Here is a 144,179-nt window from a genome sequence, read left to right as displayed (position 1 = left end):
AAACACCACAAAAACGTGAGAAAACGACCAACCAAAGATCAAAACACCACAAAAATATGATAAAACGACTAAAAACCAACGAAAACACAACAAATATGTGATGAAACGACTTAAAACAGAGGCAAAACACCACAAAAACATGACAAAACGACTAAAAACAGACGAAAACACCACAAAAACGTGATGAAACGATTAATGACAGACGCAAAATTCCACAGAAACATGACAAAACGACTAAAAACTGATTAAAATAACACTAAAACGTGACAAAACAACTAAAAACAGACGAAAACACCACAAAAACGTGATGAAACGACTAACAACAGACGAAAACACCACAAATATGATGAAACTACTTAAAACAGATGAAAACACCACAAAAACATGAAAAAAATGACTAGAAACGGATGAAAACACCACAAAAACGTGATAAAACAACTATAAACAGACGAAACACACCACAAAAACGTGATGAAAAGGCTCAAAACAGACGCAAGACACCACAAAAACGACTAAAAACAGATGAAAACACCACAAAAACGTGATGAAACCACTTAAAACAGGTGAAAACACCACAAAACCGTGATGAAACAACTAAAAACAGACGCAAAACTCAACAAAAACGTAATGAAACAACTAAAAACACATGCAAAACTCCACAAAAACATGATGAAACGACTAAAAACAGACCGAAACTCCACAGAAACATGACAAAACGACTAAAAACAGATGAAAACACCACTAAAGCGTGACAAAACGATTAAAAACAGGCAACACCACAAAAACCTGAGAAAACTACTAAAAGCAGACGGAAAACACCACAAAAACATGACGAAACGATTAGAAACAGATGAAAACAACACAAAAACATGACAAAAATGACTAAACATAGATGAAAACACAGCAAAAAGGTGACAAAAACGACTAAAAACAAATGAAAACACCACAAAAACGTGATGAAACGACCAAAAACAGATGAAAACACCACAAAAACGTGATGAAACGACTGAAAACAGACGAAAACACCACAAAAACGGGACAAAAATGACTAAAGACGGATGAAAACACCACAAAAACGTGATAAAACAACTATAAACAGACGAAACAAACCACAAAAACGTGATGAAGCGATTAAAATCAGACGCAAGACACCGCAAATACGTGACAAAACGACTAAAAACAGATGCAAAACTCCACAAAAATATGATGAAACAACTAAAAACAGATAAAAAAAACACAAAAACGTGACAAAAACGACTAAAAACGGATGAAAGCCCCACAAGAACATGACAAAACAACTAAAAACAGACGCAAAACTGCACAAAAACATGATGAAAGGACTAAAATAGATGAAAACACCACAAAAACATGATAGAACGACTAAAAACAGACGCAAAACTCCACAGAAATATGACAAAACGACTAAAAACAGATGAAAACACCACTAAAACGTGACAAAACGACTAAAAACTGACGCAAAACTCCACAAAAACATTATGAAACGACTAAAAACAGACGAAAACACCACAAATATGTGATGAAACCACTTAAAACAGATGCAAAACTCAACAAAAACGTGATGAATCGACTAAAAAAAAATGAAAACACCACAATAAATGACAAAACAACTAAAAACATATCAAAACACCACAAAAACGTGATAAAACGACTAAAAACAGACGAAAACACCACAAATATGTGATGAAACGACTTAAAACAGACGCAAAACACAACAAACACATGACAAAACGACTAAAAACAGACGAAAAAACACCACAAAAACGTGATGAAACGACTAAAAACAGATGAAAACACCACAAATATGTTATGAAACGACTTAAAATAGATGAAAACACCACAAAAACATGACAAAAATGACTAAAAACAGATGAAAACCCCACAAAACGTGATAAGACAACTAAAAACACACGAAACACACCACAAAAACGTGATGAAACGACTAAAAACAAATGAAAACACCACAAAAACGGGACAAAAATGACTAAAGACGGATAAAAACACCACAAAAACGTGATAAAACAACTAAAAACAGACGAAAACACCACAAAAAAAGTGATGAAACGACTAAAAACAGATGAAAACACCACAAAAACGGGACAAAAATGACTAAAGACGGATGAAAACACCACAAAAACGTGATAAAACAACTATAAACAGACAGAACAAACCACAAAAACGTGATGAAGCGATTAAAAACAGACGCAAGACATCGCAAATACGTTATGAAACGACTTAAAACAGATGAAAACACCACAAAAACATGACAAAAATGACTAAAAACAGATGAAAACACCACAAAAACGTGATGAAACGATTAAAATCAGACGAAAACACCACAAATATGTTATGAAATGACTTAAAACAGATGAAAACACCACAAAAACATGACAAAAAAGACTAAAAACAGATGAAAACACCACAAAAACGTGATGAAACGACTAAAAACAGATGAAAAATTCCGAATAAACATGACAAACCGACTAAAAACTATGTAAAATACCACTAAAACTTGACAAAACGACTAAAAACAGACAAAAACACAAACAAAAACGTGATGAAACGACTAAAATCAGACGAAAACACCACAAATACGTTATGAAACGACTTAAAACAGATGAAAACACCACAAAAACATTACAAAAATGACTTAAAACAGACGAAACACACCATAAAAAAGTGATGAAACGATGAAAACACCACAAAAACGTGTAAAAAATGACTAAAAACGGATGAAAACACCACAAAAATATGATAAAACAACTAAAAACAGATGTAAACACCACAAAAACGTGATGAAACGACCAAAAACAGACGCAAAAATCCACTAAAACATGATGAAACGACTAAAAACAGATGCAAAACTCCACAAAAACATGATGAAACGACTAAAAACAGACGCAAAACTCCACAGAAACATTACAAAACGACTAAAAACAGATGAAAACACCATAAAACGTGAAATAACGATTAAAAAACAGGCAACACCAAAAAAACACGAGAAAACGACTAAAAACAGACGCAAAACTCCACAAACTCATTATGAAACGTTTAAAATCAGATGAAAACACCACAAAAACGTGATGAAACGACTAAAAACAGACGAAAAACCCACAAAAACATGACAAAACGACTAAAAACGGATGAAAACACCACAAAAACATGACAAAACTACTAAAAACAGACGCAAAGCTCCATAAAACAATGCAAAACGACTAAAAACCGACGCAAAACTCCACAAAAATGTGATGAAACAACTAAAAACAGATGAAAACACCAAAAAACCTGACAAAACGACTAAAAATAGACCAAAACTCCACAAAAACATGACAAAACGACTAAAAACTGACGCAAAACTCCACAAAAACATTATGAAACGACTAAAAACAGATGAAAACACCACAAATACGTGATGAAACGACTAAAAACAGACAAAAACACCACAAAAACATGAAAAAAAGACTAAAAATGGATGAAATTACCACAAAAAAGTGACAAAAATTACCTAAAATAGATGAAAACACCACAAAAAGGTGACAAAAACAACTAAAAACAGATGAAAACACCACAAAAACGTGAAAAAACGACCAACCAAAGATCAAAACACCACAAAAATATGATAAAACAACTAAAAACCGACGAAAACACCACAAATATGTGATGAAACGACTTAAAACAGAGGCAAAACACCACAAAAACATGACAAAACGACTAAAAACAGACGAAAACACCACAAAAACGTGATGAAACGATTAATGACAGACGCAAAATTCCACAGAAACATGACAAAACGACTAAAAACTGATTAAAATAGCACTAAAACGTGACAAAACAACTAAAAACAGACGAAAACACCAACAAAAACGTGAGGAAACGACTAACAACAGACGAAAACACCACAAATATGATGAAACTACTTAAAACAGATGAAAACACCACAAAAACATGAAAAAAATGACTAGAAACAGATGAAAACACCACAAAAACGTGATAAAAAAACTATAAACCGACGAAACACACCACAAAAACGTGATGAAAAGGCTAAAAACAGACGCAAGACACCACAAAAACGACTAAAAACAGATGAAAACACCACAAAAACGTGATGAAACCACTTAAAACAGGTGAAAACACCACAAAACCGTGATGAAACGACTAAAAACACACGCAAAACTCCACAAAAACATGATGAAGCGACTAAAAACAGACCGAAACTCCACAGCAACATGACAAAACGACTAAAAACAGATGAAAACACCACTAAAGCGTGACAAAACGATTAAAAACAGGCAACACCACAAAAACCTGAGAAAACTACTAAAAACAGACTCAAAACACCACAAAAACATTACAAAACGACTAAAAACAGATGAAAACACCACAAAAACATGACGAAACGATTAGAAACAGATGAAAACAACACAAAAACATGACAAAAATGACTAAAAATAGATGAAAACACTGCAAAAAGGTGACAAAAACGACTAAAAACAGATGAAAACACCACAAAAACGTGATGAAACGACCAAAAACAGATGAAAACACCACAAAAACGTGATGAAACGACTGAAAACAGACGAAAACACCACAAGAACATGACAAAAAGACTAAAAACAGACTAAAAACAGACCGAAACTCCACAGAAACATGACTAAACGACTAAAAACAGATGAAAACACCACTAAACCGTGACAAAACGATTAAAAACAGGCAACACCACAAAAACCTGAGAAAACTACTAAAAACAGACGCAAAACACCACAAAAACATTATGAAACGACTAAAAACAGATAAAACCACAAAAACGTGATGAAACGACTAAAAGCAGACGAAAACACGACAAAAACATGACAAACAGCTAAAAACGGATGAAAACACCACAAAAACATGACAAATGACTGAAAAAAGATCAAAACACCACAAAAATATGATGAAACGACTAAAAACAGATGAAAACTCCACAAAACATTATGAAAGGACTAAAAACAGACCCAAAGCTACGTAAAACAATGCAAAACGACTAAAAACAGACGCCTAACTCCACACAAACACGATGAAACGACTAAAAACGGATGAAAAAATCACAAAAACGTGCCAAAAACGTGACAAAAACGGATGAAAGCTCCACAAAAAGGTGACTAAACGACTAAAAACAGACGAAAACACTTCAAGAACATAACAAAACAACTAAAAACAGACGCAAAACTCCACAAAAACATGATGTAACGACTAAAAACAGATGAAAACACCACAAAAACTTGATGAAATGACTAAAAACGGACGAAAACACCACAAGAACATGACAAAAAGACTAAAAACAGACTAAAAACAGACCGAAACTCCACAGAAACATGACAAAACGACTAAAAACAGATGAAAACACCACTTAGCCGTGACAAAACGATTAAAAACAGGCAACACCACAAAAACCTGAGAAAACTACTAAAAACAGACGCAAAACACCACAAAAACATTATGAAACGACTAAAAACAGATAAAACCACAAAAACGTGATGAAACGACTAAAAGCAGACGAAAACACGACAAAAACATGACAAACAGCTAAAAACGGATGAAAACACCACAAAAACATGACAAAACGACTGAAAAAAGATCAAAACACCACAAAAATATGATGAAACGACTAAAAACAGATGAAAACTCCACAAAAACATTATGAAAGGACTAAAAACAGACCCAAAGCTACATAAAACAATGCAAAACGACTAAAAACAGACGCCTAACTCCACACAAACACGATGAAACGACTAAAGACGGATGAAAAAATCACAAAAACGTGACAAAAACGTGACAAAAACGGATGAAAGCTCCACAAAAAGGTGACTAAACGACTAAAAACAGACGAAAACACTTCAAGAACATAACAAAACAACTAAAAACAGACGCAAAACTCCACAAAAACATGATGTAACGACTAAAAACAGATGAAAACACCACAAAAACTTGATGAAATGACTAAAAACGGACGAAAACACCACAAGAACATGACAAAAAGACTAAAAACAGACTAAAAACAGACCGAAACTCCACAGAAACATGACAAAACGACTAAAAACAGATGAAAACACCACTAAACCGTGACAAAACGATTAAAAACAGGCAACACCACTAAACCGTGACAAAACGATTAAAAACAGGCAACACCACAAAAACCTGAGAAAACTACTAAAAACAGACGCAAAACACCACAAAAACATTATGAAACGACTAAAAACAGATAAAACCACAAAAACGTGATGAAACGACTAAAAGCAGACGAAAACACGACAAAAAATGACAAACAGCTAAAAACGGATGAAAACACCACAAAAACATGACAAAACGACTGAAAAAAGATCAAAACACCACAAAAATATGATGAAACGACTAAAAACAGATGAAAACTCCACAAAAACATTATGAAAGGACTAAAAACAGACCCAAAGCTCCATAAAACAATGCAAAACGACTAAAAACAGACGCAAAACTCCACACAAACATGATGAAACGACTAAAGACAGATGAAAAAAATCACAACTAAATCACAACGACTAAAAGCAGACGAAAACACGACAAAAACATGACAAACAGCTAAAAACGGATGAAAACACCACAAAAACATGACAAAACGACTGAAAAAAGATCAAAACACCACAAAAATATGATGAAACGACTAAAAACAGATGAAAACTCCACAAAAACATTATGAAAGGACTAAAAACAGACCCAAAGCTCCATAAAACAATGCAAAACGACTAAAAACAGACGCAAAACTCCACACAAACATGATGAAACGACTAAAGACAGATGAAAAAAATCACAAAAACGTGACAAAAACGTGACAAAAACTACTAAAAACGGATGAAAGCTCCACAAAAAGGTGACTAACGACTAAAAACAGACGAAAACACTTCAAGAACATAACAAAACAACTAAAAACAGACGCAAAACTCCACAAAAACATGATGTAACGACTAAAAACAGAAGAAAACACCACAAAAACATGATGAAATGACTAAAAACGGACGAAAACACCACAAGAACATGACAAAAAGACTAAAAACAGACGCAAATCTCCACAGAAACATGACGAAACGACTAAAAACAGATGAAAACACCACAAAAAAGTGATGAAACCACTTAAAACAGATGAAAACACCACAAAAACGTGATGAACCGACTTGAAACAGATGAAAACACCACAAAAATGTGACAAAACGACTAAAAGCAGACGAAAACACCACAAAATATGATGAAACGACTGAAAACAGACGCAAAACTCCACAAAAACATGACAAAACGACTAAAAACAAATGAAAACACCACAAAAAAATGACAAAACAACTAAATCATATCAAAACACCACAAAAACGTGATGAAATGACTAAAAACTGACGAAAACACCACAAATATGAGATGAAACAACTTAAAACAGACGCAAAACACCACAAAAACATGGCAAAAAGACTAAAAACAGACGAAAACACCACAAAAACGTGATGAAACGACTAACAACAGACGACAAATTCCACAGAAACATGACGAAACGACTAAAAACTGTTTAAAATACCACTAAAATGTGATGAAACGACTAACAACAGACGAAAACACAAACAAAAACGTGATGAAACAACTAAATCAGACGAAAACACCACAAATACGTTATGAAACGACTTAAAACAGATGAAAACACCACAAATACATGACAAAAATGACTTACAACAGATGAAAACACCACAAAAACGTGATGAAACGACTAAAAACAGATGAAAACACCACAAAACGTGATAAGACAACTAAAAACAGACGAAACACACCACAAAAACGTGATGAAACGACTACAAACAGAGGAAAACACCACAAAAAGGTGACAAAAACGACTAAAAACAGATGAAAACACCACAAAAACCTGAGAAAACTACTAAAAACAGACGCAAAACACCACAAAAACATTATGAAACGACTAAAAACAGATAAAACCACAAAAACGTGATGAAACGACTAAAAGCAGACGAAAACACGACAAAAAATGACAAACAGCTAAAAACGGATGAAAACACCACAAAAACATGACAAAACGACTGAAAAAAGATCAAAACACCACAAAAATATGATGAAACGACTAAAAACAGATGAAAACTCCACAAAAACATTATGAAAGGACTAAAAACAGACCCAAAGCTCCATAAAACAATGCAAAACGACTAAAAACAGACGCAAAACTCCACACAAACATGATGAAACGACTAAAGACAGATGAAAAAAATCACAAAAACGTGACAAAAACGTGACAATAACGACTAAAAATGGATGAAAGCTCCACAAAAAGGTGACTAAACGACTAAAAACAGACGACAACACTTCAAGAACATAACAAAACAACTAAAAACAGACGCAAAACTCCACAAAAACATGATGTAACGACTAAAAACAGATGAAAACACCACAAAAACTTGATGAAATGACTAAAAACGGACGAAAACACCACAAGAACATGACAAAAAGACTAAAAACAGACTAAAAACAGACCGAAAATCCACAGAAACATGACAAAACGACTAAAAACAGATGAAAACACCACTTAACCGTGACAAAACGATTAAAAACAGGCAACACCACAAAAACCTGAGAAAACTACTAAAAACAGACGCAAAACACCACAAAAACATTATGAAACGACTAAAAACAGATAAAACCACAAAAACGTGATGAAACGACTAAAAGCAGACGAAAACACGACAAAAACATGACAAACAGCTAAAAACGGATGAAAACACCACAAAAACATGACAAAACGACTGAAAAAAGATCAAAACACCACAAAAATATGATGAAACGACTAAAAACAGATGAAAACTCCACAAAAACATTATGAAAGGACTAAAAACAGACCCAAAGCTACATAAAACAATGCAAAACGACTAAAAACAGACGCCTAACTCCACACAAACACGATGAAACGACTAAAGACGGATGAAAAAATCACAAAAACGTGACAAAAACGTGACAAAAACGGATGAAAGCTCCACAAAAAGGTGACTAAACGACTAAAAACAGACGAAAACACTTCAAGAACATAACAAAACAACTAAAAACAGACGCAAAACTCCACAAAAACATGATGTAACGACTAAAAACAGATGAAAACACCACAAAAACTTGATGAAATGACTAAAAACGGACGAAAACACCACAGAAACATGACAAAACGACTAAAAACAGATGAAAACACCACTTAACCGTGACAAAACGATTAAAAACAGGCAACACCACAAAAACCTGAGAAAACTACTAAAAACAGACGCAAAACACCACAAAAACATTATGAAACGACTAAAAACAGATAAAACCACAAAAACGTGATGAAACGACTAAAAGCAGACGAAAACACGACAAAAACATGACAAACAGCTAAAAACGGATGAAAACACCACAAAAACATGACAAAACCACTGAAAAAAGATCAAAACACCACAAAAATATGATGAAACGACTAAAAACAGATGAAAACTCCACAAAAACATTATGAAAGGACTAAAAACAGACCCAAAGCTACATAAAACAATGCAAAACGACTAAAAACAGACGCCTAACTCCACACAAACACGATGAAACGACTAAAGACGGATGAAAAAATCACAAAAACGTGACAAAAACGTGACAAAAACGACTAAAAACGGATGAAAGCTCCACAAAAAGGTGACTAAACGACTAAAAACAGACGAAAACACTTCAAGAACATAACAAAACAACTAAAAACAGACGCAAAACTCCACAAAAACATGATGTAACGACTAAAAACAGATGAAAACACCACAAAAACTTGATGAAATGACTAAAAACGGACGAAAACACCACAAGAACATGACAAAAAGACTAAAAACAGACTAAAAACAGACCGAAACTCCACAGAAACATGACAAAACGACTAAAAACAGATGAAAACACCACTAAACCGTGACAAAACGATTAAAAACAGGCAACACCACTAAACCGTGACAAAACGATTAAAAACAGGCAACACCACAAAAACCTGAGAAAACTACTAAAAACAGACGCAAAACACCACAAAAACATTATGAAACGACTAAAAACAGATAAAACCACAAAAACGTGATGAAACGACTAAAAGCAGACGAAAACACGACAAAAACATGACAAACAGCTAAAAACGGATGAAAACACCACAAAAACATGACAAAACGACTGAAAAAAGATCAAAACACCACAAAAATATGATGAAACGACTAAAAACAGATGAAAACTCCACAAAAACATTATGAAAGGACTAAAAACAGACCCAAAGCTCCATAAAACAATGCAAAACGACAAAAAACAGACGCAAAACTCCACACAAACATGATGAAACGACTAAAGACAGATGAAAAAAATCACAAAAACGTGACAAAAACGTGACAAAAACTACTAAAAACGGATGAAAGCTCCACAAAAAGGTGACTAACGACTAAAAACAGACGAAAACACTTCAAGAACATAACAAAACAACTAAAAACAGACGCAAAACTCCACAAAAACATGATGTAACGACTAAAAACAGAAGAAAACACCACAAAAACATGATGAAATGACTAAAAACGGACGAAAACACCACAAGAACATGACAAAAAGACTAAAAACAGACGCAAATCTCCACAGAAACATGACGAAACGACTAAAAACAGATGAAAACACCACAAAAAAGTGATGAAACCACTTAAAACAGATGAAAACACCACAAAAACGTGATGAACCGACTTGAAACAGATGAAAACACCACAAAAATGTGACAAAACGACTAAAAGCAGACGAAAACACCACAAAATATGATGAAACGACTGAAAACAGACGCAAAACTCCACAAAAACATGACAAAACGACTAAAAACAAATGAAAACACCACAAAAAAATGACAAAACAACTAAAACATATCAAAACACCACAAAAACGTGATGAAATGACTAAAAACTGACGAAAACACCACAAATATGAGATGAAACAACTTAAAACAGATGCAAAACACCACAAAAACATGGCAAAAAGACTAAAAACAGACGAAAACACCACAAAAACGTGATGAAACGACTAACAACAGACGACAAATTCCACAGAAACATGACGAAACGACTAAAAACTGTTTAAAATACCACTAAAATGTGATGAAACGACTAACAACAGACGAAAACACAAACAAAAACGTGATGAAACAACTAAATCAGACGAAAACACCACAAATACGTTATGAAACGACTTAAAACAGATGAAAACACCACAAATACATGACAAAAATGACTTACAACAGATGAAAACACCACAAAAACGTGATGAAACGACTAAAAACAGATGAAAACACCACAAAACGTGATAAGACAACTAAAAACAGACGAAACACACCACAAAAACGTGATGAAACGACTACAAACAGAGGAAAACACCACAAAAAGGTGACAAAAACGACTAAAAACAGATGAAAACACCACAAAAACCTGAGAAAACTACTAAAAACAGACGCAAAACACCACAAAAACATTATGAAACGACTAAAAACAGATAAAACCACAAAAACGTGATGAAACGACTAAAAGCAGACGAAAACACGACAAAAAATGACAAACAGCTAAAAACGGATGAAAACACCACAAAAACATGACAAAACGACTGAAAAAAGATCAAAACACCACAAAAATATGATGAAACGACTAAAAACAGATGAAAACTCCACAAAAACATTATGAAAGGACTAAAAACAGACCCAAAGCTCCATAAAACAATGCAAAACGACTAAAAACAGACGCAAAACTCCACACAAACATGATGAAACGACTAAAGACAGATGAAAAAAATCACAAAAACGTGACAAAAACGTGACAATAACGACTAAAAATGGATGAAAGCTCCACAAAAAGGTGACTAAACGACTAAAAACAGACGACAACACTTCAAGAACATAACAAAACAACTAAAAACAGACGCAAAACTCCACAAAAACATGATGTAACGACTAAAAACAGATGAAAACACCACAAAAACTTGATGAAATGACTAAAAACTGACGAAAACACCACAAGAACATGACAAAAAGACTAAAAACAGACGCAAATCTCCACAGAAACATGACTAAACGACTAAAAACAGATGAAAACACCACAAAAACGTGAGAAAACGATTTAAAACAGACGAAAACACCACAAAAACATGATGAAACGACTAAAAACAGACGCAAAACTCCACAAAAACATAATGAAACGACTAAAAACAGATGAAAACACCACAAAACGCGATAAAACGTCCAAAACAACAGACGAAAACACCACAAAAACATTACAAAACGACTAAAAACAGATGAAAACACCACAAAAACATGACGAAACGATTAAAAACAGATGAAAACAACACAAAAACATGACAAAAATGACTAAAAATAGATGAAAACACTGCAAAAAGGTGACAAAAACGACTAAAAACAGATGAAAACACCACAAAAATGTGATGAAACGACCAAAAACAGATGAAAACACCACAAAAACGTGAAGAAACGACTGAAAACAGACGAAAACACCACAAGAACATGACAAAAAGACTAAAAACAGACTAAAAACAGACCGAAACTCCACAGAAACATGACTAAACGACTAAAAACAGATGAAAACACCACTAAACCGTGACAAAACGATTAAAAACAGGCAACACCACAAAAACCTGAGAAAACTACTAAAAACAGACGCAAAACACCACAAAAACATTATGAAACGACTAAAAACAGATAAAACCACAAAAACGTGATGAAACGACTAACAGCAGACGAAAACACGACAAAAACATGACAAACAGCTAATAACGGATGAAAACACCACAAAAACATGACAAAACGACTGAAAAAAGATCAAAACACCACAAAAATATGATGAAACGACTAAAAACAGATGAAAACTCCACAAACACATTATGAAAGGACTAAAAACAGACCCAAAGCTCCATAAAACAATGCAAAACGACTAAAAACAGACGCAAAACTCCACACAAACATGATGAAACGACTAAAGACAGATGAAAAAAATCCCAAAAACGTGACAAAAACGTGACAAAAACGACTAAAAACGGATGAAAGCTCCACAAAAAGGTGACTAAACGACTAAAAACAGACGAAAACACTTCAAGAACATAACAAAACAACTAAAAACAGACGCAAAACTCCACAAAAACATGATGTAACGACTAAAAACAGATGAAAACACCACAAAAACATGATGAAATGACTAAAAACGGACGAAAACACCACAAGAACATGACAAAAAGACTAAAGACGGATGAAAACAGCACAAACACGTGAAAAAACATGTATAAACAGACGAAACACACCACAAAACATGATGAAACGACTGAAAACAGACGCAAAACTCCACAAAAACATGACAAAACGACTAAAAACAAATGAAAACACCACAAAAACATGACAAAACAACTAAAAACATATCAAAACACCACAAAAACGTGATGAAACGACTAAAAACAGACGCAAGACACCGCATAAAAGACTAAATACAGATGAAAACACCACAAAAAAGTGATGAAACCACTTAAAACAGATGAAAACACCACAAAAACGTGATGAACCGACTTGAAACAGATGAAAACACCACAAAAATGTGACAAAACGACTAAAAACAGACGAAAACACCACAAAACATGATGAAACGACTGAAAACTGACGCAAAACTCCACAAAAACATGACAAAACGACTAAAAACAGATGAAAACACCACAAAAAAATGACAAAACAACTAAAACTTATCAAAACACCACAAAAACGTGATGAAATGACTAAAAACTGACGAAAACACCACAAATATGAGATGAAACAACTTAAAACAGACGCAAAACACCACAAAAACATGGCAAAACGACTAAAAACAGACGAAAACACCACAAAAACGTGATGAAACGACTAAAAACAGACGCAAGACACCGCAAAAAAGACTAAAAAGAGATGAAAACACCACAATAACGCGATGAAACCACTTAAAACAGACGAAAACACCACAAATATGTGATGAAACAACTAAAAACAGATGCAAAACTCAACAAAAACGTGATTAATCGACTAAAAACAAATGAAAACATCACAAAAAAATGACAAAACAACTAAAAACATATCAAAACACCACAAAAACGTGATAAAACGACTATAAACAGACGAAAACACAACAAATATTTGATGAAACGACTTAAAACAGATGCAAAACACCACAAACACATGACAAAACGACTAAAAACAGACAAAACACCACAAAAACGTGATGAAACTACTAGAAACAGATGAAAAATTCCACAGAAACATGACAAAATGACTAAAAACTCATTAAAATACCACTAAAATGTGACAAAAGGACTAAAAACAGACAAAACACTAACAAAAACGTGATGAAACGACTAAAAACAGACGAAAACACCACAAATATGTTATGAAACGACTTAAGCCAAATGAAAACACCACAAAAACAGGACAAAAATGACTGAAAAGAGATGAAAACACCACAAAAGCGTGATGAAACGACTATAAACAGATGAAAACACCACAAAACGTGATAGGACAACTAAAAACAACGAAACACACCACAAAAACGTGATGAAACGACTAAAAACAGATGAAAACACCACAAAAACGTGACAAAAATGACTAAAGACGGATGAAAACACCACAAAAACGTGATAAAACAACTATAAACGGACGAAACACACCACAAAACATGATGAAACGACTGAAAACAGACGCAAAACTCCACAAAAACATGACAAAACGACTAAAAACAAATGAAAACACCACAAACCATGACAAAACAACTAAAAACATATCAAAACACCACAAAAACGTGATGAAACGACTAAAAACAGACGAAAACACCACAAAAACGTGATGAAACGACTAACAACAGACGACAAATTCCACAGAAACATGACGAAACGACTAAAAACTGTTTAAAATACCACTAAAACGTGATGAAACGACTAAAAACAGACAAAAACACGAACAAAAACGTGATGAAACAACTAAAATCAGACGAAAACACCACAAATACGTTATGAAACGACTTAAAACAGATGAAAACACCACAAATACATGACAAAAATGACTTACAACAGATGAAAACACCACAAAAACGTGATGAAACGACTAAAAACAGATGAAAACACCACAAAACGTGATAAGACAACTAAAAGCAGATGAAACACACCACAAAAACGTGATGAAACGACTAAAAACAGATGAAAACACCACAAAAACGTGACAAAAATGACTAAAGACGGATGAAAACACCACAAAAACGTGATAAGACAACTAAAAACAGATGAAACACACCACAAAAACATGACAAAACGACTAAAAACAAATGAAAACACCACAAACCATGACAAAACAACTAAAAACATATCAAAACACCACAAAAACGTGATGAAACGACTAAAAACAGACGAAAACACCACAAAAACGTGATGAAACGACTAACAACAGACGACAAATTCCACAGAAACATGACGAAACGACTAAAAACTGTTTAAAATACCACTAAAACGTGATGAAACGACTAAAAACAGACAAAAACACGAACAAAAACGTGATGAAACAACTAAAATCAGACGAAAACACCACAAATACGTTATGAAACGACTTAAAACAGATGAAAACACCACAAATACATGACAAAAATGACTTACAACAGATGAAAACACCACAAAAGCGTGATGAAACGACTAAAAACAGATGAAAACACCACAAAACGTGATAAGACAGTTAAAAACAGACCAAACACACCACAAAAACGTGATGAAACGACTAAAAACAGATGAAAACACCACAAAAACGTGACAAAAATGACTAAAGACGGATGAAAACACCACAAAAACGTGATAAAACAACTATAAACAGACGAAACACACCTAAAATACGTGATGAAACGACTAAAAACAGACGCAAGACACCGCAAAAAAGACTAAAAACAGATGAAAACACCACAAAAACGTGACAAAACGACCAAAAAAAGATCAAAACACCAAAAAAAATGATAAAACAACAAAAAACAGACGAAAACACCACAAAACGTAATGAAACGACTAAAAACAGACGCAAAACTCCACAAAACATGATGAAACGACTGAAAATACACGCAAAACTCCACAAAAACATGACAAAACGACTTAAAACAGACGCAAGACACCGCAAAAAAAACTAAAAACAGATGAAAACACCACAAAAACGTGATGAAACCACTTAAAACAGATGAAAACACCACAAAACCGTGATGAAACTACTAAAAACAGATGCAAAACTCAACAAAAACGTGATGAAACGACTAAAAACAGATGAAAACACCAAAAAAACCTGACAAAACGACTACAAACAGACCAAGACTCCACAAAAACATGACAAAACGACTAAAAACAGACGCAAAACTCCACAAAAACATTATGAAACGACTAAAAACAGATGAAAACACCACAAAAACGTGACAAAAATGATTAAAGACGGATGAAAACACCACAAAAACGTGATAAAACAACTATAAACAAACAAAAACATGATGAAATGACTAAAAACAGACGCAAGACACCGCAAAAAAGACTAAAAACAGATGAAAACACCACAAAAACATGATGAAACCACTTAAAACAAATGAAAACACCACAAAAACGTGATGAACCGACTTAAAACAGATGAAAACACCACAAAAATGTGACAAAACGACCAAAAAAAGATAAAACACCAAAAAAATATGATAAAACAACTAAAAACAGACGAAAACACCACAAAACGTAATGAAACGACTAAAAACAGACGCAAAACTTCACAAAACATGATGAAACGACTGAAAATTTACGCAAAACTCCACAAAAACATGATAAAGCGACTAATAACAGACGCAAGACACCGCAAAAAAAACTAAAAACAGATGAAATCACCACAATAACGTGATGAAACCACTTAAAACAGATGAAAACACCACAAAACCGTGATGAAACAACTAAAAACAGATGCAAAACTCAACAAAAACGTGATGTAACGACTAAAAACAGATGAAAACACCACAAAAATATGATAAAACAACTAAAAACAGACGAAAACACCAACAAAAACGTGATGAAACAACTAAAATCAGACGAAAACACCACAATTATGTAATGAAACGACTTAAAACAGATGAAAACTCCACAAAAACATGACAAAACGACTAAAAACAGGCGCAACACACCGCAAAAAAAACTAAAAACAGATGAAATCACCACAATAACGTGATGAAACCACTTAAAACAGATGAAAACACCACAAAACCGTGATGAAACAACTAAAAACAGATGCAAAACTCAACAAAAACGTGATGTAACGACTAAAAACAGATGAAAACACCAAAAAAATATGATAAAACAACTAAAAACAGACGAAAACACCAACAAAAACGTGATGAAACGACTAAAATCAGACGAAAACACCACAAATATGTAATGAAACGACTTAAAACAGATGAAAACACCACAAATACATGACAAAAATGAATAAAAACAGATGAAAACACCACAAAAACGTGATGAAACGACTAAAACCAGATGAAAACACCACAAAACGTGATAAGACAACTAAAAACACCACAAAACACACCACAAAAACGTGATGAAACGACTAAAAACAGATGAAAACACCACAAAAACGTGACAAAAATGATTAAAGACGGATGAAAACACCACAAAAACGTGATAAAACAACTATAAACAGACGAAACACACGACAAAAACATGACAAAACGACTAAAAACAAATGAAAACACCACAAAAACATGACAAAACAACTAAAAACATATCAAAACACCACAAAAACGTGATGAAACGACTAAAAACAGACGAAAACACCACAAATATGAGATGAAACGACTTAAAACAGACGCAAAACACCACAAAAACATGGCAAAACGACTAAAAACAGACGAAAACACCACCAAAACGTGATGAAACGACTAACTACAGACGACAAATTCCACAGAAACATGACAAAACGACTAAAAACTGTTTAAAATACCACTAAAACGTGACAACGACTAAAAACAGACGAAAACACCAACAAAAACGTGATGAAACGACTAAAATCAGACAAAAACACCACAAATATGTTATGAAACGACTTAAAACAGATGAAAACACCACAAATACATGACAAAAATGACTAAAAACAGATGAAAACACCACAAAAACGTGATGAAACGACTAAAAACAGATGAAAACACCACAAAACGTGATAAGACAACTAAAAACAGACAAGACACACCACAAAAACGTGATGAAACGACTAAAAACAGATGAAAACACCACAAAAACGTGACAAAAATGATTAAAGACGGATGAAAACACCACAAAAACGTGATAAAACAACTATAAACAGACGAAACACACCACAAAAACATAATGAAACGACTAAAAACAGACGCAAGACACCGCACAAAAGACTAAAAACAGATGAAAACACCACAAAAACGTGATGAACCGACTTAAAACGGATGAAAAAACCACAAAAATGTGACAAAACGACTAAAAACAGACGAAAACACCACAAAACATGATGAAACGACTGAAAACAGACGCAAAACTCCACAAAAACTTGACAAAAGGACTAAAAACAAATGAAAACACCACAAAAACGTGATGAAGCCACTTAAAACAGATGAAAACACCACAAAAACGTGACAAAACGACTAAAAACAGACGAAAACACCACAAAACATGATGAAACGACTGAAAACAGACGCAAAACTCCACAAAAACATGACAAAACGACTAAAAACAAATGAAAACACCACAAAAACATGACAAAACAACTAAAAACATATCAAAACACCACAAAAACGTGATGAAACGACTAAAAACAGACGAAAACACCACAAATATGAGATGAAACGACTTAAAACAGACGCAAAACACCACAAAAACATGGCAAAACGACTAAAAACAGACGAAAACACCACCAAAACGTGATGAAACGACTAACTACAGACGACAAATTCCACAGAAACATGACGAAACGACTAAAAACTGTTTAAAATACCACTAAAACGTGACAAAACGACTAAAAACAGACGAAAACACCAACAAAAACGTGATGAAACGACTAAAATCAGACAAAAACACCACAAATACGTTAGGAAACGACTTAAAACAGATGAAAACACCACAAATACATGACAAAAATGACTAAAAAAAGATGAAAACACCACAAAAACATGATGAAACGACTAAAAACAGATGAAAACACCACAAAACGTGATAAGACAACTAAAAGCAGATGAAACACACCACAAAAACGTGATGAAACGACTAAAAACAGATGAAAACACCACAAAAACGTGACAAAAATGACTAAAAACAGACGAAAACACCACAAAACATGATGAAACGACTGAAAACAGACGCAAAACTCCACAAAAACATGACAAAACGACTAAAAACAAATGAAAACACCACAAAAACATGACAAAACAACTAAAAACATATCAAAACACCACAAAAACGTGATGAAACGACTAAAAACAGACGAAAACACCACAAATATGAGATGAAACGACTTAAAACAGACGCAAAACACCACAAAAACATGGCAAAACGACTAAAAACAGACGAAAACACCACCAAAACGTGATGAAACGACTAACTACAGACGACAAATTCCACAGAAACATGACGAAACGACTAAAAACTGTTTAAAATACCACTAAAACGTGACAAAACGACTAAAAACAGACGAAAACACCAACAAAAACGTGATGAAACGACTAAAATCAGACAAAAACACCACAAATACGTTAGGAAACGACTTAAAACAGATGAAAACACCACAAATACATGACAAAAATGACTAAAAAAAGATGAAAACACCACAAAAACGTGATGAAACGACTAAAAACAGATGAAAACACCACAAAACGTGATAAGACAACTAAAAGCAGATGAAACACACCACAAAAACGTGATGAAACGACTAAAAACAGATGAAAACACCACAAAAACGTGACAAAAATGACTAAAGACGGATGAAAACACCACAAAAACGTGATAAGACAACTAAAAACAGATGAAACACACCACAAAAACATGACAAAACGACTAAAAACAAATGAAAACACCACAAACCATGACAAAACAACTAAAAACATATCAAAACACCACAAAAACGTGATGAAACGACTAAAAACAGACGAAAACACCACAAAAACGTGATGAAACGACTAACAACAGACGACAAATTCCACAGAAACATGACGAAACGACTAAAAACTGTTTAAAATACCACTAAAACGTGATGAAACGACTAAAAACAGACAAAAACACGAACAAAAACGTGATGAAACAACTAAAATCAGACGAAAACACCACAAATACGTTATGAAACGACTTAAAACAGATGAAAACACCACAAATACATGACAAAAATGACTTACAACAGATGAAAACACCACAAAAGCGTGATGAAACGACTAAAAACAGATGAAAACACCACAAAACGTGATAAGACAGTTAAAAACAGACCAAACACACCACAAAAACGTGATGAAACGACTAAAAACAGATGAAAACACCACAAAAACGTGACAAAAATGACTAAAGACGGATGAAAACACCACAAAAACGTGATAAAACAACTATAAACAGACGAAACACACCTAAAATACGTGATGAAACGACTAAAAACAGACGCAAGACACCGCAAAAAAGACTAAAAACAGATGAAAACACCACAAAAACGTGACAAAACGACCAAAAAAAGATCAAAACACCAAAAAAAATGATAAAACAACAAAAAACAGACGAAAACACCACAAAACGTAATGAAACGACTAAAAACAGACGCAAAACTCCACAAAACATGATGAAACGACTGAAAATACACGCAAAACTCCACAAAAACATGACAAAACGACTTAAAACAGACGCAAGACACCGCAAAAAAAACTAAAAACAGATGAAAACACCACAAAAACGTGATGAAACCACTTAAAACAGATGAAAACACCACAAAACCGTGATGAAACTACTAAAAACAGATGCAAAACTCAACAAAAACGTGATGAAACGACTAAAAACAGATGAAAACACCAAAAAAACCTGACAAAACGACTACAAACAGACCAAGACTCCACAAAAACATGACAAAACGACTAAAAACAGACGCAAAACTCCACAAAAACATTATGAAACGACTAAAAACAGATGAAAACACCACAAAAACGTGACAAAAATGATTAAAGACGGATGAAAACACCACAAAAACGTGATAAAACAACTATAAACAAACAAAAACATGATGAAATGACTAAAAACAGACGCAAGACACCGCAAAAAAGACTAAAAACAGATGAAAACACCACAAAAACATGATGAAACCACTTAAAACAAATGAAAACACCACAAAAACGTGATGAACCGACTTAAAACAGATGAAAACACCACAAAAATGTGACAAAACGACCAAAAAAAGATAAAACACCAAAAAAATATGATAAAACAACTAAAAACAGACGAAAACACCACAAAACGTAATGAAACGACTAAAAACAGACGCAAAACTTCACAAAACATGATGAAACGACTGAAAATTTACGCAAAACTCCACAAAAACATGATAAAGCGACTAATAACAGACGCAAGACACCGCAAAAAAAACTAAAAACAGATGAAATCACCACAATAACGTGATGAAACCACTTAAAACAGATGAAAACACCACAAAACCGTGATGAAACAACTAAAAACAGATGCAAAACTCAACAAAAACGTGATGTAACGACTAAAAACAGATGAAAACACCACAAAAATATGATAAAACAACTAAAAACAGACGAAAACACCAACAAAAACGTGATGAAACGACTAAAATCAGACGAAAACACCACAATTATGTAATGAAACGACTTAAAACAGATGAAAACTCCACAAAAACATGACAAAACGACTAAAAACAGGCGCAACACACCGCAAAAAAAACTAAAAACAGATGAAATCACCACAATAACGTGATGAAACCACTTAAAACAGATGAAAACACCACAAAACCGTGATGAAACAACTAAAAACAGATGCAAAACTCAACAAAAACGTGATGTAACGACTAAAAACAGATGAAAACACCACAAAAATATGATAAAACAACTAAAAACAGACGAAAACACCAACAAAAACGTGATGAAACGACTAAAATCAGACGAAAACACCACAAATATGTAATGAAACGACTTAAAACAGATGAAAACACCACAAATACATGACAAAAATGAATAAAAACAGATGAAAACACCACAAAAACGTGATGAAACGACTAAAACCAGATGAAAACACCACAAAACGTGATAAGACAACTAAAAACACCACAAAACACACCACAAAAACGTGATGAAACGACTAAAAACAGATGAAAACACCACAAAAACGTGACAAAAATGACTAAAGACGGATGAAAACACCACAAAAACGTGATAAAACAACTATAAACAGACGAAACACACCACAAAAACTTGATGAAACGACTAAAAACAGATGCAAGACACCGCAAAAAAGACTAAAAAAAGATGAAAACACCACAAAAACGTGATGAAACCACTAAAAACAGACGAAAACACCACAATACATGATGAAACGACTGAAAACAGACGCATAACTCCACAAAAACATGACAAAACGACTAAAAACAAATGAAAACACCACAAAAACATGACAAAACAATTAAAAACATATCAAAACACCACAAAAACGTGATGAAACGACTAAAAACAGACGAAAACACCACAAATATGAGATGAAACGACTTAAAACAGACGCAAAACACCACAAAAACATGGCAAAACGACTAAAAACAGACGAAAACACCACAAAAACGTGATGAAACGACTAACAACAGACGACAAATTCCACAGAAACATGACGAAACGACTAAAAACTGTTTAAAATACCACTAAAATGTGACAAAACGACTAAAAACAGACGAAAACAACACAAATACGTTATGAAACGACTTAAAACGGATGAAAACACCACAAATGCATGACAAAAATGACTAAAAACAGATGAAAAAACCACAAAAACGTGATGAAACGACTAAAAACAGATGAAAACACCACAAAACGTGATAAGACAACTAAAAACAGACGAAACACCACAAAAACATGATGAAACGACTAAAAACAGACGCAAAACTCCACAGAAACATTACAAAACGACTAAAAACAGATGAAAACACCACTAAAACGTGACAAAACGATTAAAAACAGGCAACACCACAAAAACTTTAGAAAACGACTAAAAACAGACGCAAAACTCCACAGAAACATTACAAAATGACTAAAAACAGATGAAAACACCACCAAAACGTGACAAAACGATTAAAAACAGGCAACACCACAAAAACTTTAGAAAACGACTAAAAACAGACGCAAAACTCCACAAAAACATTATGAAACAACTAAAAACAGATGCAAAACTCAACAAAAACGTGATGAAACGACTAAAAACAGATGAAAACACCACAAAAATATGATAAAATAACTAAAAACAGACGAAAACACCAAAAAAACGTGATGAAACCACTAAAAACCGACGTAAACACCACAATACATGATGAAACGACTGAAAACAGACGCATAACTCCACAAAAACATGACAAAATGACTAAAAACAAATGAAAACACCACAAAAACATGACAAAACAATTAAAAACATATCAAAACACCACAAAAACGTGATGAAACGACTAAAAACAGACGAAAACACCACAAATATGAGATGAAACGACTTAAAACAGACGCAAAACACCACAAAAACATGGCAAAACGACTAAAAACAGACGAAAACACCACAAAAACGTGATGAAACGACTAACAACAGACGACAAATTCCACAGAAACATGACGAAACGACTAAAGACTGTTTAAAATACCACTAAAATGTGACAAAACGACTAAAAACAGACGAAAACACCACAAATACGTTATGAAACGACTTAAAACGGATGAAAACACCACAAATGCATGACAAAAATGACTAAAAACAGATGAAAAAAACACAAAAACGTGATGAAACGACTAAAAACAGATGAAAACACCACAAAACGTGATAAGACAACTAAAAACAGACGAAACACCACAAAAACATGATGAAACGACTAAAAACAGACGCAAAACTCCACAGAAACATTACAAAACGACTAAAAACAGATGAAAACACCACTAAAACGTGACAAAACGATTAAAAACAGGCAACACCACAAAAACTTTAGAAAACGACTAAAAACAGACGCAAAACTCCACAGAAACATTACAAAATGACTAAAAACAGATGAAAACACCACCAAAACGTGACAAAACGATTAAAAACAGGCAACCCCACAAAAACTTTAGAAAACGACTAAAAACAGACGCAAAACTCCACAAAAACATTATGAAACAACTAAAAACAGATGCAAAACTCAACAAAAACGTGATGAAACGACTAAAAACAGATGAAAACACCACAAAAACGTGATGAAACGACTAAAAACAGACGAAAACACCACAAAAACGTGATGAAACGACTAACAACAGACGACAAATTCCACAGAAACATGACGAAACGACTAAAAACTGTTTAAAATACCACTAAAACGTGACAAAACGACTAAAAACAGACGAAAACACCAACAAAAACGTGATGAAACGACTAAAATCAGACAAAAACACCACAAATACGTTAGGAAACGACTTAAAACAGATGAAAACACCACAAATACATGACAAAAATGACTAAAAAAAGATGAAAACACCACAAAAACGTGATGAAACGACTAAAAACAGATGAAAACACCACAAAACGTGATAAGACAACTAAAAGCAGATGAAACACACCACAAAAACGTGATGAAACGACTAAAAACAGATGAAAACACCACAAAAACGTGACAAAAATGACTAAAGACGGATGAAAACACCACAAAAACGTGATAAGACAACTAAAAACAGATGAAACACACCACAAAAACATGACAAAACGACTAAAAACAAATGAAAACACCACAAACCATGACAAAACAACTAAAAACATATCAAAACACCACAAAAACGTGATGAAACGACTAAAAACAGACGAAAACACCACAAAAACGTGATGAAACGACTAACAACAGACGACAAATTCCACAGAAACATGACGAAACGACTAAAAACTGTTTAAAATACCACTAAAACGTGATGAAACGACTAAAAACAGACAAAAACACGAACAAAAACGTGATGAAACAACTAAAATCAGACGAAAACACCACAAATACGTTATGAAACGACTTAAAACAGATGAAAACACCACAAATACATGACAAAAATGACTTACAACAGATGAAAACACCACAAAAGCGTGATGAAACGACTAAAAACAGATGAAAACACCACAAAACGTGATAAGACAGTTAAAAACAGACCAAACACACCACAAAAACGTGATGAAACGACTAAAAACAGATGAAAACACCACAAAAACGTGACAAAAATGACTAAAGACGGATGAAAACACCACAAAAACGTGATAAAACAACTATAAACAGACGAAACACACCTAAAATACGTGATGAAACGACTAAAAACAGACGCAAGACACCGCAAAAAAGACTAAAAACAGATGAAAACACCACAAAAACGTGACAAAACGACCAAAAAAAGATCAAAACACCAAAAAAAATGATAAAACAACAAAAAACAGACGAAAACACCACAAAACGTAATGAAACGACTAAAAACAGACGCAAAACTCCACAAAACATGATGAAACGACTGAAAATACACGCAAAACTCCACAAAAACATGACAAAACGACTTAAAACAGACGCAAGACACCGCAAAAAAAACTAAAAACAGATGAAAACACCACAAAAACGTGATGAAACCACTTAAAACAGATGAAAACACCACAAAACCGTGATGAAACTACTAAAAACAGATGCAAAACTCAACAAAAACGTGATGAAACGACTAAAAACAGATGAAAACACCAAAAAAACCTGACAAAACGACTACAAACAGACCAAGACTCCACAAAAACATGACAAAACGACTAAAAACAGACGCAAAACTCCACAAAAACATTATGAAACGACTAAAAACAGATGAAAACACCACAAAAACGTGACAAAAATGATTAAAGACGGATGAAAACACCACAAAAACGTGATAAAACAACTATAAACAAACAAAAACATGATGAAATGACTAAAAACAGACGCAAGACACCGCAAAAAAGACTAAAAACAGATGAAAACACCACAAAAACATGATGAAACCACTTAAAACAAATGAAAACACCACAAAAACGTGATGAACCGACTTAAAACAGATGAAAACACCACAAAAATGTGACAAAACGACCAAAAAAAGATAAAACACCAAAAAAATATGATAAAACAACTAAAAACAGACGAAAACACCACAAAACGTAATGAAACGACTAAAAACAGACGCAAAACTTCACAAAACATGATGAAACGACTGAAAATTTACGCAAAACTCCACAAAAACATGATAAAGCGACTAATAACAGACGCAAGACACCGCAAAAAAAACTAAAAACAGATGAAATCACCACAATAACGTGATGAAACCACTTAAAACAGATGAAAACACCACAAAACCGTGATGAAACAACTAAAAACAGATGCAAAACTCAACAAAAACGTGATGTAACGACTAAAAACAGATGAAAACACCACAAAAATATGATAAAACAACTAAAAACAGACGAAAACACCAACAAAAACGTGATGAAACGACTAAAATCAGACGAAAACACCACAATTATGTAATGAAACGACTTAAAACAGATGAAAACTCCACAAAAACATGACAAAACGACTAAAAACAGGCGCAACACACCGCAAAAAAAACTAAAAACAGATGAAATCACCACAATAACGTGATGAAACCACTTAAAACAGATGAAAACACCACAAAACCGTGATGAAACAACTAAAAACAGATGCAAAACTCAACAAAAACGTGATGTAACGACTAAAAACAGATGAAAACACCACAAAAATATGATAAAACAACTAAAAACAGACGAAAACACCAACAAAAACGTGATGAAACGACTAAAATCAGACGAAAACACCACAAATATGTAATGAAACGACTTAAAACAGATGAAAACACCACAAATACATGACAAAAATGAATAAAAACAGATGAAAACACCACAAAAACGTGATGAAACGACTAAAACCAGATGAAAACACCACAAAACGTGATAAGACAACTAAAAACACCACAAAACACACCACAAAAACGTGATGAAACGACTAAAAACAGATGAAAACACCACAAAAACGTGACAAAAATGACTAAAGACGGATGAAAACACCACAAAAACGTGATAAAACAACTATAAACAGACGAAACACACCACAAAAACTTGATGAAACGACTAAAAACAGATGCAAGACACCGCAAAAAAGACTAAAAAAAGATGAAAACACCACAAAAACGTGATGAAACCACTAAAAACAGACGAAAACACCACAATACATGATGAAACGACTGAAAACAGACGCATAACTCCACAAAAACATGACAAAACGACTAAAAACAAATGAAAACACCACAAAAACATGACAAAACAATTAAAAACATATCAAAACACCACAAAAACGTGATGAAACGACTAAAAACAGACGAAAACACCACAAATATGAGATGAAACGACTTAAAACAGACGCAAAACACCACAAAAACATGGCAAAACGACTAAAAACAGACGAAAACACCACAAAAACGTGATGAAACGACTAACAACAGACGACAAATTCCACAGAAACATGACGAAACGACTAAAAACTGTTTAAAATACCACTAAAATGTGACAAAACGACTAAAAACAGACGAAAACACAACAAATACGTTATGAAACGACTTAAAACGGATGAAAACACCACAAATGCATGACAAAAATGACTAAAAACAGATGAAAAAACCACAAAAACGTGATGAAACGACTAAAAACAGATGAAAACACCACAAAACGTGATAAGACAACTAAAAACAGACGAAACACCACAAAAACATGATGAAACGACTAAAAACAGACGCAAAACTCCACAGAAACATTACAAAACGACTAAAAACAGATGAAAACACCACTAAAACGTGACAAAACGATTAAAAACAGGCAACACCACAAAAACTTTAGAAAACGACTAAAAACAGACGCAAAACTCCACAGAAACATTACAAAATGACTAAAAACAGATGAAAACACCACCAAAACGTGACAAAACGATTAAAAACAGGCAACACCACAAAAACTTTAGAAAACGACTAAAAACAGACGCAAAACTCCACAAAAACATTATGAAACAACTAAAAACAGATGCAAAACTCAACAAAAACGTGATGAAACGACTAAAAACAGATGAAAACACCACAAAAATATGATAAAATAACTAAAATCAGACGAAAACACCAAAAAAACGTGATGAAACCACTAAAAACCGACGAAAACACCACAATACATGATGAAACGACTGAAAACAGACGCATAACTCCACAAAAACATGACAAAATGACTAAAAACAAATGAAAACACCACAAAAACATGACAAAACAATTAAAAACATATCAAAACACCACAAAAACGTGATGAAACGACTAAAAACAGACGAAAACACCACAAATATGAGATGAAACGACTTAAAACAGACGCAAAACACCACAAAAACATGGCAAAACGACTAAAAACAGACGAAAACACCACAAAAACGTGATGAAACGACTAACAACAGACGACAAATTCCACAGAAACATGACGAAACGACTAAAAACTGTTTAAAATACCACTAAAATGTGACAAAACGACTAAAAACAGACGAAAACACCACAAATACGTTATGAAACGACTTAAAACGGATGAAAACACCACAAATGCATGACAAAAATGACTAAAAACAGATGAAAAAAACACAAAAACGTGATGAAACGACTAAAAACAGATGAAAACACCACAAAACGTGATAAGACAACTAAAAACAGACGAAACACCACAAAAACATGATGAAACGACTAAAAACAGACGCAAAACTCCACAGAAACATTACAAAACGACTAAAAACAGATGAAAACACCACTAAAACGTGACAAAACGATTAAAAACAGGCAACACCACAAAAACTTTAGAAAACGACTAAAAACAGACGCAAAACTCCACAGAAACATTACAAAATGACTAAAAACAGATGAAAACACCACCAAAACGTGACAAAACGATTAAAAACAGACAACCCCACAAAAACTTTAGAAAACGACTAAAAACAGACGCAAAACTCCACAAAAACATTATGAAACAACTAAAAACAGATGCAAAACTCAACAAAAACGTGATGAAACGACTAAAAACAGATGAAAACACCACAAAAATATGATAAAATAACTAAAAACAGACGAAAACACCAAAAAAACGTGATGAAACGACCAAAAACAGACGCAAAAATCCACAAAAACATGATGAAACGACTAAAAACAGACGCAAAACTCCACAAAAACATGATGAAACGACTAAAAACAGACGCAAAACTCCACAGAAACATTACAAAACGACTAAAAACAGATGAAAACACCACTAAAACGTGACAAAACGATTAAAAACAGGCAACACCACAAAAACTTTAGAAAACGACTAAAAACAGACGCAAAACTCCACAAAAACATTATGAAACGACTAAAAACAGATGAAAACACCACAAAAACGTGATGAAACGACTAAAAACAGACGAAAACACCACAAAAACATGAAAAACGACTAAAAAACGGATGAAAACACCACAATAACGTGACAAAAACGACTAAAAACAGATGAAAACACCACAAAAACGTGATGAAACGACTGAAAACAGACGCAAAATTCCACAAAAATGTGATAAAACGATTAAAAAAGGACGCAAAGCTCCACAAAAACATGACAAAACGACTAAAAACAGATGAAAACACCGCAAAAACGTGATGAAACTCCTAAAAACAGACGAGAACACCACAGAAACTTGATGAAATGACTAAAAACAGACAAAAACACCACAAAAACGTGATGAAACGACTAAAAACAGACGAAAAACCCACAAAAACATGACAAAACGGCTAAAAACAGACGCAAAACTCCACAAAAACATTATGAAACGACTAAAAACAGATGAAAACACCACAAAAACGTGATGAAACGACTAAAAACAGACGAAAACACCACAAAAACGTGATGAAACGACTAAAAACAGACGCAAAAATTCCACAGAAACATGACAAAACGACTAAAAACTGATTAAAATAGCACTAAAACGTGACAAAACGACTAAAAACTGACGAAAACACCAACAAGAACGTGATGAAACGACAAAAAACGGACGAAAACACCACAAATATGATGAAACGACTTAAAACAGATGAAAACACCCCACAAAAACATGACAAAAATGACTAGAAACAGATGAAAACACCAAAAAAACATGATAAAACAACTATAAACAGACGAAACACACCACAAAAACGTGATGAAACGGCTAAAAACAGACGCAAGACACCACAAAAACGACTAAAAACAGATGAAAACACCACAAAAACGTGATGAAACCACTTAAAACAGATGAAAACACCACAAAACCGTGATGAAACAACTAAAAACAGATGCAAAACTCCACAAAAACGTGATGAAACGACTAAAAGCACACGCAAAACTCCACAAAAACATGATGAAACGACTAAAAAAAGACGCAAAACTCCACAGAAACATGACAAAACGACTAAAAGCAGATGAAAACACCATTAAAGCGTGACAAAACGATTAAAAACAGGCAACACAACAAAAACCTGAGAAAACTACTAAAAACAGACGCAAAACACCACAAAAACATTATGAAACGACTAAAAGCAGACAAACACACGACAAAAACATGACAAAAAGCTAAAAACGGATGAAAACACCACAAAAACATGACAAAACGACTGAAAAAAGATCAAAACACCGCAAAAATATGATGAAACGACTAAAAACAGATGAAAACTCCACAAAAACATTATGAAACGACTAAAAACAGACCCAAAGCTCCATAAAACAATGCAAAACGAATAAAAACAGACGCAAAAGTCCACAAAAACATGATGAAACGACTAAAAAACAGATGAAAAAATCACAAAAACGACTAAAAACGGATGAAAGCTCCACAAAAAGGTGACTGAACGACTAAAAACAGACGAAAACACTTCAAGAACATAACAAAACAACTAAAATAGACGCAAAACTCCACAAAAACATGATGTAACGACTAAAAACAGATGAAAACACCACATAAAAGTGATGAAATGACTAAAAACAGACGAAAACACCACAAGAACATGACAAAAAGACTAAAAACAGACGCAAAACTCCACAGAAACATGAAGAAACGACTAAAAACAGATGAAAACACCACAAAAACGTGACAAAACGATTAAAAACAGATAAAAACACCACAAAAACGTGATGAAACGACTAAAAACAGACGCAAAACTCTACAGAAACATTACAAAACGACTAAAAACAGATGAAAACACCACTAAAACGTGACAAAACGATTAAAAACAGGCAACACCACAAAAACTTTAGAAAACGACTAAAAACAGACGCAAAACGCCACAAAAACATTATGAAACGACTAAAAACGGATGAAAACACCACAAAAACGTGATGAAACGACTAAAAACAGACGAAAACACCAATAAAACATGAAAAAACGACTAAAAAACGGATGAAAACACCACAATAACGTGACAAAAACGACTAAAAACAGATGAAAACACCACAAAAACGTGATGAAACGACTGAAAACAGACGCAAAATTCCACAAAAATGTGATGAAACGATTAAAAACGGACGCAAAGCTCCACAAAAACATGACAAAACGACTAAAAACGGATGAAAACACAGCAAAAACGTGATGAAACTCCTAAAAACAGACGAAAACACCACAGAAACTTGATGAAATGACTAAAAACAGACAAAAACACCACAAAAACATGACAAAACGACTGAAAAAAGATCAAAACACCGCAAAAATATGATGAAACGACTAAAAACAGATGAAAACTCCACAAAAACATGATGAAACGACTAAAAACAGACCCAAAGCTCCATAAAACAATGCAAAACGAATAAAAACAGACGCAAAAGTCCACAAAAACATGATGAAACGACTAAAAAACAGATGAAAAAATCACAAAAACGACTAAAAACGGATGAAAGCTCCACAAAAAGGTGACTGAACGACTAAAAACAGACGAAAACACTTCAAGAACATAACAAAACAACTAAAATAGACGCAAAACTCCACAAAAACATGATGTAACGACTAAAAACAGATGAAAACACCACATAAACGTGATGAAATGACTAAAAACAGACGAAAACACCACAAGAACATGACAAAAAGACTAAAAACAGACGCAAAACTCCACAGAAACATGACGAAACGACTAAAAACAGATGAAAACACCACAAAAACGTGACAAAAACGATTAAAAACAGATAAAAACACCACAAAAATGTGATGAAACGACTAAAAACAGACGCAAAACTCCACAAAACATGATGAAACGACTGAAAATACACGCAAAACTCCACAAAAACATGACAAAACGACTAAAAACAGGCGCAACACACCGCAAAAAAAACTAAAAACAGATGAAAACACCACAAAAACGTGATGAAACCACTTAAAACAGATGAAAACACCACAAAACCGTGATGAAACAACTAAAAACAGATGCAAAACTCAACAAAAACGTGATGAAACGACTAAAAACAGATGAAAACACCACAAAAATATGATAAAACAACTAAAAACAGACGAAAACACCACAAAAGCGTGATGAAACGACCAAAAACAGACGCAAAAATCCACAAAAACATGATGAAACGACTAAAAACAGACGCAAAACTCCACAAAAACATGATGAAACGACTAAAAACAGATGAAAACACCACTAAAACGTGACAAAGCGATTAAAAACAGGCAACACCACAAAAACTTTAGAAAACGACTAAAAACAGACGCAAAACGCCACAAAAACATTATGAAACGACTAAAAACGGATGAAAACACCACAAAAACGTGATGAAACGACTAAAAACAGACGAAAACACCAATAAAACATGAAAAAACGACTAAAAAACGGATGACAACACCACAATAACGTGACAAAAACGACTAAAAACAGATGAAAACACCACAAAAACGTGATGAAACGACTGAAAACAGACGCAAAATTCCACAAAAATGTGATGAAACGATTAAAAACGGACGCAAAGCTCCACAAAAACATGACAAAACGACTAAAAACAGATGAAAACACCGCAAAAACGTGATGAAACTCCTAAAAACAGACGAAAACACCACAGAAACTTGATGAAATGACTAAAAACAGACAAAATCACCACAAAAACGTGATGAAACGACTAAAAACAGACGAAAAACCCACAAAAACGTGATGAAACGACTAAAAACTGATGAAAACACCACAAAAACGTGACAAAAATGACTAAAAACGGATAAAAACACCACAAAAACGTGATAAAACAACTATAAACAGACGAAACACCACAAAAAATGTGATGAAACGACTAAAAACAGACGGAAGACACCGCAAAAACGACTAAAATCAGATGAAAACACCACAAAAACGTGATGAAAAGACAAAAAACAGGTGAAAACACCACTAAACCGTGATGAAACAACTAAAAACAGAGGCAAAACTCAACAAAAACGTGATGAAACAACTAAAAACAGATGAAAACACCAAAAAAACCTGACAAAACGACTACAAACAGACCAAGACTCCACAAAAACATGACAAAAAGACTAAAAACAGACCCAAAACTCCACAAAAACATTATGAAACGACTAAAAACAGATGAAAACACCACAAATACGTGATGAAACGACTAAAACCGACGAAGAAAACACACAAAAACATAAAAAAACTACTAAAAACTGATGAAAACACCACAAAAACATGACAAAAACGACTAAAAGTAGATGAAAACACCACAAAAAGGTGACAAAAACGACTAAAAACTGTTGAAAACACCACAATAACGTGACAAAACGACCAAAAAAAGATCAAAACACCACAAAAATATGATAAAACAACTGAAAGCAGACGAAAACACCACAAAACGTAATGAAACGACTAAAAACAGACGCAAAACTCCACAAAACATGATGAAAAGACTGAAAATACACGCAAAACTCCACAAAAACATGACAAAACGACTAAAAACAGACGCAACACACCGCAAAAAAAACTAAAAACAGATGAAAACACCACAAAAACGTGATGAAACCACTTAAAACAGATGAAAACACCACAAAAATATGATAAAACAACTAAAAACAGACGAAAACACCAAAAAAACGTGATGAAACGACCAAAAACAGACGCAAAAATCCACAAAAACATGATGAAACGACTAAAAACAGACGCAAAACTCCACAAAAACATGATGAAACGACTAAAAACAGACGCAAAACTCCACAGAAACATTACAAAACGACTAAAAACAGATGAAAACACCACTAAAACGTGACAAAACGATTAAAAACAGGCAACACCACAAAAACATTATGAAACCACTAAAAACAGATGAAAACACCACAAAAACGTGATGAAACGACTAAAAACAGACGAAAACACCACAAAAACATGAAAAAACGATTAAAAAACGGATGAAAACACCACAATAACATGACAAAAACGACTAAAAACAAATGAAAACACCACAAAAACGTGATGAAACAACTGAAAACAGACGCAAAATTCCACAAAAATGTGATGAAACGATTAAAAACGGACGCAAAGCTCCACAAGAACATGACAAAACGACTAAAAACAGATGAAAACACCGCAAAAACGTGATGAAACTCCTAAAAACAGACGAAAATACCACAGAAACTTGATGAAATGACTAAAAACTGACAAAAACACCACAAAAACGTGATGAAACGACTAAAAACAGACGAAAAACCCACAAAAACATGACAAAACGGCTAAAAACAGACGCATAACTCCACAAAAACATTATGAAACGACTAAAAACAGATGAAAACACCACAAAAACGTGACAAAAACGACTAAAAGTAGATGAAAACACCACAAAAAGGTGACAAAAACGACTAAAAACAGTTGAAAACACCACAATAACGTGACAAAACGACCAAAAAAAGATCAAAACACCACAAAAATATGATAAAACAACTAAAAGCAGACGAAAACACCACAAAACGTAATGAAACGACTAAAAACAGACGCAAAACTCCACAAAACATGATGAAAAGACTGAAAATACACGCAAAACTCCACAAAAACATGACAAAACGACTAAAAACAGACGCAACACACCGCAAAAAAACCTAAAAACAGATGAAAACACCACAAAAACGTGATGAAACCACTTAAAACAGATGAAAACACCACAAAAATATGATAAAACAACTAAAAACAGACGAAAACACCAAAAAAACGTGATGAAACGACCAAAAACAGACGCAAAAATCCACAAAAACATGATGAAACGACTAAAAACAGACGCAAAACTCCACAAAAACATGATGAAACGACTAAAAACAGACGCAAAACTCCACAGAAACATTACAAAACGACTAAAAACAGATGAAAACACCACTAAAACGTGACAAAACGATTAAAAACAGGCAACACCACAAAAACATTATGAAACCACTAAAAACAGATGAAAACACCACAAAAACGTGATGAAACGACTAAAAACAGACGAAAACACCACAAAAACATGAAAAAACGATTAAAAAACGGATGAAAACACCACAATAACATGACAAAAACGACTAAAAACAAATGAAAACACCACAAAAACGTGATGAAACAACTGAAAACAGACGCAAAATTCCACAAAAATGTGATGAAACGATTAAAAACGGACGCAAAGCTCCACAAGAACATGACAAAACGACTAAAAACAGATGAAAACACCGCAAAAACGTGATGAAACTCCTAAAAACAGACGAAAATACCACAGAAACTTGATGAAATGACTAAAAACAGACAAAAACACCACAAAAACGTGATGAAACGACTAAAAACAGACGAAAAACCCACAAAAACATGACAAAACGGCTAAAAACAGACGCATAACTCCACAAAAACATTATGAAACGACTAAAAACAGATGAAAACACCACAAAAACGTGACAAAAACGACTAAAAGTAGATGAAAACACCACAAAAAGGTGACAAAAACGACTAAAAACAGTTGAAAACACCACAATAACGTGACAAAACGACCAAAAAAAGATCAAAACACCACAAAAATATGATAAAACAACTAAAAGCAGACGAAAACACCACAAAACGTAATGAAACGACTAAAAACAGACGCAAAACTCCACAAAACATGATGAAAAGACTGAAAATACACGCAAAACTCCACAAAAACATGACAAAACGACTAAAAACAGACGCAACACACCGCAAAAAAACCTAAAAACAGATGAAAACACCACAAAAACATGATGAAACCACTTAAAACAGATGAAAACACCACAAAAATATGATAAAACAACTAAAAACAGACGAAAACACCAAAAAAACGTGATGAAACGACCAAAAACAGACGCAAAAATCCACAAAAACATGATGAAACGACTAAAAACAGACGCAAAACTCCACAAAAACATGATGAAACGACTAAAAACAGACGCAAAACTCCACAGAAACATTACAAAACGACTAAAAACAGATGAAAACACCACTAAAACGTGACAAAACGATTAAAAACAGGCAACACCACAAAAACATTATGAAACGACTAAAAACAGATGAAAACACCACAAAAACGTGATGAAACGACTAAAAACAGACGAAAACACCACAAAAACATGAAAAAACGACTAAAAAACGGATGAAAACACCACAATAACATGACAAAAACGACTAAAAACAAATGAAAACACCACAAAAACGTGATGAAACAACTGAAAACAGACGCAAAATTCCACAAAAATGTGATGAAACGATTAAAAACGGACGCAAAGCTCCACAAGAACATGACAAAACGACTAAAAACAGATGAAAACACCGCAAAAACGTGATGAAACTCCTAAAAACAGACGAAAATACCACAGAAACTTGATGAAATGACTAAAAACAGACAAAAACACCACAAAAACGTGATGAAACGACTAAAAACAGACGAAAAACCCACAAAAACATGACAAAACGGCTAAAAACAGACGCATAACTCCACAAAAACATTATGAAACGACTAAAAACAGATGAAAACACCACAAAAATGTGACAAAAACGACTAAAAGTAGATGAAAACACCACAAAAAGGTGACAAAAACGACTAAAAACAGTTGAAAACACCACAATAACGTGACAAAACGACCAAAAAAAGATCAAAACACCACAAAAATATGATAAAACAACTAAAAGCAGACGAAAACACCACAAAACGTAATGAAACGACTAAAAACAGACGCAAAACTCCACAAAACATGATGAAAAGACTGAAAATACACGCAAAACTCCACAAAAACATGACAAAACGGCTAAAAACAGACGCACAACTCCACAAAAACATTATGAAACGACTAAAAACAGATGAAAACACCACAAAAACGTGACAAAAACGACTAAAAGTAGATGAAAACACCACAAAAAGGTGACAAAAACGACTAAAAACAGTTGAAAACACCACAATAACGTGACAAAACGACCAAAAAAAGATCAAAACACCACAAAAATATGATAAAACAACTAAAAGCAGACGAAAACACCACAAAACGTAATGAAACGACTAAAAACAGACGCAAAACTCCACAAAACATGATGAAACAACTAAAAACAGATGCAAAACTCCACAAAAACGTGATGAAACGACTAAAAGCACACGCAAAACTCCACAAAAACATGATGAAACGACTAAAAAAAGACGCAAAACTCCACAGAAACATGACAAAACGACTAAAAGCAGATGAAAACACCATTAAAGCGTGACAAAACGATTAAAAACAGGCAACACAACAAAAACCTGAGAAAACTACTAAAAACAGACGCAAAACACCACAAAAACATTATGAAACGACTAAAAGCAGACAAACACACGACAAAAACATGACAAAAAGCTAAAAACTGATGAAAACACCACAAAAACATGACAAAACGACTGAAAAAAGATCAAAACACCGCAAAAATATGATGAAACGACTAAAAACAGATGAAAACTCCACAAAAACATTATGAAACGACTAAAAACAGACCCAAAGCTCCATAAAACAATGCAAAACGAATAAAAACAGACGCAAAAGTCCACAAAAACATGATGAAACGACTAAAAAACAGATGAAAAAATCACAAAAACGACCAAAAAACGGATGAAAGCTCCACAAAAAGGTGACTGAACAACTAAAAACAGACGAAAACACTTCAAGAACATAACAAAACAACTAAAATAGACGCAAAACTCCACAAAAACATGATGTAACGACTAAAAACAGATGAAAACACCACATAAAAGTGATGAAATGACTAAAAACAGACGAAAACACCACAAGAACATGACAAAAAGACTAAAAACAGACGCAAAACTCCACAGAAACATGACGAAACGACTAAAAACAGATGAAAACACCACAAAAACGTGACAAAACGATTAAAAACCGATAAAAACACCACAAAAACGTGATGAAACGACTAAAAACAGACGCAAAACTCTACAGAAACATTACAAAACGACTAAAAACAGATGAAAACACCACTAAAACGTGACAAAACGATTAAAAACAGGCAACACCACAAAAACTTTAGAAGACGACTAAAAACAGACGCAAAACGCCACAAAAACATTATGAAACGACTAAAAACGGATGAAAACGACACAAAAACGTGATGAAACGACTAAAAACAGACGAAAACACCAATAAAACATGAAAAAACGACTAAAAAACGGATGAAAACACCACAATAACGTGACAAAAACGACTAAAAACAGATGAAAACACCACAAAAACGTGATGAAACGACTGAAAACAGACGCAAAATTCCACAAAAATGTGATGAAACGATTAAAAACGGACGCAAAGCTCCACAAAAACATGACAAAACGACTAAAAACGGATGAAAACACAGCAAAAACGTGATGAAACTCCTAAAAACAGACGAAAACACCACAGAAACTTGATGAAATGACTAAAAACAGACAAAAACACCACAAAAACATGACAAAACGACTGAAAAAAGATCAAAACACCGCAAAAATATGATGAAACGACTAAAAACAGATGAAAACTCCACAAAAACATGATGAAACGACTAAAAACAGACCCAAAGCTCCATAAAACAATGCAAAACGAATAAAAACAGACGCAAAAGTCCACAAAAACATGATGAAACGACTAAAAAACAGATGAAAAAATCACAAAAACGACTAAAAACGGATGAAAGCTCCACAAAAAGGTGACTGAACGACTAAAAACAGACGAAAACACTTCAAGAACATAACAAAACAACTAAAATAGACGCAAAACTCCACAAAAACATGATGTAACGACTAAAAACAGATGAAAACACCACATAAACGTGATGAAATGACTAAAAACAGACGAAAACACCACAAGAACATGACAAAAAGACTAAAAACAGACGCAAAACTCCACAGAAACATGACGAAACGACTAAAAACAGATGAAAACACCACAAAAACGTGACAAAAACGATTAAAAACAGATAAAAACACCACAAAAATGTGATGAAACGACTAAAAACAGACGCAAAACTCCACAAAACATGATGAAACGACTGAAAATACACGCAAAACTCCACAAAAACATGACAAAACGACTAAAAACAGGCGCAACACACCGCAAAAAAAACTAAAAACAGATGAAAACACCACAAAAACGTGATGAAACCACTTAAAACAGATGAAAACACCACAAAACCGTGATGAAACAACTAAAAACAGATGCAAAACTCAACAAAAACGTGATGAAACGACTAAAAACAGATGAAAACACCACAAAAATATGATAAAACAACTAAAAACAGACGAAAACACCACAAAAGCGTGATGAAACGACCAAAAACAGACGCAAAAATCCACAAAAACATGATGAAACGACTAAAAACAGACGCAAAACTCCACAAAAACATGATGAAACGACTAAAAACAGATGAAAACACCACTAAAACGTGACAAAACGATTAAAAACAGGCAACACCACAAAAACTTTAGAAAACGACTAAAAACAGACGCAAAACGCCACAAAAACATTATGAAACGACTAAAAACGGATGAAAACACCACAAAAACGTGATGAAACGACTAAAAACAGACGAAAACACCAATAAAACATGAAAAAACGATAAAAAAAGGAAGACAACACCACAATAACGTGACAAAAACGACTAAAAACAGATGAAAACACCACAAAAACGTGATGAAACGACTGAAAACAGACGCAAAATTCCACAAAAATGTGATGAAACGATTAAAAACGGACGCAAAGCTCCACAAAAACATGACAAAACGACTAAAAACAGATGAAAACACAGCAAAAACGTGATGAAACTCCTAAAAACAGACGAAAACACCACAGAAACTTGATGAAATGACTAAAAACAGACAAAATCACCACAAAAACGTGATGAAACGACTAAAAACAGACGAAAAACCCACAAAAACGTGATGAAACGACTAAAAACTGATGAAAACACCACAAAAACGTGACAAAAATGACTAAAAACGGATAAAAACACCACAAAAACGTGATAAAACAACTATAAACAGACGAAACACCACAAAAATGTGATGAAACGACTAAAAACAGACGGAAGACACCGCAAAAACGACTAAAATCAGATGAAAACACCACAAAAACGTGATGAAAAGACAAAAAACAGGTGAAAACACCACTAAACCGTGATGAAACAACTAAAAACAGAGGCAAAACTCAACAAAAACGTGATGAAACAACTAAAAACAGATGAAAACACCAAAAAAACCTGACAAAACGACTACAAACAGACCAAGACTCCACAAAAACATGACAAAAAGACTAAAAACAGACCCAAAACTCCACAAAAACATTATGAAACGACTAAAAACAGATGAAAACACCACAAATACGTGATGAAACGACTAAAACCGACGAAGAAAACACACAAAAACATAAAAAAACTACTAAAAACTGATGAAAACACCACAAAAACATGACAAAAACGACTAAAAGTAGATGAAAACACCACAAAAAGGTGACAAAAACGACTAAAAACTGTTGAAAACACCACAATAACGTGACAAAACGACCAAAAAAAGATCAAAACACCACAAAAATATGATAAAACAACTAAAAGCAGACGAAAACACCACAAAACGTAATGAAACGACTAAAAACAGACGCAAAACTCCACAAAACATGATGAAAAGACTGAAAATACACGCAAAACTCCACAAAAACATGACAAAACGACTAAAAACAGACGCAACACACCGCAAAAAAACCTAAAAACAGATGAAAACACCACAAAAACGTGATGAAACCACTTAAAACAGATGAAAACACCACAAAAATATGATAAAACAACTAAAAACAGACGAAAACACCAAAAAAACGTGATGAAACGACCAAAAACAGACGCAAAAATCCACAAAAACATGATGAAACGACTAAAAACAGACGCAAAACTCCACAAAAACATGATGAAACGACTAAAAACAGACGCAAAACTCCACAGAAACATTACAAAACGACTAAAAACAGATGAAAACACCACTAAAACGTGACAAAACGATTAAAAACAGGCAACACCACAAAAACATTATGAAACGACTAAAAACAGATGAAAACACCACAAAAACGTGATGAAACGACTAAAAACAGACGAAAACACCACAAAAACATGAAAAAACGACTAAAAAACGGATGAAAACACCACAATAACATGACAAAAACGACTAAAAACAAATGAAAACACCACAAAAACGTGATGAAACAACTGAAAACAGATGCAAAATTCCACAAAAATGTGATGAAACGATTAAAAACGGACGCAAAGCTCCACAAGAACATGACAAAACGACTAAAAACAGATGAAAACACCGCAAAAACGTGATGAAACTCCTAAAAACAGACGAAAATACCACAGAAACTTGATGAAATGACTAAAAACAGACAAAAACACCACAAAAACGTGATGAAACGACTAAAAACAGACGAAAAACCCACAAAAACATGACAAAACGGCTAAAAACAGACGCATAACTCCACAAAAACATTATGAAACGACTAAAAACAGATGAAAACACCACAAAAACGTGACAAAAACGACTAAAAGTAGATGAAAACACCACAAAAAGGTGACAAAAACGACTAAAAACAGTTGAAAACACCACAATAACGTGACAAAACGACCAAAAAAAGATCAAAACACCACAAAAATATGATAAAACAACTAAAAGCAGACGAAAACACCACAAAACGTAATGAAACGACTAAAAACAGACGCAAAACTCCACAAAACATGATGAAAAGACTGAAAATACACGCAAAACTCCACAAAAACATGACAAAACGACTAAAAACAGACGCAACACACCGCAAAAAAACCTAAAAACAGATGAAAACACCACAAAAACGTGATGAAACCACTTAAAACAGATGAAAACACCACAAAAATATGATAAAACAACTAAAAACAGACGAAAACACCACAAAAGCGTGATGAAACGACCAAAAACAGACGCAAAAATCCACAAAAACATGATGAAACGACTAAAAACAGACGCAAAACTCCACAAAAACATGATGAAACGACTAAAAACAGATGAAAACACCACTAAAACGTGACAAAACGATTAAAAACAGGCAACACCACAAAAACTTTAGAAAACGACTAAAAACAGACGCAAAACGCCACAAAAACATTATGAAACGACTAAAAACGGATGAAAACACCACAAAAACGTGATGAAACGACTAAAAACAGACGAAAACACCAATAAAACATGAAAAAACGACAAAAAAACGGATGACAACACCACAATAACGTGACAAAAACGACTAAAAACAGATGAAAACACCACAAAAACGTGATGAAACGACTGAAAACAGACGCAAAATTCCACAAAAATGTGATGAAACGATTAAAAACGGACGCAAAGCTCCACAAAAACATGACAAAACGACTAAAAACAGATGAAAACACAGCAAAAACGTGATGAAACTCCTAAAAACAGACGAAAACACCACAGAAACTTGATGAAATGACTAAAAACAGACAAAATCACCACAAAAACGTGATGAAACGACTAAAAACAGACGAAAAACCCACAAAAACGTGATGAAACGACTAAAAACTGATGAAAACACCACAAAAACGTGACAAAAATGACTAAAAACGGATAAAAACACCACAAAAACGTGATAAAACAACTATAAACAGACGAAACACCACAAAAATGTGATGAAACGACTAAAAACAGACGGAAGACACCGCAAAAACGACTAAAATCAGATGAAAACACCACAAAAACGTGATGAAAAGACAAAAAACAGGTGAAAACACCACTAAACCGTGATGAAACAACTAAAAACAGAGGCAAAACTCAACAAAAACGTGATGAAACAACTAAAAACAGATGAAAACACCAAAAAAACCTGACAAAACGACTACAAACAGACCAAGACTCCACAAAAACATGACAAAAAGACTAAAAACAGACCCAAAACTCCACAAAAACATTATGAAACGACTAAAAACAGATGAAAACACCACAAATACGTGATGAAACGACTAAAACCGACGAAGAAAACACACAAAAACATAAAAAAACTACTAAAAACTGATGAAAACACCACAAAAACATGACAAAAACGACTAAAAGTAGATGAAAACACCACAAAAAGGTGACAAAAACGACTAAAAACTGTTGAAAACACCACAATAACGTGACAAAACGACCAAAAAAAGATCAAAACACCACAAAAATATGATAAAACAACTAAAAGCAGACGAAAACACCACAAAACGTAATGAAACGACTAAAAACAGACGCAAAACTCCACAAAACATGATGAAAAGACTGAAAATACACGCAAAACTCCACAAAAACATGACAAAACGACTAAAAACAGACGCAACACACCGCAAAAAAACCTAAAAACAGATGAAAACACCACAAAAACGTGATGAAACCACTTAAAACAGATGAAAACACCACAAAAATATGATAAAACAACTAAAAACAGACGAAAACACCAAAAAAACGTGATGAAACGACCAAAAACAGACGCAAAAATCCACAAAAACATGATGAAACGACTAAAAACAGACGCAAAACTCCACAAAAACATGATGAAACGACTAAAAACAGACGCAAAACTCCACAGAAACATTACAAAACGACTAAAAACAGATGAAAACACCACTAAAACGTGACAAAACGATTAAAAACAGGCAACACCACAAAAACATTATGAAACGACTAAAAACAGATGAAAACACCACAAAAACGTGATGAAACGACTAAAAACAGACGAAAACACCACAAAAACATGAAAAAACGACTAAAAAACGGATGAAAACACCACAATAACATGACAAAAACGACTAAAAACAAATGAAAACACCACAAAAACGTGATGAAACAACTGAAAACAGATGCAAAATTCCACAAAAATGTGATGAAACGATTAAAAACGGACGCAAAGCTCCACAAGAACATGACAAAACGACTAAAAACAGATGAAAACACCGCAAAAACGTGATGAAACTCCTAAAAACAGACGAAAATACCACAGAAACTTGATGAAATGACTAAAAACAGACAAAAACACCACAAAAACGTGATGAAACGACTAAAAACAGACGAAAAACCCACAAAAACATGACAAAACGGCTAAAAACAGACGCATAACTCCACAAAAACATTATGAAACGACTAAAAACAGATGAAAACACCACAAAAACGTGACAAAAACGACTAAAAGTAGATGAAAACACCACAAAAAGGTGACAAAAACGACTAAAAACAGTTGAAAACACCACAATAACGTGACAAAACGACCAAAAAAAGATCAAAACACCACAAAAATATGATAAAACAACTAAAAGCAGACGAAAACACCACAAAACGTAATGAAACGACTAAAAACAGACGCAAAACTCCACAAAACATGATGAAAAGACTGAAAATACACGCAAAACTCCACAAAAACATGACAAAACGACTAAAAACAGACGCAACACACCGCAAAAAAACCTAAAAACAGATGAAAACACCACAAAAACGTGATGAAACCACTTAAAACAGATGAAAACACCACAAAAATATGATAAAACAACTAAAAACAGACGAAAACACCAAAAAAACGTGATGAAACGACCAAAAACAGACGCAAAAATCCACAAAAACATGATGAAACGACTAAAAACAGACGCAAAACTCCACAAAAACATGATGAAACGACTAAAAACAGACGCAAAACTCCACAGAAACATTACAAAACGACTAAAAACAGATGAAAACACCACTAAAACGTGACAAAACGATTAAAAACAGGCAACACCACAAAAACATTATGAAACGACTAAAAACAGATGAAAACACCACAAAAACGTGATGAAACGACTAAAAACAGACGAAAACACCACAAAAACATGAAAAAACGACTAAAAAACGGATGAAAACACCACAATAACATGACAAAAACGACTAAAAACAAATGAAAACACCACAAAAACGTGATGAAACAACTGAAAACAGACGCAAAATTCCACAAAAATGTGATGAAACGATTAAAAACGGACGCAAAGCTCCACAAGAACATGACAAAACGACTAAAAACAGATGAAAACACCGCAAAAACGTGATGAAACTCCTAAAAACAGACGAAAATACCACAGAAACTTGATGAAATGACTAAAAACAGACAAAAACACCACAAAAACGTGATGAAACGACTAAAAACAGACGAAAAACCCACAAAAACATGACAAAACGGCTAAAAACAGACGCATAACTCCACAAAAACATTATGAAACGACTAAAAACAGATGAAAACACCACAAAAACGTGACAAAAACGACTAAAAGTAGATGAAAACACCACAAAAAGGTGACAAAAACGACTAAAAACAGTTGAAAACACCACAATAACGTGACAAAACGACCAAAAAAAGATCAAAACACCACAAAAATATGATAAAACAACTAAAAGCAGACGAAAACACCACAAAACGTAATGAAACGACTAAAAACAGACGCAAAACTCCACAAAACATGATGAAAAGACTGAAAATACACGCAAAACTCCACAAAAACATGACAAAACGACTAAAAACAGACGCAACACACCGCAAAAAAACCTAAAAACAGATGAAAACACCACAAAAACGTGATGAAACCACTTAAAACAGATGAAAACACCACAAAAATATGATAAAACAACTAAAAACAGACGAAAACACCAAAAAAACGTGATGAAACGACCAAAAACAGACGCAAAAATCCACAAAAACATGATGAAACGACTAAAAACAGACGCAAAACTCCACAAAAACATGATGAAACGACTAAAAACAGACGCAAAACTCCACAGAAACATTACAAAACGACTAAAAACAGATGAAAACACCATTAAAACGTGACAAAACGATTAAAATCAGGCAACACCACAAAAACATTATGAAACGACTAAAAACAGATGAAAACACCACAAAAACGTGATGAAACGACTAAAAACAGACGAAAACACCACAAAAACATGAAAAAACGACTAAAAACGGATGAAAACACCACAATAACATGACAAAAACGACTAAAAACAAATGAAAACACCACAAAAACGTGATGAAACAACTGAAAACAGACGCAAAATTCCACAAAAATGTGATGAAACGATTAAAAACGGACGCAAAGCTCCACAAGAACATGACAAAACGACTAAAAACAGATGAAAACACCGCAAAAACGTGATGAAACTCCTAAAAACAGACGAAAATACCACAGAAACTTGATGAAATGACTAAAAACAGACAAAAACACCACAAAAACGTGATGAAACGACTAAAAACAGACGAAAAACCCACAAAAACATGACAAAACGGCTAAAAACAGACGCATAACTCCACAAAAACATTATGAAACGACTAAAAACAGATGAAAACACCACAAAAACGTGACAAAAACGACTAAAAGTAGATGAAAACACCACAAAAAGGTGACAAAAACGACTAAAAACAGTTGAAAACACCACAATAACGTGACAAAACGACCAAAAAAAGATCAAAACACCACAAAAATATGATAAAACAACTAAAAGCAGACGAAAACACCACAAAACGTAATGAAACGACTAAAAACAGACGCAAAACTCCACAAAACATGATGAAAAGACTGAAAATACACGCAAAACTCCACAAAAACATGACAAAACGACTAAAAACAGACGCAACACACCGCAAAAAAACCTAAAAACAGATGAAAACACCACAAAAACGTGATGAAACCACTTAAAACAGATGAAAACACCACAAAAATATGATAAAACAACTAAAAACAGACGAAAACACCAAAAAAACGTGATGAAACGACCAAAAACAGACGCAAAAATCCACAAAAACATGATGAAACGACTAAAAACAGACGCAAAACTCCACAAAAACATGATGAAACGACTAAAAACAGACGCAAAACTCCACAGAAACATTACAAAACGACTAAAAACAGATGAAAACACCATTAAAACGTGACAAAACGATTAAAAACAGGCAACACCACAAAAACATTATGAAACGACTAAAAACAGATGAAAACACCACAAAAACGTGATGAAACGACTAAAAACAGACGAAAACACCACAAAAACATGAAAAAACGACTAAAAAACGGATGAAAACACCACAATAACATGACAAAAACGACTAAAAACAAATGAAAACACCACAAAAACGTGATGAAACAACTGAAAACAGACGCAAAATTCCACAAAAATGTGATGAAACGATTAAAAACGGACGCAAAGCTCCACAAGAACATGACAAAACGACTAAAAACAGATGAAAACACCGCAAAAACGTGATGAAACTCCTAAAAACAGACGAAAATACCACAGAAACTTGATGAAATGACTAAAAACAGACAAAAACACCACAAAAACGTGATGAAACGACTAAAAACAGACGAAAAACCCACAAAAACATGACAAAACGGCTAAAAACAGACGCATAACTCCACAAAAACATTATGAAACGACTAAAAACAGATGAAAACACCACAAAAACGTGATGAAACGACTAAAAACAGACGAAAACACCACAAAAACGCGATGAAACGACTAAAAACAGACCCAAAATTCCACAGAAACATGACAAAACGACTAAAAACTGATTAAAATAGCACTAAAACGTGACAAAACGACTAAAAACTGACGAAAACACCAACAAGAATGTGATGAAACGACAAACAACAGACGAAAACACCACAAATATGATGAAACGACTTAAAACAGATGAAAACACCACAAAAACATGACAAAAATGACTAGAAACAGATGAAAACACCAAAAAAACATGATAAAACAACTATAAACAGACAAAACACACCACAAAAACGTGATGAAACGGCTAAAAACAGACGCAAGACACCACAAAAACGACTAAAAACAGATGAAAACACCACAAAAACGTGATGAAACCACTTAAAACAGATGAAAACACCACAAAACCGTGATGAAACAACTAAAAACAGATGCAAAACTCAACAAAAACGTGATGAAACGACTAAAAGCACACGCAAAACTCCACAAAAACATGATGAAACGACTAAAAAAAGACGCAAAACTCCACAGAAACATGACAAAACGACTAAAAGCAGACAAAAACACGACAAAAACATGCCAAACAGCTAAAAACGGATGAAAACACCACAAAAACATGACAAAACGACTGAAAAAAGATCAAAACACCGCAAAAATATGATGAAACGACTAAAAACAGATGAAAACTCCACAAAAACATTATGAAACGACTAAAAACAGACCCAAAGCTCCATAAAACAATGCAAAACGAATAAAAACAGACGCAAAACTCCACAAAAACATGATGAAACGACTAAAAACAGATGAAAAAATCACAAAAACGTGACAAAAACGACTAAAAACGGATGAAAGCTCCACAAAAAGTTGACTGAACGACTAAAAACAGACGAAAACACTTCAAGAACATAACAAAACAACTAAAATAGACGCAAAACTCCACAAAAACATGATGTAACGACTAAAAACAGATGAAAACACCACATAAACGAGATGAAATGACTAAAAACAGACGAAAACACCACAAGAACATGACAAAAAGACTAAAAACAGACGCAAAACTCCACAGAAACATGACGAAACGACTAAAAACTGATGAAAACACCACAAAAACGTGACAAAACGATTAAAAACAGATAAAAACACCACAAAAACGTGATGAAACGACTAAAAACAGACGCAAAACTCCACAAAAATATAATGAAACGACTAAAAACAGATGAAAACACCACAAAAACATGACGAAACACTTAGAAACAGATGAAAACAACACAAAAACATGACAAAAATGACTAAAGATAGATGAAAACACAGCAAAAAGGTGACAAAAACGACTATAAACAGATGAAAACACCAAAAAACGTGATGAAACGACCAAAAACAGATGAAAACACCACAAAAACATGACAAAAATGACTAGAAACAGATGAAAACACCACAAAAACGTGATAAAACAACTATAAACAGATGAAACACACCACAAAAACGTGATGAAACGGCTAAAAACAGACGCAAGACACCACAAAAACGACTAAAAACAGATGAAAACACCACAAAAACGTGATGAAACCACTTAAAACAGATGAAAACACCACAAAACCGTGATGAAACAACTAAAAACAGATGCAAAACTCAACATAAACGTGATGAAATGACTAAAAACACACGCAAAACTCCACAAAAACCAACACAGTCTCACTCCCAACGCGTCAAATACTGAAGATTGGTCAGGGCCTTTGGCGTTAGTTACGGACTAAAAAGGTCTCCTTAAACGTACAAACCCGACGCAGAGGGCTTTCAACTCATTCCAATGTAAGCCCGTCCGAGGCGATATTTGAAGCTTAGGGCTATCCTTTAACGTCCATATCTGAAGTTTTGGGCTCTCCTTAAACGTCCATATTTGAAGCTCAGGGCAGTCTTTAAACGTATAAACCCGACGCAGGGGGCTTTTAACTCATTCCAATGTAAGCCCGTCCGCGCCGATATTTGAAGCGCTCCTCGGGGCGCTCTTCGGGGCGCTCATCGGAGCGCTCCTTAAACCTACAAACCCGACGCAGGGGGCTTTCAACTCATTCCAATGTAAGCAGCCTGTCCTCCACCCAAAAACGACCACATAGGTTGTTTGATCAAGGAGCTTATTACGACCCATAGGCACGTTTCGAGTTTAGCGGTCGTGTACACAACTACAATAAACGGTGTGTTGGTATGTCGTCATCGCCTACCCTTTAACCTTTGGCACCAATCAAAATGTGATGCGCCAGAAGGAGGCGTGGCATTCACGTTTCACTGGACGTCGTAGCATTGGTAAGTCCGTTTGTGTACTCAATTTATGTGGTCATGTTGTGTTCTGTGCGTGAGCTATCACGGTGATTGTCTCCAAATCATGTGTAAGTAAGTCAGTTCAGTTTGACGTTTAAGTTACAACTCAGTTGGGAATGCCACGGAGGTCGTATGTTAACTATCAATAAGGCGCTAAGGTTAGCGCACATGCTAACACGCTTTTTATTTATGCTATCTTGACAAAAAAATGCTACCTTATGTGATTTTGTGTATTTCCGTCAGTATTAGGACATCTGTTAACTATTTATTTAGGTAATAAACAGGTGAAAATGCACTGTAAGAACTTAGAGAGCGCATTTTGATACTCAAATACAGAGCCCTGATAGTTTTAATTAGTGTTAGTGTACTCTTAACTTTTGTAGGCACACGTTTTATTTCTCTTTTTATTCTTTTGATTATTTACTCTACATTTTGCTAAATTTTTATTTTTAGTTGCAATAAGTAACATTTATGGAAGTGCAACTAATCCTGCTTCATTTTTTCTATAATAAAAAAAACTCTCTTCATATATCACAAATCCAACGGTTCTTTTAAGAGCCATTTTCTTAATCCTTCTCCCTGTTACACTAATTAAATTTTCTGAGCTTTTGCTTTGTCATTTTGTCTCTTTGTCTTTACTTTGACTGTAGCCTTTGTTTGGTCTTCTGTTTGTTAGTTTCTTCTCTCTCTCTCTCTCTCTCTCTCTCTCTCTCTCTCTCTCTCTCTCTCATCTAAAATGGCATCTGGAAAAGAAAAGAAAACAAAGGGACTAAAGTTTCCAGAGTTACCTAGAGGAAGAGGGACAAGAATGGGAACATTATAGCTCAACACTTTAGGAAGAATCGATCTGGTCAGTAAAATATAATACAGTTCTACTGTTAATCACAAGTTGGTCAGCAGTAATGTTTCTTGCATTATGTTTTGTGTTTATAGTTAAACCGTGTGGCGCTAGGAAGCCCCCAGAAGTGGAGGAGTTGCTGACAGATGACATTCCTCAAGATGTCCTAAGTCTTGGTACACATATTGACATCTGATAGCTTAAATAGCTTAAAGACGACCTTTATGTTTCCATTTAAAAATGTGAAATTTAGGCAACTGACTTAAGTAGTGGCCGTGATTTTTTTTTATGCATGTGCAGTAACAAAGCCATTATGGAAATGACTTTTCTGTCTTTAAATACACTGTCCTTTACATCAATTTTTGTGTTTTATTATTTTAGATCATCATCTTCAGAGACTAAAGTGGAGGAGACACCCACAATGTCAGCATGGACAAGAAAACAGTTAATGTCTGAAAAAGAATTCAGAGCTGCAATGCCAGAGCTCTTGAATTCGAAATTGGGCGCAGAGACTGTAGAGACTGACATTGCTGTCAGCAATGTAAAATAGCTGATGCTGGTTGGTGTGTAGTCAGAAAAGGGTAGGCTTGACACGGTACCAGATTGTAAAATTTTTCTGAATTTTGATATTTTCTGGGGGGTTTTGTGTGTGTGGATATTTTTTTTACAGGCAGAGCAGAGATGATAACTGTGCTTGCCATGGGATGGAACAACAGGAAGACAGAGAGTCTGCACAAGACCCTGGCAAAAAGATTTTTCAAAGTAAGAAGTCTTTACTGCAAGTTACTGGGCTTGAATACTGGCATCACAGGTTAAAGGAGTGACAACTTTGTTCAGCTCATGTCCTGTGACTGGTGTGGTGTGGAGGCATGGCAGAGCCATATGCTGGCTGGCTGCTGGCTTGCTGGATCGCTGTGTTTTTGTGCTGCATTGGCTACAAAAAATGAGCAGAACAATGGGCTTATGGTCCACTGACTCACTGCTACTGAGTTTAAGAGTCCCTTCTCCTCACACCTTCCTCTGAAGAACATCCTCCCAACTAGCTGTGGCACACTTGACGGCCCCACTGGCGTGTGTTGTCATCATGACAACTCACAAAAATCACCATTAAGTGTTTTTGACATCAAATGACTGCAGCAAACAACTCAATGTCCTTTCTATCCAATTAGCATTCTTATATACGTATTGCATTCTTTCACCATAAAATAGCCTTTGTTATAACAAGGAAATAATTGTTTCATGAGGCACGTCTCTTTTGAGGACATACCTTTAAGAATATCCTCATCAATTTGTGCTTGAATGTTTTGCATGTTGTCATTTATGTTTTTCAATCATGATTAGAGATACACTCACTGATATTGTCCCCTTTTTTTTAAATAATTTTTCTTTCTGATATTATGAAATACTTTTGGTGTATTACATCCCACTAGATAGTTGTCCTACATCTTAAGCCCTTGTCACACATGCACTGCAAACCTGAAACTATCTGAACATTTCCTGGTACAGCTGTGTGTGTACACAAATATCGGATTCAGTCGGACCGGGCATCAAATGGAGTTTACCCTCCCAGCTTAATAGTGCAAAGACTGGGTAATTCCAGAGTGTGCACATGTGTGAATACAGCTGCACGCTCCCCTTGCCTAAACCAAACTAAGTAGTTACATTAAGTGTGAACACATCTAAGTGTGTGCTGCATGTGTGAAAGAAACTCGGGACTATCTCTGACATTATTATGGGTTCAAATGTGAAAACATCTTTATTCTCTTATCTCTAATGCCCTATGTTAACATACCTTTTTACGGATCACACCATGACTTATCTATGTTTTTTGTTTTTTTTAAACATTCTAAATGGACTAAACAGAGAGCAGAAATCGAAGGAGCTAATCTTGAGAGTCTCAAGCAGGAGCTCAACATCTCTCTTGAGGACACAGAGGAATGGGTGTGTGACGTCCAGCAGTGGGCAGCCACTGGTATGTGTTATGGTACATTTCGCTATATGTTTTACAATACTATTTTTTTATGGCTTGTTTCTGTTTTTCAAAAGAGACATGTAGCTCATAGTAGTAGTACTTGGGAGCTGGCCAGGTAAATTCCACTTGATGTCCAGTCTGACTGGATCAAGTATTTGTGTTTTCACATACTGATTGTCTAGATCATTTTATGTTTGCAGTGTATATGTGAAAGGGGCTTAAGTGTTTTACTTTTGTCCCATCTGTTCTCTTTTTCAAAACAGTGGTTAGTCTTCGCCTGAAGAGGCGACTTTTCGACCAGGTTATGCTGGTCAGGCCTATGGAAGAGGAAAAAGTTATAATTGTGAAGGAGATGACCCAGCATTGCCAGTACCTGAGAAAGGCCTTGGACAAAGTATACAGCCTCCTTCGTCACACTCAAGAGAATATCACGAAACATAGTATGGTATGTAGTAGTACAGTCTCAGAGCTGGGCAGACAATCTGCATTTTAATGTTCATAAAGAGTTGCCTTATTTTCTATCTGATTATTATTATTTATTTTTTTTTACATTTTATTTTAGCACCTCCCAGAGAACTGAGAGAAGAGGGATACAGGGGGCTGCTCTGTTGTCTGCTGCACAAGCGACACATTCTGCAGCAGAAACTGAGCGCAGTCACCAGCACTTACACCCATTTTGACACTGAACCCTCCTTTTTCATGTTGGAGGAAGACAATGAGGACGTTGAAGAGGACAGTGACCAGGAGGACAACAGCACTCCAGATATTTCAGCGGAAGAAATGTAAAGCCTTTGAGGCTGTGATTCAGTTGTGGACATAAGGCCGCAGGCTGTGTTTACATATTCACAGCTGTGATGATGTTCAGCACAACATCACTCCCTCTCGTGTGATATTGCTTTTATACATCCTTTCTACAAAGCACCAGACTGGAAATGGACTGTGGCTAAGCAACACATAACCATTTGTCTGTGCAATAGCTTGATACTTTGTGTAAGCTGGAAACTAACTGTTGTATAAAGTTTACATAACAGGTGACGAAAGATGTGCTCAGTTTTGGTCAGAGTGCTGTACTTGTTACTCGTGGAAGTTCAGTAAATGGCTGCATTTATATAGTGCCTAGTGCTGGACAGTGTGACCAATTATTTGTTTAAATATTTTAAAGGTTCTGTAAGTTTTACAGTAAATCACAGTGGGATGTGTTTTATTTTGCATGAGAGTAGCATATTCTAATGTGAGTACATAGAATATAAAAACATAGCGTTTTGAAATGTAACATTATTCGTGTCACAAATTGTTGTGCCATGGTGTTCTGGTTCATCCAGTATACCGGTGGCTCATTCAAACATTACTGTTATTACAAACGAGGTTTTTTCATACATCTAACATGTCTGGAGATAATCTTTAAAAATATTGTATTTTGTATGTAATAACAATGTAGACATAAAGAATTAAGCCTCACAAATTAATGTCTTATCTACAGCTTTGTCTAGTGAATGTTTATGATATATTATTTATGAGTTATTACAAAGCGAACAAATAGTTGGAATCCACAGATGCATCGTTTTCTATTGTTGCTATGGTGGTTGCCACGCAAGCTGCGGAAGCCGGAAGTGGCTATAGAGACGGAGCCAGTCCGCTGCATGCACACCCTAATTTACCTAAAACTAATAAATATTGTTCAAACACCTAGCATCTGAACTGTTTCTTAACATAAAGACCATATATATGAAGAAAAAACGGGAGTTAGGCTATATTCAATATTTAAAGTATACGGCACATTATTTACAACCCTTTTTGCAAACCAGAAAACTGCATACCTATTTCAAGAATACATCTTTACTTTTTGTTGACATAGATCATCTTTATGTAATCTCAATACTAATCCAGCTGTTCTAGATATATGATATATGTAATGTATATATATATATATATATCTTTTTTTTGTGAACCCATTTATTTACAAACCGGAAGAACTACAGAAAACTACAACTATGGCAGATAGCAGTACTTAGCGTTATTGCGCGGCTCATTGGAGTTCATCTCATCTCATCTCATCTTCATCCGCTTATCCGGGTTCGGGTCGCGGGGGCAGCAGCTTTAGCAGGGGACCCCAAACTTCCCTTTCCCGGGCCACATTAACCAGCTCTAACTGGGGGATCCCGAGGCGTTCCCAGGCCAGTGTGGAGATATAATCTCTCCACCTAGTCCTGGGTCTTCCCCGAGGCCTCCTCCCTGCTGGACGTGCCTGGAACACCTCCCTAGGGAGGCGCCCAGGGGGCATCCTTACTAGATGCCCGAACCACCTCAACTGGCTCCTTTCAACGCTAAGGAGCAGCGGCTCTACTCCGAGTTCCTCACGGATGGCTGAACTTCTCACCCTATCTCTAAGGGAGACTCCAGCCACCCTCCTGAGAAAACCCCTTTCGGCCGCTTGTACTCGCGACCTCGTTCTTTCGGTCATGACCCAACTTTCATGACCATAGGTGAGGGTAGGAACGAAGATTGACCGGTAGATCGAGAGCTTTGCCTTCCGGCTCAGCTCTCTTTTCGTCACAACGGTGCGGTAGAGCGACTGCAACACCGCCCCCGCTGCTCCGATTCTCCGGCCAAACTCACGCTCCATCGTCCCCTCACTCGTGAACATGATCCCGAGGTACTTGAACTCCTTCACTTGGGGTAAGGACTCATTCCCTACCTGGAGTAAGCAATCCACCGGTTTCCTGCTAAGAGCCATGGCCTCAGATTTAGAGATGCTGATCCTCATCCCAGCCGTTTCACACTCGGCTGCGAACCGATCCAGTGAGTGCTGAAGGTCACTGACCGATGATGCCATCAGGACCACATCATCTGCGAAAAGCAGAGACGAGATCCTCAGCCCACCGAACTGCAACCCCTCCCCACCACGACTACGCCTTGAAATCCTGTCCATGAAAATCACAAACAGGATTGGTGACAAAGCGCACCCCTGGCGGAGGCCAACCCCCACCGGAAACGAATCCGACTTACTCCCGAGGATCCGGACACAGCTCTCACTTTGGGTGTACAGAGATTGGATGGCTCACAGAAGTGACCCCCTCACCCCATACTCCCGCAGCACCTCCCACAGTATCTCCCTAGGAACCCGGTCATATGCCTTCTCCAAATCCACAAAACACATGTAGACTGGATGAGCATACTCCCAGGCCCCCTCCAGGATCCTTGCGAGAATGAAGAGCTGGTCAGTTGTTCCACGTCCAGGACGGAATCCACATTGTTCCTCTTCAATCTGAGGTTCGACTATAGGACGAACCCTCCTTTCCAGCACCTTGGAGTAGACTTTACCAGGGAGGCTGAGTAGTGTGATACCCCTGTAATTGGCACACACCCTCTGGTCCCCCTTTTTAAAAAGAGGAACCACCACCCCGGTCTGCCACTCCCTTGGCACTGTCCCAGACTTCCACGCAATGTTGAAGAGGCGTGTCAACCAAGACAGCCCCTCCCAACCCAAAGTTTTCAGCATTTCTGGACGAATCTCATCAACCCCTGGGGCTTTGCCACTGTGGAGTTGTTTGACTACCTCAGTGACTTCCGCCAGGGATATTGACAATGATTCCCCATCAGCCTCCAGCTCTGCCTCTACAAAAGAGGGCGTGTTAGTCGGATTAAGGAGTTCCTCAAAGTGCTCCTTCCACCGCCCGATCACCTCATCGGCTGAGGTCACCAGCGTCCCGTCTTTACTGTAAACAGCTTGGACGGTTCCCCGTTTCCCCCTCCTGAGATGTCGAATGGTTTTCCAGAAGCACCTTGGTGCCGCCCGAAAGTCCTTCTCCATGGCTTCTCCGAACTCCTCCCACACCCGCTGCTTTGCCTTTGACACAGCAGAGGCTGCAGCCCTTTTGGCCTGTCGGTACCTTGCAACTGCCTCCGGAGTCTTCTGGGATAGCATATCCCGGAAGGCCTCCTTCTTCAGTCGGACAGCTTCCCTGACCACCGGTGTCCACCACGGTGTTCGAGGGTTACCGCCCCTTGAGGCACCTAAGACCTTGAGGCCAAAGCTCACCGCTGCAGCTTCAGATATGGAAGCTTTGAACATTGCCCACTCCGGTTCAATGCCCCCAACCTCCACAGGGATGCCAGAAAAGTGTGTGAGTTGAAGGTGTGAGTTGAAGATCTCTCGGACAGGGGCCTCCTCCAGACGTTCCCAGTTCACCCGCACTACTCGTTTGGGTTTACCTGGTCTGTCCAGAATCTTCCCCCATCCTCTGATCCAACTCATCACCAGATGGTGATCAGTTGACAGCTCTGCCCCTCTCTTCACCCGAGTGTCCAAAACATGCGGCCTCAGATCAAATGATACGATCACAAAATCGATCATCGACCTTTGGCTTAGGGTGCTCTGGTACCACGTACACTTATGAGCATCCTTATGTTCGAACATGGTGTTAGTTATAGATAATCCGTGACTAGCACAGAAGTCTAATAACTGACGACCACTCGGATTTAGATCAGGGAGGCCGTTCCTCCCAATCACGCCTCTCCAGGTGTCTCCATCATTGCCCACGTGGGCGTTGAAGTCTCCCAGCAGAACTATTGAGTCCCCTACTGGAGCCCCATGCAGGACTCCATTCAGGGTCTCCAAGAAGGCCGAATACTCTGAACTGCTGTTTGGTGCATATGCACAAACAACAGTCAGAGTTTTCCCCCCTACCACCCGCAGGCGTAAGGAGGCGACCCTCTCGTCCACCGGGGTAAACTCCAACACCGCGGCGCTCAGCCGGGGGTTTGTGAGTATCCCCACACCCGCCCGGCGCCTCACACCCTGGGCAACTCCAGAGAAGAATAGTGTCCAACCCCTATCCAGGAGAACGGTTCCAGAACCGAGACTGTGTGTGGAGGTAAGCCCCACCAGATCTAACTGGTAGCGCTCCACCTCCCGCACAAGCTCCGGCTCCTTCCCCGACAGAGAGGTGACATTCCACGTCCCAAGAGCCAGCTTTTGCTGCCCGTGTCTGGTCCGTCGAGGCCCCTCACCTTCACTGCCACCCGTGCAGCAGCGCACCCGACCCAAGTGGTTCCTCCTGCGAGTGGTGGGCCCACAGGATGGAGAGGAGGGAGGTGCCACGTCACTTTTTCGGGCTGTGCCCGGCCGGGCTCCGTGGCAAACCCGGCCACCAGGCGCTCGCCGGCGAGCCCTTCGTCTGGGCCTGGCTCCAGACGGGGGCCCCGGGCTTCCTCCGGGCAGGGTCTCTCTTCCTCTTTGTTGTTTGTCCATTGAGTCTTTGTGAACCATTCTTAGTCCGGCCCCTCGCCTGAGACCACTTTGCCATGGGAGACCCTACCAGGAGCATTAAGCTCCAGACAACACAGCCCTCAGGTTCACAGGGACACACAAGTAGTTCTTTAATTAAGGTTGTATTTTTCATAGAATTGGAAGTTGTAAATGTTGAAATGAGAATACATTGAGGAGTTTAAGGGCATAGTTAACACATTGATGTAATCAGATTTTTAAAATCAAATTATTCCATAGGTGAAAATTAATTTGACCCATAATTGACAAAACCCAAAATTGTTGATTGTACTCATGTTATAGCTGGGGTCAAGAGCTCTCTATAACAGTTGGTCCCATTTCTGTATTTCTTTTTATTGCAGAATTATAAGCCCTCAAACAGGCCCTGAGGTCAAGGTTCAAAGTTCATTATTTCAAAACCGGAGCCATGTAGAATATGAATACTAACATATTATTACTCCCCAGATCGAGACCTTTCCAATGATGTATTTGGTTTAGCTCTACAGCAAAGTTTGAATTTTTTCATGTCATGGACTCAGGTCATCCAAACCCTACATCCAGACAGCACTTTGAAGGCTCTACAAATAAAAGTTTGTTTGTTTGTTTGTTTCCTTCATTCTTTGTTTGTTTCTTTGTTGACTGACATGAGTCACCTTCATATATCACAATATTCACTGTGTATATGTTATTATTAGCCAATGCAAGCATTAAGAATGATGTTTTATGTATGACGCACAAATGCCGAACGCGCGCGCGCACGCACACACACACACACACACAGACTCACTCACTCACTCACTCACTCACTCACTCACTCACTCACTCACTCACTCACACACACACACACACACACACACACACACACACACACACACACACACACACACACACACACACACACACAGTGATTTATTTGATGATGTAGATCAAATATCCTCAGCAACATATTATTACATATATAGATTATATGATTTTCAAACCTGTGACAAGCTTCAGCTGCTTGATAACGAGCACATCATTAGAATCAGATGTGTTGGACCAGGGAGAAACTTAAACATGCAGGACAGTGGCTCTCCAGGACTGAAATTTGGGGAAGTTAACAAGGACCAAGGCTGTTGCCTAGCACGGGAATTACATTCAAATGTCTATAGCCTGTTATCTATTATTTAGTATTTACCTTTTATTTATTTTTTTGTCTTTTTCCTTTTAATATGACAATATGATAATAAAAACCCATTCTGATTCGTATGTGGTTCAATATTAATTGAGGAAGACACATACGAAATACGATTTTATTTTAAATATAATCAGCCATATATTCTTAAAAATATAATATTAAACTATATTAATGAGCCACTTCATATTTTACAATCACTGGCTATAAAATGTCTCATCAACAGAGCTAGTGACGCTGACCGGCGGCAATTTGAGTTGGAATGCAGCCCATCCACGGCGGACAGCTCATAATAGTATTCGAACACACCACTTCCGCCTTTAACACAAGCCAAACAAGCGCAACGGTGGCTGGGGGTAAAAACGTAGCCTTCCGTTATCCAAAACTGACAAAATAAAACTATATTTCTCAGATCCGAAAGAAATAATTATAATTGATGGCCATTGCATTAACCCATCGTATTGTGATGTTATTAAGGACTCTTTATCAGGAGATTGTTGAAAAAAATGCTTCCGGGAGGCGGGTCCTCGGTTCTCCAATGGGACTGCAGGATGATTTAAAACCCATGTCAAGTCATAAATGTATTCAAAAACAAAAGCCCAATTATTTACTTAGTAAAGGACAACAATTATGAGTCTGAGCTAAGTGATTCTACGATAAAAACGTTATCCCTCTCTGGCATCTTCTTACCTTATCCTTATGGGTGTTATTACACCAGCCAAGAATGAGCATTTCAGATGAATCGATAAGGTGCCTGTAGATCATGGTGATTGTGAATACATTCAAAAGTTTATTTTTAGCTGTGTGAACAGGATGTACTCTTCCTTTTGTCTGGGTATTGTCTTCAGCGTACAAATACATAATACATAGAAAGAAACCCAGGGGATGGAAAAATATTTCTGCTTTAAGAAAAGGTGAGGGAATAAGCCAAAAAATAATTGTTTTACATCCACCTTTTTTCAGTAAATCATTCTATTTCTCATGTTTTTAAGATGGTGACTGAACACTAAATTTGTCAACAGTAAAAATAACACAAAATGTTGTTTTTTTTGGGAAACTGCAACTACTACAATTCGCTCTTGAAAGGTTCTGAACGATCATAGAAATCAAGTGTAGTATATGAAAGAACACAGGCAGTAACTGGTATATGTGTTTTAAAAACATTTATTTTTGCAAAACATTTCCTTTCGGCTCCCAGGAGTTTTTCCATTTGTCCCCACTGTAAGACAGAAACACAGCAAGAAGTATTACTGTCAAATTGTTCATAATTTTTGAGAATATAACTGACACTGTACTATTTACAATGAGATATGGATTATACGTACAGGTATGCATGCATTCTTTTTTGAAAATGAGCTTTTCAATATCATATTTAGACAGTGTATAAGAAAACTCCCCAACGTCTGTGTGAAAGGTATGGAGAAGGAATGGGGGCAACAGAACTGTTACACCCCTGAGCTGGCATTGGAGGTAGTCACAGAATGTATTGCCAGTATGGATCTTTTTTTCTTCATGTTTTTGGCCAAGTTAAATCTTGCAGTTTTGTGCCGTTTTATGAGGAATGTTTTTTTCTTAGATTGCATTAGACACCAGGCCAAAACTGAGAAAATTGTGGCGTTCACTTTTATAAGGTGATACAATTTTGAATCATTTCACATTATAGTGATATTGCACAGGGGGTTTCTTGATTATGTTATATACTGTGAATTTATTTCAAGTCCAATGCACAATACTGCCCAAAACATTTGACTGCTATGTGACTTGCTTGACCCTCAGACTTTGCTGACCCTTATGAAACTGCAGTTAAAGTTGAAGACATTTTACTATTTTTATTAGTGGATTTTCCTCATCTACAGTAAAATAAACTTAAGAACATACACACCATCCAGAGCAAGGCAGCCACTGCACCAACACCTCGGCACGGTCCTTAAAAAAGAAAGAAAGATATAAGGAACAATAAGTGTGTGACACTTGATTAGAGCACAAAACAGTTTGCTGTACAAACTGAACATGTCAGTACCAAATGAAAGAGACATAATACCACTATGGAATCAATCAATCAAATCAATTCATTATTCCGCATCAAATTGTGTAAGGACACAGTTAAAGACTGATGGGTAACCAGGTCTGCATTTTCATCCTAAGCCATGTTGTTCACATGTTAACAAAGAAAAAAAGACTTTGCTTTGCTATATGCAGAAATATGTTGCAAAGGCAGTATTTCAAAGGTGTCTTGAAAATATAGCATGCACTGTGTACATTACCGCTAATAAGACTTTCATAAATCCTCTTAATTGTAATAAGGGCATTCCTGACATCTTCTGTGTCCATTTCCCATGGACAGACACACTCGGCTGTAAACCCATCTGGAGCTCTGATGGCAAGGAGGATGGGATGTCGATTGTGGAGCTGAAACAAAATTGGCACAAAATCACAAGACAGAAAATTGGATACATAAATGGAAGGTCATAATAAATAAAAAAATATATTTTATGCTTTAATACCTATACATATAAGCTATACATTGAGACTCAGAGTGAGGTCACTATAAACTGTTTTAGTAGCAATTTAAAAAACAAAAGACCTTGGTAACAAACACAGCTATTCCAATTCAGTGTGAGACAAGGGAAGCATCACATGCTTCAATATCTAAAAACACAGCTAACGCTACAAACTATCCAATTAAATTTTATTCATGGTATCTAATCATAACAGAAGTAGTCTCAGGACACTTTTGATAGCAGGTCAAAACCACACTATAAGATATCAAAGACCGTCAGATATGCGTTAAGGAACAACTTCCGAATTCTAATCCTGCAATGTAAATGTTCATTTTCAGGATATTTTATCCATAATTGATAGATAGCAATGTGTTTATATATACGCAATAACAGCAGGCTCTGATCTAGTAGTACATAACCCTGTTCACCAGTGACTTAGGGCGCACTCACACTGTCCCTCCGCACCGCGCCTCGGGCTTTAGGGTACTTGTCCCCCCTCCCTCTCCCCCCGCGCCCCAGGCCCGTTTGTACTCACACTGCCTGGGCCTCGCGCAAATGCTTCACATGTCACATGCATTGATTGACGTCATTGCCATGCGTCTCTTTGTTTACAAATCTTTCCGTAGACCTCTGAGTTTTTGTGCGTCGACCAAATCTGCAGTAAACACTCCACCTCCGCATCACACCACCGTGAACCTTTTGCCGCCATTGTTGTTGTTGTTAAATGTCCGCGCATGGTCCGTCCTTCTATTTACTATGTCCGAACAGGCGCACATAAATGATGTCAGAACCGCCGTAGGCATCGTGCTTGGCTCGTACATGTTCAAACGGGCTCTACAAAAGCCCACCTCTCTCAGGCGGGCTGTGGACGGCCCACTGGCCGCAGTTATACCCGGAGCGGTTGCACTCACACTGGTCAAACGCACTAGGCTTTAGCCGAAAAACCAGTTTTGGCCCGGTGCGGAAGGACAGTGTGAGTGCGCCCTTAGGTAGAGTGAAAACAAGACAACAAGACAAGACAATTGGTAGTGGTACAGTAAATCGAGAATTCAGTTCACTTCAGTTACTTGAAGGGTCGACCACAGTATGTCAGATTGCAGGACGGAGTGTCTGACACTGCGGTCAGCAGCACTGGAGCTCCACAGGGAACTGTTCTTTCCCCATTTCTGTTCACCCTGTAAACCTCAGACTTTCAGTTCCTCTCTGAGTCCTGCCACCTGCAGAAGTTTGCTGAAGATTCTGCAATTGTTGGCTGTGTCAGTGAGGGAAAGGAGGAGGAATACAGGGGCGTTGTGGACTCCTTTGTTGACTGGTGTGCAGCTAATCACCTGGTTCTAAACGCCACCAAGACTAAGGAGCTAGTGGTGGATTTCCGCAGGAGTAAATCTGCCCCCACATCCATCTCCATCAACGGCGTAACTGCGGATGTTGTCCAGGATTACAAATACCTTGGAGTATACCTGGGGCCTGTTTCACAAAGCAGGTTAAAAAAACTCTGAGTCTAACCCTGAACTCTGAGTTGATCTACTCTGAGATAGGAAACTCTGAGTTTTCGGTTCCAGAACAGCAGATTTGCGTTAGGTTGATCAACTCAGAGTAGTTTGACCTGGAGTTAAGCGCGTGCACCACAAGTAAAAAAAGACAGCATCAATGGAGCCCTGATTCGACGAGTCACCATGGAGACGGGGAAGCGAAGGGCTACGCTACAACTGGAAATGGAAATATTAATGCGCTGATACGGAGAGTTTGAGCAGGTTTACACCGCTGCAGCAGCAAAAGAGAGGGAGACGGTGCGGGAGGACATTGCTGCTCGGGTCAGTGCGTAAGTTTAAATGTAGTCCTGTTGCAATCACAGTAATATCACAGGGGGAACTGCTTGAGTGGGAGCCTATTAATTTATTTCATTTAAGTGCAACCCCGCGGGGGAGAAGCGCAGCTTAAGATGAAACATAAAAACATTTTTCAAACAGGTAAAACCTCAGCACAGTCTCATGGTGACGCCTCATTTTGAGCATGTTTTACATCGTAAAGTAAATATTACCGTAAGTGGCTGTTTTTTATACAACATATCAATGTTGTATAAAAAACTCCCATTTGCAAAAAAAATGCAGGGCAACACACAATATCTGCTGTGATGTGAGAGCATTACTGGTTGTTAATGTTGGAAATGTGAGGAGGGATGAGATGGACTGTGACATGAAACGGTGTTGTGCCGTATTCAGCCCCCTCGCATTATAGGTGATATTCTGGATCAGAAGGCTATATAGGAGTAGTTTATATACCGGTAACCCAATTAAAAGCACACACTTTTGAACCTATGAATTGCAAGAAAAGCTGGGATTATATTTAGAAACGCTAAGTCAAATACATTCAACTTGCTCAAAAGATCCATTTCATTCATTTTGTAATTATGGCTGCAGTATATTAAGGACGTCTATGCGCAGTCTGATAATCATCTCCCGACCAATATTTAATTCTCTTTGCGAAATGCGTCACCTTCATCCACGGGATCGTTATCAAAAGGACATGCCATGGTAGTGTAAATATTCACCACCTAATATAACTTCTAATGTAGGCCTACTGAATGATTTTTATACGTTTTATACGTTGTATACAAAAACGCAGCGCAACACACAATATCTGCTGTGATATGAAACGGTACCGCTCAAAAAGAGAATTGCCTGGAAATGCAAGAACATCTATAATCAATAGTTTGATAATCATCTCCCGACGAATATTTAATTCTCTGTGCAGTAATGCTGCACCTTCATCCACGGGATCGTTATCAAAAGGACACGCCATGGTAGTGGAAATAGTCACCACCTAATATAACTTCTAATGTCTGATTTTTGCAATGATTTTCTGAAAAAACAGACAGAACTATACTACGCCAAAACTCGCGTGCTGACTGAATGAATGAGGAAATCAAACACCGTGTGTGGCTGAAAGAGGGCGGAGACAGAGAGAAACTCAAGGTTTTCCAAGAAAAACCTGGTCCCGACCAGGTTAGTTTCAGAGAGCATGTTACCATGGTAACTGACCGAGAGGTTAAGTTACCTCTATTTGTGAAACAGGCTAGAGTTACCCCTCTGTCTCTGGTTTGAGTTACCTCCCTTTGTGAAACGGAAAACTCAGAGTTTCCCTCATTTCAGGGTTAACAGACTCAGAGTTTTCACTAAACCTGCTTTGTAAGAAGGCCCCTCGACAACAAACTGGACTGGTCCAAGAACACTGAGGCTGTTTACAAGAAGGGCCAGAGTTGTCTCTATTTCCTGAGGAGGCTCCGGTCATTCAATGTATGTAACACCATGCTGAGGATGTTCTATCAGTCGGTGGTAGCCAGTGCCATCTTCTTTGCTGTTGTGTGCTGGGGCAGCAGACTGAGGGCAGTAGACGCCGAGAGGATCGGTAAGATCATCAGGAAGGCTGGCTCCGTCATGGGGGTCAAACTGGACTCTTTGGTGGCGGTGTCTGAGAGGCGGATGTTGTCTAAACTGCACAGCATCCTGGACAACAACTCTCACCCTCTCCACCATCTGCTGACTTCCAGCAGAAGCACCTTCAGCCACAGACTCATTCTCCCCTGGTGTAATACTGAACGCCGGAGGAAGTCTTTTCTTCCGGCGGCCATCAAACTTTATAATTCATCTCCCCCTGGTCAGGTAAGGAACAGTGGAGACACTGTATCCTGAAAAATATCACTTTATATCATCACTGCACCACTTTATTCAGTTGTACTGTCACTTACTTCAGTAAGAAATGCTGCTACACTTACACTGTCACTTTATACCACCACTACTTCAATTTATTTTGTGGTACTGTAACTATCTGCTGCTTCACTTACTGTGCTTTAGGACATGCTGCTACATTTCACTGTGGTTTACTGTAACTTACTTCAGAATGAAATGCTGCTACACTCCACTGTGCCATACTGTCACTTAGTTCTGTAGGAAATGCTGCTACATTTTTAACACTTATAACTTATCGCTCCTTCTCACTTATTTAGTTTGTACTTATTTCATTTCAATCTGCTGCTAAACTGCACTGTGCGTATTGTTGTATATTGTATATACCTACGCTTAACCACAATGTCTGTTGCACTCTGTCACACTTAATTGCTTGACTGATTTTACGTTAGCTTTATTTTGATTTGATTTATGTTTTTATGCTTATTGTTACTCTGACCCTTTCCCACCTTTGTATTGAAACTGCACAATAATTTCCCTCGGGATAAATAAAGCTTCTTGAATCTTGAATCTTGAATTGCGGTCAGATTTGACGTTGATTTAGGATAAAAGGGTCCTTCATCCTGAATTTCTGGGTTTTAATTACCCTAGGAGGGTTTGAGGTTGTAAAACACACCATATCTCATATTGAAAAAAGTATAAAAACGTCTTATCTCCCGCTCCCTTCCTGTGACGCTGAGCAGAAAAACCAGACACAAAGAACTCACAAAACAGCACTTCCTCTCAGGGTCCTACATATGAAAGCAGCAGAGCCATCATTCCTACTGACCCAAAACTATCTCCAGGTGTCTTTAGCATGAATGCAAAATCAGCTGGTTATCCTATGATGCTGCTGCTGTCACAACTGGCTTCTCTGACTCGTACCGGAGACTGGATATTTTTAAAGCTGAGGGCATAACTCAGAAATGCCAGGAGGCTGTCCTTGCTGTGGTACTCAGCTATGAATACTCCTGCAGCCTCTTCTTTTTGCTGGTTCTAGATCAGGTATACAGTGTGCCCTATGTCATTTTCAAGAGCCAGCATAAAGTTTTCCCTCTTGTATTTTCCAAACAATAGGATGTACTCTCCCATCATTTCTGTTTTGTCTGAGGCATCACCCCCTCTCATGACAATCACAATCCGAGCATTATCCCTGCTCCTCCTTCAACGCAGCAGACTTGTCCTGCAGTGACGGGTTGTCCTTTAGCAGTTTGTCTGCCTCGGTGGGATCCTGGTGAAGATATCCGAGCGGTCCAGTGCGAAAGACCACACTGACTTTCCCAGGGAAGAAACTGTGTTTGTGCATTTTCCCTGTAATGAAGAAAACTATTTTGTCCTTCAATAGGTTATAGACAGGCACTGTTTTGTGTAACATATGTTGAAAGATCGGGGCTCAATGGGAATCAGGAAACAGGGAGGTTTGAATCTTAAGCCCAGCACTTTTAGGGCCCATGCACACAGAGATGCGTTTTCCTCTAACCGTACAACTTTAGTATCGTTTTGGCCGACCATCCACACGCAGCCGGCGAAACCACAGACTTTGTTGAATAAGGCTGTCATCATCCCACCTCCGACCTCTAACCCCGCGGTGTCACATACCAACAACAGTGCTGCTGCGTGAGAGGAGAAAGACAGACCCCATAGACTGTTACTGAACTGGACTCTAAGCCACATGTATGGGAATGAATTAGGCCAACCACAGATTTCTCCCTTTTCCCTGATTCTCTGAATAAGGAGCTTAACTGCTCTCTAGTCTCTTTTTCATAAATCAAGCTCTAAGAAGGTGTGAAAAGTCTTTAAATGTAATGAGAAAGTGGCGCCTATGTATATGGTGCATGTGTATTTTACTTACAGTTTGTCCAAACTATCACTGCAACTGTACTGAAAGATCCACTGATTTACTTTTACCTGCTAAAAAAAAGAATAAAATAAAGTGACAGTATTGTAGCATACACAGCATGACGCAGTATGAAAAGCCCTGAGAGTTGCTGTTGCAGTGGTGGAAAGTACATTTACTACATTACGTTAGGTACAATTTTGAGGTACTTGTACATTAGTAATTCCATTTTAATCTACTTTATACTCGACTACATTTATCTAGTAACTTAACAGATTTAGATTGTTAATACAAATGAAATGACACATATTGTTATACATTAAGCTAAACAGCAGTCAATAAAAGTATCCCTACCTTTATCAGCTGCAACATTAAAGTGTTAATTACATTAACCTATAAATAATTATAATACAATACTACTCTGAAATAAACCTGTAGGTACTTTAGGTCTAATTGGATCAAAGGTGTGACTATAAAATGGAATATTTGATAAAGAAAATTAATAAAGAAAAATTACAAAAAATGAATAACTTTAATTTGTTAAAAACTTCACACGGAGAACCAATTAAATGTAGGGCCTTGACTCACGTTCAGATTATGAGATTGAGTATTCTCAATAAACTTATCGTTAATCAAGTAAATATTAGTTATCACCAATAATTTTCAAAGATAGTAATAAAAATTACTCTAGTTAAAGCAGAGTTCCTCGGGGCACCACCGTCATAGACGGAGTGACAACTAATATTAAAGTCTCATTTAATATATTAAACTACTAATTAAGGGTTGAACATCGATAAATGTAATAGTTTAATTAGTTGAAGGATTTAAAAGTTATTTTCTTAGTAGAGGCTGGCTCATTCATCTTTGTGTAATATTAAATAAACAGACATATGGTAAACACAAACATTTATTAACACATTAATAAATGCAACAAACAAAACACAATAAACTAACTAAAGCTAACAGCAAATGTTTGTGTTTGTGTGTGTGTGAAAATAAGACAAAGAGGAGAGGTGGGGGCTTGGACCCCTGCAGAGAAGGTGTGAACATTTAAGTTACACAAAGGCCAGCAGCTTGAAATCTCAGTTCTTATTCAAGTTACAACAAAGTTACAGTTCTATCTACCCGTCCATAAAATCCTATAACATGTAGTAATGCCCAGTTGGTGATTAGTAACCAGTCCATGAGATGGGAGATAAGTTGCGTTGCTTGATGCCAGTGGCTGGTTGAAGTAAGGAAGCTGGTTGCAGACAGGTTATGTCTTGGTTGTTGCTCTTAGGCAAAAGAGGACTAAGGGTGCACTCACACTGTCCTTCCGCACCGCGCCACGGGCTTTAGGGTACTTGTCCCCCCCTCCCTCTCCCCCGACTGGCCAGCCCGTTTTCACTCACTGCCTGGGCCCGCGCGGATGCTTCTTGCCTGTCCATACGTCATCATGCCGTAACACGTCACACGCATTGATTGACGTCATCGCGATGCGTGGCTTTGTTTACAAATCTTTCCATAGACCTCAGAGTTTTTGTGCGTCTTGTCCGACTGTTTTTAAATATTTTCATCCGCCCAAATCTGCAGTAAACACTCCAGCTCAGCATCACACCAACGTGAACCTTTTGCCACCATTGTTGTTGTTGTTAAATGTCCGCGCATGGTCCATCTTTTCTTTTTTCTATGTCCGAACAGGCACACATAAAATGACGTGAGAGCTGCCGTAGGCGTCATGCTCGTACTTGTGCAAATGCGCTCTACAAAAGCCCACCTCTCTCAAACGGGCTGTGGACGGCCAACTTGGCTGCAGCTAGACGTGGAGCGGTTGCACTCACACTGGTTCAATTCAATTTTATTTATAGTGCCAAATCATAACAAAAGTTATCTCAGGACACTTTACAGAGTAGGCATAGACCCAGCAATTCCCCCATAGAGTACGGTGGCAACGAAAACCTTCCCTTTAACAGGCAGGAACGTCGGACAGACCCAGCTCTGTGGAGGACGGCCATCTGTCTTGACCGGTTGGGGAGGAAGAAAAGGAGAGAGAAAGAGAGAAACACAAAGATAGACAAAAGACAGAGAGACTGACACACTTCCAGAGATGCAAGCAGCCAGCGAGTAACAGTAACTATAACAATATCTATAGTAATGTGAACATGACCCACATGTTATGGCAGTCTGCATAGCAGAACAGCAGGAACATGCACATCCAGGGTGACAGAACATGAAAATGAATATAATTATGACAAACATGATCAATGATGAGTAGGGGCAATAGCAGCTACGATACAGCAAGACATACCACTGATGGTGTTTTTATTGCTACAAATTTTATAATTTATAAAACTATTGACAGAATAAATGACAAATAGTTATTGAAGTAGCAGGAAGCGTCATGCAGGACCACGGCAGCAGGCACCACCATGATCAGCAGGGACCTGCACACAGGACCAGGGCAGCAGGCACCACCAACATCAGCAGGGACCAGCACACAGGACCACTGCAGCAAGCACCACCACGATCAGCAGAGACCAACACACAGGTCCACAGCAGCAGGCATCACCACCATCAGCCGAGACGTGCGTGAAGGACTGGTCAAACGCACTAGGCTCTACCCTAAAAACCTGTTTTGGCCCGGTGCGGAAGGACAGTGTGAGTGCGCCCTCAGATCGCTCTTTGTTCTGCTAAGTTGAGTGGATAACCGGTTGGTTAACCTTTGCTGGTGATCCTACGCCATAGGCCAGGTCCAGTGGGCAGCTGGTCGCTGGATCCAGCAGGAGCGCGTCGAGTTGAGTGTGGAGTTTCGAAGAGAGAGATCAGGGAGAGAGAGAAATTGCAGGAAGTGTCCTACAGTTTTATAGACACCGGTGATGTCATCACCAGAGGTCAGGTTAGCCAATGACAGTTTGGGGGTCCCTTGAATAATTCACACCTGGTCGTGACCTGTTGTGGGGGAAGGTTGCATGGCCGGCCTTTGTTTCAGCAGGCTGACCTTCTTTTAATCAAACTGAAAGTTTGAGTTAATCAAGAAATGTACAATCATCTTTGGGGTGCCGGTTGCACCTACAAACCACTCTGCTTAATGAATAAATACTTTGAAAGCTACCAGTTGTTTTTGGATGTCTTCCTCATTTTTAAGGTTTTGAATGGACTAACTCCTCCACTATTACAGGCCTTCAGAAAGAAAAAACACTCCAGAGTAAACACCAGAGCACTGAGTGGAGGAGATTGTGATATACAATGTCGCAGGACTACATTTGGACAAATGTTTAGCAATTTAGCAACCATTCCAATATCTATCAAAATATCCTACAACTATTGCAACTGTTTACTGCCCCCCGAAACCAAATAGCAAGTTTTTAAATGACTGCTGCTTAATATTGCTGGGAGATTTTAACATACACATTGACAATATAAACCATCCTCTTACCAGAGACTTTGCATCCTGCTTTGAGAGCTCTGGATTTCAGCAGCACACCCATATTCCCACACACTCAAAAGGACACATCCTGGATTTAATATCTTGCTCTAGGGTCACCCCTATTGACTGTGCCATAGCTGAAATCCCCATCACCGACCACTTCCTCCTCTCATTTAACGTCGTCTCATCTCCTTTCACAATATTAAGGACATAAATACGGACCCTCTCTCCTCTAGTATTGACAATTTCATAGACATTGAAGACTTATCCACCCCTGAACAGCTGTTTCCTACTATAACACAGGACTTCATGATATCCTCAACTCTTACTCCTTCTGTGCTCCCTGGTTTACGCCTGAATTCTGGCGTATGAAAGCCAAAGGCAGGCAGCTGGAACGGGCTCACTGTTTACAAAGAAATGTACAAAAATCATTTTCTGCACTACCAGGACTGTATTACTAAATCCAAATCATACTATTACTCCAGCTTATACCCTGAGCTGACAGGCATGCAGCGCCAGACCGTTGTATTCCTTCATTGGTAAACTATTCCCCCCGGATTGGCATTCCTTTTCTCGTTGTGGTTAGCACGCTCGCTAAGTATTTGTTGTGTGTTTGTTCCTGTTTCTCCGTAGTTTCCCGTGTTCCTGTTTCCTCGTCCGTCTCCCTGATTCTCCTTTGTCTCCTCGTTCCTTTTTTTTCCTCGACATGGTATTGCTTGTTTTTCCCCTGTAGTGTTTTTCGTTTTGTTTGGAATTGTAATTAAACATTTTTTTGTACTTTAATTGGGCGTCAATGTCTGCATTGGGTCCTCTCTTTTGTGTGTTGTCTCTGTACCATTCATGACAAAACAGTCTGGCCATAACATGGACCCCGCAGACATGGAAATTGATCCCCGGATTTTTCCGTTCGTCACGCGGTTACTTCCCAGGGAGTACTGCTCGATAAACATTCACAGACGCTGCAAAGAATCCTGGAGAGTCTCAGTCAGCTGACTGCCTGCGTAGCTCATTTGGAGAAAGGATAGGTAGGACCTCTCTTTGCTGCTCCTGTGAATGCTGAGTCACCCGCTACTACCTTGAGTACTGTCCTCCCTCGTGAGCCCTATGTTCCTGCTCCAGAGTGTTATTGTAGTGCATTGGGTGAATGCAGGATTTTTCTGTTTCGGCCAGTTTTCACAGTAACTCCAGGTCCTCTTTCCAGTTTCCCCGAGCATACTTCCTTTGTTCCCGTGAGCAACCAGGTTCCCCTGTCTCCCGCTCCAGACCAGGAGGAACCCATGCTGTTGGAGCCTATTAATTCTTTGTATTAATTATTAGGAAAATGGTATATGGTAACGGCATAAAATAATGATAAGGATAACTATTTAGAATGTGAAATGTACATGAACTACTATTTATTATGATTGTTTTTGTTGTTTATGGCACTCCTCCTTCTAGTCAGGCCATCCTCCTCCCGTGATTAAGGAGAGAGAACAGCTGGTTTGCTGGTCGGCTTTTTGTGTTGAAGGAGTGAGGAGTGAAACACTTTATCAACCGCTTAATTACGTTTTTTATTTGCTTATGGTTTGAAGTCAACCGGAGGATATTTCTGTTTATGTAAATAAATGCGAAACCCTTTTTGTTGAAACAAGAAACATCTCCGCGAGTGCTTTTTATTAAGTGATTCGTAGACCTCCTCCTCAGAAACTACTCTGACGATTTTTGAACTTTTTTGTATGCAAGAGTAGCCATGACACATGCAGCTAGGTCGTAGTCACTTGACTCCCGCTGAACCTGAGCGGCGCTTTAGAGACCGATTATGTATTCACTGTGGAGCTCCCAATCATCAGATAGCCAACTGTCACAGACGGTTAAACTGTCAGACCCACCAGTCAAAGACGGGGTCCTGGTGAGTCGTTCGGTTGTTCCTAATAGTCCCCGCCAATGTATTAATCTGGACATAGTTTTGAGTTGTGAGGGCAGGGAATTTTTCCTTCATGCATTAATTGACTCTCGGGCCGAAACTAATATTATACTGAATTTGTTAAAGCTAATGCTATTCCTGTGAACCAGCTAGAGACTCCATTAATGGTTAATAGTCTCAGTGGAAGCGAACTCGCTCAGATCTCCGCAGAGACTTTGCCTTTAACCATGTCTCTTGCTGGTAACCAGTCCATTGCCTTCCACTAATGCTCCCGTAGTTCTTGGTCTCCCCTGGCTTATCACTCACAACCCAGTTATTGACTGGTTAACAGGTAGGGTTGTGAATTGGAGTAGCAATTGCCATTCTTCTTGTCTTCGTTCAGCTCCTCCTAGATGTCCTAGTACCCCCAGTTCCTTACTACCTCATCCTCCTGACTTGTCTTCTGTGCCTCCCGTGTATCAAGATATCGCCGAGGTATTTAGCAAGGCTAAGGCATTATCCTTACCCCCTCACCGTCCTTACGATTGTCCCATTGAGTTGTTGCCCGGGTCAACTTTTCCCACTAGTCGTCTCTATAACCTGTCAGGTCCCGAAAGGGAAACGTACATTAATGACTAGCTTAAGTCAGGGATCATTCGCCCCTCTTCTTCTCCACTAGGAGCTGTTTTTTTCTTTGTGGCCAAAAAAGATAAATCGCTACGCCCCTGCCTTGACTACCGTGATCTCAACAATATCACGGTTAAAAACAAGTAGCCCTCCCGTTGATCAATTCCGCGTTCGAGCCGTTGCATTGAGCGACCATCTTCTCCAAGCTAGACCTCCGCAACGCATATCATCTTGTGAGGGAGGGGGACGAGTGGAAGACAGTCTTTCTACACTCCACTCGGACACTTTGAGTATCTGGTCATGTTGTTTGGGTTAACTAACGCGCCAGCCGTTTTTCAGGCCCTGGTTGATGGAGTACTTCGTGATATGCTTAATCGCTCTGTCTTCGTGTACCTGGACAACATCCTGATTTTTTTCCAAGGACTTGAACGAGCATGTGGTGCACATTCGTCAGGTTCTTCAGCGTCTCTAGGAGAATCGTCTCTTTGTCAAAGCCGAGAAATGAGAGTTCCACGTCTCCTCCGTAAAATTTTTGGGGTATATCGTGGAGAGTGGACAGGTTAGGGCTGACCCTACAAAGGTCACTGCGGTGACTGAATGGTCGATGCCTACCTCTAGGAAGCAACTACAGCGATTTTTGGGTTTCGCTAACTTCTACCGTTGGTTCATCCGTAACCACAGCCAGGTAGTTTCACCGATGACTAGGTTGACTTCCCCCTCTGCTCCTTTTGACTGGTCTCCTGCCGCCAACAATGCCTTTCTGACTCTCAAGAAGTGTTTCCCGTCCGCCCCCGTGCTAGTCCAACCGGATACTGCCCTCCAGTTCATTGTCGAAGTAGATTCCTTGGATCTGGGAGTTGGGGCGGTTATTTCCCAGCAGGCATTATCTGATAACAAGGTTCACCCATGTGCATTCTTTTCTAAGAAGCTATCGCCTGCGGAGAGGAACTACGACATTGGGAACCGGGAGCTACTAGCGGTTGAGCTAGCTTTAGAGGAGTGGCGACATTGGTTGAGGGGGCAGAAGTTCCATTCGTGGTCTGGACTGACCACAAAAACTTGGCTTATATTCAGACCGCCAAGAAACTCAATTCTTAAAACTTCACTTTGACTTATATTCCTGGCAGTAATAAGCATCAAGCCAGCTGCCCTTTCTCGGCAGTTTGGACCAGCCGAGGAGGAAGAATCCGTTGTGGATAACATCGTTCCCTCATCATGTGTGATGGTAGCATTAACCTGGGAGAATGAGTCCATCCTCAGCGCTCTAACCCCGACCCTGGTGGCGGTACACCTGGGCGTCTGTTTGTTCCTGCCGGCGTTCGCTCGCAGGTGCTCCAGTGGGGGCACTCTTCTCGTCTCTCCTGTCAGCTCCCCACTCTCTCAGAGATTTCCGACCTCATCCATAAGTCCAAGCCCACCACATGTCAGCTGGACCCCCTCAAGCCAATGCCTCCATTCTTCCAAGGCGACTTTCCGCCAGCAACTCTTGGTTGCCGACATCGTAGTTCCGTTCCGCCTTGGACAGCCGCTTAGACAGAAAGGCGCAAGGGTGCATCTTGCCGTCCTGCTCTGGACGCTGTGAGAGGACCGCTCCCACCCCTTCGTTGGAGACGTACACCTCAACCACGAATTGGCGACGCAGATCAGGCATGGTGAGGATGGGGGCTGAGGTGAAGCGTCTCTTGAGGGTCTGCCAGGCCTTCTCTGCTTCCGGCGACCAGCGGAACTGCGCTAACTTTAGCCGGGTCCATCTGTACCTTTCCAGGGGCTACAATGAAGCCCAGAAAAGATACGGTGTCGGCATGAAAAACACTTTTCTTGGCTTTGACATAAAGATGGTTATCCAGTAGTCTTTTGAGCACCTGGGTAACATTGCTCTGGTGGGTGTCTAGGTCTGGGGAGTAAATTAAATTATGTCGTTGAGATACACGTAGACAAAGTGGTCAAGAAAGTCTCTAAGCACGTCAATGATCATGGCCTGAAACACTGCCGGCGCATTGGTGAGACCAAAAGGCATGACCCGATACTCGTAGTGTCCACTAGGGGTGTTGAATCCCATCTTCCACTCGTCCCACTCCCTTATCCGAAGGAGGAGCTGAGGTCGCTGGTCGAGACAAATGCCCCAGCAGGTCATGTAGCTGCGAGGAAAGCTGTCCCATGTGTTTGGCCGTGGTCAACACTGAATTTATTATCTTGACGACAGGAACGTGGCCAAAGCAAAATCCACAAACAAAAAATCACTCCGCACAGGAGGAACAAAAAGAAAGTTGCCAGCAATAAAGTAAAGTACAAAATAAAGTCACTCCATCCAGGAGGAAAAAACAAAAGGCAAAGTGAACAAAATAATTAATTAAACAAGGACGGTCCAACCAGGAGGGGAAAACAATGGACAAACAAGAATTCAAAAACACTACACTTACTTTAACAAAACAAGAAATACTATCACCTGAACGTGGAAACAATAAGCTTGATGGCATGAACAAGACTGTGGGAAAAACCACTGGATACATTTGACACAAGGTACATAATAATCTGGCACTGAACAAGGGGGAAGACAGACTTTCTACACATGAGGGAAGATCCATATAAGATCCAAGATGGCGGCGCGTGCACACGCAGCGGCTCCTCTCTCTCCCGTCATTTCAGCAATTTTATGTTTTTTGTGTTATGCACACGCGTGCATATGTTCGTCCCAGTCGTCCTCGTCCTCGCTACACCCGAGACGCATCTACTCCCGTGAGGTTCTGCTCAACATCAGCAGAACCATTTCTACAAAACTCAAACCAGCTGACGCGGAAGAGCTACGCGACTGCGGCCTGCTCCAGGAGCCGGCTCATCCACCGACCCCCACTCCTTTATCCAGCCCACAGCGGAGGCGCCACAGGCGGTGCATGAGGAGGCAGAAGAGGGGGAAGCGCGGAGGTATCCGAGCTAGGCTAGCGGCTAGCCCTCATCGGCCGACCATCCCTACCATCACGCTGGCCAACGTACGTTCGCTGGACAATAAACTGGATTACATCAGACTTCTCCGCACAACTTCCAAGAGCGTGAGTGACTGTTGCGTTCTTGTGTTTGTGGAAACATGGCTGACTGACGGCGTACCAGACTGTGCTATCCAGCTAGCCCGGCTAACATGCTACCGGGCAGACAGAGCGCTCGTCGAGGGGGGGAAGACTCGCGGCGGGGGACTCTGTGTTTACATCAGTGATGCCTGGTGCCGTGACGCTGCTGTGGTCTGTAAACACTGCTCATCACTGGTGGAGCTTATGGTCATCAAATGCCAGCCGTTCTACCTGCCGAGGGAATTCAGTGCCATAATGCTGGTAGCAATTTACATCCCACCTGGCTCCACCAACAACAGGAGTGAGGCACTGAATGAACTCCACCAGCACATCAGTGAGCAGCAGACAGCCCAACCAGATGCCTTCCTCATCCTGGCTGGGGATTTCAACCACGCCAACCCCAAAAGCGTGTTTCCACAACTCCATGGAAACATCTCTTTTCCGACACGGGGAAACAATATCCTGGACAATGTTTATACCACACACAGAGGGGCCTACAAAGCCCTCCCCCTCCCCCACCTCGGAGCTTCAGACCACTCCACTGTCATGCTAATGCCAGCTCACAGGCCCCTGGTGAAGGTCATCAAACCAGTCAAGAAGCAGGTTCAGGTGTGGCCGGAGGGGTCGTCAGAGGCACTCCAGGACTGCTTTTCCACCACTGACTGGAGCATGTTCAGACAAGCAGCCACCTACGACAACACCACAGACCTCCAGGAGTACACAGACACCGTCATGTCCTACATGAGGAAGTGCATGGAAGACGTCACGGTGACTAAAACCATCTCCATCCGGGCCAACCAGAAGCCATGGTTGACAGAGGAGGTCCACAGGCTCCTGAAGGCTCGTAACGTTGCCTTTAAAGCCGGCGACGAGATGGGCCTGAGGACAGCCCGGGCCAACCTGTCACGTGGCATCAGGATAGCCAAGAGACAATACTCCAGGAGGATCGCCGACCACTTCAGAGACAGCAGAGACACCAGGAACCTGTGGCGGGGGATACAGACCATCACAGACTACAAGCCCTCTCCACAGACCTGTGACAACTCCTCAACTCTGCCAGACCAGCTGAACGACTTCTTTGCTCGCTTCGAGGCTGACAACAGCACCCCGGCACAGAAGACCTCACCACCTCTCGGCGACCAGGTGCTGACGCTATCCCCGGACAGCGTGAGGAAATCCCTCAGAGGGACCAACGCACGCAAAGCCCCGGGTCCCGACAACATTCCTGGTCGTGTCCTGAGAGACTGTGCTGAGGAGCTCACAGATGTCTTCACGGACATCTTCAACACCTCACTGAGCCTGGCTGTTGTCCCCACGTGCCTCAAAGCCACCACCATCATCCCGGTCCCGAAGAAGTCGTCCCCCACCTGCCACAATGACTACCGCCCGGTTGCACTCACTCCCATCATCATGAAGTGCTTCGAGCGGCTAGTCATGCAACACATCAAGTCTGCCCTCCCCCCCACCCTGGACCCTTTCCAGTTTGCATATCGGTCCAACCGCTCGACCGACGATGCCATCTCCACCGCCCTCCACTCAGCACTCACCCACCTAGAGACCAGAGACTCCTACGTCAGAATGCTGTTCATCGACTTCAGCTCAGCATTCAACACAATCATCCCTCAGCAGCTCACCCACAAGCTCAGTCAGCTGGGGCTCAACACCTCCCTGTGCAACTGGCTGCTGGACTTCCTGACAGGGAGACCACAGGCAGTTCGAGTTGGAAGCAACACCTCCAGCACCATCACGCTCAACACAGGGGCCCCCCAGGGGTGTGTGCTGAGCCCCCTCCTCTTCACTCTGCTGACCCACGACTGTACACCATCATCCGGCTCCAACCTCTTCATCAAGTTTGCGGACGACACAACTGTGGTCGGTCTCATCAGCAACGATGAGGAGACCGCCTACAGGGACGAGGTGAGCCACCTGGCCACGTGGTGCAAGGACAACAATCTCCGCCTGAATGTGGAGAAGACGAAGGAGATTGTTGTGGACTTCAGACGACGGCACTCCCAGCATGTTCCACTCACCATCGACGGTGCTGCAGTGGAGCAGGTGAGCAGCACCAAGTTCCTGGGAGTGCACATGTCTGAAGACCTGTCCTGGAGCAACAACACAGCATCACTGGCCAAGAGAGCAAACCAGCGCCTGTACTTCCTCCGCAAGCTCAGGAGAGCAAGAGCCCCGACCCCCATCATGCACACCTTCTACAGAGGCACCATCGAGAGCATCCTCTCCAGCTGCATCACCGTGTGGTACGGCGCCTGCACCGTGTCCTGCCGCAAGACTCTGCAGCGCATCGTGAGGGCAGCTGAGAGGATTATTGGTGTCTCTCTCCCCCCCCTGTTGGACATTTACAACACCCGTCTCACCCGCAGAGCCATCAGGATCGCAGGTGACCCCACCCACCCCTCCAACAGCCTCTTCAGCCTGCTGCCGTCGGGGAGGAGACTGCGGAGTCTCCGAGCCAAAACCAGCAGGCTAAAAGACAGTTTCTGCCACCAGGCAGTCAGGAGACTCAACTCCCTCCCTACTCTGCCCCCCCTCCCCCCTCCCCCCTCTGACTCTGCCCCCCCTCCCCCCTCTGACTCTGCCCCCCCTCCCCCCTCTGACTCTGCCCCCTGCCACAGCCACCCTTACACCTCCCCTCCCCTCCGTCATCTGACATCATGCCCCCCCCCCCCACACACACACACACACACACATTACATCTGAACTCGGACTCTAACTGCTATTTGCACTTCACTGCACTACCTCACTTTAATGAACAATACCGCTCTACCTCGATTCAACAAATGTCATTGCACTGTTACTGTCTATTTATTATTATTATTATCTATTCACTTTACAATCCACTGCCACTTTACATTTTTTACTCTTTGTATATTTTTACTCTTTGTATATTTTTATTATGTTGTATGTATATGCCGATTGCACTGGGTCTGAGAGGACTGTAATTTCATTTTTTGCATTTGTATGTCATACATATTGCAATTTTTGACAATAAAACTGACTTGACTTGACTTGAAGGGGAACCACAGGTGGAAACAATCGGGAATCAGGGAATGACGTCACACCGGGGACACAAGAGGAATGGCAAGTGACCTGGAACGAGAGGAGTTATCTTTCAAAATAAAAAAGGAAATTCACAAGACAAAAACCCAAAGACAGGACAAACCTCACCGCGGCGTGACATTTAATGCTTTGAATAAATTACCTCAATTTAAATACATCAAATACCTCACTTACAGCATCTGATAAAAAACCCATTAAAACCACCTATGGTATAGACGGGTGCTGGTTTGTTTCAACCAGGAGCTCCTTTATAGCACTTGGCCAAAGATTTATGTCAACCTAAGAAAAACAGAATAGATACAGACAGCTTTCATCTTAACTTGTTTCAATATTTTGCTATTTGCAGATTACCGCACTGTGTGTGTAAAACAGTGGCAGTGGATGAGAGACTGCATTGTTGGGCTTATAACCTTTTAAATACAATATTTTTTTGTTGAAGTACCTTGGTTCTCTTGGTATCTAAAACAAAAATGCTAGTACAGCAGTGGTATAGCCACAGCTGATATTACAGTCTTTCAGAATAAATCAAGTATTTCTAATTTGTTCTCTAAATTTGATCTCCACTGAACATTTAGTTGTTGTAATCTCCACCCATTGCAAGATTGCTCCTGCTGGAAGACAGGGCACAGACTTACGTGCTTTACATGTTTCTGAGTTTATTAGGGATGTATCTTATTAATTAATTGCTGTAAATAAGTGCATAGTAAAATGACAAAATACAAATGAAATATATATGTGTATTTATATGTGTATAAACTAGGACTGCACAATTGATTGCGAACGAACAATGGAATGTTTCCTTGCCCTTTGAGTAGAAGCCTGTGTGAAACAGTAATCCATGGCCGTGGTGGCTGATGTTGACTGCTGTCCTCTCTGATCTCAGCGTGTAGACTCCCGGCGAGCTGGGAGACTTGCTCCACACGCTCCTGCTACGCTCTTCTTCGTGGGTTTCTGAATCCTCTTGGCAACAGCTCCTCAAGCTCCACTCTGTTGTTGATCTCAATCGTTTCTGTCTGGTTAAATCCGTGGTTAAATCACCACATCAATGTCTCTTTCTACTCTGAAAAAGAAAGGTTGACACACAAAACCGTCAATTCACCAGTGAATGGACAGAGAAGTTTTTGTTTCTAACTGTCACTGTGAAGCCTGTGTTTTTTGTGTCAAGAGTACAACTTGATAAGGCATTTTAAGAAAAATCATGCTTTAACACCACTTTACCACTGGAGTGTAAAAAATACTCTGCATTTACATTACGTTAAATTTTGTCAGTCCAGTTTTTGATGAATAAACTAATGTTTCATATGTACTTTTAAGATTGGTAAAGTAACTAGTAACTGAAGTAATCAGTTAATGTAGTGGAGTAAAAAGAAGAGTATTTCCACTGATTTGTAGTGGAGTAGAAGTTTAAAGGAGCATAAAAAGAAAATACTCAAGTAGGGGGCAGGAGCCTCAAACATGTACTTTAGTACAATAATTGTTGAGTGTAAACCTCTGGTTAACAGGCAAGTTCCTTTAATAAGGATTGCTACTATTTATATTGCTAAATAAATATGTTAAGTATAGACCTTTTTTAAGTTGTAAACATAAACATTCTACATGTGTCCAAGTTTGATTCCTGTTGCAGTGAATGTGAACAACATCAGCTGACAGGAAGTTAACAAGGACCAAGGCTGTTGCCTAGTAATGGAATTCCATTAAAAGGGTCTACACAGTTAACCTATTCAGAGGGAAATTCAGCTTCTCAGAAGAATTGCGTTTATCAAATAATCGATCATCGACTGATAAAATGAAACAACAATTGGTTAATGAATTATAATTTGCATCCCTAGTTGCCATGGGACAGTTGCCCAATTCGCCTGGTTGGTAATCCAGCCTTGGCTGTTGGTGCCAAAACCAATCATCTTGTCACTGATGTCAATCCTACTGCTATAGTGTATTTCTGCCGTACAACAGAACATGTCATAAAAATGAATGGTTCACAGAAAAAACAGGAAAACATGCCAGCACCATATCCCTTTAAAATAGTTAAATCAGACAATTCTAGTATTTAACGGACAAGAAGTTTAAAGTTTGAATGTAAGATGAGGACAAAATAGCGGCCGTGGAGAATCCAGTAAGATCCACCAAGATGCCTCTGTCAGTATCTTATAGAGTAACATGAGGGCAGCCATCAGCAGTACTAACTGCAATATAGGTAATGCTAATCGTTTAGCTGTGATGTGTGTAGAAAAAGTAATATGACGTTGGGGAGCCCGAATCGCTAAATCCTCCTGAAAAACACACCCGTCACAGCTTATTGTGGTCGGAAACACACATGATGGAGCGGAGGTATTCATTTCCAAAGAGACGCCGGCATTAGTCCTTTTCTTCAACATAACCAGCGAGGTTATAAAGTACAAGGATTTGATTAGGTGTTTTTTTTTTTTACTGGTGGTAACATTATTAGTATAAGTAAGAATGGCAAGCTTATAAAATTTGAGTTAAAATGACAGAATGGTGCTGTTCTTGTAGGTCATCTGCTCATGGTTGACCCCAGGTGTCATGAGAGAACCTCAGTTGTGATTTGGTGCTATTCAGATAAAATTGAAAAGTTGGACTAAAATATGGTGTTTTATTCATCTATTCGTCTGTCTGTTTTTGTGACATATTCCCCACCATAATTATTCATATTCATATTTCTACTACCTTTATTCCCATTATTTCTACTATTCATTGGGATGGGAATCTCTAGGCACCTTCAATTTGATTACAATTCAGAGGACTGCACTGCGATTATAAAACGATTATCAATGCATCGTGTTTCATCTCTGTGATTGTTTCTATTATTGTACTATACAACTGCAAAACATATAAGTTATACTCACATTACTATAGCTATTATTATACTTACTGTTTTACTTTTGTGGTTGCTTGCATCTCTGGAACTGTCTCTCTTTCTGTGTTTGTGTCCGTCTTTGTCTCTCTCTCTTTCCATCTTTGTCTTTTCCCTCTCCTTTTCTTCCTCCCCAACCGGTCAAGACAGTTGTCCGTCCTCCATAGAGCTGGGTCTGTCAGACGTTCTTGCCTGTTAAAGGGAAGGTTTTCAACGCTACTGTGCTCAAAGGGGGAATTGTTGGGTCTCTGTAAATCCTATATAACTCATAGATTGTGGTCTTTACCTACTTTGTAAAGTGTCCTGAGATAACTTTTGTTATGATTTGGCACTGTAAATAAAATTTAATTGAAAATACTTTTTCTATAAAGAATTTATTTTTTCACAATGACTACTAAGTACATTTTAAGCAAAGTATTAGTAATGATCCGCAATGATTTTACGTACAATATATTTTATAAAAAAAACTAAACAAATAGAAGTGATGTGACATTTGCCAGCATATATACCTGCATTACAAAGAAAATTAAAAATCGGCATTGAAACAACAAGTTTTAACACATTTAAAAAATGTTCAATTGAAAATAAAACACAAACATTAAAATCTTACGATCATGATATGTTCTTTTATATTGATATTTCTAAGCATTATGATTTTTTTTTTCAATCTCAATCTTTAATTTTTTTCTTGAGTGTCTTTTTTCAAGGTCGGCGGTTTCAACTTTCTGTCACTCTTTTGGAGTGGAGAGGAGGGGCTTGAGGGGAGGGACAAGGAGGGGGCCTTTAAGGATAATTTGCATACTTTGAGCACCGTGATCTGTGATCAGTGGCTCCCACAATTTTACCAGATCTCAAGTAAGTCTGTATTTCTGCCACTGTTTTTTCAAATAAGAAGCAGCCTGGTTTAATGTTAACTTTTAATGGACGCTGTGCTGTTTTGGCAGAGGTTAGCTGAACAAGCGCCAACGTTAATGCTGGCTAATACCTCAACTCAGGCCCCGGATGTTCATCTGTCCTCTATGATCTAGTATTTATTGTCTACTAGGTCTTTCAGGGCAGTGTTATTGCTGATACACAAGGCCTCATAAATGTGGTAATTATTGAAAAAACACAGACATCAAGAAAAATCTATAGATTCAAATTGAAAAACCCATCATAATGCATAAAAATATTAAAATGAAAATGCAAAACATGATTGTGAGATGATTTCTTTTTTTTGTATTTTATTTTTAAGTTGAACATTTTTTCAGTGCTTACATTTTTTTCTTCAATACCTCAGTTAACTGTCACTGTTCTAGCTCCATACGTTATGACCTCAGCCCTCCCCTGACGGACACCTCTACAGTGTCCTTCACGCATGACCTGGTGAGAAGACAGCTGACAAGACTCCACTCTGAAATTGGTAGACACCAACAGACTGAACAAACTGATCAGGAGGGCCGGTGGAGAGTCTGTCACCTCCTCTCGGTAATTCAAACTCAACCACACACAATCTTTGATCATCTTTATACTTCACTACTGTAAATATTAATTTCTATAAATTTACATTTGAGTCTTTTCTAATACATGTTTAGTCTGTATAATACTTGTTTGTATATCTGGAGTTGTGTAACAAAAATAATTTCCCCTGGGGATTATTCAAGTATTTCTGATTCTGATTCTGATTAATGCTAACGGTAGTCCTGAGCAGCTAACATTATCAGTCATTCTGTCTAACGTGTATTTAACAGGGTGACACAGTAACGGGTCTGAAAAGTCAACCAACAGTGAGACAGAAACTGTGGCAGCTGCTATATTTACGATTTAATCAGCAGAGATAATATGGAGCCAAGTCAGCAGAAACACAGAAGATAAACAAGACTGTAGCTGAATACATTCGCATGGACCAGATCACCGTTTACACTATGGAGAAACCTGACTATCAACAACTGATTCACCAACTGAATCCAAGGTTTAACCTCCTTCATGGAATCATTTAATGTCCACACAAATCCCTGAGCTCTACAACACAAGAAAACAAACAAGAGAACTTGAAAATATTTGTCATATATAGACCCTACAGTTATGTGCTTTCTTTCAAATTTTCACTGCATCAGGGGGCTGTTGCAGGAAGGCAGAATGAAAACGTCCGCGATAAATGAAAAAGCCAAACTTGATCTAGTCTGTTCTGATCATTCTGGTTAAATTAGTTGCACATGCACCAAACCAGGATGAGAAGCTACGGCTTTGTCAAGCGAGGTGTACCAGTGGAACTAAACACCTTTAAAAGGAACAACACACAGCTATTGGTTCAGATATGTGGACGACAGATGGGTTAAAATCAAATCCAAACACTGACACTGTCTGTCTGTCTGTCTGTCTGTCTGTCTGACTGTCTGTCTGTCTGTCTGTCTGTCTGTCTGACTGTCTGACTGTCTGACTGTCTGACTGTCTACAGCAGTTACAGACTGTCATACACAGAGTTATACTATTAACTGTCACTGATATATACACATATGAAGGGTCTCTGTCTCGCTCTGGGCCAATTTTATTTACAGCGCAGTGTATCTTAATCTATAACAATATATGGTATTAATTTGTTGATAATATTTTGTATTAAGAATCTGAATCGGTAAAATAACTAAGAATGTAGTGGAGTAAAAAGTACAATAGTTCTTCTGTTATGTAGTGGAGTATAAGTATAAAGTAGCATCAAATGTAATAAATCAAGTACCTCAAAATTGTACTTAAGTACGGTACTTGAGTAAATGTACTCAGTTACTTTCCACCTCTGCATCTGCGTGTGTGTGTGTGTGTGTGCGTATATATATATAAATAAATATATATGGTGTATGTTTGCCATTGTGCATTCTCATAAAATAAGACATTATTGGAAAATGAATGTAGGTGTGCGATATTAACAAAAATCAATATCCCCATATGTGCACGCACTATAGTAGCGGCTGCCGAATTGAGATTTAATTTCCAAACCAGAAAAAAACCCTGGCAAAACCGCCTAAATCTTTTGGCTGATAAAAGTCTAATCTGGCAACAGCGGCAGTAGTCCGCTACTAGTCTTACGAGGCTTGATCATGCAGTGAATGTGTGGCCTCTCAAAATGGTGTGTTTTGATTGTTTTTCGCAAAATGAGGGACATTCGATTTTGTGATGTCATCTATCGTGAAAAACAACAATTTAGATACTATCGTAGACCATATACACTACTGTGCAAAAATTTTTAATTTTTCGATACCAAGGAAGAAAATTCAAAAAAATAAAGGCAGAATTTAAAAAAAAAAAAGATTAGAACAATAAAAACAACATCAATAACACTTTTAAAAAGTTGTCTGACATAGTGCAAAGAAAAACTAAAACACACAACTGTAGGGTGTATATATGACATATGTTCAAATTATCGCGTGTGATCTATTGTGCTGTATAGAGCAGGGATTTGTGTGGACATTAAATTATTCCACGAAAGTTGTCTTGGGGCTATTGCATGGAAGGTAGATAAGGGATTAGGCTGGGATATGCCTGTTATCCTGGCTTACTTTATCGATGACTCAGTTGCACAAGAGGCCATGGAGATTTATTCTGTGCTGGTGGCCCAGACCAGGCTAACAGCCAGGCTCGATTAATTCTGCTGCTTTATCTGTTCAGTCAGCTGTCACTCCGATCAAATCAAACATATTTTACAATTGTTCCATGATCTTTTAGCCTAAGAGGGAGACCGAGCCTGGAAGGACACTGTCGAGGAGGAGCTGCTGACCCCGACGGTGCAAACCATAATTACTTTATCTTTTTTATTAAAGTACTTATAAATTAATTTAGTCAATGTACTAAATCTGCTTTTTATTTATTTTTAAATTAATTTAGTCAATGTACTTAATCTGCTTTTTATTTATTTTTTAATTAATTTAGTCAATGTACTAAATCTAAATCTTCTTTATATTTTTTATTTTAAATTAATTTAATCAATGTACTTATCTACTTTTTATTTTAAATACATTTTGTTAAAACACTAAATCTGCTTTTTATTTATTTTTAAATTAATTTAGTCACTGTACTAGTCTGCTTTTTACTTATTTTTAACTTAATTTAGTCAATGTACTTAATCTAAATCTGCATAATATTTATTTATTTTTAAATTAATATAATCAATGTACTAATCTACTTTTTAATTTAAAATAATTAAGTCAATGTACTAAATCTGCTTTTTATTCATTTTTTAATTAATTTAGTCAATGTACTAAATCTGCTTTACATTTATTTTTAAATTAATTTAGTCAATGGACTAAATCTGCTTTACATTTATTTTCAAATTAATTTAGTCAATGGACTAAATCTGCTTTACATTTATTTTTAAATTAATTTAATCAATGTACTAATCTACTTTTTAGTTTAAAATAATTTAGTCAATGTACTAAATCTGCTTTTTATTCATTTTTAAATTAATTTGGTCAATGTACTAATCTACTTTTTATTTTAAATAAATTTAGTCAATGTACTAAATCTGCTTTTTTATTTTTTAAATAATTTCGTCAATGTACTTAATCTAAATCTGCTTTATATTTATTTATTGTTAAATTAATTTAATCAATGTACTAATCTACTTTTTATTTTAAATGAATTAAGTCAACATACTAAATCTGCTTTTCATTTATTTTTAAATTCATTTAGTCACTGTACTAATCTACTTTTTATTTTTAAATAAATTTAGTCAATGTACAAAATCTGCTTTTTATTCATTTTTAAATTAATTTAGTCAATGTACTAAATCTAAATCTGCTTTATATTTTTTATTTTTAAATTAATTTAATCAATGTACTAATCTTTTTTATTTTAAATTAATTTATTCAATGTAATAAATCCAATTTTTACTTCTTTTTAAATTCATTTAGTCAATGTACTGAATCTAAATCTGCTTTATATATTTTTAAATTAATTTAATCAATGTACTAATCTACTTTTTATTTTAAATTAATTTTGTTAATGAACTAAATCTGCTTTTTATTTATTTTTTAAATTTATTTAGTCACTGTACTAAATCTGCTTTATATTTTTTTATTTTTAAATTAAGTTAGTCAATGTACTAATCTACTTTTTTATTTTAAATTAATTTATTCAATGTACTAAATCTGCTTTTTATTTATTTTTTTAATTAATTTAGTCAATGTACTAATCTACTTTACATTTTAAATAAATTTAGTCAATGTACTAAATCTGCTTTACATTTATTTTTAAATTAATTTAGTCAATGTACTAAATCTGCTTTTTATTTTTTAAATAATTTAGTTAATGTACTTAATCTAAATCTGCTTTATATGTATTTATTTTTAAATTAATTTAATCAATGTACTTATCTACTTTTTAATTTAAAATAGATAAGTCAATGTACTGAATCTGCTTTTTATTTATTTTTAAATTAATTTAGTCAATGTACTAAATCTGCTTTATATATTTTTATTTTTAAATTAATTTAATCAATGTACTAATCTACTTTTTATTTTAAATTAATTTTGTGAATATACTACATCTGCTTTCTCTTTTTTTTTATCGATTTAGTCACTGTACTTGTCTGCTTTTGACTTATTTTTAAATTAATTTAGTCAATGTACTAAATCTGCTATACATTTATTTTTAAATCAATTTAGTCAATGTACTAAATCTGCTTTTTTATTTTTTAAATAATTTAGTCAATGTACTTAATCTAAATCTGCTTTATATTTATATATTTTTAAATTAATTAAGTCAATGTACTAAATCTGCTTTACATTCATTTTTAAACTAATTTAGTCAATGTACTAAATCTAAATCTGCTTAATATTTATTAATCTTTAAATTAATTTTATCAATGTACTAATCTACCCTTTAGTTTAAAATAATTAAGTCAACATACTAAATCTGCTTTTTATTTATTTTTAAATTAATTTAGTCAATGTACATATCTACTTTTTATTTTAAATGAATTTAGTCAATGTACAAAATCTGCTTTTTATTCATTTTTAAATTAATTTAGTCAATGTACTAAATCTAAATCTGCTTTATATTTTTTATTTTTAAATTAATTTAATCAATGTACTAATCTTTTTATTTTAAATTAAGTCAATTTACTAAATCTGCTTTTCATTTATTTTTAAATTAATTCAGTCACTGTACTAGTCTGCTTTTTACTTATTTTTAACTTAATTTAGTCAATGTACTAAATCTGCTTTTTTATTTTTTAAATAATTTAGTTAATGTACTTAATCTTAATCTGCTTTACATTTATTTTTAAATTAATTTAGTCAATGTACTAAATCTGCTTTTTTATTTTTTAAATAATTTAGTTAATGTACTTAATCTAAATCTGCTTTATATTTATTTATTTTTAAATTAATTTAATCAATGTACTAATCTACTTTTTAATTTCAAATAATTAAGTCAATGTACTTAATCTGCTTTTTATTCATTTTTAAATTAATTTAATCAATGTACTAAATCTAAATCTGCTTCATATTTTTAAATTAAGTTAGTCAATGTACTAAATCTGCTTTTTTATTTTTTAAATAATTTAGTCAATGTACTTAATCTAAATCTGCTTTATATTTATATATTTTTAAATTAATTAAGTCAATGTACTAAATCTGCTTTTTATTCATTTTTAAATTAATTTAGTCAATGTACTAAATCTAAATCTGCTTTATATTTTTTATTTTTAAATTAATTTAATCAATGTACTAATCTTTTTTATTTTAAATTAATTTATTCAATGTAATAAATCCAATTTTTACTTCTTTTTAAATTCATTTAGTCAATGTACTGAATCTAAATCTGCTTTATATATTTTTAAATTAATTTAATCAATGTACTAATCTACTTTTTATTTTAAATTAATTTTGTTAATGAACTAAATCTGCTTTTTATTTATTTTTTAAATTTATTTAGTCACTGTACTAAATCTGCTTTATATTTTTTTATTTTTAAATTAAGTTAGTCAATGTACTAATCTACTTTTTTATTTTAAATTAATTTATTCAATGTACTAAATCTGCTTTTTATTTATTTTTTTAATTAATTTAGTCAATGTACTAATCTACTTTACATTTTAAATAAATTTAGTCAATGTACTAAATCTGCTTTACATTTATTTTTAAATTAATTTAGTCAATGTACTAAATCTGCTTTTTATTTTTTAAATAATTTAGTTAATGTACTTAATCTAAATCTGCTTTATATGTATTTATTTTTAAATTAATTTAATCAATGTACTAATCTACTTTTTAATTTAAAATAATTAAGTCAATGTACTAAATCTGCTTTTTATTCATTTTTAAATTAATTTAGTCAATGTACTAAATCTAAATCTGCTTAATATTTTTAAATTTTTAAAATACTTTAGTCAATGTACTAATCTACTTTTTATTTTAAATGAATTGATTCAATGTACTAAATCTGCTTTTTATTTAATTTTAAATTAATTAAGTCAATGTACTAAGTCTGCTTTATACTTATTTATTTTTAAATTAATTGAATCAATGTACTTATCTACTTTTTAATTTAAAATAATTAAGTCAATGTACTAAATCTGCTTTTTATTCATTTTTAAATTAATTTAGTCAATGTACAAAATCTAAGTCTGCTTAATATTTTTAAATTTTTAAAATTAAGTTAGTCAATGTACTAATCTACTTTTTATTTTAAATTAATTCATTCAATGTACTTAATCCGCTTTTTAATTATTTTTAAATGAATTTAGTCAATGTACTAATCTACTTTTTATTTTAAATTATTAAGTCGATGTACTAAATCTGCTTTTCATTTATTTTTAAATTAATTTAGTCACTGTACTAGTCTACTTTTTTATTTTAAAGTAATTTATTCAATGTACTAAATCCACTTTTTATTTATAAATTAATTTAGTCAATGTACTAAATCTAAATCTGTTTTATTTATTTTTATTTTTAAATTAATTTAATCAATGTACTAATCTACCTTTTATTTTAAATTAAGTCAATGTACTAAATCTGCTTTTCATTTATTTTTAAATTAATTTAGTCACTGTACTAGTCTGCTTTTTACTTATTTTTAACTTAATTTAGTCAATGTACTAAATCTGCTTTTCATTTATTTTTAAATTAATTTATTCAATGTACTAAATCCACTTTTTATTTATAAATTAATTTATTCAATGTACTAAATCCACTTTTTATTTATAAATTAATTTAGTCAATGTACTAAATCTAAATCTGTTTTATTTATTTTTATTTTTAAATGAATTTAATCAATGTACATATCTACCTTTTATTTTAAATTAAGTCAATGTACTAAATCTGCTTTTCATTTATTTTTAAATTAATTTAGTCACTGTACTAGTCTGCTTTTTACTTATTTTTAACTTAATTTAGTCAATGTACTAAATCTGCTTTACATTTATTTTTAACTTAATTTAATCAAAGTACTAAATCTGCTTTACATTTATTTTTAAATTAATTTAGTCAATGTACTAAATCTGCTTTACATTCATTTTTAAATTAATTTGGTCAATGTACTAAATCTGCTTTTTTATTTTTTAAATAATTTAGTCAATGTACTTAATCTAAATCTGCTTTATATTTATATATTTTTAAATTAATTTAATCAATGTACATATCTACGTTTTATTTTAAATTATTAAGTCAATGTACTAAATCTGCTTTTCATTTATTTTTAAATTAATTTAGTCACTGTACTAGTCTGCTTTTTACTTATTTTTAACTTAATTTAGTCAATGTACTAAATCTGCTTTTCATTTATTTTTAAATTAATTTATTCAATGTACTAAATCCACTTTTTATTTATAAATTAATTTATTCAATGTACTAAATCCACTTTTTATTTATAAATTAATTTAGTCAATGTACTAAATCTAAATCTGTTTTATTTATTTTTATTTTTAAATTAATTTAATCAATGTACATATCTACCTTTTATTTTAAATTAAGTCAATGTACTAAATCTGCTTTTCATTTATTTTTAAATTAATTTAGTCACTGTACTAGTCTGCTTTTTACTTATTTTTAACTTAATTTAGTCAATGTACTAAATCTGCTTTACATTTATTTTTAACTTAATTTAATCAAAGTACTAAATCTGCTTTACATTTATTTTTAAATTAATTTAGTCAATGTACTAAATCTGCTTTACATTCATTTTTAAATTAATTTGGTCAATGTACTAAATCTGCTTTTTTATTTTTTAAATAATTTAGTCAATGTACTTAATCTAAATCTGCTTTATATTTATATATTTTTAAATTAATTTAATCAATGTACATATCTACGTTTTATTTTAAATTATTAAGTCAATGTACTAAATCTGCTTTTCATTTGTTTTTGAATTAATTTAGTCAATGTACTAGACTACTTTTTTATTTTAAATTAATTTATTCAATGTACTAAATCCACTTTTTATTTATTTATAAATTAATTTAGTCAATGTACTAAATCTCATTCTGTTTTATTTATTTTTAAATTAATTTAATCAATGTACTAATCTACTTTTTATTTTAAATTAAGTCAATGTACTAAATCTGCTTTTCATTTATTTTTTAATTAATTTAGTCAATGTACTAAATCTGCTTTATTTATTTTTTAATTAATTTAGTCAATGTACTAATCTACTTTTTATTTTAAATTAATCAAGTCAATGTACTAGATCTGCTTTTCATTTATTTTTAAAGTAATTTAGTCACTGTACTAGTCTGCTTTTTACTTATTTTTAAATTAATTTAGTCAATGTACTAAATCTGCTTTTTTTTAAATAATTTAGTCAATGTACTTAATCTAAATCTGCTTTATACTTATATATTTTTAAAATAATTGAATCAATGTACTTATCTACTTTTTAATTTAAATTAATTTAGTCAATGTACTAAATCTGCTTTTTTTAAATTAATTTAGTCAATGTACTAAATCTAAATCTGCTTAATATTTTTAAATTAATTTAGTCAATGTACTAATCTACTTTTTATTTTAAATTAATTGATTCAATGTACTAAATCCGCTTTTTATTTAATTTTAAATTAATTAAGTCAATGTACTAAACTCCTTTTTTATTTTAAAGTAATTTATTCAATGTACTAAATCGACTTTTTATTTATTTTTAAATTAATTTAGTCAATGTACTAAATCTGCTTTATATATTTTTATTTTTAAATTAATTTAAGCAATGTACTAATCTACTTTTATTTTAAATTAATTTTGTTAATATACTACATCTGCTTTCTCTTTTTTTTTAAATTAATTTAGTCAATGTACTAAATCTGCTTTACATTTATTTTTAAATGAATTTAGTCAATGTACTAATCTACTTTTTATTTTAAATTATTAAGTCAATGTACTAAATCTGCTTTTCATTTATTTTCAAATGTATTTAGTCACTGTACTAGTCTACTTTTTTATTTTAAATTAATTTATTCAATGTACTAAATCCACTTTGTATTTATAAATTAATTTAGTCAATGTACTAAATCTAAATCTGTTTTATTTATTTTTATTTTTAAATTAATTTAATCAATGTACTAATCTACCTTTTATTTTAAATTAAGTCAATGTACTAAATCTGCTTTTCATTTATTTTTTAAATTAATTTAGTCACTGTACTAGTCTGCTTTTTACTTATTTTTAACTTAATTTAGTCAATGTACTAAATCTGCTTTACATTTATTTTTAACTTAATTTAATCAAAGTACTTAATCTGCTTTACATTTATTTTTAAATTAATTTAGTCAATGTACTAAATCTGCTTTATATATTTTTATTTTTAAATTAATTTAAGCAATGTACTAATCTACTTTTATTTTAAATTAATTTTGTTAATATACTAAATCTGCTTTTTATTTATTTTTAAATTAATTTAGTCAATGTACTAAATCTGCTTTACATTTATTTTTAAATTAATTTAGTCAATGTACTATATCTGCATTTTTATTTTTTAAATAATTTAGTCAATGTACTTAATCTAAATCTGCTTCATATTTTTTATTTTTAACTTAATTTAGTCAATGTACTAATCTACTTTTTTAGTTTAAATTAATTTCATTCAATGTACTAAATCCACTTTCTATTTATTTTTAAATTAATTAAGTCAATGTACTAATCTACTTTTTCTTTTTAAATTAATTTATTCAATGTACTAAATCCACTTTTTATTTATTTTTAAATTAATTTAGTTAATGTACTAGATCTAAATCTGCTTTATTTATTTTTAAATTAATTTAGTCAATGTACTAATCTACTTTTATTTTAAATTAATTTTGTTAATATACTAAATCTGCTTTTTATCTATTTTTAAATTGATTTAGTCACTGTACTAGTCTGCTTTTTACTTATTTCTAAATTAATTTAGTCATTGTACTAAATCTGCTTTTTTTTTTAAATAATTTAGTCAATGTACTTAATCTAAATCTGCTTTATACTTATATATTTTTAAATTAATTGAATCAATGTACTTATCTACTTTTTAATTTAAAATAATTAAGTCAATGTACTAAATCTGCTTTTTATTCATTTTTAAATTAATTTAGTCAATGTACAAAATCTAAGTCTGCTTAATATTTTTAAATTTTTTAAATTAATTAAGTCAATGTACTAATCTACTTTTTATTTTAAATTATTAAGTCAATGTACTAAATCTGCTTTTCATTTATTTTTAAATTAATTTAGTCACTGTACTAGTCTACTTTTTTATTTTAAATTAATTTATTCAATGTACTAAATCTGCTTTTTTATTTTTTAAATAATTTAGTCAATGTACTTAATCTAAATCTGCTTTATATTTATATATTTTTAAATTAATTTAATCAATGTACATATCTACGTTTTATTTTAAATTAAGTCAATGTACTAAATCTGCTTTTCATTTATTTTTTAATTAATTTAGTCAATGTACTAAATCTAAATCTGCTTTATTTATTTTTATTTTTTAATTAATTTAGTCAATGTACTAATCTACTTTTTATTTTAAATTAATTAAGTCAATGTACTAGATCTGCTTTTCATTTATTTTTAAATTAATTTAGTCACTGTACTAGTCTGCTTTTTACTTATTTTTAAATTAATTTAGTCAATGTACTAAATCTGCTTTTTTTAAAATAATTTAGTCAATGTACTTAATCTAAATCTGCTTTATACTTATATATTTTTTAATTAATTGAATCAATGTACTTATCTACTTTTTAATTTAAAATAATTAGGTCAATGTACTAAATCTGCTTTTTATTCATTTTTAAATTAATTTAGTCAATGTACTAAATCTAAATCTGCTTAATATTTTTAAATTTTTAAATTACTTTAGTCAATGTACTAATCTACTTTTTATTTTAAATTAATTCATTCAATGTACTAAATCCGCTTTTTATTTATTTTTAAATTAATTAAGTCAATGTACTAAACTCCTTTTTTATTTTAAAGTAATTTATTCAATGTACTAAATCCACTTTTTATTCATTTTTAAATTAATTTAGTTAATGTACTAGATCTAAATCTGCTTTATTTATTTTTATTTTTAAATTAATTTAGTCAATGTACTAATCTACTTTTATTTTAAATTAATTTTGTTAATATACTAAATCTGCTTTTTATCTATTTTTAAATTGATTTAGTCACTGTACTAGTCTGCTTTTTACTTATTTCTAAATTAATTTAGTCATTGTACTAAATCTGCTTTTTTTTTAAAATAATTTAGTCAATGTACTTAATCTAAGTCTGCTTTATACTTATATATTTTTAAATTAATTGAATCAATGTACTTATCTGACTAAATTAATTTAAAAATGAATAAAAAGCAGATTTAGTACATTGACTTAATTATTTTAAATTAAAAAGTAATGTACTAAATCTAAGTCTGCTTAATATTTTTAAATTTTTTAAATTAATTTAGTCAATGTACTAATCTACTTTTTATTTTAAATTAATTCATTCAATGTACTTAATCCGCTTTTTAATTATTGTTAAATGAATTTAGTCAATGTCTAATCTACTTTTTATTTTAAATAAATTTAGTCAATGTACTAAATCTGCTTTTTTATTTTTAAAATAATTTAGTCAATGTCCTAAATCTGCTTTTCATATATTTTTAAATTAATTTAGTCAATTTACTAAATTTACTTTTATTCATAACATACGGCCCGCAGTTGTTAGCGGTTAGCGGTCTAAAACCATGCCAACACAGTGTTGGGATCAGGAAGCAGAGTCGCAGTTTAATACACCTCTCTGCTCTGCCTTTATCACAGATACCCAGGGAGCAGAGTAGCAGTCTTATACGCCTCTCTGCGGTCCCTGTGGAGCGTTTTCCAGCTCAGTATATTATACAAACGCTGTGAACAGAAGAGGCGCTATACAGAAAAACTTGATACAAATCAACACCAAATCTGTGATAATGCAACAAAATCAGAAAATAAAGTGTGGACTTTTAAACATCAGATCTCTGCCATTTAAAGCCGTATTAGTAAATGATCTGATATCAGATAACCATACTGATTTACTCTGTCTGACTGAAACCTGGCTGTGTCATGAAAAATATGTTAGCCTAAATTAATCCACTCCTCCAAGTCATATTAATACTCATATAGCTCGAGGCAGTGGTCGAGGAGGAGCTATTTATGACTCAGGCCTATTAATCAATGTGACGGAGCGCCATTCAACGCCCGTCATTCCCAGACCGGCGCGCTCTTTCTCTCAGAGGGTGCCGGTGCTGGGAGCGCACGCTGCGCTCTCATTGTTCCGGCGGAGCCAAGCTCCACCCCAACTGTCTTCTAAAAGACCGCATCTCGCGGTCTAGCAGTGATACAAACGTTCGCACATTTCGCTAATCTCCCTAAACCACCGTACATCGTTCAGGGTGCACACTCGGCAACTACGCAACACACATAGACGAACACACACGCTCACCTGCTGTTCCTGTAGAGGTCTGTCTCGGGTTCACGGGCCGAACCGAAGCAGTTCCGGATCATGATATAAATAGCGCTGGTTGGCGCGCTTTAATGGGTCAGCTGACCGCGGGCTAAACTAAGATTATAATTTATGATGAATGTATGGGGAATTGAGGTGTTCTGTGTAAACAATGGCAAAGCCATATGGAGGGTTTTTAGTGCAACATTGTGACGTGAAAGTTAATTTTTTTTTTGTTTGTTTGGGTATTCTGTTTCTCTGTTTATGTGTTGAAACCCCTGTGCTGGGATAATTGGTTTGCCCGGGGGAGGGGCCAAAGGGTATTAAAAGGAAGCTTGGCTCACTTGAGGGGGGCATTTCAGCTGAGAGGCATGTGGGTCCTAATTGCTGCTGTGAAATCCCGATCGATGTCAATATTTTTTCTCTCTGTCCTTTTGTAAATATTTTTTCTCTCTGTCCTGTTGTTAATATTCCTGTTACTTTTGCTTTGCCACCTGTGGATATTTTTCTTTGGTTTTGGGTGTCAATAAAAAAAATCACCACACTGAAGTTTGCCGACTGGGCCAACATCTATCCATCGCGAAGTCCGAACCCCGACATTTGGTGTCAGAAGTGGGATGGCCAGTTGACGAGGAGCATGCATCCGGTACACAGGAAGACGTACTGGATTGCACCCACAAAAGCAGGAACCAGCTCATCAGGAAGATGTTGAGGAGGGAGCCTGGTCCACAGACTAGGAGTGCGGAGGAGGTGCTGCAGCTCCAGTCCTGCAGGTCTGCCCTGGAGCTCCAAGTGCAGGAGAGGAGCTGCTGGTGGTCATGCGGACCTTCCTGGAGGGACAGCAGAAAAGAGAGGAGGGGTTTCTGGCAGAGCTAAGGGGACCCCGGGCTGCGTGGCCAGCCCCGCAACTGGGTCAGGCAGAGCTGAGGCTGGACGCACCTATCCAAGCACCATCCAGGGCCCCATCACTATCTGAGTTGCTGATGAGCCTTAGAATGGACTTGCACCGCAGTTCACCCTTAAGGCCACCAAGGTTTGGGGTGAGCAGCGGGTCAGAACCTCCTAGGCCGGAGAGCAGACCCTTTGGCGACCCCAATATCCCACAGTACCTGGCTGGAGAGGACATCGGAAATTACCTGCTCCGCTTCGAGCGTATTGCCAGAACGTGGGGTTGGCCAGATAAGGAGTGGGCGTGTCGCCTGGTGCTTCTGCTCACAGGGAAGGCGCTCGAAGCATGCACAACAATGGACGAGGACAGGGCTCACTGGTACCCGGACCTGAAGGCAGCGCTCCTGACCAAGTTTGACGTATCGCCAGCAGTTCCGGTCCCTGGCAATTCCACAGGGAGAGGACCCAACAGAGACTTACCACCGCTTAAAGGGTCTCTACCGTCGATGGATTCGGCCAGAGCAACATACAAAGGAGCAGATCGGTGAACAGGTCATTTTGGAGCAGCTGCTGCATGTCTTCCCCGTCGACATCCGCACCTGGGTGAAGGAGCACGAGCCGACAGATGGGCTAGCTGCAGGCAAGCTCGCGCTGCAGTACCTCAACGCCCAGAGGGGAGGCCCGACTGCTTACCAGGGTTGTCCCAGTCATCATGTTCTGTCGCAGCCCAGACCAGCAACCAGAGCCAGCCAGCATCCGCCTGGAGAACACCGTCCCGCACCTCGCCAGCGCAGCCCAGGTAAGGAGCTCATCTCTTTTTACTGCCAGCAGGCAGGGCACAAGGCTTCTTTGTGCCCTATCAGAAAAGCGAAACTTAACGGGGCATGTTACACTCTGAGGTTGCAAGTGCTGGGAGAGGGCAACAGCGTTTTAAAGACATTACCATTAACGGTGAATCTGTGACTGCACTGGTTGACTCGGGGAGCTTCCTGACACCGGTCCGAAGGGAGTTTGTGCCAACGGGCATTGTGGATTATAGCAGACAGGAAGACATTTTGTGTGTGCATGGGGACAGCCATTCCTACCCCACAGCAGAGGTGACGGTGGTGGTGGACGAGCAACCTTACATGCTAACTGTGGGGGTGGTGGAAAGGTTACCCATTGCTGTTATCCTGGGTTGGGACTTACCTATGCTACTGGACCTGTTGCTGGAGGCCGGTCCCAAAGACGGTGACCTGGGGAAGGGTTTGTCTGGTCATGTGATAACTCGCGCCCCGGGCAAGAGCGGGTGGCGCCTGACCCGGGGCAGGCAAAGGGGCCTGATCCAGAACTCTTTGCAACCCTGGACAGCAGTATGTTTGAGGGGGGCACAAAGGTGCCCAGCAAGTCTCGCCGCCAGTGATATGGCAAAAGGGGAGACAGAATGTTTTGTTGACAGTAATGTTTTGTATGCAGTGGCAGATGGTGTCGAACGCCTTGTGGTTCCTGTGTCATGTCGGCCAATGATAATGTACCTGGCACACACCTTGCCTTGGGCAGGTCATCTTGGTCGCAACAAAACCTATTTGCGCATATCCTCCATATTCTATTGGCCTTCCATGTATGTTGATGTGCAGGCCTTCGGGTAGCGTGACCCACCACCGCATTATACAGACCCCTTTACGCTGTCCTCGGGTCAGTGTGACCCAGCGATGCGTTATACAGATCCCTAATGTTTATGCAGCCCCCCTGACATTGTCCTCGGGTCATCGTGACCCACCACCGCATTATACAGACCCCTGGTGTGTTTATACAGCCCCCCTTACGTTGTCTTCGGGTCAGCGTGACCCACCACCGCATTATACAGACCCTTGGTGTTTATACAGCCCCCCTTATGTTGTCTTCAGGTCACCGTGACCCACCACCGCATTATACAGACCCCTGGTGTTTATACAGTCCCCTGACATTGTCTTTGGGTCACCGTGACCCACCACCGCGTTATACAGCCCCCTTTACGTTGTCCTCGGGTCAGCGTGACCCTCCGCCGCATTATACAGACCCCTGGTGTTTATACAGTCCCTTGACATTGTCTTCAGGTCAACGTGACACAATGCAAAAACCAATCAGCTTATCCTATGATGCTGCTGCTGTCACAACTGGCTTCTATGACTCGTAGCGGAGAAGATACTGGATATTTTTAAAGCTGAGGGACACAGCAAGGACAGCCTCCTGGCATTTCTGAATTATGCCCTCAGCTTTAAAAATATCTATGAATACTCCTGCAGCCTCTTCTTTTTGCTGGTTCTAGATCAGATATACAGTGTACCCTATCTCATTTTCAGGAGCCAGCATAAAGTTTTCCCCCTTGTATTTTCCAAATTGTAGGATGTACTCTCCCAGTCCTGCAGTGACGGGTTATCCTTCAGCAGTTTGGCTGCCTTGGTGGGACCATCATTTCTGAGGCATCACCCCTTCTAATGACAACCACAGTCCGAGCATTATCCCTGATCTGCTCCTCCTTCAACGCAGCAGACTTGTCCTGCAGTGACAGATTGTCCTTCAGCAGTTTGGCTGCCTTGGTGGGATCCTGGTGGAGATATCCAGCAGTCCAGTGCGAAAGACCACACTGACTTTCCAGGGGAAGAAGACGTGTTTGTGCATTTTCCCTGTAATGAAGAAAACAATTTTGTCTTTTAATAGGTTATAGACAGGCACTGTTTTGTGTAACATGTTGAAAGACTAGGACTCAATGGGAATCAGGAAACGGGGAGGTTTGAATCTTTGAATCCTAGCACTTTTAGGGCCCATGCACACGGAGATGCGTTTTCCTGTAACCGCACAACTTTAGTATCGTTTTGGCCGACCATCCACACGCAGCCGGCGAAACCACAGACTTTGTTGAACGATGCTGTCGTCATCCAACCTCCAACCTCTAACCCTGCGATATCATATACCAACAAAAACAAATGAGGTGAAAACAAAGTATATGGATGTATACACTCTTTACAATCATCATGTGTGAAGCAGAACATATACCAGAGTAAGAAGGCATTTTATGACTTCAGCACAAGCCAAATCACAGGCAACATAACAGATGAGAACAGAAGAAATGTTAAAATTTCACTGAACATCATAGTGCACAGATTATTTTTTTAATCAACATCATCTACATCTGAGTCTGTCAGGTGTGCTGGCAGGCTCTTCCTCATTGCATTGGTTGGCACAGGTTTGTAATTTGCACAGGTTTGTGCACGTCCACTCTGATAGTTTGCATGACCGCACACTGCACTGATACTAATAATAAGAGAGCTCAAAAGAGAAGACGAACTTCAAGGTGATATTCACATTTCTTGTTTAAAAAACACTAATTACACTAATTACCCATAATAATGTAAAATGTCGAGGATTCAAACCTCTTTATACATATTTCTTCTTATTTTTTAAGGGGAAACTTTGAACATTTAAGATTTGAACTTTTAACATTATGACTGTTATTTTTTCAATAAATTAAAGATTTTTACTGTATGTTTTCTTCCATATTTTTACGGACATATCAGTGGTCTACTGATGCACATATAGGCCTATATTTCCTGCTACAGTGTGCTGGGATTTTTTTTTTATCTGGGCACACAATTACAGCATATTTAAAATATTTCCACATTGTTTATTCTCTCTTTTGGACTCTGTATAATCTTAAAGGTGCAACTTGTTCTTATGTTGTCATCTTCAGGCTATGTAAATGCATGTTAATACTTAAAACCAAATTCAGCCTTATTGGGTTATGTATTATGTTATTAACAGCATAATAGACAGCATGGAAGAGTGATGCATAAAGTGAGATCTGAAGCTGCACCTCAGTAGGGAACTGCCTCACAAACTGACACTCTAACCATACTACTATCAGTTCTTCTCAGTGTCAGGAAGACATAAATAGCAAAAATATATTTGAAATATCTTTAAACATAAAATGTCCACAAATGTTAGATATGTGATTTTTTTTTTTTTTCAAGCACACTAAACAAACACCATAAACAAGTAGTCCTGTAATAGTTTGTAGTAGTAGTATTTGAGCAAACCAAAGTAGATCTGGCATCGACTGATGTGGTCTGTTTTCCCTGGCATATGATTGGTGGAAAGCAGTTCACATCTATTGGCTGAGAAAATTGAGGGGACGAGATCATTAGCATCTGACTGTTTAATATGCATATCCTTAACACTCATCAAAAAGCGTGTTTGAAATGCAAATAACGGCGTAATTTACGCGTTGCGGGATGCGCAAAGTCGTTCAGAACGCGCTTTAGGATGCACAAAAACTACGCACGAACTGTGGCACATCCGGCCTGCCATAATAAACCGAAGTGTGTGTGTGTGTGTGTGTGTGTGTGTGTGTGTGTGTGTGTGTGTGTGTGTGTGTGTGTGTGTGTGTGTGTGTGTGTGTGTGTGTGTGTGTGTGTGTGTGTGTGTGTGTGTGTGTGTGTGTGTGTGTGTGTGTGTGTGTGTGTGTGTGTGTGTGTGTGTGTGTGTGTGTGTGTGTGTGTGTGTGTGTGTGTGTGTGTGTGTGTGTGTGTGTGTGTGTGTGTGTCGCAGAGTGCTGGAAACGCACGCGGCGCTCGCATTATTCCGGCGGCGCCAAGCTCCATCAAAACTGGGTCCAACAGTGACACAAACTTTCGCCCATTTCCCTGAACTCTGTTTGCCCACCGTAGGTCGTCGAGGGTGCACACTCGGCGCTTACGCAACACACGCTCACCTGCTGTTGCTGTAGAGGTCTGTCTTGGGTTCACGGCCGAACTGAGGCAGTTCCAGATCCTGATTTAAATAGCGCTGGTTGGCGCACTTCAATGGGTCAGCTGACCGCGGACTATACAAATAATATGATTAATGATAATTGAGGTGTTCTGAGTAAACATAGGCACAGCTATGGCACAGCTATATCGTTAGTGCCACATACAGATGTAAAAGATTATGGGGTTTTTGTGTTTAGGTATTCTGTTATCCCTGTTTATGTGTTGACACCCCTGTGTTGGGATAATTGGTTTGCCCGCGGGAGGGGCCAAGGGGGTATATAAGGGAAGCTCAGCTCACTTGAGGAGGGCATTCGGCTAAGAGGCATGTGGGTCCAAATTGCTTCTGTGAAATCCTGTTGTAAATATTTTTTCTCTGTCTTGTTGTAAATATTTTTTCTCTCCGTCCTGTTGTAAATAATCCTGCTACTTTTGCTTTGCCACCTGTGGATATTTTTCTTTGGGTTTTTTGGTGTCAATAAAAAAAATCACCACACTGAAGCTTGCCGACTGGGCCATCATCTATCAACTTCAAAGTGCGAACCCCGACATTTGGTGTCAGAAGTGGGATGGCCAGTCGACGAGGAGCATGCGTCTGGTACACAGGAAGACGTACTGGATTGCGCTCACAAAAGCAGGAACCAGCTCATGAGGAAGATGTTGAGGAGGGAGCCTGGTCCACAGACGAGGAGTGCGGAGGAGTGCGGAGGAGTGCGGAGGAGGTGCTGCAGCTCCAGTCCTGCGCTCCGGAGCTCCAAGTGCAGGAGAGGAGCTGGTTGCGGTCATGCTGACCTTCCTGGAGGGACAGCAGAAAAGAGAGGAGGAGTTTCTGGCAGAGCTAAGGGGACTCCGGGTTGCGTGGCCCACCCCGCAACTGGGTCAGGCAGTGGCAGAGCTGAGGCTGGCGCACCTATCCAAGCACCACCCAGGGCCCCATCAGTATCTGAGTCGCAGATGAGCCTTAGAATGGACTTGTCTACACCCACTGCGCCGCGCCGCAGTTCACCCTAAAGGCCACCAAGGTTTGGGGTGAGCAGCGGGTCAGAACCTCCAAAGCCAGAGAGCAGACCCTTTGGCAACCCCAAGATCCCACAGTACCTGGCTGGAGAGGACATTGGAAATTACCTGCTCCGCTTCGAACGCATTTGCCAGAATGCGGGGTTGGCCAGATGGGGAGTGGGCGTGTCGCCTGGTGCCTCTGCTCACGGGGAATGCGCTCGAAGCATACACAGCAATGGCTGAGGACAGGGCTCACTGGTACCCGGACCTGAAGGCAGCGCTCCTGACTAAGTTAGACGTCTCTCTGGAGACGTATCGCCAGCAGTTCCGGTCCCTGGCAGTTCTACCGGGAGAGGACCCAACAGAGACTTACCACAGCTTGAAGGGTCTCTACGGTCAATGGATTCTGCCAGAGCAACATACAAAGGAGCAGATCGGTGAGCAGGTCATTTTGGAGCAGCTGCTGCGTGTCTTCCCGGCAGACATCCGCACCTGGGTGAAGGAGCACGAGCCGACGGATGGGCTAGCTGCAGGCAAGCTAGCGCTGCAGTACCTTAACGCCCGGAGGGGAGGCCCGACTGCCTACCAGGGTGGTCCCAGTCGTCACGTTCTGCCACAGCCCAGACCAGCAACCAGAGCCAGCCAGCATCTGCCAGCCCACACCTCGCCAGCGCAGCCCCGGTAAGGAGCTCATATGTAGTTGCTATGCCGCCGTACTAGGTGGCGGCCTGTAACAGCAGCTCCCGTGGGTTTTTAAGTTTTTAAAAAGTTTTTGTTGTGTTTGTGTTTTGGTTTTTGCTGAACTTTTGGCGACTCTTCTCCGGAGACTGGGAGAGGACGAACACCTTTCATTTTTGAACTTTCACGGCACTTTTTGTGTTGTTATTGTGATGGTTTTGCTAACCCTAGCAACGGAGGGTCAGGAGCGCATCAGAGGTGAGGTCTCTGGGGAACAAGACAGACGAGCTCGCCGCGCTGATAAAGGCACAGAGGGAATATCGTGAGTGCAGTGTGTTGTGTTTCACGTAGACATGGCTTCACTCACACATCCCGGACCACAGCGTGGCGATTCCCGGTTTCAGCACTGTTCGGGCAGACAGGGACGTGACAAGCAGCGGAAAGAAAAAAGGAGGAGGGATTGCACTGTACATGAGTGAGAGGTGGTGTAATCCCGGACACGTTCACGTGAAGAAACGTCTTTGTACCCGGGACATTGAACTGTTGACTGTGGGGATGAGGCTTTATTATTTGCCCCGGGAACTCACGTCTGCCATCATTATCGGTGTGTACGTTCCTCCTTCAGCTGATGCAGCGCTGGCCTGTGACGTCATCCACTCCGCTGTTGCCCAGATACAGACGCTGCATCCTAACACATTTTTTTGTCATCACTGGGGATTTTAATCACGTCTCACTGGATAAAACCTTCCCAACATTTCACCAGTATGTTGACTGCACCACCAGAGACTGTAACACACTGGATCTGTTGTATGCAAATGATAGATAGATAGATAGATAGATAGATAGATAGATAGATAGATTTATCCCCGAGGGGAAATTAGGTAATCGTAGCAGCGGTACAGAGCAATCAGAAGTACTAAAAATAAGATAAAATATAAAATACAAAATATGAACAACAATAAAATAGAAGTACAGTATCGCAGATAAAACACTATATTAAAATGTGCTATGTGTATTTTAATGTGCAAGTGGGATGAGGTGCATGTCAGTGATCACTTTGAGTAATGTGAGTTTATTCCCTGAGCGTCGCTCAGCGTTGTTGTGCAGCATTGTAAAGTCTGACGGCAGCAGGTAGGAATGATTTCCTGTGCCGTTCCTTAAGGCAGCGGGGTTGAATGAGTCTGCTGCTGAAGCTGCTCTGAAGCTTGTCCAGGGTTTTATGGAGGGGATGGGAGACATTGTCCATGATCACCAGCAGTTTTGCTAGCATCCTGTGCTCCACAACCTCCTCCAGGGTGACAAGCTTAGAGCCAACAACAGACCCTGCCTTCTTTATGAGTTTATTCAGTGTGTTTGCGTCTTTTGCATTGATGCCCGCACCCCAGGACACCACAGCGAAGAAGATGGTGCTCGCAACAACAGACTGATAAAACATCTGAAGCATCCGGTTGCAGTCGTTGAAGGACCTGAGCCTCCTCAGGAAGTAAAGCCGGCTCAGGCCCTTCTTGTAGACTGCCTGTGTGTTTGTGGTCCACTCCAGTTTGTTGTCCAGCACCACACCCAGGTACTTTTAGGAGTCCACAATGTTTATGTCCGTCCCACCAATGCAGACTGGAGAGGGCGGGGGCTTGTTCCTCCTTAAGTCCACCACCATCTCTTTCGTCTTTGCCACGTTCAGTTGCAGGTGGTTCTCCTCACACCACTTGACAAAATTGCCGACCAGGTCCCTGTACCCACCTGGGTGGTAGTGCAGAGTGGTGACTGCTGCAGAAGTTTGTAGGTAGCAGTGGGGGATGTGCGAGGGTCATGGGGGACGGGGGTGTGAGACGGACTGTGGTGGGGGCCAGCAGGGAGGTGGGGGGTGGGGAAGGGGGGCAGGAGGTGGTGGAACCTGGTGTCTGTTGCGGGGGTTGGGGTGGGTTGTGGGGCTGGCGTAGAGCTGTGGGGGGGTTGTGAGAAGAGGTAGTTGCTCGGAGGAGCAGCAGGGGGGGCTGCTGGGGGAGCTGGGGTCAAACCTGTTGAAAAACAGATTAAACTCGTTCGCACGTTGTTCATTTCCCTCTGCTGTTCCTCCTCCTCCTCTCCTCTGGAAGCCGGTGATCTCACTCATCCCCCTCCATACATCCCTGGTGTTATTGTTCTCCAGTTTGGATTCCAGTTTTCTCCTGTAGTTTTCCTTACTCTCCTTGATGCTGTGTTTAAGTTCTCTCTGAACACGCTTGAGCTCAGCACGGTCCCCTGACCTGAAGGCCCTCTTTTTCTCGTTAAGTAGGGCCTTCAGGTCGCTGGTAACCCATGGTTTGTTAGTTGGGTAGCAGCAGACCTCTTTACTGGGGATGGTGTTGTCAATGCAGAACCCAATGTAATCAGAGATGCAATCAGTAATGCCATCAATGTCCTCACCGTGTGGTTTGTACAGTGCATCCCAGTCAGTGGCTTCTAGAGCACCCTGCAGTGACTCCATGGCCTCAGGAGACATTTCCTCACAGTTCTTACTGTCACTGGTTGCCGCTGAACCACAGGCGTGTATGATGGGGAGAGCAGGACGAGGTTGTGGTCTGACCTTCCCAGGGGAGGGAGGGCAGTGGAGCTGTATGCCTCTTTAATGTTTGCATACAGCAGATCTATGGTTTTATTGTCCCTTGTTGTGCATTTGACAAACTGGTGAAACGTTGGGAGAGTGGATGAGAGAGAGACGTGGTTGAAGTCACCTGTGATGATGACGAATGCTCTGGGATGTTTCGTCTGTAATGCCGCGGTCGCAGAGCTGATGATGTCAAACGCTGCGTCGGCATTTCCAGACGGCGGAATGTAAACCGTAATGGCGATGGCGCTGGTAAACTCTCGTGGCAGATTATAAGGACGCAGTCCGATGGCAACGAGCTCGATGTCCGGGCTGCAAAACCGGTCTTTCACGGAGATGTGCCTGGGGTGACACCACCTGTTGTTGACGAGCATGGCGAGTCCTCCTCCTTTCTTCTTGCCGCTCGCGGTGGTGTCTCTGTTGGCTCGGAACGTATGGAAGCCGGGGATGGTGGCGTTTGAGTCCGGTATCTGGTCGTGTAGCCACGTTTCCGTGAAACACATGATACTGGACTCGCTGTATTCCCGCTGCCTCCCCTTGTTCAGCGGCAGCCTGTCCACACTAGGAGTGTGAGGAGGTGAACTCAGGAGGTCGCTGACGCACTACAGGACTGCTTTGAGTCGACAGAATGGGATGCACTTCTTGAGCCACATGGAGAGGATCTGGACAGCATGACCGACTGCATCACAGAATACATCAGGTTCTCTGAATACACCACCATGCCACCCGGACTGTGAGCTGCTTCCCTAATAATAAGCCGTGGATCACCAATGACCTGAAATCCATTCTTAACAAGAAGAAGAGGGCATTCAGGTCTGGAGACAGGGAAGAACTGAGGAGAGTGCAGCATGAACTCAGGGATATGCTGAGGACCTGTAAAGATGCCTACAGGAGGAAGCTGGAGGCCAAACTCCAGCAGAACAATGTGAGGGAAGTGTGGACTGGAATGAAGCAGATCACTGGGTGTAAGGTGAGCGGCAGACAGTTATCAGGCAGCCTGGAGAGGGCAAACGAGCTGAACAGATTCTTCAACAGGTTCAGCTCACAGCCTTCTGTTATCTCCATGACACCCCCACACCCTCACTGCCCCAAATGCTTCCTCCCCTCCCCCCTCAATCCCCTGCTGTGAGCTCTCCTGTGCAGCACCTCTCCTCCTCTGCCTCCTCCTCCTCCTCCACCTTCACCTCCTCGTCCTCCCCCGCATGACTGTGACTGCAGGCCAGGCTAGGAGACAGCTGGAGAGACTCCACCAGCATAAGGCTGCAGGCCCTGACGGTATCAGCCCCAGGATCCTGAAGACATGTGCCAGCCAACTGTCTCCTGTCCTAAAACACCTCTACAACCTGAGCCTTGGTCAGGAGAGAATACCAGTGCTTTGGAAGACTTCCTGCCTAATTCCTGTTCCAAAGAAGTCGACACCATCAGACCTCAATGACTGTCGACAAGTGGCCCTCACATCTTACGTCATGAAGGTGCTGGAGAGACTAGTTTTGGTCAACCTGAGGCCGCAGGTGAGAGCCCTGCTAGACCCTCTGCAATTTGCTTACCAGCCCCACTTGGGAGTTGATGACGCTGTCATCTACCTGCTGCAATGAGCCCATTTGCACCTGGATGGTGGAGGAGGTACTGTGAGAATCACATTCTTTGATTTCTCTAGTGCTTTTGACACCATTCAGCCACTGCTACTGGGGGAGAAGCTGCGGGTGATGGGAGTAGATGACACAATGATCTCCTGGATTACTGACTACCTGACAGGCAGGCCGCAGTTTGTCCGTATGGGCAGTGCTCTGTCTGATGTGGTGGTTTGTGATACAGGAGTTGTTGTTGGGTGTATAAGTGAGGGACAGGAGGACGAGTACAGGGCACTGGTAGACAACTTTGTGAAGTGGACTGGACAGAATCACCTGCGGCTGAACATCAGCAAGACCAGAGAGATGGTGATAGATTTCAGGAAGAAGAGGAAGATGACTTTCCAACCTCTGTGCATTCTGGGAAAGGATGTGGAGGCAGTGGAGGATTACAAGTACCTGGTTGTTACCATCAACCACAGACTGGACTGGAGATCTAACACTGAAGCTGTTTACAAGAAGGGGATGAGCAGACTTTACTTCCTGAGGAAGCTGAGATCCTTCAACGTGTGCAGCAAGATGTTGGAGATCTTTTATCAGTCTGTGGTGGCCAGTGTACTTTTCTTTGCTGTGGTTTGTTGGGGAATCAGCATTGGAGCCAGCGACAAAAACAGACTCAACAAACTGATCAGGAAGGCTGGCTCCGTGATTGGCTGCAAACAGGACACTCTGGAGGCGGCGGTGGAGAGGAGGACACTGAAAAAACTGTTATCCATCATGGATAATCCTCTCCACCCTCTCCAACTCACACTGGTCAGACAGCGGAGCATCTTCTCCAAAAGGCTGCTTCAGCTTCGCTGTCGTAGCAACAGATTCAGGAAATCTTTCCTGCCACAATCCATCACTGTGTAGGACCTCATGAGGAAGTGCTGTTTAAGGAGTTTTTGTGTCTGGTTGTCTGCTCAGCGTCACAGGAAGACAACAGTAGATAAGACATTTGCATACTTGTTTCGATAGGAGATAAGGTGTGGTTTACAACCTCAAACCCTCCTAGGGTAATAAAAAAAACAGAACTCCGAAAGAAGGACCCCTTTTAACCTAAATCAACGTCAAATATAACCGCAATTTGAACGGGAGGACAGTCTCTATTGGGAGACAGAGGGACTTTCAGTAATAAAATCTACACAACAGAACTTTGTGTAGAAGTTTGGAAAACAGTTAAAGTTCGATGTTTCATCGCAACTGGCTGTTCGAAGACAGTATATGCATTATTTGTATCTTGTTGTGATTATGTTAATGTGGTTTCAGAAGTGCAAAGTCTTTGTCTAATTCCTGAAATATGTTGTGTTTTAATAATAGGCCCATCAATAAGAATCTGTATCTGGTAAAACTGTCTGCCTAAAGATTTTGGTTAAATTAGATATCAGAAAGCTTAATAATGGAAAATCAACCAAAGATAGTTTAATTTTAGAATTCCGGCGTAAAAAGCAGTTGATTCGCTCAGAGCCAAAGGGATGGGTTAAACCGAGTCTCCTCCTTTTCTGAGTAGAAAAGGAAGAGACTGCTGTCTCTGCTCTCTCTCACTCTGCAACTCTCTTGACCTCTCTCTCTTCACACCCCTCGCTCTCTGCACCTCCTCTCCTGCATCTCTACCTTTTCGCACCTCTGACCACCCCTCCTGCTGTTTGTTACTTTGTTAACCCAAAGTTAGCAAGAGACGTACTTTATATTTTTCTTACTAAAGTATTTTTGTTTGTTAATCTATTTTTATCACGTGACATTTTTAAGTTTTCTACAACAAGTTTTTTTTAATCTTTTATAATTATAGTTAAACCCCTCATGCTGTCTTTGCCTTTTTGTCCGGCCAGGAAATTGCACCGAACTCGCGACTCCAGCCCCACAGAACCGATCAGAACCCTTTTGTTAACCCACAAACCACCTCCAGAGGCAAGCCACCTGAAGAGCCTGACGGGACCAGACGAGACCCGCCGATCCAAACGCGCAGCTGACCCAGTCTACAAACCGAGCCGAGGTCCGCCAACCACCGGGACGCGGACCCATGGAACCTGCAACGGTACTGTAAGACGCCAGGGCGACTGTAATATCAACGGCAAAGTAAGGTTGGCCTTTTAATGCAACTCTTGGTTAAACGTTGGTGACAGTTAAATTCTGATCCGAGTTCTGTTGGCCGGCTAATTAGAGCAAGTTTTTTTTCCCGCCAGTGATATTATAAACAAGCCCATAGGTTTGAATCACTCTAGTCTCAAGATTTTTTATATCCACATATATGAATATTGTCTATTCAGTGTTGCACTATCCTGTATTCTCCTTGTTAGGTAGTCAAATAAATGTTTATAACCTTACGTCGTTGTGAGAGTCTTCTGTTCTGTGCAGAAAGTGTTGGTCACTCATAAAGGCTGTGGAACGAATTGACGCGTTCAAAACGAGACTGATAAAATTTAAACCATCAATTACTTTAAATTACTAACAGGTATTAAACCTTCACCAAAGTTTAATAAACATCCTGTCTTATTTTGGTGTGGTGCCCTTACTTCTAGGTAAAATAAATCCTGAATTTTAACGAGTCGTGTTAATTCATAATTAATTCATCTACTAATATATATTCTAGCCATAATAAAAGTAGGCTTAATCTCCTACAACTGTATATAATAACTCTCTCACCTCTGCCTGACAGAGAACTCTGCTCTCTCTACTGTTTTGTATATATTATTGTTATAGTATATTTTGCATATTTTGTTGTATATATTATTATTGCTTATTGTTTATAGCACACTATGCACTGTATATATACACTATGTATATATTGGATTCTATTTATGTTATGTACAAAGTTTTTATTTGCTGACCCACTACTGCTGTTACAAAATAATTTCCCAGTCTGGCATCATTAAAGTAATCCTATTCTATTCTATTCTTTTTTCCTGCCAGCAGGCAGGGCACAAGGCTTCTTTGTGCCCTATCAGAAAAGCGAAACTTAACGGGGCATGTTACACTCTGAGGGTTGCAAGTGCTGGGAGAGTGCAGCAGCGTTTTAAAGACATTACCATTAACGGTGAATCTGTGACTGCACTGGTTGACTCGGGGTGCTACCTGACACTGGTCCGAAGGGAGTTGGTGCCAATGGGCATTGTGGACTATAGCAGACAGGAAGACATTTTGTGTGTGCATGGGGACAGCCATTCCTACCCCACAGCAGAGGTGACGGTGGTGGTGGACGAGCAACCTTACTAACTGTGGGGGTGGTGGAAAGGTTAACTGTTGCTGCTTTCCTGGGTTGGGACTTACCTGTGCTACTGGACTTGTTGCTGGAGGCTGGTCCCAAAAACAGTGACCTGGGGAAGGGTTTGTCCGGTCATTTGATCACTCGCGCCCAGGCAAGAGCAGGGGTGGCGCCTGACCCGGTAGCAAAGGGGTCTGATCCACAACCCTGGACAGCAGTATGTTTGAGGGGGCACAAAGGGTCCCAGGAAGTCTCGTCGCCAGCGGCGGTCAGAAAAGGGGCGGGACTCTGAGGCCCTTGTTCGCCACGGTTGTTGGGGGGCTGGATATGGCAAAAGGGGAGACAGAATGTTTTATTGTTGACAGTGATGTTTTGAATGTAGTGGCAGACGGTGTCAAACGCCTTGTGGTTCCTGTGTCATGTCGGTCGATGATAATGCACCTGGCACACACCTTGCCTTGGGCAGGTCATCTTGGCCGCAACAAAACCTACTTGCGCATATCCTCCAGATTCCATTGGCCTTCCATGTATGTTGATGTGCAGACCTTCTGCAAAACCTGTCCCACCAGTCAGAGGAATTGCTATGCCCGCCAGTCAGACCGCACCTACCTCCAACCGCCTGTGATCTCCACTCCATTTAGGCGTATAGCCATGGACATTGTTGGCCCATTGGTCAAGAGCAGTGGAAGGCACCAGTACATTCTGGTACTCTGTGATTATGCCACACGGTTTCCGAAGGCTTTTCCCTTGCGCACTGTCACTGCTCCTGCTGTGTTGCGTTGTCTTGTCCAGCTGTTTTCCAGGGTTGGTGTTCCGTACGAGATCATTACCAACCAGGGGACCAACTTCACCCCATACCACCCTCAGACAGACGGTCTGGTTGAGTGCTTCAATCAAACCCTGAAGAAGATGCTGCAGAAGTTTGTGGCCGACACTGGGACCAGTGGTTGCCCTACTTGCTGTTTGCCTACCGGGAGGTTCCCCAAGCGTCCAAGGGATTCTCCCTGTTTGAGCTTCTGTATGGCTGGGACGTACAGGGGCCTTTGGACCTGCTGCTGAAGGTCTGGGAGGCTCCCAGAACTGGCGTCAGTGATCGTGGTGTGGTCCAGTTCGTGTTGGAGATGAGGGACCGGTTGGCAAAGTACCGAGACGAGACCGAAGTCAACCTTTGCGAGGCCCAGCAGACCCAGAAGGCATGGTATGACCGACAGGCCAGGCGCAGAGAGTACCACCCCAGCCAGAAGGTCCTACTCCTCCAGAAGGAGTCTACCCTCACCCAGTCTGCTGGACCTGCTTTCGACACACACACACACACACACACACACACACACACACACACACACACACACACACACACACACACACACACACACACACACACACACACACACACACACACACACATACACACACTATTTTAGCCTTTTTTAAGCTATGAAACACCTAAAACCATGTTTGCATGGAATAGACTAAGTTCTGTTTGGAAGCTTTAAAATACAAATCTCACAGTATTATATGTGTAAGGTAGCCTACATATGAAGAATATGTGTTTGGGATCACATTTTTATGTTATTTGGCCGATTCACATATGAAATGTCATTTCCAGCCTTAACAAGCTTAAAAACATCTTTTTCAGCTTTTTCAAGCTGTCACGCCATGGTGAGGTCTGTCCTGTCTTTGGGTTTTTGTCTTGTAAATTTCCTGCTTTATTTTGAAAGATAACTCTCCTCTCGTTCCAGGTCAATTGCCCTTCCTTTTGTGTTACCAGTCTGACGTAATTCCCTGATTCCCGATTGTTTCCACCTGTGGTTCCACTTCCCTCATGTGTGTAAAGTCCGTGTCTTCCCCCCTGTTCCATGCCAGATTATCTCATACCATGTGTCTTATGGCGTGGCGGGCCGTGCATTTCAGACCTGCGCCTGCAGCGATGCCCTACCAGACTTAATCCACCTCTTAAAACCATAATTATGATGCCATGGCTCTACACATTATGCATTTAGACCAAAACACAGCACAACTGGGCGTTGCATCACCTTAACATATAGTCAAGTACAACAGAGTTATATTACTCTACTGAGTTTTATTCACTCAACCAACAGTATCAGCTACAAGTTTGTTCACAAACAGCGTCACAGAAACATTTGTTAATATATTTTTTTAACAATAATATTAACTCTGCAAAATAAAGAAAGCTGCAAAAGTCCCCAACTCAAATACAAAAATAACTCAACTATAAGCTGTACTGTGGCTTTCATTTGCTCAGTGTATTCCACCACGGGCTCACGCGCCATTATATATCACACAAAGGCATAATTTCAGAAAACAATAGAAGGCTTTTAAGTTATAATACAAAGTTGTATGAAGTCCACCAACACTACAGCGATGGGCTTTAAGAAGTGTGTTCTCCAAACAGCGCATCATCACACACAAACCCGCAGTGTCATAGAAACATGTTTGACGCACACACAGACACTGTTCATTAAAAAATAAACAATTTACAGAATATTTGCCAATTGAGGTTGTTAATACATATTTAACATTACTAAATAAAATGGGCAAGGCATACAAATCTAATAAAACATAAAATGCTTTGTACTCACTCAGATTAAGTGTGTTTGAATAATGCTGAGTCAGGCTTGCTAGCGTCGGGGTCGGACGGCCTCTCTTTACAGTGTCTAGCTTATCTTGAAAAGTTTTCTAGAGAATGGCGTTGTAAAATAAATCTGCGATCAAATCGTTATCTTCGCCTCCTTCAGCTAAGGTGGGTTAAATAAAGTAAAACAACTTGTCGCGCTACACAAATTAGAAATGTCCTTATTTCCCGTTTATCACATTGACATTTGTGCTCAGGACTGCTTTGCATAGCTCTGCATAGCTCTACCTCTCTAGCGCATATCCAATCAAAAGACGTGCACGCGATGACGCTGTAGGCCTGCTAGCAGGCGCCAGTGAACCCAACTTGACGCTGATTGGTTAATTCCACAGGTCCGTTATCATTGACTTTAAGCTACCATGCGCTTGCACTCTTGCTTCTGAATGCGTAAGGGCAGATTTGGGACCCTGGCAACACATGATAGCTGAATAATGATTGGATAAAAACTCTAACATAAACGCCAGCCCCCCCAGACCTGGGGCTGGAAGCAGAGCAACCAACTTAGGAAAGCTATGAAATGAAGTGTATAGACTATGGGGAACAATTTAATACATATTTGTGGAAAGAATATATATTAAAAAAAATATATTCCTGATTATGTTTAGGCCAGCAGAGAAGGCCTTGCTGGCCTTGAGGGTCCACCACTGGTCGAATGTATCCAGCGTTTTTCCCACAGTCTTGTTTATGCCCTCGAGTTTATTGTTACCACGTTCAGGTGATAGTATTTCTTGTTTTGTCAAAGAAAGTGTAGTGTTTTTGAATTCTCGTTTTTCCATTGTTTTACCCTCCTGGTTGGACCTTACTTTGGTGGCCTTAAGGGTGAACTGCAGCACGGTGCAGCAGGTGTAGGCAAGTCCATTCTAAGGCTCATCAGCGACTCAGATAGTGATGGGGCCCTGGGTGGTGCTTGGATAGGTGCGTCCAGCCTCAGCTCTGCCACTGCCTGACCCAGTTGCGGGGCTGTCACCCAAAACCAATGAAAAATATCCACAGGTGGCAAAGAAAAGTAACAGGAATATTTACAACAGGACTGAGAGAAAAAATATTTACAAAAGGACAGAGAGAAAAATATTTGCCGAAATGCCGAATTGCCGAAAACTCAGCCGAAATGCCCCGCTCAAGCTTCCTTTAAATACCCTTTGGCCCCTCCGCAAACCAATTATCCCAGCACAGGGGTTTCAACACATAAACAGAAACAGAATACCCAAACAAAAAACCTCCCATTAACTTTCACGTCACAATGTTGCACTAACAACCCTCCATATGGCTGTGCCATTTTTTACACAGAACACCTCAATTCCCCATACATTCATCATAAATTATAATCTTAGTATAGTTCGCGGTCAGCTGACCCATTGAAGCGCACCAACCAGCGCTATTTATATCAGGATCCGGAAGCTCCACCATGGAAGCTCAGTCTTACGCTACAGCAGCTAGCCGGCCCCCTATAACTTTAGCCGGTGCGAAGCCACATAGTGTAGCGTTAGCCCCTGCTAGCCCTCCCGCGGCAATCCCTGAGCAGCCAGGGTCCTCCTGGGTGACTGGGAGGAAGCATATCTTTAATTGAAGCCAATGGCCATCCACCCGTTCACGTTTCAAACAGGGGCCAGAGCGGGCGACATTGAATCCTATTTGAAATGGCTGGCTAAGGATAAACGTAAATATGGTAAGGTTGTTATTCACGTCGGCGGTAATGACACCCGATTACGTCAATTGGAGGTCACTAAAATTAATGTGGAGTTAGTTTTTGCATAAGCACACACCATGTCGGACTCCGTAATTTTCTCTGGTCCCCTGCCCAAATTGACTTGCAATGACATGTATAGCCGCATGTCATCATTCCGTCGCTGTCCGGTAAATAATGTGGGCTTCGTAGATAATTGGCAGTCTTTCTGGGGAAAACCTGGTCTTATTAAGAGAGATGGTATTCATTCTACTTTGGAGGGTGCTGCTCTCGTATCTAAGAACCTGGACGCAGTTGTTAGCGGTCTAAAACCATGACAACCCAGTGTTGGGATCAGGAGGCAGAGTCGCAGGTGCCCAGGAAGCAGAGTGGCAGTCTTACACACCTCTCTGCGCTCCCTGTGGAGCATTTTCCAACTCAGTATAGTATACAAACACTGTCTGCCCCACGATCATTTAAATTAATCAGATCAAAAATGAACAGAAGAGGAGCTATACAGAAAAACTTGATACAAATCAACGCAAAATCTGCGACTATGCAACAAAATCGGAAAATAAAATGTGGACTTTTAAACATCAGATCTCATCAGGTCATCTAAAGCTGTATTAGTAAACGATCTGATATCAGATAACCATATTGATTTACTCTGTCTGACTGAAACCTGGCTGTGTCATGAAGAATATGTTAGCCTAAATGAATCCACTCCTCCCAGTCATATTAATACTCATATTCCTCGAGGCAGTGGTCGAGGAGGAGGCGTTGCAGCTATTTATGACTCAGACCTGTTAATTAAACCAAATCTAAAGTATAATTCATTTGAAAGTCTTGTTCTTAGTCTTTCACATTAATCCTGGAAAACTGTGCAGCCAATTATATTTGTTATAGTGTACCGTGCTCCTGGTCCGTACTCTGAATTTCTGTCTGAATTCTCAGAGTTTCTGTCAAATTTAGTCCTTAAATCTGATAAAGTAATCATTGTAGGAGATTTTAATATTCATGTGGACGTTGTTAATAATAGCCTTAGTACTGCGTTTATCTCTCTATTAGATTCGATTGGTTTTAGCCAGAGTGTACATAAACCTACTCACTGTTTTAATAAAAATCAGCCCGTATAGGGAAGGTTTTCGTTGCCACCGTACTCTACAGAGGAATTGTTGGGTCTATGTAAATCATAAATAAGTCATTGAGTGTGGTCTTTACCTACTCTGTAAAGTGTCCTGAGATAACTTTTGTTATGATTCAACACTATAAATGAAATTGAATTGAATTGAATTGAATGAAGCCTCTTGGATGAGAGGTGAAACGCCTTCCTAGACAAATAGCCAGTCCAGTTGCTTTTGACTGAAATTGCTTTGAGGATAACGATGACCTGGACAAATGAGAACATTCACAGGCCTACTTTTGGGGTTGTTCTATACGCGCGCACACTCTACAGAGGAATTGTTGGGTCTATGTAAATCATAAATAAGTCACAGAGTGTGGTCTTTACCTACTCTGTAAAGTGTCCTGAGAAAACTTTTGTTATGATTTGACACTATAAATAAAATTGAATTGAAGTACAATTTTGAGGTACTTGATTAATAACATTTGATGCTACTTTATACCTCTACTCCACTACATTACAGAAGAAATATTGTACTATTTACTCCACTACATTCTTTTGGTAACTTTAGTTATTTAACTGATTCAGATTCTTAATACAAAATATTATCAACAAATTAATGCCATATATTGTTATAGATTAAGATACAATGCGCTGTAAATAAAATTAGCTCAGAGAGAGACAGAGACCCTTCATATGTGTATATATCAGTGACAGTTAATAATATAACTCTGTGTACCTGCTGTAGACAGACAGACAGTGTCAGTGTTTGGATTTGATTTTAACCTACGTGTCGTCCACATATCTGAACCAATGGCTGCGTGTTGTTCCTTTGAAGGAGTTCAGTTCCACTGCTCACATTTGCATTGTGTTCACCTGTTCATCTGTGAAAATGAAAGTGACACAAATGACAGGTATATATTTTTGAACATTTGCTTATTCAATCCGTCTGATATTGCCCATCACCCCTTTTTTCATTGTTTAATAAAAGCAGCTGAATTTCCTTATATACTTATGACATGCTTCACTTCCTAATAAATTTCCATTAGATTTTGCTGTTGAGGCAGAGAAGGGTGCTTCATATGCCTTTTCCGTGTCTGTATCAGTAAATCTGTGCTCGACCTTGCGGTCTCCCTTTGAAACCCGTGAACCTGCACTCGTCAGAATTACTTATACCTCGCTTGACAAAGCCGTAGCGTCTCATCCTGGTTTGGTGTATGTGCAACTAATTTAACCAGAATGATCAGTACAGACTAGATCAAGTTTGGCTTTTTTTTTTAATTCTACCTTCCTGCAACAGCCCCCTGATGCAGTGAAAATTTGAAAAAAAGCATATAACTGTAGGGTCTATATATGACAAAAACATTGGCAGAAATACAGACTTACTTGAGATCTGGTAAAATTGTGGAAGCCATTGCAGATATGTGGTCATATCAGGCATCTGAGAGGATGGCCACACTGTCGTGATCACAGATCACGGTGCTTAAAGTATGCAAATTATCCTTAAAGGCCCCCTCCTTGTCCCTCCCCTCAAGCCCCTCCTCTCCACTCCAAAAGAGTGACAGAAAGTTGAAACTGAAAACCGGTGACAATGAAAAAAGACAGACCTCAAGAAAAAAATTAAAGATTAAGATTGAAAAAAAATTATTGCTAAGAAATATCAATATAAAAGAACATATCATGATCGTAAGATTATGTTTTAATGTTTGTTTTAATTTAATTGAACTTTTTTTTTAGTGCTTAAACTTGTTTCAATGCCGATATTCATTTTCAATACCTCCATTGACTGTCACTTTTTCTAGCTCATGTTTTCCGAATGAGAGCCACACATATGCAAATATGGCATACGTAGGTTCTCTATTGTTTCTTTGTCAACAGGGCCAGCTTTTTATGTTGTTCAGAATCTGCTGAAGTTTGTATTAATTTACTACAAGTATCCTGCTACAGGCAGGTTTTACTCATTCATTCATCTTCAACCGCTTATCCCGGGGGGGCTGGAGCCGATCCCAGCTGACATCGGGCGTGAGGCGGGGTAAACCCTGGACAGTACGCCAGTGCAGGGCACACAGAGACGAACAGAGACAGACCATTCACACCTCACATTTTTAGAGTAATTAATTAAACAGGTGCATGTCTTTGGACTGTGGGAGGAAACCGGAGTACTCGGAGGAAACCCACGCAGACACGGGGAGAACATGCAAACTCCACACAGAAAGGCCCAGGCGAACCTTGAACCTTCCTGCTGTGAGGCGACAGTGCTAACCACTACACCACGGTGTAGCCTGCAGGTTTTACTACTTCTGTAAATTCTTTGCAATGCAGGGATATATGCAGGCAAATGTCACATCACTTCTATTTGTTTTTGTTTTTTTTATAAAATATATTGTACCCGACCCCGGATAAGCGGATGGAGATGAGATGAGATGAGATGAGATATATTGTACGTAAATTCATTGTGGATCATTACTAATACTTTGCTTAAAATGTACTTAGTAGTCACAGTGTGAAAAAAGAAATTCTGTATAGAAAAAAATATTTTCAATTAAATTCTATTTACAGTGCTAAATCACAACAAAAGTTATCTCAGGACACTTTACGAAGTAGGTAAAGACCACACTCTATGACTTATATAGGATTTACAGAGACCCAACAATTCCCTCTTTGAGCACAGTAGTGTTGAAAACCTTCCCTTTAACAGGCAAGAAGAAAAATCAGCATTTCCTCAGCCTTTTAACCCACTGTGCATTGTGCCATTCACACCCCAGTTCAAGATTCAAGATTCAAGAAGCTTTATTTATCCAGAGGGAAATTATTTCAATACAAAGGTGGAAAAGGATCAGAGTAACAATGAGCATAAAAACATAAATCAAATCAAAATAAAGCTAACATCAGATAAATCAAGCAATTAACTAAGTGTGACAAAGTGCAACAGACATCGTGGTTAAGCGTAGGTATATACAATAGACAACAATACGCGCTGTGCAGTTTAGCAGCAGATTGAAATGAAATAAGTACAAACTAATAAGTGAGAAGGAGCGATAAGTTATAAGTGTTAAAAATGTTAAAAATGTAGCAGCATTTCCTAAATAACTAAGTGACAGTATGGCACAGTGGAGTGTAGCAGCATTTCGTACTGAAGTAAGTTACAGTTAACCACGGTGAAATGTAGCAGCATGTCCTAAGCACAGTAAATGTAGCAGCAGATAGTTACAGTACCATTAATAATAAATAAAGTGATGTAGTGGTGATATAAAGAGACAGTGTAAGTGTAGCAGCAGTAAGTTACAGTACCACAAAAATAAGTGATGTAGTGGTGGTATAAAGTGACAGTGTAAAGTATAGGAGCATTTCTCACTTAAGTAAGAGCGTACTCACACTGTCCTTCCAGACCGCGACCCGGGCTTTAGGGTACTTGTCCCCCCTCCCTCTCCCCCCCGCGCCCCAGCCCCGTTTGTACTCACACTGCCAGGGCCGGCCAATGCTTCTTGCTGTCCAAACACCATCACGCCGTAACACGTCACACGCATTGATCGCGTGTGTGGCTTTGTTTACAAATCTTTCCACAGACCTCTGAGTTTTTGTGCGTCTTGTCGACTGTTTTTGAATATTTTCATCCGACCAATTCTGCAGTAAACACTCCACCTCCGCATCACACCACCATGAACCTTTGTTGTTGTTGTTGTTATATGTCCGCGCATGGTCCGTCCTTATATTTACATGTCCGAACAGGCGGACATAACGCTGCTGCCGCAGGGCTCGTGCACGCACACGTGCGCACGCTCGTGCTCGTACATGTGCAAACGACTCCGCTAAAGCCCACCTCTTTCAAGCTGGCCGCAGTTGTGCGCGGAGCGGGTGCACTCACACTGCTTAAAGGTACTAGGCTTTAGATGAAAAAACGGTTTTGGCCCCGGCCAGAAGGACAGTGTGAGTAGGCCCTGAGTGACAGTACAACTGAATAAAGTGGTGCAGTGATGATATAAAGCGACAAAGTGACATTTTCAGGATACAGTGTCTCCACTGTTCCTTACCTGACCAGGGGGAGATGAATTATAAAGTTTGATGGCCGCCGGAAGAAAAGACTTCCTCCGGTGTTCAGTATTACACTGGGGGAGAATGAGTCTGTGGCTGAAGGTGCTTCTGCTGGAGGTCAGCAGCTGGTGGAGAGGATGAGAGTTGTTGTCCAGGACGCTGTGCAGTTTAGACAGCATCCGCCTCTCAGACACCGCCACCAAAGAGACCAGTTTGACCCCCAGGATGGAGCCAGCCTTCCTGATGATCTTACTGATCCTCTTTGCGTCTGCTGCCCTCAGTCTGCTGCCCCAGCACACAACAGCAAAGAAGATGGCACTGGCTACCACTGACTGGTAGAACATCCGCAGCATGGTGTTACATACATTGAATGACCGGAGCCTCCTCAGGAAATGGAGACGACTGGCCCTTCTTGTAGACAGCCTCAGTGTTCTTGGACCAGTCCAGTTTGTTGTCCAGGTATACTCCAAGGTATTTGTAATCCTGGACAACATCCGCGGTCACGCCGTTGATGGAGATGGGTGTGGGGGCAGATTTACTCCTGCGGAAATCCACCACTAGCTCCTTAGTCTTGGTGGCGTTTAGAATCAGGTGATTAGCTGCACACCAGTCGACGAAGGAGTCCACAACACCCCTGTATTCCTCCTCCTTTCCCTCACTGACAAAGCCAACAATTGCAGAATCGTCAGCAAACTTCTACAGGTGGCAGGACTCAGAGAGGAACTGAAAGTCTGAGGTGTACAGGGTGAACAGAAATGGGGAAAGAACAGTTCCCTGTGGAGCTCCAGTACTGCTGACCACAGTGTCAGACACTCCGTCCTGCAGTCTGACATACTGTGGTCGACCCGTCAAGTAATCCGTAATCCAGGAAACCAGGGGAAGGTCCACCTGCATCGCCGTCAGCTTACGTCCCACAGAGCAGGCCGGATGGTATTGAAGGCACTGGAGAAGTCCATGAACAAGATTCTCACAGTGGTTCCCGCTCTGTCAAGGTGGGTGCAGGCACGGTTGAGCAGGAAGATGATAGCGTCCTCCACACCTAGACTTGGCTGGTAGGCAAACGGTAGAGGGTCCAGTGATGAGCTGACCAAGGGCCGAAGAAGTGAAAGAACCAGCCTCTCCAGGGACTTCATCAGGTCTTGATGCGTCAGCGCCACCGGTTTGTAGTCTTCGGAGGCGCTGGGACGCACCTTCTTTGGTACTGGTACCAGGATCTCGCTGGATTCTCCACGGCCGCTTTTTGTCCTCATCTTACATTCAAACTTTAAACCTCTTGTCTGTTAAATACTAGCATTGTCTGATTTAGCTATTTTAAAGGGGTATGGTGCTGGCATGCTTTCCTGTTTTTTCTGTGAACCATTCATTCACTATAGAAGTAGGATTGACATCAGTGACAAGATGATTGGTTTTGGCACCAACGGCCAAGGCTGGATTACCTACCAGGCAAACTGGGCAACTATCCCATGGCAACTAGGGATGCAAATTATTGAGTAATTCATTAACCAATAGTTGTTTCATTTTATCAATTGATGATCGATTATTTGATAAACGCAATTCTTCTGAGAAGCTGAATTTCTCTCTGAATAGGTTATCTGTATAGACCCTTTTGTCAGCTGATGTCGTTCACATTTACTGCAACAGGAATCAAACTTGGACACATTTAGAATGTTTATTCAATTCAATTCAATTTTATTTATAGTGTCAAATCATAACAAAAGTTATCTCAGGACACTTTACAGAGTAGGTAAAGACCACACTCAATGACTTATTTATGATTTACATAGACCCAACAATTCCTCTGTAGAGTACAGGGGCAACGAAAACCTTCCCTATAACAGGCAGGAACGTCAGACAGACCCAGCTCTGTGGAGGACGGCCATCTGTCTTGACCGGTTGGGGAGGAAGAAAGGAGAGAGAAAGAGAGAAAAGACACACAGATGGACAGAGAGAGACAGACAGACACACTTCCAGAGATGCAAGCAAAGCCTAACAGTAACTATAATATTTATAGTAATGTGAATATGACGTATATGTTAAGGCAGTTAATACAACAGAATAGTAGAAACAAGCACAGCTAAGGTGACAGAATATGAAAATGATAATAATTATGGTGGCAAACATGATCAATGATGAGTAGTGGCAATAGCAGCTACGATACAGCTACAAATTTTATAATTTATTAAACTAGTGATAGTATATATGAGTAACAGTGACAATAGCAGCAGGAAGCGTCATGTAGGACCACGGCAGCAAGCACCACCACGATCAGCAGAGACCTGCGAGACGACAAAGCACAAACAGCTCCGGGGAAGAAGCTGAATCAGTAACATGCATTGATGGGACATGAATGATTCAGACAGAGAGGAGAGAAGCTCAGAGTATCAGGAAAAGTATTATCCCCCGGCAGACTAGGCCTATAGCAGCATAATTAAGCAGAATAAAGTCTCATCGTAAGCCCTAGCTGTAAGCTTTATCAAAAAGGAAAGTTTTAAGTTTACTTTTAAATAAGGGGACAGTGTCTGCGTCCCGAATAACATTTGGGAGTTTGTTCCACAGGAGAGGAGCTTGGTAGCTGAAGGCTCTGCCTCCCATTCTACTTTTGGAGACTCTAGGAACGACGAGTAGCCCTGCATTCTCAGAGCGCAGAGATCTAGTTGGGTGATACGGTACTATGAGCTCTTTAAGATACGACGGAGCCTGACCAATAAGAGCTTTGTATGTAAGGAGAAGGATTTTAAATTCTATTCTAGATTTTACAGGTAGCCAGTGCAGAGAAGCTAATACAGGAGAAATATGTTCTCTTCTATTTGTTTTAGTTAGTACACGAGCTGCAGCATTTTGGACCAACTGGAGACTCTTAACAGACTTATTGGAGCAGCCTGATAATAAGGAATTGCAATAGTCCAGCCTAGAAGTAACAAATGCATGAACAAGTTTCTCTGCATCTTTCTGAGACACAATGTTCCTAATTTTTGCAATATTACGCAGGTGAAAATATGCAGTCCTTGTTGTTAGTTTTATGTGAGAATCGAAGGACATATCCTGATCAAAAATAACACCCAGATTCCTTACTGTGGTGCTGGAGGACAACACTACATCATCCAGAGTAACAATGTCTTTAGCTATTGAGTTTCAGAGGCCTTTGGGGCCAAGTACAATAATTTCAGTTTTGTCTGAGTTTAACATCAGGAAATTGCAGGTTATCCAGCTTTTTATTTCCTTAATGCACATTTGAAGTTTATCTAACTGATGGGTTTCTTCTGGTTTGATCGACAAATATAATTGTGTATCATCAGCATAACAATGAAAATTTATGGAGTGCTTCCTTATAATAATTCCTAAGGGAAGCATATATAAGGTGAAAAGAATCGGTCCAAGGACAGAACCCCGAAGGACTCCGTGACTAACTTTAGTGTGCATGGAGGATTTGTCATTAACATGTACAAACTGAGATCTATCTGATAAATATGACTTAAACCAGCTCAGTGCGGTTCCTTTAATGCCGATCAGATGCTCTAGTCTGTGTAGCAGGATGTGATGGTCAATAGTGTCGAAGGCAGCACTAAGATCTAGTAAGACAAGTACAGAGACAAGTCCTTTGTCTGAAGCTATTAGAAGGTCGTTAGTAATTTTCACCAGTGCTGTCTCAGTGCTATGATTTGCTCTAAATCCTGACTGGAAATCCTCAAATAACTCATTATTATGTAAAAAGTCACACAACTGATTGGCAACTAATTTCTCGAGGATCTTAGAGAGAAAAGGAAGGTTAGATATAGGTCTATAGTTGGCTAGTACCTCAGGATCAAGACTGGGCTTTTTAAGAAGAGGTTTAATTACAGCTACTTTAAAAGACATTGGTACATAACCTGCTGATAAAGACATGTTAATCATATCTAATACAGGAGTGCTAATTAAAGGTAACACTTCTTTAAGTAACCTAGTTGGAATAGAGTCTAGAAGACAAGTAGAAGGTTTTGATGCTGAAATAGTAGAGTTTAATTTGTTAAGGTCGACTGTAGAAAAGCAGTCCAAGAATATTTCAGGTCGTACAGTTTGTAAGGTTCCTGGGTTTGATGAACAAATAGTGCCAAGCGAGTTGATTTTGTCTCTAATAGTTATAATTTTGTCATTAAAGTAGGTCATGAAGTCGTTACTACTGAGGGTTATAGGAATACATGGCTCAATAGAGCTGTGGCTCCCTGTCAGCCTGGCTACAGTGCTAAAAAGAAATCTAGGATTGTTCTTATTCTCCTCTATTAGAGATGAGTAATAGGCTGCTCTGGCATTACGGAGGTCCTTCCTATAGGTTTTAAGACTTTCTTGCCAAACTAAGTGAGATTCCTCCAGTTTAGTGGAGCGCCATTTACTTTCCAACTTTCGCGATATTTGTTTTAATTCACGGGTTTGTGAGTTATACCACGGAGCTAACTTCCTCTGTTTTATTATCTTCTTTTTTAAAGGAGCAACAGAGTCAAGTGTTGTTCTAAGAGAGCCTGCAACACTTTCAACAAGGTGATCAATTTCAGAGAAACTAATGTTAGTGCAGGAGTCTTGAATATTAGGATGAGGCATTAAAGTAAATGCAGATGGAATCGCTTCCTTAAATTTAGTTATAGCACTATCAGATAAACATCTGGTGTAGACACTTTTACCCAGTGGTGAGTAGTCCTGTAATATGAATTCAAAAGTTATTAAATAATGGTCTGATAAAATAGGATTCTGTGGAAAGACTATTAAGTCATCAATTTCCACACCATAAACCAAAACAAGGTCGAGGGTGTGATTAAAACAGTGAGTAGGTCTATGTATACTCTGACTAAAACCAATCGAATCTAATAGAGAGATAAACGCGATACTGAGACTATTATTATCGCTGTCCACATGAATATTAAAATCACCTACAATTATTACTTTGTCAGATTTAAGGACTAAATTTGACAGAAACTCTGAGAATTCGGACAGAAATTCAGAGTAGGGACCAGGAGCACGGTACACTATAACAAATATAATTGACTGCACAGTTTTCCAGGTTGAATGTGAAAGACTAAGAACAAGACTTTCAAATGAATTATAATTTAGTTTAGGTTTAGGGTTTATTAATAGGCCTGAATTATAAATAGCTGCAACGCCTCCTCCTCGACCACTGCCTCGAGAAATATGAGTATTAATATGACTGGGAGGAGTGGATTCATTTAGGCTAACATATTCTTCAGGACGCAGCCAGGTTTCGGTCAGACAGAGTAAATCAATATGGTTGTCTGATATCAGATCGTTTACTAATACAGCTTTAGATGAGAGAGATCTAATGTTTAAAAGTCCACATTTTATTTTCTGATATTGTTGCATTGTCGCAGATTTTGCGTTGATTTGTATCAAGTTTTTCTTTATAGCTCCTCTTCTGTTCATTTTTGATCTGTTAATTTAAATGGTCGTGGGGCAGACAGTGTTTGTATACTAAACTGAGCTGGAAAATGCTCCACAGGGAGCGCAGAGAGGTGTGTAAGACTGCCACTCTGCTTCCTGGGCACCTGCGATAAGGGCAGCGCAGAGAGGTGTATTAAACTGCGACTCTGCTTCCTGATCCCAACACTGGGTTGTCATGGTTTTAGACCGATAACAACTGCGTCCAGGTTCTTAGATATGAGAGCAGCACCCTCCAAAGTAGGATGAATACCATCTCTCCTAATAAGACCAGGTTTTCCCCAGAAAGACTGCCAATTATCTACGAAGCCCACATTATTTACCGGGCACCATCCAGACAGCCAGCGACGGAATGATGACATGCGGCTATACATGTCATCGCAAGTCAAGTTGGGCAGGGGACCAGAGAAAATTACGGAGTCCGACATAGTTTTTGCATAAGAACACACCGACTCCACATTAATTTTAGTGACCTCCGATTGACGTAATCGGGTGTCATTACCGCCGACGTGAATAACAATCCTACCATATTTACGTTTATCCCTAGCCAGCCATTTCAAATAGGATTCAATGTCGCCCGCTCTGGCCCCTGGGATGCATTTTACTATTGTCCCTGGTGTCACTAAGTTCACGTTTCTCAAAATGGAGCTGCCAATAACCAGTGTTGTTTTCTCAGCAGGCGTGTCACTGAGTGGAGAAAACTTGTTTGAAACGTGAATGTGCGGATGGTTAACCATGGGCTTCGATTTAGAACTATGCTTTCCTCTCACAGTCACCCAGGAGGACCCTGGCTGCTCAGGGATTGCCGGGGGAGGGCTAGCAGGAGCTAACGCTACACTATGTGGCTTCGCACCGGCTAAAGTTGTAGGTGGCTGGCTAGCTGGCTGTAGCGTAAGACTGAGCTTCCATGGTGCGGAGCCTTGCCTCTAACTCACTGAGCCTCGCCTCCAGCGCTACAAATACACTACACCTATTACACTTACCATTATCACTAAAGGAGGCAGAGGAGTAGCTAAACATACGACACTCAGAGCAAGAGAGAGCAGGAGAGAGAGCGGGGGAAGCCATCACCAGCCGTGAAGCTAACTGCTAAGCTAAAGTGGCTAACAGCGTGTAACGATTAATTAGCCAGAAAGCGGCTGAAAGAAGGAGAGCTGTGACCTGACGGACAAGTGTGACCTTTTCAAAGTTTACAACTTTGAAAAGGTCTATACTTAACATATTTATTTATCAATATAAATAGTAGCAATCCTTATTAAATGAACATGCCTGTTAACCAGAGGTTTACACTCAACAATTATTGTACTAAAGTACAAGTTTGAGGCTCTGCCCCCTACTTACCTAGTATTTTCTTTTTATGCTCCTTTATACTTCTAAGCCACTACAAATCAGTGGAAATACTCTACTTTTTACTCCACTACATTAACTGATTACTTCAGTTACTAGTTACTTTACCAATCTTAAAAGTACATATGAAACATTAGTTTATTCATCAAAAACTAGACTGACAAAAATTAATGTAATGTAAATGCAGAGTATTTTTTACATTTCAGTGGTAAAGTGGTGTTAAAGTTAGCATGATTTTTCTTAAAATACCATATCAAGTTATACTCTTGACACAAAAAACACAGGCTTCACAGTGACGGTTAGAAACAAAAACTTCTCTGTCCATTCAATGGTGAATTGCCGGTTTTGTGTGTCAACCTTTCTTTTCACGTTCAGGATAGTATTTCTTGTTTTGTTAAAGTAAATGTAGTGTTTTTAAATTCTTGTTTGTCTATTGTTTTTCCCTCCTGGTTGGAGCGTCCTTGTTTAATTAATTATTTTGTTCACTTTGCCTTTCGTTTTTTCCTCCTGGACGGAGTGACTTTATTTTGTACTTTACTTTATTGCTGGCGACTTTCTTTTTGTTCCTCCTGTGCGGAGAGATTTTTTTGTTTGTGGTTTTTGTTCTGTGCCACGTTCCTGTCGTCAAGCAAATAAATTCAGTGTTGATCCGCGAACCTCCGCACCTGAGTCCTCTTTCCTGCCTGGGCCTGACAGAATAATTTGGCCAGTATGGACTCGGGAGGCAGGTCGCTTATCGGAGGCGCTGCGCACCCAGGAGGCCCACCTCGTCCAGCAAGAGGAGTTCCAGACGGCGATGGCCACTCAAAAACAATGCATCACATGCAAGGAAAGGATTGGTGTGGCCAGCAAGACGTGTAAGCAGTGCGGGGCCAAGCAGCCTTACAAAAAAAAATTGGAAAATCAAAAGAAGAAATTTGGCCAAAATTGGAAACACAAACAAACAAAAAAATTGCAGCATCAACAAAGTGTATGATGCAACAAATCTACTGGTAGGTTATTTTTTTTCTTTCAGACAGTTGTCATAAAATAATATGTAATTAGTAGCTGATCTTTAAATTTACATTGCTATATTTCTCTTACATTATTTGCTTTTGCAGCAATTTAACACTCATCTTGGTTTTATTGTGCAAGACAATCCTGAATTCTCGATTTACTGTACCCTTCCCAGTTGTCTTGTCTTGTCTTGTTTTCACTCTGCCTAAGTCACTGGTGAGTTATTAAGGGCCACAAATACAGTTCCTATTGCTACAGGTGCCCTCGTCTCTTGGTCTCCCCTCAGCCTGCGTACTCTATTCGACCAGGGCATTTTGAGGGCCGGCTTGGACAGAGTGCTTAATCTTGTACCAGGTCTGGAATCAAGTCTTGCTTCCGTCAGGGCCTGGGGGCGGGATAATGATTACCAACAAGAGAAACATAAATGTTCTGAGCGCCATTTTTAAAAACGCAGAGCTTGTGGAAACAGATCATTAACAGTTTCATTAACCTCTTTGGATAAAATATGGATGCAAAATCAAAGTAGTGCTCGGTGGAGGAGACAAACTGTCTCCTAGGAATATGGTCCTCGGCTGAGGTTCAGAAAAAACTAGAGGGAGCCTCGCAAACAAAACCTGCATTGTACTCTCATTGGCTCCTGGATTCCCCCACAGTTCCAGATATTTAGCCTGCTAGATATCTTTTGTCGGGGCTTTTGAAGAAGTACAGATGAAGTACAGATCAAAGCCTAATAACTGCATATTTATTCTGGTCGGCTGCTTATTGCCAACTAAATTAAAACGGCATAAAAAATCTTTGCATACCCATTATTAATCTTTATTTTTCATTGTTAACCAAATTAATATAATAAATTATTATTATTAATAAAATAAATAAATTATTAGTTTGTTTTTGGTTTAATGCAAAGGTTGTTTTGTTTTTTTAACGCTCAACTAAATCAACATGAAATATAAATAAGTTAGGAAGACCCCTCACCACACACTTTCTTGATTATTACATGTGGAATGGTGAATGCCACCTCTAACTCTTGTTAGGATTGACAAGATACAATTTTAATCCAGAAGTAAGATGACGGTAATGTTTAGACATAAAAGATAGCCTCTGTTGTTCTTAAAGCAGAGAGGGGACAGAGCAAAGTAGTGGCTGAAAAAAAAAATGCAGATACCAATTTTTGGATGTAAGAGTCACACATACACAACTGTATAATGCAATACATCACATGCAACATGGTCCACCATGTTGCATGTGATGTGCATGTGACTATGCAGTGGATATAGAGTGCTGCAGCTATGAGTCCTATGCCAAATTCTCACAACAAAACTTTCAAAGTGGTCAGTTTGCTGTACTGTTCAAACTACACACCTTTTACCAGGCATAAAATATGTTTTTATGTATTTTGACCTTCCAGTTATGTATCCAATTTTCTCTCTTGTGATTTTGTGCCAATTTTGTTTCAGCTCCACAAGTGGCAACTTTTAGATCCCATCCTCCTCCTTGCCAGCAGAGCTCCAGATGGGTTTACAGCCGAGTGTGTCAGTCCATGGAAAATGGACACAGAAGATGCCAGGAATGCCCTTATTACAATTAAGAGGATTTATGAAAGTCTCCTTAGCGGTAGTGTACACAGTGCATGCTATATTTTCAAGACTCCTTTTGAAATACTGCCTATAGTATATTTCTGCATATAGCAAAGCAAAGTCTTTTTTTCTTTAACATGTGAACAACATGGCTTAGGATGGAAATGCAGACCTGGTTATCCATCAGTCTTTAACTGTGTCCTTCCACAATTTGATGTGGAATAATGAATCTTGATTGATTCCATAGTGGTATTATGTCTCTTTCATTTGGTACTGACATGTTCTTGTACAGCAAACTGTTTTGTGCTCTAATAAAGTGTCAAACACCAAATCATAGTATAGGGGGCAGGGGGAGGCAAACTCTTATTGTGCATCGGCTGGTCCCATGGTCTAACCTGACTTGTCAGATAGTTTGTTTCACTGAAACATCTGAGAAGGCGTCATTAAAAACAGATAGGGGAAAGGGTATGCCCTTTCTAAATATATCTGGTAGGTTATTGGATGAACCATCTGTCAATCAAACTCTCAGCAAAATCAATCAGGAGAAGGGAGAAGTCTTCAGTGTCGTTCTCTTCTTTCCCGTTTGGATAAAATGTAGGTAGCAGGCACAGACAAGGGGACTTAACTTGGGTCTTGGAGTTGAAGCGGGGGCGGCTGTGGCTTGGTGGGAGAGTGGGTCGTCCTCTGTTCGAGAGATTGGTGGTTCGATCCCCATCTCCCCCTGGTCCACATGTCGAAGTATCCTTGGGCAAGACACTGAACCCCGAATTGCTCCCCGTGCTGCGCATGGGTGTGTAAATGTGGTGTGAATGGTTAGATCAGATTAGATGGTATGTAGATGTCCACTGCCATCAGTGTGAATGTCTGTGTGAATGGGTGAATGTGACAGATACTGTGAAGCGCCTTGAGTAGTCAGATGACTAGAAAGGCGCTATATAAGTACAAGTCCATTTACCATTTACCATTTACTCATCGACAATAAACTACACACATTGCTCTGCTACATTCACATCGTTACCACATTTTGTAATTAATACTCTCCATCACACACAAATGCACACACACAAACACGTTCTCACTGTCATTTAAAGTGTGTCTGTTTGTGTGTATGAAACTCTCCCTGTCCGTCACAGACAGGGAGAGGACAGTTCGGCAGTGGGAACAGCCTCGCATTAGTTAGGTAGTTAGGTAGTTAAAAAGTCATGTAAAAAAGTTATTTTCTTTATTTAAAATCCCTGATGCTTAGCCTGGGGGGGAGTCCATTTAGGCCCAGGAGGGCACTGGGGTAGTTATATACTGAAAGAAACCCTGGTGTGTACAACTGCTTATGCCAACATCACATTTTTTTCTTCCCAAAAGTGGAACCAGAAACCAGGATGGGGCAGACTCTAGCACCGAACAATGAAGCTGAACCAGGGACACCTCTGCTTACCCCAGAGTCTGACACTGAGTTCACCCTCATACGCACTCCTTTGTCCACCTCCCTCCCCGTGTCCACCTCCCTCCCCATGTCCACCTCTCTTCCCTGCCCCTAACTCAGTATCTTCCTCACGTAAAAGAAAAGCAAATAAGAAAGCAGACACAAATGGTATGTGTGGGTTCAACAGTTATTCTCTTAGAATGTTATCATACATAGTCATATAATTGTGTATGTTAATACTGATTTAGCTGAAGTAACAGGACCTGCCTCATTGATGTTTGTTTATGATTTTTCAAAAGCACATGAAACGCATCACTTTTTTGTACAGCAAGCTATTGAATGTCATGATCAGACAAGCCTAGAACCTTTTTTTTGGAAGAAGAAATACTCACATGTCCATATTTACATGTTAATATAACAGTCCTCATTATTTTCAACTAATTTTTGGATGAATATAAAAAGTAATACAAAAAAAGTATACAGCAGTCTGAATTAGACAATCTGAGTATTTTCCCATTTTACAGTCTTTGAAGTTCAGAATTCCCTCTTGTAACTTAGGGCCATAAGAAGGTTACTTAGACTTCATATTTCTCTGACCTGTAGAATATATTTTTGCACAAAATTAAATGATTATATGTGCATTAATTTCTTGCAGTATAAAACCTCTAGTAATGAATTTGTTTGTGGCCAGTATCTACAGGAAAATCTTCACAGCCACCAATGACTAATTCAATATGTGCATGTAAGTATTATTTAAAACAGAGTTCAAGAAATGGATTAAAAAATGATCATTGACGAAAAAGAAAATAACACCCACATTTGGTACGTTGTGGGAATTCCCTTTACTAAAAAAATGTCCTCCTTTCATGTAATTTTACTGTCATATCAATGAAAATGGTCCCGTTCAATTGTTTACAGATAATTCATTTTGATTATATTGTCACAAGACTGTTTCTTTTTTAATAGTTTGTTTAACCATGACCATGTTTACAAGGCATATGTTGAACCTACAAATTCTATCTTTGTGTATGTTTTCTAAAGTTTGTTACTGTAGATGAGGAAAATCCACTAATAAAAATAGAAAAATGTCTTCAACTTTAACTGCAGTTTAATAAGGGACAGCAAAGTCTGAGGGTCAAGCAAGTCACATAGCAGTCTAATGTTTTGGGCAGTGTATTGTGTATTGGACTTAAAATAAATTCACAGTATATAACATAATCAAGAAACCCCCTGTGCAATATCACTCTAATGTGATATGATTCATAATTGTATCACTTTATAAAAGTGAACGCCACAATTTTCTCAGTTTTGGCCTGGTGTCTAATGCAATCTAAGAAAAAAAACATTCCTCATAAAACGGCACAAAACTGCAAGATTTAACTTGCCCAAAAACATGAAGAAAAAAAGATTCATACTGGCAATACATTCTTTGGTCAAATGAAAACTAAATTTTTTTCTCTGTCTCTGTGACTACCTTGAATGCCAGCTCAGAGGTGTAACAGTTCTTTCCCCCCCATTATTTCTCCATGCCTTTCACACAGATGTTGGGGAGTTTTGTTATACACTGTCTAAATATGATATTGAAAAGCTCATTTTCAAAAAAGAATGCATGCATACCTGTATAATCCATGTCTCATTGTAAAAAGTACAGTGTCAGTAATATTTATTCTTAAAATTATGAACAATTTGACAGTAATACTTCTTGCTGTGTTTCTGTCTTACAGTGGGGCAAAATGGAAAATACTCCTGGGAGCTGAAAGAAAATGTTTTGCAATCACATATATGAGTTACTGGCTGTGTTCTTTCATATACACTTGATTTCTATGATTGTTCAGTGTGGCGAGGTGGTAGCTAAGGGTGAATGTTGCCGAACAACGCCACATGGGGAATTTCGCCACAGGAAGTAGTTACTGTTTTGCTAGGAGACTATAACAGGTTCGTGAATCACCACTGGGCAGGAGACAGTGTTCAAAATATAGAAATAATTGTATTGTACAATGGGTTCCATAAGTTCAAGATTTACCAAGCCATCTCACAGTAATCACTGGGCCAATAAAAGGGGATGGACAGAGCTGGGCTTGCCACGGCGACCTGAAACCAAAAAGGAGGGCGAAACAAACCAAAAAAAATATCACCCGTGACACTGCACACCCACGCAACTGAGAAATTAAGAACCCGCCACCAGGGATTGGGTCGCCGCTCTGAGCTCCAGCACCTGTCCACAAGGGGAGAGGGAGAATTAAAATGGCCTCACAATCTGGCTGCACACGCACACATCCGTCCGTCCGTCCACTTTGGGGGCGGACATTTCAACACCCCCCCTTAGAGGACACCACTTTCTGAATGGTTTAAAGAGATGCTGGTAAGTGGAATATATTACTGGGAGTTCCCAGATTATGAAAATCAGTTGGTATTTTAGTTTTAAACAACTTTTTGTCCATACAGAATTTTTACCTTTAGATTGGGGACGAATATTTTTAATGTCCTATTTGGGGTCTTCAGATTTACACAAATACACAGACTGATAAATGTCACCTTTGGGTGTCTCACTTTCCTTTGGGGACAAAACTCATTAAATGTCATTATCTGCATGCATGTACAGCTATTTTCAGTTAGTCGAAAATTGAGGTTTGTTTTTCTTTACAACATGCTCTCCTGAGTAACACTGGTCTCAAGTAGCTTTTAAAATATTTAAGGAAAGGCATTACAATCAATCAAAATAAACTCCAAATGACCTCATACTGAGGGAAGAAGCAGTAATTAAACCTATAATGCTGTTTTTTTTCTGGTTACTGGGATAAGGTGTGTAGGAATTTTACACACAATACTTTAGTCAAATCAGAAGGACCTCACAGAGTATATATTGCGTAATTCAAATTCTGCAGGAGGCTTTCTGGAGTCATCCTCAAAGGAATTTCAGTCAAAAACAACTGGACTGGTTGTTTGTCTAGGAAGACGTTTCACCTCTCATCCAAGAGGCTTCATCAGTTCATGTACGCATCTGACCAGGCTGGGACTGGTCCAACTAACTGGTGTGGAGATCAGTTAGTTAGTTAGTTAGATCGCTGATCTGTTCAGGGAGTCAGCTGTAACCTGTAGCCTCTGGTAAAGAGAAGGATGATGTCTTAACTACTGGCCAATCCTTCCCATACCTACATGTCTTATGTAGGTATGCCTACTCGGGTGTGCCCACCGACCACAGTTAGTTAAAATCCAGCATTTCCTGTAGAAATTTGTAGAAAACCAAGTGATAATCAGAGTAGTGTGGTTTGCACAGCAATCCCCTTCACATTAGGTGTTTCTTTGATTTCACTTTGTGCCTTATAACCGTTTAATGCACACCTCCAAGTTGATCATCCTGCTTATACCATGGCCATTTGCCAACAATATAAAATAATTTGGTTAAAGTTTTGCACTTAAAACCAAAAGGTTATAACAGTTGTCAGGACAAGAAGTAATTCTAGTCCCTTTTACAACCAAACAGTCATATATGCTTTTTTTTATCCACAAGTCAAGGTTCCAGTGGCTTTAAGCTGTAGCAAAAAAGAAGGAGCAGCCGGAAATGTGATTCCGCAAAGCATCTCTGTGACTTGTAGAAACATTTCTGGGGAAGGGCAGGCTTTGACACCTGGGCTCTTTAAGGTTGATATGGTTAAATGTTGGGTAGAAGAATTTATAATGGGATCAAACTTGAGCAGAACTACATGTGCATTAAATGGTGTTAACATAAACCTGTCGGCCAAGCAGAAAAGAGTACTCACCCAGGCCATGGAATAATGCATTTTAAGAGGTAGACTGAATATGTCATAGTAATACCACAATGAACATCTGCATGCAATAATAATTCACCAAACAGACTTGCTGTTAACTTGTGTTTTAGTAATATAATGTTTGGACATCATGTACAAGTGCCACACAGCTCAAATGGAATGTCCTTAATAACTACAGATCGCCACAAACCTGGTTAGCTTTAAATTAATGCATCTGGACATCAGTTAACAAGAGAATATTCAGAGAAACAATTTTTTGGACTCACTAGCAACATGATAATAGCATATTGTGCTCCAAACTAAGACCAATAACTATGGCTATATAAAAGAAAGAAGGGCTTTTGGCACAAACAAATTTAGCATTATTCTTTAACATAAGAAAACAGATATACTTCACACAGGTATACTTCAACGTATAACTATCGTGAGTCCTGAGAACAAGCCTTTCGCTTTAAGGCAGTGATCCGATTTCTGACATAATTTTTTACTCCAGTCCAGATTCGGTCTTTGAGCGCATAGGGTTCTGCATTGATGCACCGAAGGCAGTCGATCTTTTTAGGTACCTTGCATGTGTGGATGAACCGCATCATGTGTCATTCAACTGCATGTACCTCACTGTCTTCCCACTTACGTTTGGAGTTACCTCTGTTGTCTGCGAAGAAAAGATAGAGGTGTTGTCAATATCTCATTACTTAAAGCATTTTTTGCAGTTTAGTACTACTGTTAAAAGTGCAAGGACAACACCAAGGTAAACTGATCAATAAAAGAAGACAATGAATGCCACATACATCTACAAATGTTTAAAATTACTTAAATACAATCCCAAATAGGCATCACAATTAATTTTGAAATAAAAAGCTGGGTCCATGCTCCACCAACATTAGCTGAAGAAAGTACTGGCTTTTTGGGAGCAGAGCTAAGGTCCTGACGATGTCATATACTGTACAGACATGAAAAGAAAGAGAAATATTCACAATATTAATCAATAGCTCTTAGAGGGTTATGCCTTTATTCCTAGAATCTGGAGTTAAAATACGTAACGTTTTAAGCACTTTCCAAAGCGTTACAGTGTTACTACGTAATCTTAAGATTCTTCTCCAAACTCACTTGTTAGCTGCATTTGTAAACACTTTTTAAATCAGAGATTTTAGTATCAATCAACTTTTTAACAGAATTTAAAACTTTAGAATACGGACAAATTATTTTCTGTGCCTACCACAAGGGGAAACGCTGTTACTGTGTGTTGAGTTAATAACGATGGACTATTTTAACGATAACAAGTGTTACCTTGAATCAATGAGGTCGAGACAGTCACATTTTTAGTTTGGCAAATCCCATCAGCATCGGAGCTGGGATGTTTCGGGAGGGACAGCTAGGAGTAACATTGGCTGAAGTTGAACACGCTGCACTGCTTCTGATTAAGCTTCTAATAAGTATGTTGCTGGTGTTATATGTTTTAGACATTTTTTTTGTCCATGACATTAGGTGCCATTTTCTGACATCTGACCGGACCCAGGACCAGTCCCAGCCTGGTCAGATGCGTACATGAACTGATGACAAAACCTACACTCTCTGCGCTCCCTGTGGAGCATTTTCCAGCTCAGTATAGTATACAAACACTGTCTGCCCCACGATCATGTAAATTAATCAGATCAAAAATGAACAGAAGAGGAGCTATACAGAAAAACTTGATACAAATCAACGCAAAATCTGCGACAATGCAACAATATCAGAAAATAAAATGTGGACTTTTAAACATTAGATCTCTCTCATCTAAAGCTGTATTAGTAAACGATCTGATATCAGACAACCATATTGATTTACTCTGTCTGACCGAAACCTGGCTGCGTCCCGAAGAATATGTTAGCCTAAATGAATCCACTCCTCCCAGTCATATTAATACTCATATTTCTCGAGGCAGTGGTCGAGGAGGAGGCGTTGCAACTATTTATAATTCAGGCCTATTAATAAACCCTAAACCTAAACTAAATTATAATTCATTTGAAAGTCTTGTTCTTAGTCTTTCACATTCAACCTGGAAAACTGTGCAGTCAATTATATTTGTTATAGTGTACCGTGCTCCCGGTCCCTACTCTGAATTTCTGTCCGAATTCTCAGAGTTTCTGTCAAATTTAGTCCTTAAATCCGACAAAGTAATAATTGTAGGTGATTTTAATATTCATGTGGACAGCGATAATAATAGTCTCAGTATCGCGTTTATCTCTCTATTAGATTCGATTGGTTTTAGTCAGAGTATACATAGACCTACTCACTGTTTTAATCACACCCTCGACCTTGTTTTGGTTTATGGTGTGGAAATTGATGACTTAATAGTCTTTCCACAGAATCCTATTTTATCAGACCATTATTTAATAACTTTTGAATTCATATTACAGGACTACTCACCACTGGGTAAAAGTGTCTACACCAGATGTTTATCTGATAGTGCTATAACTAAATTTAAGGAAGCGATTCCATCTGCATTTACTTTAATGCCTCATCCTAATATTCAAGACTCCTGCACTAACATTAGTTTCTCTGAAATTGATCACCTTGTTGAAAGTGTTGCAGGCTCTCTAAGAACAACACTTGACTCTGTTGCTCCTTTAAAAAAGAAGATAATAAAACAGAGGAAGTTAGCTCCGTGGTATAACTCACAAACCCGTGAATTAAAACCAATATCGCGAAAGTTGGAAAGTAAATGGCGCTCCACTAAACTGGAGGAATCTCACTTAGTTTGGCAAGAAAGTCTTAAAACCTATAGGAAGGACCTCCGTAATGCCAGAGCAGCCTATTACTCATCTCTAATAGAGGAGAATAAGAACAATCCTAGATTTCTTTTTAGCACTGTAGCCAGGCTGACAGAGAGCCACAGCTCTATTGAGCCATGTATTCCTATAACCCTCAGTAGTAACGACTTCATGACCTACTTTAATGACAAAATTATAACTATTAGAGACAAAATCAACTCGCTTGGCACTATTTGTTCATCAAACCCAGGAACCTTACAAACTGTACGACCTGAAATATTCTTGGACTGCTTTTCTACAGTCGACCTTAACAAATTAAACTCTACTATTTCAGCATCAAAACCTTCTACTTGTCTTCTAGACTCTATTCCAACTAGGTTACTTAAAGAAGTGTTACCTTTAATTAGCACTCCTGTATTAGATATGATTAACATGTCTTTATCAGCAGGTTATGTACCAATGTCTTTTAAAGTAGCTGTAATTAAACCTCTTCTTAAAAAGCCCAGTCTTGATCCTGAGGTACTAGCCAACTATAGACCTATATCTAACCTTCCTTTTCTCTCTAAGATCCTCGAGAAATTAGTTGCCAATCAGTTGTGTGACTTTTTACATAATAATGAGTTATTTGAGGATTTCCAGTCAGGATTTAGAGCAAATCATAGCACTGAGACAGCACTGGTGAAAATTACTAACGACCTTCTAATAGCTTCAGACAAAGGACTTGTCTCTGTACTTGTCTTACTAGATCTTAGTGCTGCCTTCGACACTATTGACCATCACATCCTGCTACACAGACTAGAGCATCTGATCGGCATTAAAGGAACCGCACTGAGCTGGTTTAAGTCATATTTATCAGATAGATCTCAGTTTGTACATGTTAATAACAAATCCTCCATGCACACTAAAGTAGAGTCCCACAGGGTTCTGTCCTTGGACCGATTCTTTTCACCTTATATATGCTTCCCTTAGGAATTATTATAAGGAAGCACTCCATAAATTTTCTTGTTATGCTGATGATACACAATTATATTTGTCGATCAAACCAGAAGAAACCCATCAGTTAGATAAACTTCAAATGTGCATTAAGGAAATAAAAAGCTGGATGACCTGCAATTTCCTGATGTTAAACTCAGACAAAACTGAAATTATTGTACTTGGCCCCAAAGACCTCCGAAACTCAATAGCTAAAGACATTGTTATTCTGGATGATGTAGTGTTGTCCTCCAGCACCACAGTAAGGAATCTGGGTGTTATTTTTGATCAGGATATGTCCTTCGATTCTCACATAAAACTAACAACAAGGACTGCATATTTTCACCTGCGTAATATTGCAAAAATTAGGAACATTGTGTCTCAGAAAGATGCAGAGAAACTTGTTCATGCATTTGTTACTTCTAGGCTGGACTATTGCAATTCCTTATTATCAGGCTGCTCCAATAAGTCTGTTAAGAGTCTCCAGTTGGTCCAAAATGCTGCAGCTCGTGTACTAACTAAAACAAATAGAAGAGAACATATTTCTCCTGTATTAGCTTCTCTGCACTGGCTACCTGTAAAATCTAGAATAGAATTTAAAATCCTTCTCCTTACGTACAAAGCTCTTATTGGTCAGGCTCCGTCGTATCTTAAAGAGCTCATAGTACCGTATCACCCAACTAGATCTCTGCGCTCTGAGAATGCAGGGCTACTCGTCGTTCCTAGAGTCTCCAAAAGTAGAATGGGAGGCAGAGCCTTCAGCTACCAAGCTCCTCTCCTGTGGAACAAACTCCCAAATGTTATTCGGGAGGCAGACACTGTCCCCTTATTTAAAAGTAAACTTAAAACTTTCCTTTTTGATAAAGCTTACAGCTAGGGCTTACGATAAGACTTTATTCTGCTTAATGATGCTGCTATAGGCCTAGTCTGCCGGGGGATAATACTTTTCCTGATACTCTGAGCTTCTCTCCTCTCTGTCAGAATCATTCATGTCCCATCAATGCATGTTACTGATTCAGCTTCTTCCCCGGAGCTGTTTGTGCTTTGTCGTCTCGCAGGTCTCTGCTGATCGTGGTGGTGCTTGCTGCCGTGGTGCTACATGACGCTTCCTGCTGCTATTGTCACTGTTACTCATATATACTATCACTAGTTTAATAAACTATAAAATTTGTAGCTGTATCGTAGCTGCTATTGCCACTACTCATCATTGATCATGTTTGCCACCATAATTATTATCATTTTCATATTCTGTCACCTTAGCTGTGCTTGTTTCTACTATTCTGTTGTATTAACTGCCTTAACATATACGTCATATTCACATTACTATAAATATTATAGTTACTGTTAGGCTTTGCTTGCATCTCTGGAAGTGTGTCTGTCTCTCTCTGTCCATCTGTGTGTCTTTTCTCTCTTTCTCTCTCCTTGTCTTCCTCCCCTACCGGTCAAGACAGATGGCCGTCCTCCACAGAGCTGGGTCTGTCTGACGTTCCTGTGTTATAGGGAAGGTTTTCGTTGCCACTGTACTCTACAGAGGAATTGTTGGGTCTATGTAAATCATAAATAAGTCATTGAGTGTGGTCTTTACCTACTCTGTAAAGTGTCCTGAGATAACTTTTGTTATGATTTGACACTATAAATAAAATTGAATGGAATTGAATTGAACTATTCTGTTGTATTAACTGTCTTAACATATACGTCATATTCACATTACTATAGATATTATTATAGTTACTGTTAGACAGGCTTTGCTTGCTTGCATCTCTGGAAGTGTGTCTGTCTCTCTCTGTCCATCTGTGTGTCATTTCTCGCTTTCTCTCTCCTTTTCTTCTTCCCCAACCGGTGCAGACAGATGTCCGTCCTCAACAGAGCTGGGTCTGTCTGACGTTCCTGCCTGTTAAAGGGAAGGTTTTCGTTGCCACAGTACTCTACAGAGGAATTGTTGGGTCTATGTAAATCATAAATAAGTCATTGAGTGTGGTCTTTACCTACTCTGTAAAGTGTCCTGAGATAACTTTTGTTATGATTCGACACTATAAATGAAATTGAATTGAATTGAATTGAATGAAGCCTCTTGGATGAGAGGTGAAACGCCTTCCTAGACAAATAGCCAGTCCAGTTGCTTTTGACTGATATTGCTTTGAGGATAACGATGACCTGGACAAATGAGAACATTCACAGGCCTACTTTTGGGGTCGTTCTATACGCGCGCACACACACACACACACACACACACACACACACACACACACTTGGCATCCCTAATTGGGGACATACATACTGATGTTTTGACATTATACGAGGATGAAAGTCTGTCAGTACTTTTTGGGTCATTCTAAACTCACACACACACACACACACACACACACACACACACACACACACGCAGTAGTCATACCTAATTGGGGGCATCCGTATATGAAAAGTCTGTAAGTACTTTAGGAGATGTTCCAAACACAGCTCATTGTCTTTAAATTACATCACTACTTGGGTTGCCATTAGAAAAACACTGGACTAAAATACATGCTAAAATAAAATGATTCAGCAGTGGTCTAGGTGGCAGGCAGACACACTCAACACTAAGAAATAAGAAAATACAGGCAGCAGGCAGACTCTCTTTGGATACACACAATATAACAGAAGAATGAACGTGTAGGAGCATTTTTGGAGAATTTTCAGCTTTTTTCAGTAAAGAAATTCTTGCTCAACAGGTCTTTACGTAGTATTTTATACACTGGCCCCTACCTCAGGTCTGTCACTTTCTTTGACACTCGGCTGGCTAACATCAGGTGCCAATTGCTGCTGGAATAGGAAAAAAATGTTATTCACTATTTTTATTACATTTGGGGGCATTCCAACACACACAAACACACGCAGTAGTCATACCTAATTGTTTGGAACATCTCCTAAAGTACTTACAGACTGTTCATGTACAGATGTTCCCAGAGCTCATTGTCTTTACAGTACATCACTACTTGGGTTGCCATAAGTAAAACACTGGACAATAATACATACTAAAATAAAATGATTCAGCAGTGGTCTAGGTGGCAGGCAGACACACTCAACACTGATAAATAAGAAAATACAGACAGCAGACAGGCTCTCTGTGGACACACACACTATAACACAGAAATGAATGTGTAGGAGCATTTTTGAATTCTTTCTTGACAGGTAGGGTGAGTTTATAAAATACTACTCAAATACTACTTGCTCCTGACGTTTATTGCTTTCTTTGACATTTGGCTGGCTAACATCAGGTGCCAATTGCTGCTGGAAAAGGAACAAAAAATGTTATGTACTATTTTCATTACATTTGGGGCATTCCAAAACACACACACACGCTCATCATACCTAATTGGGGTACAGTCTATCAGTCTATAAGTAGTTTTGGGGTCATTCCAAACACACACACACACACACGGTACTCATACCCAATTGAGGACATTAATCTAAGTATAATGTTTAGAAACCAGTATACACGTCTGTCATTACTTCAGGAGACATTTCAAACACACATCATTGTCCGATCAGTCCATTACTACTTGCACTGCTATAAGGTAAACACTGGATAATAATATATACTCTTAAACCACTACACTGAGAACAAATACCTTAAATCTCTAAGAGATTAAGTAGTATTTATAAACTGGCCCCTACCTGAGGTCTGTCCCTGAAAGCAGGTGTCAGCTGCTCGCTGACATCAGGTATCAGCTGACTGTTGACATGAAGTGCCATTTTCTGCTAGAAAAGGAAACCCGGAAAAAATGAAACCAATCATGATAAAGGTCAAATCACAAGACACAATGACATCAGATTCATATGAAAATGAAGAAAAAAAACTATTATCAACATTTAACAAATTGTACCTGTATGCGCCAGGGCCAGTCTGAATCCCAGTGATTGTAAGTTATTTCTTCACCTGGGGCGATGTCTCTTAGGGCAAACAGGCCAAGATGTGGCATCCCACCAACATCAATAGTTTTTATCTTGCAGTAAGGCTTGATGTGGTCATCATTTACAAGCCTTCCCAGTGACTTGTCTTCAACAGATGCATCAAGACTTAAGGACAATAATATTTATATTAAGGTTAGTTACCTACTTTGCTTGTATACAGTGTTAAGAAGGGCATGTTTTCTTTGAAAGCTGAGTAAGTAATTGAGGTAACTTGCAACAAAATACATTTACAGTATTACTGGGCTGGTGAGTCTCTTGCATGGTTTGTTAGTAATTGGGATATCTTAAGGTTAACAGGCCATTCAAAGCTCATCTCCTAAAACTATTGTTATTTATTATACCTGCCAACAAAAGCATATTTATTATAACTTACCACCAACATCCCCCTTTCCATTTGAAGTTAAACAGGAATACTGCTTCTTTGTCATTGTAGTTCTTCATATAAAGACCATCCTGATTCAAAAGTTTACCACGGTATTCAAGCACAAAATCTCCTTTGTTAAAAACCTCCAAAGCAAGCACACCTCGACCTTTAAAAAAAAAAACCACATTTTTGTATCCACTAGCATAGTCTACCATCTACCATAATATTTTGTAAGCCAAGGCAAAGCTGTGCAACAGTAGTGTAACATAAAAATACCCTACTCTATCAGAGATGGGAACTTGAGTTTCAGACTCAGACTTGAGTAGCACTTAAACTTGTACTCCATAACATTTGAGATATGTTTCTAGTGGCCTATTTGGCAGAAAGATGTAACTGCAGGTGAGCCTATTCTTTCAGGCCACCACCTTGTCAAGTTCAAGTTCACTATGTGTTGACTTTTTTTATGCTCTCATTTAAACTCTATTTATTCAGAGAGTACACTGCTAAATCATTCACCTGTCTACTTCCAGTCCGTCACCTATATGTTA

The sequence above is a fragment of the Echiichthys vipera genome (genome assembly GCF_963691815.1).
Source record: "Echiichthys vipera genome assembly, chromosome: 13".
NCBI lineage: Eukaryota > Metazoa > Chordata > Actinopteri > Perciformes > Trachinidae > Echiichthys > Echiichthys vipera.
Note: the sequence above shows the minus strand (reverse complement) of the source record.